This window comes from Mobula birostris, chromosome 2 (genome assembly GCF_030028105.1).
Source record: "Mobula birostris isolate sMobBir1 chromosome 2, sMobBir1.hap1, whole genome shotgun sequence".
NCBI lineage: Eukaryota > Metazoa > Chordata > Chondrichthyes > Myliobatiformes > Myliobatidae > Mobula > Mobula birostris.
This window is the reverse complement of record NC_092371.1, coordinates 41,039,736-41,183,914: the sequence shown is the minus strand read 5'-3', so window position 1 is coordinate 41,183,914 and position 144,179 is coordinate 41,039,736. Positions and strand designations below refer to the sequence as shown.

Sequence of the window (144,179 nt, the reverse complement as noted above, 5' to 3'; positions counted from 1 at the left end):
TTCAGGTGTTCCTTAAATGCTCAGTCCTTGGCCCCCAAAACATGATCGCCAATTAACGGACTGTCCTCAGTTTTTAAAGGGGCCACGCAAGCTATCCAATCCCTGAAGAGCTGAAGCATCTTAACCCAAGAAGCTGGCACAAATGGGGGCATGTTGAACACTCTGCTGTTGTAAAATTTTGAGTTTATTTTCATGAGATTTTTCTATTCAACTTTTTTGTCTCAACTGTGCTCTCTTCAACACTATGAGGTATCAGAGACTAGCCTAACTACTTCTCTTCTAAACTTGTTTGTGGGAGTGTTACTGTAAGTCCTTTATCAGTGGGAATTGCAAATGCTTAACATTTTCAACATGAGTGCATTATAGTGTCAATTACAGACAATGTCATAATATCTAAACTATGCCAGGTTTCCCTCTGCTGGATGAATGATAATGGAACCTGGGGATTGCTCAAGAATTCCAACCGATCACTGGATTGCTGGATAACCCAAACTAAACAAATATTTTATCTCCACTGAGCTGCTGGCTGCTATGGGACTGGTGGGTCAAAAATCAGTATAGACATGGGTAGGTATTATGGCCAACTCAGCTATGGGTACGGTCATCATAAATTACAAAGTGGCTTTCCAAAATATGACAGCAAGAAGGATTTTTTTTTAACATTCAGGAAGTCACTACATTGATGTAAGATCTGTAATCTCCAACCTGATGTCTCCATTCTGGCAAACCTACCTCCCCCTTTATTTCTCCTCACCTGACATCTGGTGCCTCTCCTCTTTCCCTTTCTCCCCTGGTCCACTCTCCTCTCCTATCAGTTTCCTTCTTCTTCATCCCTTTACCTCTTCCATCCATCACATCCCAGCTTCTTATTTCATCCACCTCCCCCTCACCTGGTTTCGCTTACCAGCTGCCAGTTTGTACTCCTTCCTCCCCTCCCCCACATTCTTATTCTGGCTTCTATCCACCACAACCCCCCACCTCCTTTCCAGACCTGATGAAGTATCTTAGCCTGAAACGTTGACTGTTTATTCCTTCCATTGATGCTGTCTGTCTTGCTGAGTCTCTCCAGCATTTTGCTCTCGATTTCCAGTATCTGCAGAATCTCTCGAGTTAAAAGTATTTGTCAACTACAATGAAAATGTTTCACTGCAGCAAGAAACCTGAATCTAAAATGAACAAAGTGGCAGACAATTAAAAGGTTTTGAATAAATTCTTCCTTTAAAATATTGCGTGCCACTATTGTTTGAAATAACAGCTTGAAGCTTCTATATGAAGATTCCATAAGATCATAAGACATAGGAGCAGAATTAGGCCATCTGGCCCATCGAGTCTGCTCCACCATTCAATCATGGCTGATCCTTTTTTTTTGTCCTCCTCAACCCCAGTTCTTGGCCTTCTCCCCGTAACCTTTGATGCCATGTCCAATCAAGAACCTATCAATCTCTGCCTTAAGTACACTCAACGACCTGGCCTCCACAGCTGCATGTGGCAACAAATTCCACAAATTCATCACCCTTTCGCTAAAGAAATTTCTCTACATCTCTATTTTGAAAGGGCACCCCTCTGTCCTGAGGCTGTGCCCTCTTGTCCTAGACTTTCCCACTATGGGAAACATCCTTTCCACATCTACTCTGTCTAAACCTTTCAACATTCGAAAGGTTTCGATGAGATTCCCCCTCATCCTTCTAAATTCCAGCGAGTACAGACCCTGAGCCATCAAACATTCCTCATATGATAACCCTTTCATTCCTGGAATCATCCTTGTGAACCTCCATTGGACCCTCTCCAATGCCAGCACATCCTTTCTAAGATGAGGGGCCCAAAACTGTTCACAATACTCAAGCTGAGGCCTCACCAGTGCATTATAAAAGCTCAGCATTACATCTTTGCTCTTGTATTCTAGACCTCTTGAAATGAATGTTAACATGGCATTTACCTTCCTCATCACCAACTCGACCTGCAAGTTAACCTTTAGGGTGTTCTGCACAAGGACTCCCAAGTCCCTTTGCATACCAGATTTTTGGATTTTCTCCCCATTTAGAAAATAGTCCGCACATTTATTTCTACTACGAAAGTGCATGACCATGCATTTTCCAACAATGTATTTCATTTGCCACTTTCTTGCCCACTCTCCTAATCTGTCTAAGTTCTTCTGCATCCTACCTGCTTCCTCAACACTACCTGCCCCTCCACCAATCTTCGTATCATCTGCAAACTTGGCAACGAAGCCATCTATTCCACTTACCTACTTAGCCTTTGTAACACTAAAATAATTCATTGTATGTCAAGTGTTGCAAAGTCTCTCAGATGAATAACAAAACTTTCTATAAATTCTTTTTGTTTCGTCAATCTTTGTTGAAAACAACAACTTTCTCTGCATATCAGAACTAGAATTAGAACCAGGTTTAATATCAAGGGCATATGTTGTGAAATTTGATTTTTTCTTGGCAGATGTACGTTGTAATACATAATAATTTTAAAACTCTATAAACTGCAGTAAGAAAAAATAAGCAAGTAGTCCAAAACAGAGCAAAAAACATGAGGTAGTGTTTATGGGTTCACTGTTCATTCCAAAATCTGACGGCGGAGGGGAAGAAGCTGCTCCTGGAATGCTGAGTGTGTGTCTTCAGGCACCTGTATCTAGGTGGTAGCGATGAGAAGAGGGCACGTCCTGGGAAATGGGTGTCCTTAATGATGGATGCCATCTTTTTGGGGCATCATGCTGGATGCTGGGGAGGCTATTACCCATGATGGAGCTGGCTGAGATTCCAACTTCCTGCAGTTTTTTCTGATCCTGTGCAGTCGTCCCTCCATTCCTGAGAATGACGCAACCGGTTAGAGGGCTCTGTGCGGTACACTTGTAAAAATCTGCAAGGGTCTTTGGTGACATACTAAGTCTCCTCAAACTGCTAATGAAATGTAGTCGCTGTCATACCTTTGTAATTGCATCAGTATGTTGTTCATATGATCAATCCTCAGAGATGTTGCCACCTAGGAACTGGAAACTACTCTCTCTTTCCACTGCTGATCCCTCGATGAGGACTGGTGTGTGTTTGTCCGATTGCTCCTTCCGAAAGTCCATAATCAATTCATTGGTCTTACTGACATTGAGAGCAAGGTTGTTGTGACACCACTCAACCAGATGATCTACCTTGCTTTTGTACACCTCCTCATGACCATCTGAAATTCTGCCAACAACAGATGTGGCATCAGCAGATTTGTAGATGTCATTTGAGCTGTTCCTAGCCCCACAGTCATGGGTGTAGAGAGAGTAGAGCAGTGGGCTAATCACGCATTCTTAACGTGTGCCAGTGTTGATATGCAGAGAGGAAGAGATGTTATTTCTGATCTGCTCTGACAGTGGTCTCCTAGTGAGGAAGTCAAGGATCAGTTGCAGAAAGAGGCACAGAGGCTCAGGTTTTGGAACTTATTGATTAGAACTGAGGATACAATTGTTTTGAGCACTGAGCTGCAATCTATAATCAGCAGCCTGAGGTATGTGTTGCTATTATCCAGGTAATTCATGTCCGAGTGGAGAGCCAGTGAGATTGCATCTGCGGAAGACCGATTGTGGCAATAGGCAAATTGCAGCAGGCCCGGGTCCTGTCCTTGCTTAGGCAGGAGTTGATTCTAGCCACGCCCAACTTTTCAAAGCATTTCATCACAGTAGATGTAAACACCACTGGGTAATAGTCATTGAGGCAGCTCAATCTGCTCTGCTTGGTCACCTGTATGATTGATGCCCTTTTGAAGCAGGTAGGGATCTCTGACTGCAGCAATGAGAGATTGATGATATCCTTGAACAGTTCCTCCATTTGGTTTGCATAGGGTTTCAGACCCTACCAGGTACACCATCATGGCTGAAGCCTTGCAAGGGTTCATTCTCTTGAAAGATGTTCTGATGTCAGTCGTCAAGACAGAGTCGCCAAAGACTGCAGAGATTCACACAGGTGTAGTTTTATTCTCCCTTTTAAAGCATGCTTACAAGGCCTTGAACTCATCTGGGAGTGAAGCATCACAGTCATTCATGATGTTAGGTTTTCCTTGGTAGGAAGTAATGGCATATTTACAATTGGCCACTACGTAGAAGTTAGTAGAGCTTCTATTATTTGAGCTGTTGAGTCACATCTTCAGTAATCTGGGTTCCAACCTGGCATCCTGTGCCATTGGTGTGGAGCTTGAACATTTTCCCTGTGATGTGGATTTTCCTCTGATGTTCCGGTTTCCTCACAAAACCAAAGAGCATGCAGGTTAATTAAACATAGGAAGACTGAAAGATCACAATCTGTGTGGATTGGAAATAACATCTCCGCCTCGTTGACAATCAACACTGGCGCACCACAGGGATGTGTGCTTAGCCCACTGCTCTACTCTCTCTACACCCATGACTGTGTGGTTAGGCATAGCTCAAATGCCATTGATAAATTTGCTGATTATATAACAATTGTTGGCAAAATTTCAGATGGTGATGAGAGGGCATACAGGAGTAAGATGTACCAGCTAGTTGAGTGGTGTCATAGCAACAACCATAAAAACTAAGAGCAGATTGTGGACTTCAGAAAGGGTGAGACAAAGGAACACAAACTAATCCTCATAGAGGGATAGGAAGTGGAGGAGGAGAAGATGGCGGCACGACACAGCACGCAGCGGCCACTCCGGTGAATGATATCTGTTATCTGTCAAGCAGGGTGCCGTGCACAATCCTGATTTGATGGCGACAGACGTGAGAGCACAAAGAAACATCTGGAGAAACTTCTGAAATGCCTGCTTCACTGCTGCTGCTATTGTGTGATGCGGAATCTCCGGAGAAGTCTCCGAGTCCTCGGCTTTGCTTGTTGCTTGGCGGCTGGGGCGAGGTCGAAGCGCTCAGCAGAGGATGGTGCTCGGGAGGCTGTATCAGAGGGGCTGGTCGGAGGCTCGAAGTTTTCCGGACGGACTCAGAGTCAGCTGTGGTCGGGTGTTTCCAATGCATCGGCAGTTGTTGGTGGCTGGAGGTTTAAGGCAGGGAGAGTCTCTCCCTTTTGCCACCTGCTATCGGGACTATTGGGAGCCGATCGGAATTCTGAAACTTTTTTTTTTACCGTGCCCATGGTCTGCTCTTTATCAAGTAATGGTATTGCTCTGCACTGCTGTAACTAAATGTTATAATTATGTGGTTTTGTCAGTGTTAGTCTTTGGTTTGACCTTTTTTTTGTGATATCACTCTGGAGGGACATTGTATCATTGCTGAATGCATGCATTTCTAAATGAGAATAAACAAGGACTGAGTGTCCTCTTAATCTAAAAAAAATGGAAAAAGTAAGCAATTTCAAGTTCCTGACTGTCAATATCTTTGAGGACCGAGGACCTAACCTGGTCACAACATATTGATGCAGTTATAAAGAAGGCAAGACAGCAGCTATATTTCATTAGTAGTTTGAGGAGATATGGTTTGTCACCTAAAACACTCAAAAACATCTATAAATGTCCTGTATTCTGACTGACTGCATCATTGTTTGGCATGGCAAGGGGGGTGGTGCTACTGCAGAATATCGAAGTAAGTTGCTTCGTAAGTAATATCGAAGTAAGTTGCTTTGTAAGTAAGTTGCCCACCACCCAGGATAATCCCTTTTCTCAATGTTACCATCAGGAAGGAAGTACAGGAGCCAGAAAGCACACCCTCAGAGAACAGCTTCCTGCCCTCTGCCATCCAATTTCCAAATGGATATTGAACCCATGGACACTACCTCCATACTTCCTTTGTTTCTGTTATTGCACTACTTATTTAATTTAGCTAAGAAACGTACAGATATATGTTGAAACTTCCATCTTTAGAATTCTCTGCCCTGGAAGCCTGCAAAGTGTCCATCAGTGAATGCTTTCAAATCAGGGATGGATAGGTTCATGGACATTAAGGAAATCAAGGATGGAGAAATAGTGCAAGGATCCTGAGGTAGGAATTGATCAACCGTAGAGCATGTTCAAAGGGCCAAGTGGCTCTCTCATGTTCCCACTTCTTATACCGCTAGGGAGAATGAATGAAGAACAAAAAGGGATGGTAATAGGACAAGTCAGGGAATAAAAGATGATTTCAAAGAAATGGTAATTATTATCAAAGGCAAAAATTCAATGAAATGAATGCAGTAGTTATGATCTGAAATTATCTTAAAACTGAATTCAGAAGGTTGTAAGGTGCCTGACGGGAAATGGTTTCTCCAATTTCATTTGAGCTTCATTGAAACAGAGTAGAGATTGAACCAATGCTTGATTTTGAGAAAAGATGGGGTTCATTTGCTCATTACTATCATTTGAGTTAATTAATAGATTTCCTTCACGATCGAATTGTAAATTTTTGTTTTTTTTTCTTGCTGGTGGTTTGATGCTTATCTTTAGAAGCTTTTTGTATGACGCATGGCTGTGAGGTTGAACGCCTAATGGTTTTTTTTTCTCATTTTTTCTTGCTTAGTAGGGTTTTTTTTAATCACCAAAATTTTTTCAATCTTTAAAACAATATTTTTTTCTTGAGACATTGTAAGTGTTGCCTACTTCGATGTACTCTAGTTACTTTTGGATAATAATAATAATAAAAAGATTTGAAAGGAAAGAAAGAAACAGAGTAGAGAATTAAAGGCAGAAAGATTGTGGTGGGGTGAAGACTTAAATTTGAAGGTCACAAAATCTAAGGGGAGGGTGAAGTAAACTGCCACGCTTTGGGATGAATGAAAATTCATGTACTCAACTGGGATGATAGGCAGTCAATCAACCTGACCATATTCACCATTTAGGTTGACTAATTGTCACTTGTGCAGAATTTGAGAACTAAATGAATATGCTTTGCAGTGAAACGGTCAAGACTTTCAAAAAGAAAAAGAGAAAATAACTTTCAAAGTTTAGACTAGTTTTCCAAGAAGCAAAGTTATTAAAGAACAAGAAGACAACCATTGCTTTAACCAGGTGGCTAAAAAAAATTAGAAACATGGGTGAATTGGGTGCTGGGAGAAGAGTGGGCATAATCTAGAAGATTCTCTCTTTCTCTTCTTCTAGGTAATATTGTGGAATGGCCATTACAGAATATTTTCCTTATCAGATTGTTGTGACAGCAGATTATAGATTGATGTCCAATTTTGGAGCCAGTTTATAAAATCTGGCATGCTTATGAACATCAAGTGCACTAGAAAACTCAAAGGAGTGGTCATTGATGGAGTGATCTGAGGCAGAGTGGGAGGGCTTTGGTCCATTCGGGCTTTGGCGATAACGGGTTGAAGCGAGGTAAGATGAGGAATAGAAACAGAAAGTATGTCTGTGAGGCCGGTGTTCTGTACTGGGTGTCAGATGTGGGAAATCCAGGAGACTCCTAGCCTCCCAGATAGCCGTATCTGCACCAGGTGTGTTGAGCTGCAGCTCCTTAGGGAATGTTTTAGGGAACTGGAGATGCAGCTTGATGACATTCCTCTGGTTAGGGAAAGTGAGGAGGTGATAGATAGGAGCTATACGCAGGTAGTCACACCGGGACATCGGGAGACAGATAAGTGGGTAACAGTCAGGAGAGGAAAGGGCAAGAATCAAATACCAGAGAGTACCCCTGTGGCCCTCCCCCTTAACAATAAGTAATCCTGTTTGCGTACTGTTGGGGGTGGGGGGGGATGGCCTCCCTGGGGGAAACAACAGTGGCCGTGTTTCTGGCACACAGTCTTGCCCTGTGGCTCAGAAGGGTAGGGAAAGGAAGAAGGCAGCAGTAATAGGAGACTCTATAGTTAGGGAGTCAGACAAGCGATTCTGTGGATGCAGGAAAGAAGCACGGATGGAAGTTTGCCTCCCAGGTGCTAGGGTCCGGAATGTTTCTGATCGTGTCCACAATATCCTGAAGTGGGAAGGTGAACAGCCAGTGGTCATGGTACATATCAGTACCAACGACATAGGTAGGAAAAGGGAGGAGGTCCTGAAAACGGACTACAGGGAGTTAGGAAGTAAGTTGAAAAGCAGGACCTTAAAGGTAGTAATCTCAGGATTACTGTCTGTGCCACGCGACAGTGAGTATAGGAATAGAGTGAGGTGGAGGATAAATGCGTGGCTGAGGGACTGGAGCAGGAGGCAGGGATTCAGGTTTCTGGATCATTGGGGCATCTTCTGGGACAAGTGGGACCTGTACAAAAATGACGGGTTGCACTTGAATCCGAAGGGGACCAATATCTTGGCAAGAAGGCTTGTTAAGTCTATTGGGGAGAGTTTAAACTAGAATTGCTGGGGGCTGGGAACCAAACTGAAGAGGTGGAGGAAGGGGCAGTTGGCTCACAAATAAAGAAAGCTTGTAGACTGTGCGAGAGGGAGGATAGGCAGGTGATAGAGAAAGGATGTGCTCTGACCGATGGTTTGAGATGTATCTATTTTAATGCAAGAAGCATCATGAACAAAGTGAATGAGCTTAGAGCATGGATCAGTACTTGGAGCTATGATGTTGTGGTCATTACAGAGACTTGGATGGCTCAGGGGCAGGAATGGTTACTTAGAGTGCCAGGCTTTAGATGTTTCTGAAAGGACAGGGAGGGAGGCAATAGAGGTGGGGGCACGGCACTGCTGATCAGAGATAGTGTCACGGCTGCAGAAAAGGAGGAAATCATGGAGGGATTGTCTACTGAGTCTCTCCATGTGGAAGTTAGAAACAGGAAAGGGTCAATAACTCTACTGGGTGTTTTTACTGGGTGTAGCAACAGGAACATCAAGGACCAGATAGGAAGAAATATTCTGGAAAGGTGTAATAATAAAAGGGTTGTCATGGTGGGAAATTTTAATTTTAATTTCCCTAATATTGATTGGCATCTCCCTAGAGCATGGAGTTTAGATGGGGTGGAGTTTGTTAGGTGTGTTCAGGAAGGTTTCCTGATACAATTTGTAGATAAGTCTAGAAGAGGAGAGGCTGTACTTGATCTGGTATTGGGAAATGAACCTGGCCAGGTGTCAGGTCTCTCAGTGTGAGACCATTTTGGAGATAGTGATCACAATTCTATCTCCTTTACCATAGCACTGGAGAGGGATAGGAACAGACAAGTTAGGATACAAAACTGGGCTGAGAAGTGGCAGATGGAGTTCAAACCAGATAAGTGTGAGCTGGTTCATTTTGGTGGGTCAAATATGATCGCAGAATATGGTATTAATGGCAAGGCTCTTGGCAGTGTGGAAGAACAGAGGGCTCTTGGGGTCCAAGTCCATAGGACACTCAAAGCTGCTGCGCAGGTTGACTCTGTGGCTAAGAAGGCATACGGTGCATTGGCCTTCATCAACCATGGAGTTGAGTTTAAGAGCCAAGAGGTAATGTCACAGCTATATAGGACCCTGGTCAGACCCCACTTGGAATGCTGTGCTCATTTCTGGTCACCTCACTACAGGAAGGATCTGGAAAATATTGAAAGGGTGCAGAGGAGATTTACAAGGATGTTGCCTGGTTTGGGGAGCATGCCTTATGAGAATAAGTTGCATGAACTTGGCTTTTTCTCCTTTGAGCGGCGGAGGATGAGAGGTGATCTGACAGACATATATAAGACGATGAGAGGCATTGATCGTGTGGATAGTCAGTAGCTTTGTCCCAGGGCTGAAATGGCTAAATGGCTAACACGAGAGGGCACAGTTTTAAGGTGATTTGAAATAGGTACAGAGGAGATGTCAGGGATTTTTTTTTATAAACGCAGAGAGTGGTGAGTGCATGGAATGGGCTGCTGGCGACGGTCGTGGAGGCAGTTACAATATGGTCTTTTAAGAAACTCCTGGATAGGTACATGGAGCTTAGAAAAATAGAGGGATATGGGTAATCCTTGGTAATTTCTAAGGTAAGGACATGTTCGGCACAGCTTTGTGGGTGGAAGGGCCCGTATTATGCTGTAGGTTTTCTATGTTTCTAAAACATCTAAGGAGATAATCTTTGACAATTGTTCTATTCTTTGACTTGTTGCTTGTGATGGTCAGTATCAGAATCAGAATCAAGTTTACTTTCACCAGCATGTGATGTGAAATTTGTTAACTTAGCAGTAGCAGTTCAATGCAATACATAATATAAAAAAACAATAATAATAAATAAATCAATAAATCAATTACAGTATACATATATCTAATAGATTAAAAATTGGGCAAAAAACAGAAATACTGTATATTAAAAAAAGTGAGGTAGTGTCCAAAGGTTCAATGTTCATTTAAGAATTTGATGGCAGAGGGGAAGAAGCTGTTCCTGAATTGCTGAGTGTGTGCCTTCAGGCTTCTGCACCTCCTACCTGATGGTAACAGTGAGAAAAGGGCATGTCCTGGGTGCTGGAGGTCCTTAATAATGGGCGCTGCCTTTCTGAAACACTGCTCCATAAAGATGTCCTGGGTACTTTCTAGGCTAGTATCCAAGATGGAGCTGACTAGATTTACAACTTTCTGCAGCTTCTTTCGGTCCTGTGCAGTAGCTCCCCCCCCGCCCCCCATACCAGACGGTGAGGCAGCCTGTCAGAATGCTCTCCACAGTACATCTATAGAAGTTTTTGAGTGTATTTGTTGACATGTCAAATCTCCTCAAACTCTTAATTAAGTGTAGCGCTGTCTTGCCTTCTTTATAACTACATCGATATGTTGGGACCAGGTTAGATCCTCAGAGATCTTGACACCCAGGAACTTGAAACTGCTCACTCTCTCCACTTCTGGCAGTAAGACTTGTCCTTGATAACTGGTGTTTTGCAGGAATTAAAGTGTTAAAGGGCTGTTATTAATATTACCTGCAGAGAAGGGAGAAATACCTGTGGTGTACAGAATAGTTCATAGTCTGGCTTTTATTCAGCTTTCTGTTATGATATGTGAAATGGATCTTGTGCAAACAAGATTGTCATTAGTACTGAAAACCTAATCTCCATTGATTTATTTTTAATTAGTTATGCTCCTCCATTATGCATTATATCTTGGTATATTAAATTACTATTAAAATTTACATGTTCATTTCAAAACTAATCTGTAAGCTCAGTTCTGTTTTGCAAGTTCAGTTGCGTAATCATTTAATTTTCTTCAGCAGTAACTTCTGATGGCAAATATTTCAGATTTAACAAACAAAATAGAGGCCAGAGAAAGTGAGAAATCTGAAATGAAGTCCTCAATTAAATAATACTATCTGCTGATAATATTAAGGGTAGAAATACATTAAATTTCATTCCTTACAGCAATGAACAATTAAAGATCATGACTGGAAAGATCAAAGTACCAACCTAAAATAAAAAGTGAGGTTTAGATTGTGCTCTAATGTGGCCAGCAGTTCCCTTAGGGAGTCATTGCATTCACATCCCAATGTTCAGTGCATCTTCAACTTCCTTGCCTTTGCATGGAAACTTGGAAACACCTAGAGAGCAGAGTCTCTGTCCTGTTCTCTCACCACAGAATGCAATTACTGTATAATCAATGACTGGTGAACAAACAGCAGTCCCATTCATTCCAATGGGACTAATGACATTCATTACAAAGAAAAGGGCTGGCAACATTATTTAAATAACAGTAATTTTACTGATTTTCTACAAAGTTCAGCTTTTACTTTTGGTATTTCAATTATTTAAATTATTTGAATCTCTTAAACTATTAATAAATGTCTCTGAAAATCAGATTAGATTTGAAGTTTTATGAGAATGTATCTAACAGAATAAATAAGTGGAAACCAATGGAGTGATGCATTTGGTCTTTCAGAAGGTCCTTGATAAGATGCCACAAAGAAAGTTATTAATTAGAACACATGAGATTGAGTGTAATATCCTGGCTGGATTGATTAATAAATGGTAAACAACAGTCAGAATAAACAGGTCACATTTGGGTTGGGAGCTGTGACTGACTGGGTACTGCATGCCATCTGTTCACAATCAATAGCAACGTCAATGTTGGGATTAATATAATTAAGCTTGCTCATGATAAAAAGTAAGACTCTTAGCAGTGTGGAGGATCAGAGGGATCTTGGGGTCCAAGTCCATACAACACTCAAAGCTGCTGCGCAGGTTGGCTGTGTGTTTAAGAAAGCATACGGTGCATTGGCCTTCATCAATTGTGGGATTGAGTTTAGGAGCCGAGAGGTAATGTTGCAGCTATATAGGACCCTGGTCAGACCCCACTTGGAGTACTGTGCTCAGTTCTGGTCACCTCACTGCAGGAAGGATGTGGAAACCATAGAAAAGGTGCAGAGGAGATTTACAAGGCTGTTGCCTGGATTGGGGTGCATGCCTTATGAGAATAGGTTGAGTGAACTTGGCCTTTTCTCCTTGGAGCGACGGAGGATGAGAGGTGACCTGATAGAGGTGTATAAGATGATGAGAGGCATTGATCATGTGGATATTTAGAGGCTTTTTTCCAGGGCTGAAATGGCTAGCACAAGAGGGCACAGTTTTAAGGTGCTTGGAAGGAGGTACAGAGTAGATTTCAGGGGTAGGTTGTTCTTTTATATAAACGCAGAGTGTGGTGAGTGCGTGGAATGGGCTGCCGGCGACGGTGGTGGAGACGCAGACATCCCACCCTGCAAAAACTCATTTCAGGAAGGTAGCACCATCAATTTGCGGGAGACTTCCGGGAGAGATGGGATGTCTGCAATAGAGTAGCTCCTTAGCAGCTGGCCAGCTAGTTAAAATAATGTTAGCTATGCTAATGAACGAATGACACCTGTTAAACTCACCTCAACACGTCTTTTACAGTCTTAACCCACCATGGGCAATAGAAAAGTTACTGTTGCAAACAGTGCAGCGAGCAACACTGTCATTATTTTTGACCCCTATGAGGCAGGGGTACACTTTAGTGTAGTCTGGGGTGACATACGTTTTACATTTTTTTTGGAACACTCTGCCATGGCGCGCTCATGCTCGTGCGCTCTCTCTCTCTCTCATGGTCGCTCGCATGCTCTCATGTGCTCTCGCTTGCTTGCTTTCGCTCTCTCTCGCGCTCTCTCTCGCTCAAAGAAATTGATTTCCGTGATATTGTATATAATTTGTGGGCATCAGGGAGCCACTATTAATATGCGGGAGACTCCCGAAACTTCCGGCAGAGGTGGGATGTCTGGAGCCGGATACGATAAGGTCTTTTAAGAGACTCCTGGATAGGTACATGAGGCTTAGAAAAATAGAGGGATATGGGTAACCCTAGGTAATTTCTCAAGTAAGGTCATGTTTGGCACAGCTTTGTGGGCCAAAGGGCCTGTATTGTGCTGTAGGTTTCCTTTGTTTCTGTGTTTCTAAAAGCCTAATGCCAAGATAGGCTATGAATGACTTGCAGAGTCTTAGAGGAATATAGACAGAGAAAGCAAATGAGCATGGAAATAAGAGACAACAAATGATGTGGAAAAATATGATGTTATTCACTTTGGTGGAATAATATATAAGCAGACTATTCTTAAATGCAGAGAGATTGAAAGGTGTTAGTGTCCCTCAGTATCTGAGCATTCCTGTTTTGAAACACATGTGAGTGTAGCAACCACATATGAGATAAATGGTAGATGGCCTTGGATTGCAAGAATACTCAAGCAGCAGAGCAAATATGCTTCCTAGAATTGCACTGCTCTGGAGAGCACAAGCCTGGAATTTTCTTTATAATCTGGCCTATCAATCTAAGTAAATTATATTTGTTATAGTTATACAGTAGATTCCAATGGGGCACATTGGGACCAGTACATTTTAGCCGAATTCTGTGGCAGCCCCAATTAGCTGAAGTTCCATGGAAATAATTTAAAAGGTATAAAAAAGACAAACTACCACTTAAGTGAGTAACAAATTATGTATTTAAGTGAAAGACAGAACAAATTAGAACTACTACAGTACTATAAAATTGTGTATTAGTTCCTCAATAGTTATTGACGGAGGAATTTATCCAGTGTCCACTGCATGTTCTTTTGATTGACTGTAAATGAACAAAATCCCCACAGACATCTAATGCCCTCATACAATGCTTTAGATGACAAGTCTTCATTTTCATTGTAACTTTCAAGATGATTGTTGATACCTTCAAATTCTTCATAGACCTTAACTTGCTGAAATTGTGAAATCACTTCATTTTCACTCTCAGCCACTTTCTGGCATCTCCAAGCCTGAATGCTTGAAACTACAGTGAGCAAAACAGTTTTGAATGGTCTTACTGCTTATTTCTTACCAACAATCGATGACAAACATGACTGCTCTTTGAGCACAAACACATGCAACTGATGCTATTTAAAAAACGTTTGCTCATGATGTAGTGTCTAATGACCACACACAAGTGTGCATTGCTGACGTTAGCTAGAAAATGTTCAGCAATAGTCACCAATTAATCGATATAGTCTCCCAAATAAGTGAAAAGAATCCAGGCATTTCTTGATTAGTTTTTGTTGTTTAAAGGTTGTCCCAAATGAGCAGCTGTTCCTATTAACCAAAGTCCCAATTAATCAGAATTTACTGTACTTGTGATCGGGAGATTACAATGGAGGTTGTAATGAGTGGCTTATTTTATGAGAGATTGTGCAGACTATGTCTTTGCTGAGGCTGGATGCAGATTAGAAGAACAGCCTTTGTAGTCTCCAATCAGACTGCATGAACATCAATTTCTCTAACTTCCAGTAACCACTCCCCTCTGTTCCCCCCTAATTTTCCCTTACTCCACTGGCCCTATCACCATTTCTCTTTCCCTTCCACCACTCTGGTAGTCTGCCCTTCACTGACGTCCTCCTTCCTCTCCTCACTCCCTTCTCTTTATTCAGTGCTCCAGTCTTCACCTCTCAATTTCCATATTCTTCAGCCCTTTGTCACTTACACCAATCACTTTCCAGCTTTTTGTATCATTCCCACTCTCCCACACCCCTCCCCCACCTGCTTATTGCCTTCCCAACGTCTAGATTCACCTAACATCTGTCAGCACTTGATTCACCCCCTTCCCCCTCCTTTTTATACTGGGTATGTCCCCTCTTTCTTTCCAGTGCTGATGAAGGGTTTCAATCCAAAATGTCAACTGTTCACTTCTCCACATCAATGCTGCCTGGTCTGCGAAGTTCCTCTCGCGTATTGTGTGTTGCTCCAGATTTTCTCATGTGCAGTTATTTAATTCACTAAGGGGCACTGAGGGCATTATATTCCTCATTTTGATCCTTTATCTATGTTTCGACAATTTATAAAAGAGGAACAGTTATTCATCAGGTTTAATGATATATATGTATATTTATACTATGAAAAGTAATTATCAAGTAATCAAATTCCCTACACAACTGGAAAACTCAAACAGCGGTCAAGAACATGCAAACAAGCATTTTAACAAGTCTGTTAATCAATGCCATTAGTTCACAGGTACCAAAGAAGTTAAAATTGATTTTATTCCATGGCATCACAAAGCCTCCAAACCATGTCAGTTTGGCACCATATTAATGAATGCATGTCATTTTTCTGTATGAACAAATATTAGGAAGACAGTTCTTAAGGATTATATTATTTTATATGTCTTATTCCTATTTAATATAATGCATAATGACTGTACCTACATGCACCAAATCGAATGAGATATGTAATTCATAATGGAATCAGATATAAATTAATTTGTAAAATTATTGCAATATATGCAATGACTATTTCCCTATAAAGGATATAAACTGGAGGGGCTCAGTAAAGCAGCTCCAAAGCTTAATATAAGGAGGGGAAAATAATTAGTAACCTCAACATAGATATCTGCAAATATAGCTTAAAAGTAAATCAAGAATCTTGATCCTCAACATTTAACACAGGACTGCACTGAATCTCTTCAAGAATATGAACTTAACAGATAAATACCTTTAGGTTTAGAGCAATATGTGCCTGCCAGATGAACTCATTTTTTTTTTTGCTTTCTGTTTACTGTTGGAATAAGCTAATGGAGACCCTGGAGATTCCTACAGATGCCCACATTTCTGTATAAAAAATTTGGAGTTGTGCCGATGTGCACACGTAGTCAAACTCCCTGAGCACACAAGCAATTTGCATAGCATTCTGAAGTAACCTTTACTGAGAACTACAAGAGGCAGCAAAACCGCTTAATTTCTGTCAGCAAAAACTGACACAGCCCTGGGGCTGTGCTAATTGCTTGCAAAGATGAAGGGCCTTTTTAATTTGCAGAGGGGGCATCAGGACTAGTTCTGCTTTTAGCCAGTGTTAATATCTCCTGAGTGTTCACAATCTGCTGCGGTGCACTTTTAAGAAACAAAAGAACAGCAGAAGAGTGAAGTTATTTCTATCAACACCAGATGAGAGAAACCAGCCCCAAGTTAAAGAAGAGTCACAATCCTGATCTAATCTCTCAGTGTCAGAACAATTATTTCTGCTTTCATTGCTCAGGAGACAGAGCAGAACATATTGACTTTTTTTTGGTAACAGGCTGCTACAAAGCTTGCCTTGTCTAATGAAATCAGAAATCTTGTTCCCTGCGGACACTGCCAAGCTCGTGAGAGAAGCAATCTGGAATTTACAGCTACTCTGCATGAATTTAGCAGTGTAATCCCAGCCAAATTATATACTCTGACCTCATGCTGGCATTAGATAAGAAACAAAAAAAATCCATCAAGCCTAAGTGACTCACAGCTGTGAGTTCATAACTGGTGCAAATACAACTTAAAAGGAATGTAGATTGGAGTTGTTGCTAAGTAACCAATCGATTTGAATGGAAACCAGCATCACAGTGATACTGTAGGGTGCAATGCCATGGTTAAAACTGTGAATTTCAGCATCACCATCACATATCATCCAGCCAGATTTTAAATCACATCTTGGAGCATAATTAAAATACCATTCAAGACGGCCTAGAAAAGTAATAAACTCTGACCAACAGCTTGAAAAGAAAAGTGGGCAGTCATCCCACTGGTCTTGCTTCCACCTCTTCTAGAGTTTGAAATGGGGTCCTGATTATAAAACATTGACAACCTATAATTATACTGGACCAGTACATCATCTAAGTACACAAAACCTGCAGATCTAAGAAATATAAATATGATAGAATGCAAAAAATATTTTGTTAAAATAGAGGTGTATAAAATAAAGATGTATAAAATTATGAGGAGCATAGTTAGGATGGATGGACTCAGTACTTTTCCCAGCACTGGGAAATCAAGAACTAGAGAGCGTAGGATTGAGGTGAGTGGTGAAAACAAAATTAGGAGGACCATGAGTAGCAACTTTTTTTGCACAGAGGGTGATAATCAATGCGGAAGCAGCTGTCAGAGGAAGTGGTTCATGCAGGTACAATAGCAACTTTTTAAAAGACAGTTGGACAGGTATATGGATTGAAAAAGTTTAGAAGATTATGTGCCAAATAATGGTAAATGGGACTAGCCTGTATGGGACATCTTAGTCAGGATGGGCCTGTTGGGTGAAGGGCCTGTTTCTGTGCTCTATAACTCTGTCACTCTATGCCTCTATAAGAAAAGTCTCAAGGCATTCTCTTAGAAAGATTTTGGATTTTACTTTACCACTTTATTTGGTATTTTATAAATATTTTAACATCTTTAATCATGAGTCCAACTATCACGATTTTCATCTATTTATCCTGCAATACCGATTGCTTGCAGACAAGAACACGTGATACTTGTGAAATTGCTGGACAAGCATCAAACAGGGATAGCTGAGGGTCTCAGGCAGTCGGGGTTCAATTTCAATTGCAGTTTTTAACCTTCACAATGTGACTGCACCGATTTCCTCTCAGGGCTGCAGCATCGTCTCTTATCCTAAGGACACGTGGTTTAGTCGAGGCAAAGAAAAATACAGACACTGGAACCTGAAACAAAATAAAGTAAAATGCTGGATGAATTCAGGAGGTCAAAGAGCATCTGTGGTGGCAAAGGGGTGGTTAATGTTTTGGGTCGAGCATCAGTCCTGTATCAAGACAGAGAGTATGGAGGAAAGAGAGCCAGTAAATAGAAGAAAGAGGGAGGGGTGAAGCAGAGATGTTTTAATTGGTCACTGTAAATTGCTCATAATCTTGGGAAGGTGTCAAACCTAAGAAGTTGATAGGAATAGGAGGGGCATAAAATGGCTTTGGAGTAGGAGTAATGTAAGTCGGTGCTTATTGTTTGGTGCAGACAATGGACTGAAAGGCCTGTTGCCATGATATATGATTCTACAACTTTGTGGCCAACAAGACCAAATTAGGATGCCACATATCCTTGTGTTTGGACAGTTCCAGCTTTCAAAAACAAATCAAGATTTGTACTGCATGACTGCAGAATCATCTGCACTGACCAACAAACACACTTTTGACCACTCCTACTTCAATCACATTGCATTCTCCCTACGTTCCTATTAATCCTCGCAAGTTCTACCTGTGACAGCCAGGGGGCAAGGGAGTGTCGGAGATAGCCGCAGTAGGGAGGAAGCACCCACAGTAAAACAGGAGAGGGCAGGATTCTGGAGCCAAAATAGTAGGAGTGAGGTCTTTGAGGCAGCAATGAGGAGATTGGGGTCCTGGTAGAGGGAGCAGGATCCCAGCAGCGACTGCAAAGAATTTGAGGCAACAGTGAAAGACTAACAACACACATGTCAGGCTTGCATTTTTTGAAGGCAGTGGAATAGATAGGACTAGGTATTGAAGGATGTGGAGACTCAGGGGACACCAGATGCTCTTCTGCTGTCTAACCTACAGTGATACACTCATCACCTGCATCGGAAACCTGGGCGCAGTGCAAAGTCAGTATTCTATATCACCACACCAGTCTTTAAATGATATTGCCCATTGACCATGAGAAAATAAATTTACTGGCAAAAAAATAAATCAGGACTCATTGTAATTTCCAGTCCAGGGATGGTCCGTCAGCTCCTATATCTCCTCCTGTCTTAACGCCAATGCATAGCCAGGGCAAAGACAAGCCACACCATGAAACTAGCCTGTTGTATTTATATACTCTATGTCCCACTTTCTCACTCTGGATGATCCTAAAGTCCAAGGGATGAACACTAGATAGAGAATGTGAATTTTTACATTTACTCTCTACTCACAGTGAAATATTTTAAGTCTTCTGGTCTTACTTGTTTTGATTTGTGAGGTTTGCAAAAAAAGTAACATCAGTTTCACTGATTCAGATCACTATTTTTACTATAATATAACATTCTGGGATTCATTTCTATAATCCCAGGCATTTTCTCATGAAATCTGTAAAAATAATTGATTATTGTAACACTGATTTTATTGCTTCCATTTGTTGACGCAGGCCACACTAAGAGATAATAAATAAGCAACAAATGTGTGGTGCGTATTTGAGGTCTGATAGTTGTGGGAGGGTCTGAAGTTTGTAAAGCTAACCAGTTATAATGGAAATGGGTAGATGTTTGAACGAGTGGGAGAAGGGAAGTACTGTACAATTGGATTCTTCCTTTGCTGGAGTTGATACAGGACTGGGTTCAGCGGGGTCAAGGAGAAGGGATCTGGTAGTCCAATTTGCAGTATAGGTAATCAAATTATTTTCATAGTCTCTCAGTAGGGAGTAAGAGAAGACAGCCTTAAAGTGAATAATCATACTTCTGAGATTTTCAAGAAGTACGGTTGGGGACAGGATGTACCAGCATTCATCATGAATGTGGCAGGACTTTCAGGCTGACATCATCTGGTGGAATAAGCAGGGTACTAGAACTCAGTGCCACTGCAACACTGGGGATTGGTAGCACTGGGAAAGAAGAGAGAAATGGAAAACGCAGACACATGGGTTATGGAGGAAGGTGACAGAGACCCTGTCTAATGAAGCACAGATAAGTATAGTGGTATGCTTTAGGGTGGAGAGAAATCATCTCTTACACCAGTTGAGGGTGTGAGGACCAGGAACACGGGTGGATGTTTAGGAATGGATGTAATCATGGAAAGTGTAGCAGTTCAGGAAATATGTGGCCTATTATGATCCATTTTTCATTGTTGTCACATCTCAGGGGCAGTAGTCAGTGCTTCCCTTGGACTAAGGCCAGTTCTGGAGTGCTTTAAATATTATATTTTTCAACTAATAATGAGCAATTTGATTGAATTACATTTGGAATGCCCTACATAGGATGATAAGAACCAGGAGGTGGAAGAAGCTTGCTAGCCTTTTGAACTCCAGTAAGGTCATAGCCGATGTAATTTTGTCACCATCATTCCAGTCACATCCATTCCCCTGATTCACTTGTAGTTCAATATCTGTCAGTCTCTTTCTTGATTGTATTCTGTGACACAGTCTCCACAGTTCCCTCAGGCAGAGAACTCTAAATGTTTTCAACCCACTTAAAGAAGAAATTCATTCTCACCTTAGTCTGAATCTGTAATTATGCTCCCAAGTTCTAGAAATTCCCACCAAGGGGGGAAAAAAAACTTCTCAGCAGTTGTCCTGTGAATCCCATTCCAAATACCATATCCTTCAATAAGATCATCATTTTTCTGTACTTCAGTGAGAGGAGACCAAAACCGAGACTTTGCATCCATCAGTACAATCATCAGGAATCAATTCAATGGACCTTCTCCACATGTCCATGTTCATGTTCACATTCATGCTTAAAGATGCATTGCATTGTTCATTTGCATAGAGATTCTTTTCCTTGGATTCTTAAAGATAGGATTTTCATTTGAGATTTATTGTTTTGCTTAAATTTAACTTCTATCTCATTTCATTGGAGTTGGTTTTCCTCCAATAAAGAAGTTCGGCTTGCTCACCCCATCCTCCTCAATTATTAATCTATGATAGGTAGTGTTACAGTTTGCCTACTTGGCTCACCTCATACCCTAGATCCAGCAATAGTTGAACTGAACACCTACCTAATCATAATTCATGTATCACAAAAACAGGTACTGACATAGAGAGTTCTCCTAAACACACATCAGAACTGTTCGGGATTAGTTAAAACATTTGTAAGAGTTAAGGAATTATATAGCCAGCAGGCATTAACTCAACCAAGACAATCTTTAAAAACCCTTCAACTGTGAAATATAATCAGTTCTGAAATAGAAAAGACAGCTTTATAAACAAACTGTGACGTTCACAGAACATGGATGGCTAACTCACAGCAGGTAACCACTCAGGAGATATGGCTTGCAACTGACATGACCATGAGTGATTGCAATATGTGTCAGCTAAAGGTAAGATAATGGGGGCATGTGAACTGGTCTACATGAAATGAGGCATCACAACATCATTGAGCTGTGGATCTGTGATGGATGCCTACTTCCCAGGGCCCAAGATACTTATTGCTGAACTCAGCTTTCTGGCACAGCAGCATTACTTTTCTAAAGGGTCTTTTAAGTCCATGTTTAACCAATTAGGGTTATGTTAATCAATTAGCATCAAACCAGATAACACTGGCTAAGTTATTTGCACCATTGTGACTGTGTTCAAGGAAGTTTGCAAACCTGACTGATTTTGTCACTGAGGACATCAAACTTGGTCACAGAAATAGCTGATCAATCAATAGTTGGGGTATTTGTGTACTCAGAGAGTCAGCCCTCACAACATTTATTTGCATGTCTGACATCTCCATCCCCAGAAACTTTTAGGCCATCTGTATGAATTACTTTGTCCCAGCAAAGGTATCTGAAAAACATTGCATGCAAATAATACCAACTAGTGGCACAAAGATATAAATGTTAAAAAGCATTGGTTATTGTTAGGAATTACAAGGAGAATGACAGAAAACTAGGGTGACAGAAAGAAGAACTAGAACTCATTCCTCAACCTTCAATTTCTGCGATGGGTTGTCTTCCAGTTTGAAACTCAGGTTTGTACTTGTATTTGAAAATCCTCTATAGCTTATAAATCTTTTGTATTCAGAAATCTTTTATAAATCACTATTCCTCTGTGAGTTTTAAATGTGTGTTAAGAACTATTAGTCTAAATTTAAATGTGCATCGATAAAAATAAAATAAACGGTGTTTCAGCTACTTTAAACACAAACAACAGGAATTCTGCAGATGCTGGAAATTCAAGCAACACACATCAAAGTTGCTGGTGAACGCAGCAGGCCAGGCAGCATCTCTAGGAAGAGGTCCTGACGAAGGGTCTCGGCCTGAAACGTCGACTGTACCTCTTCCTAGAGATGCTGCCTGGCCTGCTGCGTTCACCAGCAACTTTGATTTGTGTTGTTTCAGCTACTTTGTTAGCTGGAATTATCTCTTCCTTGGTTGGAGGAGATACCTCCAGCTAACAAAGTAGTTTAAACACCATTCAACTAGTGGGTATTAGCAGCTAGAGCTTGCTGCAGACATTAGACAGGGAAGTAAGCTAGTCTTTGAAGAGTGGGTTGATACAGTATGCACTCCATATAGTGATGGTACTTGAAGATACCATAGTTAAGAATCTTACGATATGAATACAAGTGGAGAGGTAGGTAGCGTTGAGGAAACAGGAAGTCTGCTGAAGGACAGGTTAGGAGATTAGGCAAAGAAATGGCAGGTGGAATATTGAGCAGGGAAGTGTATGGTCATGCACTTTGGTAGAAGACTACTTTTTTCTAACAGGGAGAACATTTAGAATGAGAGCAGCAAAGTGAATTAGGAGTCCTTGTACGGGATTCCCTAAAGGTTAACTTGCTGGTAAGATTCGATGGTAAGGAAGGCAATTGCAATGTTAACATTCATTTGGAGAGGACTAGAATATAAAAGCAAGGATGTAATGCTGAGGTTTTATAGGGCACTACACAGACCATACTTGGAATATTGTGAGCAGTTTTGAGCCTCTTATCTAAGAAAAGATGTCCTGGTATTGGAGATGGTCCAGAGGATGTTCACGAGAATGATCCTGGGAATGAAAGGGTTAATGCACCAGGAGTATGTGATGGCTCTGGGCCTGTATTTTCTGGAGATTAGAATAATGAGAAGGAATCTCATTGAGATCTCTCAAATATTGAAGGACCTAGATATAGTGAAGAAGGAGAGGATGTTTCCTACAGTGGGGAAGTCTAGGACCAGAGGGCACAGCCTTAGAATAGAATGACGTACTTTTAGGACAGAGATGAGGAGAAATTTCTTTAGTTAGCGAGTGGTGGATCTGTGGAATGCATTGCTGTGGAATACATCTGGCTGTGGAACACAAGTCTTTAGCATATTTAAAGTGGATGTTGATGGGTTCTTGATTAGTAATAGTGTCAAAGGTTATGGGGAGAAGGCATGAGAATGGGGTTGACAGCGATAATAAATCAGCCATGATGGAATGGCAGAGCACACTTTATGGTCTGAATAGCCTAATTCTATTCCTATGACTTGTGGTCTTATGGGGTCAGTTGTAGCAACAGCATCTTTTCTCTCTTTGCCCTCTAATCTACGATTATTGCTTTCTTGAGGTAATTTAAATCCCAAACACAACAGATACTTTATACTTTATTGTCGCCAAACAATTGATACTAGAGTGTACAGTCGTCTCAGCGATATTTGATTTCGCCCTTCGCGCTCCCTGGAGTACAAATCGATAGTAAATAGTAAAAATTTTAAATTACAAATCATAAATAGAAAATCAAAAAGGGAAAGTAAGGAAGTGAAAGAAAAAACCGAGAGGCAGGTCCGAATATTCGGAGGGTACGGCCCAGATCTGAGTCAGGATCCGTTCAGCAGTCTTATCACAGTTGGAAAGAAGCTGTTCCCAAATCTGGCCGTATGAGTCTTCAAGCTCCTGAGCCTTCTCCCAGAGGGAAGAGGGATGAAAAGTGTGTTGGCTGGGTGGGTCGTGTCCTTGATTATCCTGGCAGCACTGCTCTGACAGCATGCGGTGTAAAGTGAGTCCAAGGACGGAAGATTGGTTTGTGTGATGTGCTGTGCCATGTTCACGATCTTCTGCAGCTTCTTCCGGTCTTGGACAGGACAACTTCCAGCTGCAGATCTGAGTGCTAAGGCCCAGGTTCCGAAGCTTAGGAATCAGTTTATTTGGAATGATGGTATTAAAGGCAGAGCGTAATCAATGAAAAGGAGCCTTACATATGCGTCTTTATTCTCCAAGTATTCTAAGGAGGAATGTAGGGCCAGAGAGATGGCATCTGCCGTTGACCTGTTGCTCCGGTAGGCGAATTGCAAAGCATCGAGGTTGACCGGTAGGCTGTGGTTGATGTTTGCCATAACCAATTGCTCGAAGCACTTCATAGCAATTGATGTCAGAGCCACAGGTCAATAGTCATTCAGGCAAGCCACTTTGCTCTTCTTCGGCACCGAGATTATCATTGCCTTCTTAAAACACGAGGGGGGTCTTATACTGAAGCAAGGTGCAGTTGAAGATGTCAGCAAACATTCCAGTTAGCTCGCTTGCACAGGCCTGGAGAACCTGTCCTGGGACGCCATCTGGGCCCGTCGCTTTCCTTGGATTTATCTTCAGGAAGGCGCTTCTAACGTCCTCCTCGGTGACGATGAATCTTGATGCCACCAGGTCCGGTTCATCCGGAGGGAGTGGGACACTCCTCTTCTGTTCGAATCTTACATAGAATAAGTTAAGTTCATCAGGAAGAGAAGCGCCACAGTTATTGATATTCCCAGCCCTTTCTTTGCGCCCAGTGATCTCATTTAGACCCTGCCATAGTCTACCGGCATTCCTCTGGTTAACCTGGGCTTCCAACTTGGCTTGATATTGCCTCTTGGCGCCCTTAATGGCTTTCCAGAGTTCACGCCTGGATTCCGCGTAGCGACTGGTGTCTTTGGACCTAAAAGCTGCAGCTCTAGCCTTCAAAAGGGACTGGACCTCATAATTCATTCAAGGTTTCCAGTTAGGGAATACCCGGATCGTCTCGTGAGACACACAGTCCTCTGTGCATTTCCAGATAAAGTCCGTGACAGCTGAGGCATACTCATCAAGGTTAGCTGCTGAGTCCTTGAATACTAACCAGTCCACCAATTCAAAGCAATCACGGAGGACCTCATCCGTTTCCTCCATCCAACGCGACACCACTCTTGACACCGTGACCTCCCGCTTCAGTTTCTGTTTGTAAGCCGGGAGGAGGAGTACGGCCTGACGGTCCGATTTTCTGAAGTGAGTTCGTGGGATGGAACGGTAGGCATCCTTGACTGCTGTGTAGCAGTGGTCAAGTATATTCAGGCCTCTAGTGGGGCAGGAGACATGTTGGTATAACTTTGACAGCGCCTTTCAGAGGTTGGCCTGGTTAAAGTCCCTGGCTGTAATGAGCAAAGCCTCCAGATACCTGGTCGCAAGTTCACTGATGTTGGCATACAGTATGTTCAGAGCACACTCCACATCCGCCTGGGGAGGAATGTAGACTGCTGTCAGTATGACCAAGGTGAATTCCCGTGGCAGATAGTAGGGACAACACTTCACCGACAGGTGTTCCAGGTCCGGGCTGCAGGAGCTTGTCAGTGCCACTGTGTCCGAGCACCACCCAGTGTTGATCAGTAGGCAGACACCACCTCCCCTCGTCTTGCCCGAAGACGTCGTGCTGTCCATCCGATGGATCGAAAATCTCTCCAGTCGGATGGCACAGTTGGGGGTGGCTGGGGAGAGCCAGGTCTTGGTGAAACAGAATACACAGCAGTTCTGCATCTATCCACAGTAGGTGAGTCTCCCTTTAAGATCATCCACCTTGTTCTCTATGGCTTGCACATTAGCTCGTACGATAGTGGGCATAGGGACCCTGAAGCCCCACAGCTTCAATCTGACCAGCAGCCCAGCTCTTTTCCCATGCTTCCTCAGTAAATAGTGCATCCTTCCAGGTTTCCATCGATGCAGTACGTTGTTGGCAGCTCTTTGAGGTTGGTGGGCGCGTCCCGCGGGTCACGTCGTTGGGCGCTCCGGGTCGGGCCAAGTGACGGGGGAGGCTCTGCTTCCACTTTCTGTATATTCTAGAAATACACAGACACACACACACACACACACACAGACACACACACAATGCTGAAGGATCTCAGCAAGTCAAGCAGCACCTCTGGGGAGAAATAAATAGTCAACGTTTCAGGCGGACACCCTTTACTGGGACGTTTTGAGTCTCAGCCCGAAAGCTCAATTGTTTATTCCTCTCCGTAGATGGTTCCTGACCTGCTGAGTTCCTCCAGCACTTTGTGTGTAATTTAAGTCCCCCAGTTTCACCACTTGCTCATTTCTGTAACTTCCTAAGCACACTTGTACCTCCTCCTCCCGCTGTTCAATGGCTCCAGTTCTCCTTGGGCTCCATACTTGCTTTTAAATTTTGAGAAATAATTTCTGTTTCCGACAGCTGAATAAGATCCTCTCTTCAGGAACATGCAGTATTATCTTCTTTAATAGTAACAAAATGTGCTGGAAGCACTTACAAGATCAGGCATTTGTAGAGTTAATATTTCAAATCTTCTATCGGTACTGCTGCTTATCTCTTTTTATTTCTTACTTATCTTTTCTAAGTGGGTTGTAAGCAAGAACGTTAAGCATCAAATCCACTCCTTTATCAACCTATGTTTCTGTTATCACTGCTGCAGTATATTTCCACCCGCTATCTTGCCAACCTTATTCAACACGTGTGGTGCATTTACACGTACTGTATGTCTTCAAAACCGTTTCCCACCTCACGATCTTTGTTTTGTCAGCTCACACGTATTGCTGCACTGCTTTCGACTTTGGTGTTATCTAACACACCAGCTCTTTTATACATTTTATTCTTGTTTTCTCCTGCTGTTTGCTGATGCCCTCTGTCCCTACACAAAACCACAATTTTCCTCTCCTCCATTTCAGTGTACTGCAAGTGCTCTCGAACCACAGCAAGGTCTCCCCATGAGGATTTGACTCCAGAGCTATTGAGGTGCAAACCATCCGCCTTCAGTATGTCCTTCTTCACCCAGGGTCGACCTGGGTTGACCAGGTTCAAGGGAATCAAGTACTGGCAATTAAATCTAGAGCGTATCAATAAATGACTTTTAAAGAGAAGATATATCAGATGTAAGTTAAGCATGCATCCAAAAACAGGAAAGGTAAGGGAATGAAACTTAGAGTTCATTAAATGGTAGGGAGATAGAGCATATGAAGAAACATAAAACATAAAACAGTACGTCAGGTGAGCTATTCAAGTTGGAACTTAGTTGAATATAGTGAAGTGAAACAGGAAGTGCAAAAGAAAATATGAGAGGCAAGGCAGAAAATGAAGAGAAAGCAGTTATTTTGTAACAACTGATTTCTATTCTATATATAACTGTAACACACTGGAAGGTTTCACTACTAATTTAATGGGCTCTCTGTAATGTTTCACTGCTAATGTAATGGTTTCTCTGTAGCAGCAATGTTTGGGTTATGACTAGAGATAACAGGCTTTGGAATGTGCGCCACCTAATGAGAGGCATGTTGTTCTTTCTCGTGTGTCTGAGAGAAGGTATTTCATAGTCTTTTGTCGGTGAGAGATGAAGAGATTAGACACGAGTGGAAAGAGTTGGTAGATCGCCAGATGGAGTGCACTTGGAGTGAGGGTCCGCGAAACTCAGAGGTCAATGGGGAACGAATGGACAAAAACGTGAGCTCCAACGTGCGCATTAGACTGTTTCATGTGAATGGGCCCTTTTTCCTTTTTTTTTGTTTCTTTACTAACCTATAGTCAAATTAAGAATCATAAAGCTCAATCGTTTAATTGCATATTGTGTACTGTTTGTTATTTCATGGTACTGATTTGTAACAGGGAGCACATCACGCAGCATCCACCCAAACGAGATTTCTCAAGTTTGGCCAGGCCAGAGGCTGTCTTCCCCTAGATTAAACTGCTAGCCGAACCAACGGGTTTCATAACAATCAAGAGAAAGAATGAGACTGAGTCAACATCAAAGTGATTTGTACACAAGGAAGGCAGGAAGGGCTAGGCCACCAAACAAATATTTTGTTTGAGAACTCTATCTACATCAGAGTTAAAAAGAAAGGATATAGGTAAACAATGGAGTGAAAATTGAGAAGTACTGGAAGGCCTGGTTGTGTTTTTCCACAGCTGCTGAGAGATATGAGAAGAGAGGAGTAAAGAACATATAGACAATGTTACTCAGTTTTACAGGCAAGGAGAAACAGAGGTATGTGAATGCTTATGTGCTTTCACTATTGAAAATGCCAGAACAGGCTGAGAGTGTAACTAAGAGTACGAAGTCTGGAAGTATAGAGCTTAAAGCAGGGAGTTTATATTGAGTTGCAAATATTGCATTCACTTTTGGTTACCACATTTCAGAAAAGATGTAAAGCTCTGGCAGAGTGTGCTGTAAGATTTACTAGAATGGTTCCAGCATGAGCAATTTCAACCACTAGTTTAAGCTGGGACTGGCTTTGGGAGAAGAGCTTTGTTAGAAACATACAGTACATGAATGTGATATGTTTATATTGTGCAAATAAAGAAAAGGTATTTCTACTTGAGACTGTTTCTAGTTCTGGAGAGGCAAAATTAAGATGATAGGCAAATGGTATGAAGATATATGAGGCAAAAGTTATTTTTACACAAAGGATGGTTAGGATATGAAACTTACTGTGTATAAAAATGATGAAAAAGTCTTTCAAAACTGACAAAAGAATTTGAATAATCATTTGTAGACAAACTGAAAAACTAGTAAGATGGGTTTGCAAGATTTCTCTATGTATAATTGATATAATCATGATGGACTGAACAGACTCTTTCCATGTTGCATTGATCTAATGAATCCATAATAATACATAAATAATCTTCGCTTGTATCCATAGAAGTAATTTTAGACTGATTTGCCTAGTGGGAAAGCAGCCCAATTAAATTTGTTGTTCGTTTTATGAGCCAGCAAATTTTGCTGTTCATTAAATTCTTTGAAATAATTAAGGTCCCAGCCAACTGCATTAATTACACAGTCTACAGGAAAACAAAATATCTCCATAAAGTGCCTATTGCAGCCAGCTTTACAACACTGAAAAGAAAATGAAAGACAACAACACAGAAAAGGCAAGATATACAGAGAAATAGAATGCTAAAGGCTTGAGTAAAGCTATGTGTCCGTGGATTCTCAGCACTACTAATTTTGCTTCAGATTTCAAGTCTTTGTTTTCCTTTACCTTTTTATATGAACTAAAAGAACTGGGTGTAATACTTATGGTACTGTTATTTGTGAATTATTTCTTAATAAAATAATGTAATAATTCTCAGTTAATCAATATGTTAAATAATAATTAAACCAAGTTTATTTTTAGTAGAATTATCTGATGGTCCATCAGTTTTGATTTTTGAACCAGCATTATCGTTACAGAATATATTATGATACTCCTTTGCACACTGAGATAACTTCTTTTGAATTATGCTGTTAATTGACATGAGAAAACTAGTTTAAAGACTTGAATTGTGGTACCATAAAAATGTTTAATTACTGGAAGTTCAGCTTATAAAGATAAGGGCACCATCAACCCTTAATTCAACTAGTAGGAGGAATTCTTAGATATTTTTTTACTGGCAGATGTGAATACTGATCCAAGCATTTGCGAAGAGAAGAATCTTAATCACCCCTGAAACCTCCTACTCATCCAGTTCACTCATTTTTGATGCTAATAATTCATTGAAGCCCACAAGCATGTGTTAATTTACCATTCAGGAGCACGTCACTGACTGTTTTGTAGATGGGTCTGTTCTCACAAGTTCGTAGTGTTTAGGCTTAAAGTTTATGGTTTTACTGAATGGATCTTACACAAGGTAACACAGCAGTTAGTGCAAAGCTATTACAGCTCAGGATGTTGGAATTTGGAGTTCAATTCTGATGTCATCTCTAAGTCCCTCCCATAGAATGTATGGGTTTTCTCCAGGTCTTTTGGTTTCTGCCCACTGTCCAATGTCAAACTGGTTGGTAGGTTAATTGGTGATTGTAAATTGGCCGGTTATTAGACAATGGTTGAATCGGAGGTTGCTATGACAGTGCGGCTCTAAAGACTGGGAGGACCTACTCTGCACTGCATTTCTAAATAAAAAAAATTAAATCTTACTCTTTGTACACTGACTTTTCAGAGCAGGAAAAGGAATAAATAAAAACAGTAAAGTCTGATACCATTGCTTCAGTTTTGGTAGTATTTCCAGTACATTGGCCAAATTAGCCAATATTATATTATACATAGTACTTATATGTACAGTGTCAATAAGAAGTATTCACCCCCACCCCCTTGGAATTTTTCATGTTTTATTGTTTACAAAAATTGAATCACAGTGGATTTAATCTGGCTTTTCTGACACTAATTAACAGAAAAAAGACTCCTTCATGTCAAAGTCATGACCTGATAGAGGTGTACAAGATGATGAGAGGCATTGATCGTGTGGATAGTCAGAGGCTTTTCCACAGGGCTGAAATGGTTGCCACAAGAGGACATAGGTTTAGGGTGCTGGGGAGCAGGTACAGAGGAGATGTCAGGGGTAAGTCTTTTTACTCAGAGTGGTGAGTACGTGGAATGGACTGCCAGCAACAGTGGTGGAAGTGGATATGATAGGGTCTTAAGAGACTTTTGGAAAGGTACATGGAGCTTAGAAAAATAGAGGGCTATAGGTAAGCCTAGTAATTTCTAAGGTAGGGACATGTTCGGCACAACTTTGTGGGCTGAAGGGCCTGTATTGTGCTGTATGTTTTCTATGTTTATGTTTCAAAGTGAAATCAGACCTCTACAAAGTGTCTAAATTAATTAAAAATGCAAAATAATTGATTGCATAAGCATTCACCACCTTCAAGTCAGTATTTAGTAGATGCTCCTTTGGCAGCAATTACAGCCTTGATTTTATGTGGATAGGACTCTATCAGCTTTGCACATCTGGACACTGCAATTTTTCCCCATTCTTATTTATAAAATGGCTCAAGATCTGTCAGATTGCATGAGGATCATTAGTGAACAGACCTTCTCAAGTCCAGCCACAAATTCTCAATTGGATTGAGGTCTGGACTCTGACTTGGCCACTCCAGGACATTAACTTTGTTGTTTTTAAGCTATTCCTGTGTAGCTTTGGTTTTGTGCTTGGGGTCATTGTCATGCTGGAAAACAAATCTTCTCCCAAGTCCAGTTCTCTTGCAGACTGCATCAGGTTTTCCTCCAGGATTTAGCTGTACTTTGCTGCATTCATTTTACCCTCTACCTTCACAAGCTTTCCAGGGCCTACTGCAGTGAAGCATCCTCACAGCATGATGCAACCACCACCATGATTCATGGTAGGGATGGTGTGTTTTTGATGTTTAGCTTACGTAAACACAGCATTCTGTCTGATGGCCAAAAAGCACAATTTTGGTTTCATCAAACCATAGAACCTTCTGCCAGCTGACTTCAGAGTCTCCCACATGCCATCTGGCAAATCCAGCTGAGATTTCATGTGAGGTTTTTTCTACAGTAGCTTTCTCTTTGCCATTCTCCCAGAAAGCTGTGACTGGTGAAGCACCTGGGCAACAGTTGTTGTATTTGCAGTCTCTCCCATCTCTGCCTCTAAAGTTTGTAACTCCTCCAGAGTTGTCACAGGTCTCTTGGTGGCCTCTCCCTCATTAGTCTCTTGCACAGTCACTCAGTTTGAGGATGGCCTGTTCTAGGCAGATTTATAGCTGTGCCATATTCTTTCCATTTCCTGATGATTGACTCAACTGTACTCCAAGGAATATTCTGTGACTTGGAAATTTTCTTGCATCCACCTCCTGACTTGTGCTTTTCAATAACCTTTTCACAGAGTTGCTTGGACTGTTCTTTTGTCTTCATGGTGTAGTTCTTGCCAGGATACTGACTCAGCAGCAGTTGGAACTTCTAGATACAGGTGTATTTTTACTGTAATTAATTGAAGCACCTTGACTGCACACAACTCTCCAAAACCAGATCTCCATTTAACTAATTATGTGACTTTTAAAACTGATTGGATGCACCAGTGACGATTTGGTGTGTCACATTAAAGGGGGTGAATACTTACGCAATGAAATATTTTGTATTTTATATTTGTAATTAATTTAGATCACTTTCAAGAGATCTGTTTTCAGTTTAACATGAGAGTCTTTTTCTGTTAATCAGTATCAAAAAAAAACAGATTAAATCCATTGTGATTTAAAGTTGTAAAGCAATAAAAGATGAAAACTTCCAGTGGGGGGAGGGGGAATACTTTATATAGACTCTCCACTTCCATTCAATGAGCTACACTGTATAACGCTATCCCTGCCCCGAAGGGGAGGAGAAGATGGCGACGCGACGCAGCGCGCGCAGCTGCTCTGAAATGATATCGTATTTGTAAGTAGGGACCGTGCATAATCCTGATTTGATGGAGACAGACGCGAGAAGCAGGGAAGAACACCTGGAGAAACTTCTGAAATGTCTGCTTCGCTCCCGTTGCTACTGGGCGATCAAGAACCTCCGGAGGGGAAGGCCCCACATCCTTGGCTTTGCCTATTGCCTGGTACCAGGGCTGGGGTCGAAGCGCTCAGCAGAGTTGATGCTCCGTGCTCGGTGTCGGAGGGCTGGTCAGAGGCTTGAATTTTTCGGACGGACTCAAGAGTCGGCTGTGGTAGGGTGCTTCCACAGTGCTGCATCGGTAAGTTTGCAGTGCCGGAAGTTCATGGCAGGAAGAGAGTTTCTCTTCCTTCTACTGTCTGCATGAGATAATGGGACTTTTGAGAGACTTTGAGACTTTTTTTTTTACTGTGCCCATGGTCTGTTCTTTATCAAATTATGGTATTGCTTTGGACTGTTGTAACTATGTTATAATTATGTGTTTTTTGTCAGTTTTTTTAGTCTTGGTTTGTCTTGTGTTTCTGAGATATCATTCTGGAGGAACATTGTATCATTTCTTAATGCAAGCATTACTAAATGACAAGAAAAGAGGACTGCGTGTCCTCAATCTAAAAAAAGTGTTCTAGTTTTGCAATCAATACATTATAGGAGATATATCTCTACTAAAGGAGGTGTAAGGCATTCCTTCCCTCTGCTAGCCTTTATGTCACCCTTGAACGAGGTGTCGTATCTGCTTACTTCCCCCCACCCCCGATCAGGATCACATGAAGTCATGGGAGCAGGCAGTGGATGGTCGCATGAGCATCTGGTGCATATCACAAGTCCTGGTTATGCAACCATTGATACCAGGTAGATGATCTCTGAACAGTCTTGATAACGGCTGGGGTCACCTGTCTTGTAAAGACACTGCACAGGCAGCGGCAATGGCCAACCACTTTTGTAGAAAAATTTGCCAAGAGCAATCCTGGTTACAGACCATGATTGCCACGTGTTATGACACGGCACATAATGGAAGTACAGATTAGGAATTAAATTGTAAACCATTCCAACCCTATAGAGTTTGAATCTGACAATCAATAGTTTGTACTGAATATGGTTACTCTTCCATGTCTGTCATTCCATTCAGAATTTCAGGGCAAAAAGGTGATAGATTTCAAATTAGCATTAAAGAATTCAGGTAGTGTATGGAGAAATGTTTTTAAAGTTCTTGCATTCTCCATTTGTAGTAACTGATGCAACAGTGAATGAGTAAATGTTGGTAGACTCTTACTTCTTGTATTGATTTGAGGAGAATCCCGCTCCCTCCGGATGAACCGGACCTGGTGGCATCGAGATTCATCATCACCGAGGAGGACGTTAGAAGGGCCTTCCTGAAGATAAATTCAAGGAAGGCGACGGGCCCAGATGGTGTCCCGGGACCGTCACTGCACAACACCATTTACATCAGAGCTGCGCAAGTGGAACAGGTCAAAAGCTTCAAGTTCCTCAGGGTCAATATCACAAATGACCTGACTTGGTCCAACCAAGCAGAGTCCACTGCCAAGAAGGCCCACCAGCACCTTTACTTCTTGAGAAAACTAAAGAAATTTGGCCTGTCCCCTAAAACCCTCACTAATTTTTATAGATGCACCGTAGAAAGCATTCTTCTAGGGTGCATCACAACCTGGTATGGACGTTGTCCTCTCCATACCAGGAAGCTGCAGAAGATCGTGAACACAGCGCAGCACATCACACAAACCAATCTTCCGTCCTTGGACTCACTTTACATCGCACGCTGTCAGAGCAGTGATGCCAGGATAATCAAGGACATGACCCACCCAGCCAACACACTTCTCGTCCCTCTTCCCTCCAGGAGAAGGCTCAGGAGCTTGAAGACTCATACTGCCAGATTTGGGAACAGCTTCTTTCCAACTGTGATAAGACTGCTGAATGGATCCTGACTCGGATCTGGGCCATACCCTCCAAATGTCTGGACCTGCCTCTCGGTTTTTTTTTGCACTATCTTAACTTCCCTTTTCTATTTTCTATTTATGATTTATAATTTATTTTTTTAGTATTTCCTATTGATTTGTACTCCAGGGAGCAGGAAGCGCAGAATCAAATATTGCTGTGATGATTGTACATTCTAGTATCAATTGTTTGGCAACAATAAAGAATAAAATAAAGTAAAGTAAAGAATCATTCCACAGGAACCATCACTTCAATTTGTAGTTCTGCTTCCATTCATACCACAGCCACTTTAGTTCATGTTCCATTTCAGCTGTCAGAAAAAAATTGCTTGTCATCTGTTGAGAGCGACTTTGAAGTCAGGTTTTAGAGCGCACCAGACATGGTTTCTATTTTTCTCATTCCCATCACATTTTTGTATTCTGTTTTTTCTTCTTTCAAGGATGACTGATAATGTGCAACTTCATGATTGCTATATTGACTGTAGACATACTGTTTCACATGCTATCTTAAACGAGTGGTGATTCTTAATTCACCTGGAGTGTTAAGCAGTAATTTAAAAGATGGATCCAAACTTTAAAATGGAAAACTAAATCAATGTTCATCTCATAGCTGTAGAAATAAATTGATTCTAATAGATCATTCACCTCCCAACTTGTACATGTTTGAACACACACAATATAGGCAAGAACATCTACAGATGCTGGAAATCCAGAGCAACACATAAAATGCTGGAGGAACTCAGCAGGTCAGGCAGCCTTTATGGAATAGAGTAAACAGTGGACGTTTCAGGTCGAGACCCTTCTTCAAGACTGAGAGGGAAGGGGGAGATGCCTCAATTTAAAGGTGAAGGAGGGGAAAGAGGCTAGCTGGAAGGTGATGGGTGAAACCAGGTGGGTGGGGAAAGGTCAAGGGCTGGAGAAGAAAGAATCTGATAGGAAAGGAGTGAGAAAGAGAAGGAGGAGGGGACCCAGGGAGAAGTAATAGGCAGATGAGAAGCAGTAAACGGTCAGAGGGGGAGGGTAGCTTTGTTAAGTGGAAGGATTAATCCATATTCACATCAACATGTTGGAGGATAACCAGACAGAATATAAGATGTTGCTCCTCCATCCTGAAGGTGGCCTCATCTTGGCACAAGGTGGTCCTGGTTGGCCACCTTGTTGGAATAGGAAGGGGAAGCAGAATTAAAATGTTTGGCCACTGGGAAGTCTGTGTAGCAGATGGTATAGAGGTGCTTGACAGAGCAGTCCCCTAATTTACGATGGGTGGCACCAATGTAGAGGAGGCTGCTTTGGGAGCACTGGACACAATAGATGACCTCAGCAGATTCACAAGTGAAATGTTGCCTCAGCTGGGAGGACCGTTTGGGGCCCTGAGTAGAGGTGAGGGAGGAGGTGTGTGGGCAGGTATAACTCTTAGGTCACTTGCAGGGATAACTGCCTTGAGGGAGATCAGTGAAGAGGGACAAATGGATACGGGAGTTGTAGAGGGAGCAATCCCTATGGAAAGCAAAGGGGGGAGGCAAGGATATATTTAGTGGTAGGACCCCTTTGGCGATGGCAGAAGCTGTGGAGGAACATAATAAAGAGATTTTCATCCAATACGCTCTGGTTATGAAAAGGCCATGAGTTCAACTTTACCTGATAAATTCTTATTTTGAGTCATTCGTAGAGTTACCTAATGACATTAGTATTTCCATGGATTTTCATTTACAACCGAAACATCAGAATTATTTATTTTCTTTGTCCTGCAGTTTCAATTCTGAACTTGTAAAATGCAGAGAAACAGAATTGAAATTTGCATCAACACATTCTGCAAATGCTGGAAATCAAAAGCCTGATCCTTCCAGCTTCCTACTTCATCCGCCATCGCCCAATCACCTGTCTCCAACTATCACCACCAAGCTTGTATTCATTCCCCTCCCCCTACTTACTTATTCTGGCTTCTTCCCTTTCCGTTCTGGTACTGATACAGAGCCTCGGTCTGAAACGTTGTCTATTTATTCATTGCCTAACCTGCTGAGCTCCTCCAGCATTTTGTGTGACACCTCATATTCCATCTGAGTAGCCTCCAACTTGATGGCATAAACATGATTGCTCCAACTTCTGGTAATTTTTTTCTCCTCCCCTTCCATCTTCTTCCCCACTTCTCTTTTCCTCACCTGCCTATCATCTCCCCCGATGCCCTTCCTCCTTCCCTTTCTCCCATGGTCCACTCTCCTTTCCCATCAGATTCCTTCTTCTCCAGTTCTTTACCTTTTCCACCTATCACCTTCGAGATTCTTACTTCAAAACCCCTCCCCCACCCACAGGCTTCACCTATCACCTTTTAACTGGTGCTCTTTCTCCTCCCACCTTCTTATTCTGGCTTCTTCCCCCATCTCTTCCAGTCCTGATGAAGGGTCTCATCCTGAAACATTATCTGTTTATTCATTTCCATAGGTACTGCTTGACCTGCTGAGTTTTCCCAACATTTTGTGTGTGTTATTCATATTTGCATCTCACCCCTTTAGGAGGGCCTGCTCAGTCTATTTTGCCATTGTTTATTTTTCCCTTTCCCTAAAGATCTCTCCTAATGAAAGTGCCTGAAGTTATTCTGATTCCATACATGGGAACCTCTGTTGATTTAATTAATCACGTTTTGCAAGTCATAGACTCCATTTTCAATGAATTTACTTTGTGCTGAGTGTGACTCTGGTTAGGCAGCATTAATTGCCTTTCACTAGATGATAGCTGATGTTGTTAGCAGATATTGTTATGTTGTATCAACAGGGTCACTTTTCTTGTTCAAAACAGATAATTTGAAGTCATTTTTTCAGATGGTGTACTGAATACATGATTGAAAAAAGAACATATTAATTTACATGAATTAATTACTATTCACAACCTTCATTACTGATGAAGCATTTTCAACCAATGGACATCATTGTAATATGAGACAGAACAGCAACCAGTTCCAACAAATCTGTTTTACTGACAATGACTGGTGGAGAAATATTAGTTTGCACACTTGTGATATTGCACTTTGGATTATATCACGTACTATTTTCCAAAATCCATTTGGAGATGGAAACTCCAGTTAATGCCTTATTTGAAAGATAACACCTCCCACTGATACTTCCTCAATACCAACCCACAGCACATAGTTGCTGGCTAGAACAGGCATTCAACTCACAACTTTCAAACTCAGATTGCTACCCTGAGCCAAAGCTTATATGAAATGTTTAGTCAATGGTAAAATGACTTGCTCCCAGACACATGATTGAAGTAAGAGTACTGAAGAAGAGTTTCATTAGAAAAAAAACTATTTCAAAGTGAATTTAATTGGCAGTCTCTGGGAATTTAAAGTTCAGTTATTATGTTTATGTATTTTGTATGTATTATTTAACAATATGAAAGGGAGCACAGTATATAATCACTTGTCTTGGTTTGTCTTGAATAATTGAAGAATAGTTTTGACTGGAAGACATAATTGTATATCAAATGGACAATTATTCATATGGATTGGCAACATCACATTCGCAATCAGCACTTGTGCCTCACAGGACTCTATGCTTAGCCCCTTACTCTACTGGCCTTATGCTTATGATTGTGTGGCTACATACAGCTCCACATCCATATCTTAGTTTGCTGATGACACCACTGTTGTTGGCAGAACCAAAGGCAGTGATGAATTGACAAAAAAATCTGATTGGCTGATGCCACAACAACAACTTCTCACTCAATGTCAGCAATAAAAAGGAGCTTATTATATACCACAGGAAGAAGAAGCTGAAGGTTGATGAGTCAATGCTCATTAGGGGAACAGAGAGGAGAGGGTCCTTGTCATCAACATATCAGAGAATTTATCCTAGGACCAGCACATAAGTGTCACCACAAAGAAGGCACAACAGCATCTCCACTTTCTTGGATAGATAGCTACTTCATTGATCCCAAAGGAAATTACAGTGTCACAGTTGCATTACCGTGTACAAATAAATAAATATGAGAAGAGAAGTAGAAAGAATAAAAAATAAGTTACCTCAAACAGTCGAACAGGAGGGGGTCATTACTTCCCCGGTTATAAATTAACTCATTATAGAGCCTAATGGTTGAGGGTAAGAATGACTTCATATACCACTCTTTGGAGCAGCTTAGTTCCTAGAAGTTTGCATAGATTCAGCACGTCACCAAAAACTTTGACAAACTTCTATAAATGCACAGTGGAGTGTATCTCAATTGGTAATATCCTCTGGAAATACCAAGGGCCAGAAACGTAAAAGAACATAAAAGTGCTAGATGCAGACCAGTCCATCACGGGAGAAGCCTCCCCACCACCATTAGGTACATTTACATGGAGTGCTGCCACAAGACAGGAGCATTCATCATCAAAAATCCCCATCATCCAAGCCATGCCCTCTTCTTGCTACTACTGCTGGGCAGGAGATACAGAAATCTTAAGTACCACTCCACATGTCATAAGGAGGGCGCTGGAAGCGGACCCAAATGCAAGACACAGCCACTGAGGTACTAGGAACAGGACAAGGTTTAGCAAGATAGCAAGATGAGTAAGGAAGAAACGACGCTGGACATTGACACAGGCCCTGGATGAGATTAGGATTCAGGGCCTGGGCTAGGACTTGGACTAGAAACATGGGACCCGGTCAGGGAACTAGAACACAGGACCCAGACAGGGGACTAGAAACACGGGACCCAGACGGGGAACTAGAAACACAGAGCCTAGAATAGGAACATGGAACTTCGAAACCAGAGCGTGGACAAGGACGCAGAACCTGGGTCTTGGTTGGAACTCGGAACCGGAACCCAGGTCTAGGCTAGGACTCGAGACTAGGATCTTGGCAAGGACAGGATGAGTTACTCCTGGGCTGGGTGAGGTACCAGAACTAGATGAGGACACAAAGCTCATATTTGGACAGGGCTGGAACACGGCACCTGGATTTGGTCTTGGAACACAGAGCCTTGGACGTGGGCTGGACGAGGAACTCCTGGACTGGACGAGGCACATGGACAGGTCGAGAACTCGAAACCTTGACTTGGACAAGACTGGAATATGGCACCTGGAACTTGGAACACAGGAACACAGAACACAGAGCCAGGACCCCTCCTTGGGAACTGGACCTGGGGCCGGGACTCTTCTTTGACACAGACACTAAACACAGGGACACAAAGAGATAGTTCTAAACTCAACGATAGATAGTTCCTTATCTTGGCATGGCAAGGCTCCAGTCTCACTCCAGCAGTTGAACTTGATGGGGATGCAGGTGAGGCTTCAGAAGGAAGGGGAAGGGAACAGTCCAGCAGGGAATCCTTGGTTTGAGAGGTATTTATGTGCCAGCCCAAAACGAGAATCAGGTGCCTCAATGAAGGTACCCAATGGAACAAGGGAAAACAGGAAAACACGGAATAAGGAATCGACGGACCGGACCATGACACCACATGGTTTAGGAGCAATTACCCTGAACTGTCAGGCTCCTGAAATGGTGTGAATAACTTTATCCACCACTACTCTGAATTAATTCTGCACCTAAAGACTCACTTTAAAGAACTATTTTCAACTCCTGCTCTCAGTATTATTTTTACTTTTAGAGATTGTCTTCTTTTACACTTTTTTTGTCAGTCTTTGTCTGTTTACGTATAGTTTTACATAAAAGTCCATTAGAGTATACAACATAGAACAGTACAGCACAGCACAGTGCAGACCTATCAGTCCATCATGTTGTGCAAACCTTTTAATCTACCCAAAGATCAATCTAACCCTTCCCTCCAATGTAACTTCAATTTTCTTTCATCCATGTACCTGTCTAAGAGTCTCTTAAATTTCCCTAATGTCTTCACCACTAACCTGAGCAGTGCTTTCTCTGCACTTGCCTCTCTGTGTACAAATGAACCTACCTCTGACATCCTCCCTACTATATACATTCTCACAAGCACCTTAAAATTATGTCCTCTTGTATTAGCCACTTCTGCCCTGGGAAAATGCCTCTGGCTGTCCAATGTATCAATGCCTCTTACATCTTAAACAATTCTATCAAGTCTCCTCTCATCCTTCTTCGCTCCCAAGAGAAAAGCCACAGCTCGATCACATATCCTCATAAGACCTGCTGTCTAATCCTGATAAATCTGCTCTGTATCCTCTCTGAAGCTTCTACATCCTTCCTATAATGAGGCAACCAGAAATGAACACAATACTCAAAGTTTGGTCTACCTAGAGTTTTCTAGAGCTAAAACATTACCTCATGGCTATAGAACTCAATTGCCCTGATTAATGAAGACCAACACACCGTATGCCTTCTTAACCACCCTATCAACTTGCGTGATAACTTTGAAGGATCTATGGACACAGACCTCAAGATCCCCTGTTCCTCCATACTGTTAAGAATCCTGGCCATTAACCCTGTATTTGGCCTTCAAGTTCAACCTTCCAAAGTGAATCACTTCACATTTTTCTGGTTTGAAGTCTATCTGCCAATTTTTAGCCCAGCTTTGCATTCTATCAATGCCCTGTTGTAATATACGACAATCTTCTACACTATCCACAACTCCACCATCCTTTGTGTTATCTGCCAACTTACTGACCATCCTTTCACTTCCTCATCCAAGTCTTCTACAAAGTTATAAAGAGCAAGAGTATCAGACTAATAACTATGAGAAGCTAATATTATTGTATTACGTTTTTTTCTGTAAATGCCTACAAGAAAATGAATCTCAAAATAGTATATAGTAACATATATTTACTTTGATAATAAATTTACTTTGAAATTCGAATAGATCAGTTCACCCCAAAATCCTAAGCAGTGTAGAATTTAGCTCTAAACAAGATGGACATTTAAGGATGCAAATCAACATTTGGATATCAAGCAAGTCTTGCTTCATCAGATAATACCAAAATGTTTTACTCCCATTTAGGGTATGTGTGATGTTTCCACAATTTTTAATCGATCAAGTGTATTTTTGCAGTCTTATTATATTATTTATCAATTCTGTTTGAGTTGTACTCTTAAGAGGTTTGATCTATTGTCCTTTTCTAAAGGCTCTGACCGAAATCAGTTCATTCATCAGATTATGATGTTTTGTTCTTGAAATTGCTCAGTCTGTTGAGCATCTGAACTTTACTTGCTTCATAAACCTTTGACTGAATTTGACACAGGAAGTTAAGCCTAATATACAGAAGTATTGTGGTGATTCTCCTCTGCTACATGCATTTAACCATGAATTGATTACAATCTGCTTAGAACAGAGGGAAATCAGCTTTACGTGAAAAAGTTAGAACTTAAGATGGAAAATGATGCTTATCTTCTCATCTACAAGGTACAATGCATGAGAAAATATGAAACTGCAATAGAGATAGGAACTTTGAGCATGCTCAACCTTTAACTAAGATCATGGCTGATTTTTTACCTCAGTAACATTGTCTCAACTTCCACTGATTGCTTTAATACCCAGAAAATTATCAACCTCTATCTGAATGAACTAATCATTAAACCACCATGGTCCTCTGTAGTAGAGAATTCAAAAGGTTCAACATCCTCTAAGTGAAGAAATTTTTCCTCATCTCAATCCTAAATGGCATATCTCTTATGAAATTGGACCCCCGGGTCCCACAAACCTTTTAAGCCCCACCACCACATTTGTTGTCCAACTACTAATTAATTGATCTAGACAAAATCAGTTTGGATACCCTTATTTGTTTTCTACATTCTTCCACCAAGTGGTTGAGAGATTTGAAGTCTGCAGGTCAGTTTCAAAGCACTGTTATGATTCATTTCAGAATCAATGACTTTTAGTTTTAGAGATATTGATATTGGAAAAGTTGTTATCTAAGTGCTTACTTTTGATGGAATACGATGGGATAAATTTGTATATGTTTTTATTTACTGTTTTAATAACTTGCTTGGTCCCCATCCCTATTAGAGCCATGTTTATGTCCCAGCCATTTGGAGTGATGAAGATGTAGGGGACACATTGGCACTGTAGTGAGTGCATAGTCTCACGGCTCCAGTAGCCTGAGTTTGATTCTGACCTCTGGTGCTGCCCATGTGGACTTGGCACATTCTCCCTGTGACCATGTGTGTTTCTCTAGGAAGCTCTGGTTTCCTCCCACAACCCCAAAGCATGGTGGTTTTTGGGTGAATTTGCCACTACAAATTAATTCTCATGTAGGTGGCTGGTGGGCTGGAGTGAGGGGGTGGTTGGTAATGCACACATGTGAAAGTGAATAATTTACAGGAAAATAAGTCAAAGAATGGGATTAATGCGATTGCTTGGCAACTCTACATTTACATTGGTCTAATTGGCACCTCTTACTACTGCCTATACACGAAAATATATATTAATTAGCTGAAATGTTCCTACTCACAGCCCCAAAAAGGTATTTAATCTGTGAAAAACAAGAACAAAAGAGGAGTATCTCTTTAGCCCATGCACATTATTACAGCCTTCCTAGAGAGCCAGGAGTGTCATAGTTTTTTATTTAAAAGGATATAATTTAAAAGAAATAATTCTAATTAACATTCATCAATGTCAGAATACTGACATGAATAATAATATTCTTGAGGAACAGAACATTTTTCAAATTCAGCTCTTATATCCAGCTCGATCAGTAGACCAATGCAAGCAAATTAAGGCTAACATAGCTCGGTAAAATATGCACACACAGATTCACATATAAGAACTAGAATCTGAAACTGGAGGGTAGGGTGAAAATCAAGAATGAATGGCACAAGTTGCCATATTTGTGGTATTTTGTAATTCCATAAATTAATGAAAAGAAAAACATAGGGAGAGCAGCATGAGTGTGTACTCATCATGTTCACTTTAGTGAGATGTGCCCTTGTGGTATGGTGGTGTAATGACATATGCCACTCATGTACATTTACATATAAGCCATAATGAATTATGAAAACAACAAAGAATGCTTGTGACTGTGAAACAATAAGAAAGAACATAAGAAATAGGAGCAGGAGTAGGCCATCTGGCCCATCGAGCCTGCCCTGCCATTCAATAAGATCATGGCTGATCTGTCCGTAAACTCAGCTCCATCTACCTGCCTTTTCCCCATAACCCTTAATTCTGCTACTGTGTAAAAATCTATCTAACTGTATCTTAAATATATTTAATGAAGAAGCCTCAACTGCTTCCCTGGACAGAGAATTCCACAGTTTCACCACTCCCTGGGAAAAACAGTTTCTCCTCATCTCCATCCTAAATCTTCTCCTCTGAATTTTGAGGCAATGTTCCCTAGTTCGAGTCTCTCCTACCAATGGAAACAACTTTCCTACTTCTATCTTATCTATCCCTTTCAAGATTTTGTATGTTTCTATAAGATCCCCTCTCATTCTTCTGAATTCCAGAGAGTATAGTCCCAGGCAACTCAATCTCTCCTCATAGGTTAACCCCTTCATCTCTGGAATCAACCTGGTAACCTCCACTGCACTACCTCCAAAGCCAGTATATCCTTCCTCAAGTATGGAGACTAGAACTGCACACTGTACTCCAGGTGCAGCCTCACCAGTACCCTGTAGATTTGCAGCCTCAGGCTCTGGGGCCTCTTCAGTGGTGGCTGTAGGAACTGACTCTGATACTGTGGTTCTGACAGCTCTGGACACCTAAATACCCACTTTTAATCATTTCAGTAGTCCCTTGACAGGACTGCTTATCCAGGAGTGAAATGTCAAACCTCCTTGTTTGACGAACCCTCAATTTGACTCAGCTGTTTGTCCTGCATATTCCTTCAGAAATTGGGTTTGAGAAGATCCAAGCATGAGTGCAAAAGATGAGCCAGGAACAGCATATCTGGTGAGTTGCTGGGTGTGGAGTGTGCTGCACTGTGATATGCAAGGAGGAAATTAGTACGATTCTGATTCAGTGTCAGTGTAGCATATTCTGTTGACATTGATCACAATGCAGTATTTGGACTCTAGACAAACCTTTCCACCAAACCATTTGTAGCTGTGTGGTACAGTGCAGATGAACAAGTTTTATTCCATTCATTTTCTGGAAGGAGTGAAACTATTCCTCAACAAACTGTGGCCCATTGTCATGAAAGAGGTGTTCTGGAACACCAGCCCTACAGAAGAGGCTGCTCAGCATATCAACAATGTGTGAGGCTGTAGAGGTGGCATTTGGGAACACTTCTTACCACTTTGTAGAAGCATCCACTAATACGAAGAAATTTGTGTCCATGAATGGTCTGAGCTCTCTGCATGGGCAATGCAGGCCATTTCAAACGATGGGAGGGTGTCGCTCTTGGTAGGTGTGCCAATATCCCAAACAGTGCATGGCAAGCTGCTCAATCCGCTGATCTATCCCAGGCTACGAGACAAAGCTTTGATCCAACGCTTTCATTTTGACCACATCTAGATGACTGGTTCATAGCTCCTCCAACACCTTAGCTTAGTATGTATGATACAACTTTCATTCCCACATATGGCAACCTCCGTCAAGGACAAGCTCATTCTGGCGATGCTAAAGTTGGGGACTGGAATTTCTCTTGCACATTCCAGTCGCCTTGAATTGCCATGTAGACCAGAGATGGTACAGGGTCTTTTCTGGTTTCCCTGTGGATTATCTCTGCCTTAATAGGGGGACTTTTGATTTGAGTCTTCTGTAAATTTTTCAGGTATTTCCTTAAATGGGACAATCCATCAGCCTTTCTATGATTAGCTGTCCTCTTGATTTTGATCTTGCACTTGTGTCCTCCAAAAAACAGAGCCCGTCTCTACATTTGTGCTACTGCTGTTAGTGGAACACCGTTTTCTGGAATAAGAATGAACACTAATGCTTGATGATCAGTAGTGAAGGTAAACACTCTCTCTCACATGCTAGTTGAAATGTTTTACACCCCAAACCAGACTCAAGGGCTCTCCGTTAATCTGTGTGTAATTTTTCTCTGAAGAATTAAGGGAACGTGATGCAAAGGCTATGGGTGTTCACTTCCATCACTCATAACATGTGATATCACTGCACCAATACCATAAGGTGAGACATCACAGGCAAGCTTCACCAGATGATGTGGATCATAATGTGAGAGTATCGTGCCTGATATTACCATCTACTTTAGCTTTTGGAAAGCCACCTCACACTGCGTTATCCATTGCTATTTCTTCCTGGTCTGCAGTAATGAGCTCAAGTGGTGGAACGCAGTAGCCAGATTTGGCAGGAGCCTCTTATAGTAATTGACACATTATTATGATTATTATTATGATTATGAGGACACTCAGTCCCCTTTTATTGTCATTTAGTAATGCATGCATTAAGAAATAATAAAAATGTTTTTCCAGAATTATATCACGAAAACACATGACAAACCGACTTAAAAACTAACAAAAACCACATAATTATAACATATAGTCACAACAGTGCAAAACAATACCGTAATTTGATAAGAACAGACCATGGCACAGTAGAAGTCTCAAAGTCTCTCGAAAGTCACATCCTCTCACACAGACGGTAAACCTCCAGCGTCGCCAAATTGCTGATGCAGCATCCCGGAAGCATCCGACCACAGTCCAACTCCGAGTCCGTTTGAAAAACTGCGAGCCTCTGACCACCTATTTGACACCGACCACTGAGCACCATCTCTGCCGAGGGTTTTGACCCCAGCCCCGGCAACAGGCGATACGCAAAGCCGAGGATTTGGGGCCTTCATCTCCGGAGATTCTCGATCGCACAGTAGCAGTAGCAGTGAGGCAGGCATTTCAGAAGTTAATCCAGATGTTCCTCTGCGCTTTCTCACGGCTGTCCCCATCAAATCCGGATTGTGCTTGGCATCCCTAGTTACACATATCAGTATCATTCGGAACGGCTACGCGTGCTGCTAAAAAGACCACAACTGTAATAACTCCTTTGGCCTTGAGGCATCCAAAGCTGCTTGAACTTTCGCAGTGCAGCTGTGTAATACTTGTGTGTCAATGGTATGACCATTGCAAGTGATGCTTACTTTAAGAATTCATATTTGTTGCATTGTGCTCTGAGCCAATAATCTTCCAATCTTTTTAACACTGTCTTGAGATTTTGGGAATGTTCCTTACCATCCTCACTGGTAACAATGATGTCATCTAGGTAACAATGAGGGCCTGGGCAGCCTTGGCACCCGATCCATAGCTTACCGCCAGAGTGCAGGTGCAGATTATACTCCAAAAATAAGCCTCTTATAATGATAAAGCCCTTTAGATAGAACCATACCATAGAAACTACAGCACAGAAACAGGCCTTTTGGCCCTTCTTGGCTGTGCTGAACCATTTTCTGCCTAGTCCCACTGACCTGCACACGGACCATATCCCTCCATACACCTCCCATCCATGTATCTGTCCAATTTATTCTTAAATGTTAAAAAAGAACCTGCATTTACCACCTCATCTGACAGCTCATTCCATACTCCCACCACTCTCTGTGTGAAGAAGCCCCCCCTAATGTTCCCTTTAAACTTTTCCCCCCTCACGCTTAATCCATGTCCTCTGGTTTTTTTCTCCCCTTGCCTCAGTGGAAAAAGCCTGCTTGCATTCACTCTATCTATGCCCGTCATAATTTTATATACCTCTATCAAATCTCCCCTCATTCTTCTACGCTCCAGGGAATAAAGTCCTAACCTATTCAATCTTTCTCTGTAACTGAGTTTCTCAAGTCCTGACAACATCCTTGTAAACCTTCTCTGCACTCTTTCAACCTTATTTATATCCTTCCTGTAATTTGGTGACCAAAACTGAACACAATACTCCAGATTCAGCCTCACCAATGCCTTATACAACCACATCATAACATTCCAGCTCTTCTACTCAATAAACACACATAAAAGTTGCTGGTGAACGCAGCAGGCCAGGTAGCATCTCTAGGAAGAGGTGCAATCCACGTTTCAGGCCGAGACCCTTCATCAGGACTAACTGAAGGAAGAGTGAGTAAGGGATTTGAAAGTTGGAGGGGGAGGGGGAGATCCAAAATGATAGGAGAAGACAGGAGGGGGAGGGATGGAGCCAAGACGCAGTATATCACCCCAGCCGACTCACAGGTGAAGTGTTGCCTCACCTGGAAGGACTACTTCCTGTGTCCGGTGCTCCCGATGTGGCCTTTTTTATATTGGCGAGACCCGACGCAGACTGGGAGACCGCTTTGCTGAACATCTACGCTCTGTCCGCCAGGGAAAGCAGGATCTCCCAGTGGCCACACATTTTAATTCCACATCCCATTCCCATTCTGACATGTCTATCCACGGCCTCCTCTACTGTAAAGATGAAGCCACACTCAGGTCGGAGGAACAACACCTTATATTGCGTCTGGGTAGCCTCCAACCTGATGGCATGAACATCGACTTCTCTAACTTCCGCTAATGCCCCACCTCCCCCTCGTACCTTATCTGTCACTTATTTTTATACACACATTCTTTCTCTCACTCTCCTTTTTCTCCCTCTGTCCCTCTGAATATACCCCTTGCCCATCCTCTGGGTTCCCCCCCCCACAGTCTTTCTTCCCAGACCTTCTGTCCCATGATCCTCTCATATCCCTTTTGCCTATCACCTGTCCAGCTCTTGGCTCCATCCCTCCCCCTCCTGTCTTCTTCTATCACTCTGGATCTCCCCCTCCCCTTCCAACTTTCAAATCCCTTACTCACTCTTCCTTCAGTTAGTCCTGACGAAGGGTCTCGGCCTGAAACGTTGACTGCACCTCTTCCTAGAGATGCTGCCTGGCCTGTTGCATTCACCAGCAACTTTTATGTGTGTTGCTTGAATTTCCAGCATCTGCAGAATTCCTGTTGTTTGCTTATACTCAATACTTTGATTAATAAAGGCCAATGTACCAAAAGCTCTCTTTATGACCCTGTCTACCTGTGATGCCACTTTTAGGGAATTTTTTATCTGTATTCCCAGATCCTTCTGTTCTACTGCACTCTTCAGTGCCTTACCATTAACCCTGTATGTTCTACCTTGGTTTGTCCTTCCAACGTGCAATACCTCACACTTGTCTGTATTAAACTCCATCTGCCATTTTTCAGCCCATTTTTCCAACTGGTCCAAGTCCCTCTGCAGGCTCTGAAAACCTTCCTCACTGTCTACTACACCTCCAATCTTTGTATCATCAGCAAATTTGCTGATCCAATTTACCACATTATCATCCAGATCATTGATATAGATGACAAATAACAATGGACCCAGCACTGATCCCTGTGGCATACCACTAGTCACAGGCCTCCACTCAGAGAAGCAATTCTCTACTGCCACTCTTTGGCTTCTTCCATTGAGCCAATGTCTAATCCAATTTACCACCTCTCCATGTATACCTTGCGACCGAATTTTCCTAACTAACCTCCCATGCGGGACCTTGTCAAAGGCCTTACTGAAATCCATGTAGACAATATCCACTGCCTTCCCTTCATCCACTTTCCTGGTAACCTCCTCGAAAAAATCCAATAGATTGGTCAAACATGACCTACCACGCACAAAGCCATGTTGACTCTCCCTAATAAGTCCCTGTCTATCCAAATGCTTGTAGATTATGTCTCTTAGTACTCCCTCCAATAACTTACCTACTACTGACGTTAAACTTACGGGCCTATAATTTCCCGGATTACTTTTCAATCCTTTTTTAAACAACGGAACAACATGAGCCACTCTCCAATCCTCCGGCACCTCACTCGTAGACAGTGACATTTTAAATATTTCTGCCAGGGCCCCTGCAATTTCAATCTCCTTCAAGGTCCGAGGGAACACCCTGTCAGGTCCGGGGGATTTATCTACTTTAATTTTCCTCAAGACAGCAAGCACCTCCTCCTTTTCAATCTGTACAGTTTCCATGATCTCACTACTTGATTCCCTTAATTCCATAGACTTCATTCCAGTTTCCTTAGTAAATACAGACGCAAAAAATCCCATTTAAGATCTCCCCCACTTCCTTTGGTTCCGCACATAGCTGACCACTCTGATCTTCAAGAGGACCAATTTTATCCCTTACAATCCTTTTGCTCTTAATATACCTGTAAAAGCTCTTTGGATTATCCTTCACTTTGACTGCCAAGGCAACCTCATGTCTTCTTTTAGCCCTCCCGATTACTTTCTTAAGTATTTTCTTGCACTTCTTATACTCCTCAAGCACCTGATTTATTCCCTGTTTCCTATACATTTCATACAACTCCCTCTTCTTCTTTATCAGAGTTGAAATATCCCTTCAGAACCAAGGTTCTTTATTCCTATTTACTTTGCCTTTAATCCTGACAGGAACATACAAACTCTGCACTCTCAAAATTTCTCCTTTGAAGGCTTCCCACCTACTAATCACATCTTTGCCAGAGAATAACCTGTCCCAATCCACGCTTTTTAGATCCTTTCTCATTTCTTCAAATTTGGCCTTCTTCCAGTTCAGAACCTCAACCTTAGGACCAGATCTATCCTTGTCCATGATCAAATTGAAACTAATGGTGTTATGATCACTGGAACCAAAGTGCTCCCCTACACAGACTTCCGTCACTTGTCCTAACCTGTTTCCTAACAGGAGATCCAATATTGCATCCCCTCTAGTTGGTCCCTCTATATATTGATTTAGAAAACTTTCCTGAACACATTTTACAAACTCTAAACCATCTAGACCCCTAACAGTATGGGAGTCCCAATCAATATATGGAAAATTAAAATCCCCTACCACCACAACTTTATGTTTCCTGCAGTTGCCTGCTATCTCTCTGCAGATTTGCTCTTCCAAGTCTCGTTGACTATTGGGTGGTCTGTAATATAATCCCACTAATGTGGCCATACCTTTCCTGTTTCTCAGCTCCACCCATAAGGACTCAGTAGACAAGCCCTCTAATCTGTCCTGCCTGAACACTGCTGTAATATTTTCTCTAACAAGCAATGCTACTCCCCAACCTTTCATTCCTCTGCCTCGATCACATCTGAAACATCGGAACCCCAGAATATTAAGCTGCCAGTCCTGCCCCTCCTGTAGCCAGGTTTCACTAATTGCTACAATGTCATAATTCCACGTGTCAATCCATGCCCTCAACTCATCTGCCTTGCCCGCAATACTCCTAGCATTGAAATATATACACCTCAGAAGATTTTTACCACCACTCACAACCTTTCTATTAGCGGATTTGCTTGAACTTTTAACATCATTTATTATCACCCCAGCCACACTGTCAGCTCTGGCACTCTGGTTCCCATCCCCCTGCAAATCTAGTTTAAAGCCTCCCCAACAGCACTAACAAACCTCCCTGAAAGGATATTGGTCCCCCTGTAGTTCAAGTGTAACCCGTTTCTCTTGTACAGGTCCCACCTGCCCCAGAAGAGGTCCCAATGATCCTGAAATCTGAAACCCTGCCCCCTACACCAGTTCCTCATCCACTTGTTCATCCTCCAGAGCATCCTATTCCTACCCTCACTGGCATGTAGCACATGTAGCAATCCTGAGATTACCACCCTCGAGGTCCTGCTTTTCAACTTCCTACCAAGCTCTCTATACTCACTCTCCAGGATCTCCTCACTCTTCCTTGTTATGTCATTGGTACCGATGTGCACCACGACATCTGGCTGGTCACTCTCTCACTTCAGAATGTCATGCAAGCGATCAGAGACATCCTTGACCGTGGCACCTGGGAGGCAACAAACCATCCTGGATTCTCTGTCACAACCACAGAACCTCCTATCTGCACCTCTAACTATCGAGTCCCCTATCACTACCGCTCTCCTCTTTTTCCACCCTTCCTTCTGCACTGCAGAGCCAGATTCAGTGCCAGAGATCCGGCTACTGCAGCTAGTCCCAGGTAAGTCATCCCCCCCAACAGTATCCAATGCGGTATACGTTGTTGAGGGGAATGGCCACAGGGGAACCCTGCTCTACCTGCCCTTTCCTCTTTCCTCACCTGACAGTGACCCAATTTCCTGTGCTCTGCTCCTTTGGCGTAACTACCTCCCTGTAGCTACTATCTATAATCTCCTCATTCTCCCGAATGATCGGCAAATCATCCAGCTCCTGCTCCAGTTCCCTAACGCGGTTTGTCAGGAGCTGCAGCTGGATGCACTTCTTGCAGGTGTCGTTGTCAGGGACACCGGTGGGCTCCCTGACTTCCCACATCCTGCAAGAGGAGCATTCCAACATCCTGCCTGGCATTCTCTCTGCACTAAACAATCTGAACAAAAAACTTACCGGAACCTACCCTGGCCTCTGCCTGTTCTCGCCGAAGCCTGTTTGAGCCAAAGCCATCCCACTCTGAGTGAGTGTTTAAGCTGAGAAACACTTTGGACTCTTCTTCCATCTCATCTATAGGTAGGCCTCAGCTCAGTCCACTTTACTGAAATGTTTTCCACCAGAAAGGTTTGCAAAGGTATCCTTTATCTTGGGCAGAGGGTATTTGTCTACCTTCAGTAATGGGTTGATAGTGACCTTAAAATCACCACAGATCCTGACAGACCCATTCTTCTTGGCTTCTGGACCACTGGCCTTGCCCATGGGCTCCACTGAAACTTGGAAGGAATTCCTTCAGCCTCCGTGAGATCTAGCTCATTGGCTCCTTTATCATGGATGGTATAAGGAACTGGATGGGCTTTGTAAAACTTGGGTGTGACATTTTCATTTAACACCATTTTACCTTTGATACTTTTGAGTTTTCCAATGCCATCCTTGAACACTCCTGTGGCATCATTCAGTACTTTTCTTAATCTACTTTTTGTTGACTCTATTGCAGGGGATCTGGCATACAAATGGTGGATGGATCTCCAATCAAGTTGTAATTGTCTCAACCACTCACGGCAGCACAATACAGGCCCACCTGTTTTTCACATTAGGCCAAGTTGTATTGTTTGTTGTATTTCACTGTAACAAATGTCATTCCCACAGGAGTTATCTTTTTTCTAGTATAAGTTCTTAGCTGAATAACTGCAGGCTTCAGTTCAGTGTCTTTGAAATGCTATTCAAACTTATTTTGTGGAATAACTGAAACAGCTAAGCCAGTGTCCAAGTCCATTTCAATTGCTTTGCTGTCCACTACTGGTGTAAGCTATATTGCTTGTCTCTTGTTAGTTTTGCATTGTAAATCTCAAAGCCACTCAATTTTTGGGTCACTGTCACTATTATCAGATATTTCATCAACAGCATACAGATTAGTACTCTATTTGAAACTGTAGCTTGACTTTTTATCATTATCTCTTCCCTGTATAGTCCATTTATTTTTATCTGCCCGACATGTTCTTTGTATGTGACCTACGTTGTTGCATTTTGTGCAAGTTTCATCTGGTCTGATGTATGTGAGCCCCTGCCAACACTGTAACACAATTTGTTCAGCCAGGCAGGTCTCTGTCTCTCAGTGCATCATTAAACCTATTATTGAACTAACAATGCTCAGACAACTTCTTCAGTTCAGCCACATACGCGACTATGGACTTTCTTTCCTTTTGATTTGGCTTATGAAACCTAAAGCATCTGGAATCGACAGTGGTTTTGGTACTAAATGGTCCTGCTTTTCTTTCACAATATCAGCAAAGCTCATTTCAGCTGGTTTGGTTGGAGCAGTCAAACATCTAAGTAACTGTATGCCTTTTGACCAATTTCACTCAGCATTTGCACATGTTTCTTGAAGGCTATTCCATTTGCTTTAAAATGCTACTCAATTTGCTCAGTATACATAACTCAGCTACCTGTTGTGCAATTGAACGCTTCTACCTTTCCGATGTAGCCAACCATTTCTGCTTTCCTTTAATTTATTATTGTTATAACCTGGTACTCACTCTTTATGAACCTGTGAATTCCTCTGTTTTATACCTTTTTTTAACTCAACTGTCTCTCATCCTCTTCTGAAGAGGCATGTGCTGCACATTTTTAAAACTCGAATTTCTCTCTCCTCTTGTGAAAAAAAATGCTGCAGTTTTATTTTTACTTGACCATTTCTCTCCTCTTGCAAAGAAAACATGCTGCACTTTAAAAAAAAAGCAATGTCTCACACTACGCTTAAGAGATAGATAGTCATTTCGGATTCGTTTTATATCTTACTCGTCATCACTATTATGTTTTGTAAATCCAGTAATTAATTAAAAGGTAAAACAGAGTGAACATGTTCTCCCTGGGCTCCTGTATTTCTCTTTTGATTATCTTCTGGAGTTATAAAACATAACAATATCGATTAGTTGTGTGCTGTCATTTTCTTCGCCCTCAGGTCTTAGGATGACACTCCAGTGTGTTGCATTTTGAAGTTGCTGTTAAGTCCTACGTAGAATCTACAACTTCAGGCATACATGGTCAGGAGTAACTTCATAGTGGGGCATATGGGAGCTTGCCTGCTCCTTCTACCCATTTCACTGGGCTTATACAGTATGTGCTCCTCGTGAAGAGACTCAAGCTGTTTTTCTAGCGTCATCCCAGTTACTCCTTCTTCACTTTGATCATTCAAGGATCAGTGATTCCCACAAATTAATGATCAAGTTAAAGTTTCAAGGAAGCTCTGTGAGTGACCTTGAAGTATTTTCTCCATCACTGTTGATATCAATGAGCTCAGAGTAGTGTGTCAGTTTCAGGAGTTTGGTAATGTGCATGTGAATAATGTGCTCTGCTTATTGGCCTCATGGATACAAGTGATCCACACTTTCCAGTGCACTTCATACTCACAGACTTATAGCACTGGAGAGATTCCACCAGTGCTGTTTCTACAAAATTACCCAAATCTACTATCCACTATATTAGAGCAATATCCAGATTCTCTTCTTTGCCAATACCCCAACTATCATTGCTCTTTGTGCAATTTAAAAATATTCAGATTTTTGATAATATTTATGCTATTATATGTATTTTCTGTCAATTTCACAGTCATATTCATACTAAGGATGTCTTTGCCTGAGATCATCTTTAGATATTTATCATTTTCTTACTGCATAATTAAATATTCCTCTGAGAGCAACATAAAAATTTCGATATTATGTGGCACAACCAGACACTGAGTAGATTTGAGAGAAAAGATAGGAATGATAACCAGGGACAAGTTCAAAGACATAAGTCTTAAAGGAGTATTGGAGAGGGTTGTGAGAATTAGCATTGTTCTGAGAAAACTATTTCAGATTTGGGATTCTAACTGTTGGAGACTATAATTAATAAGGAAGGAGAGTAAGGTGCTTCCTTGACTCATATCAGGTGGCCACCATGAGACGACACTCAGGTTGGAGAGCAACTCCTCATATTCCATCTGGGTTGACTCCAATCTGATGAAATGAGCATCGATTTCTCTAACTTTCAGCAATTAATTGCCCTTCGTCCTTCTCTCTTTTTCCATTCCTCATTCTGGTTAGCACTTCTCTTCTCCTCACCTACCCATCATCTCCAGTTCCCCTCCTCCTTCCCATTCTTCCATGATCCACTGTCCTCTCCTGTTGGATCCCTTCTTCTTCAGCCATTCACCTCTTCCATCTACCAACTCCCAACTTCTTCCTTCATTCCTCCTCCCCCACCCACCTGTCTTCTCACTCAGCTTGTCTCCTATTACCTGTTAGCTTGTACTCCTTCCCTCCTCCACCTATTTTATTCTAGTTTTTGCCCCTATCCTTGAAGTGTATTTAGTATTTCAGTAATGTTTGAGTAATATTGTAAATATATTGTTCAATTAAGCATCCTTTGTTGACATAATTCATTATGCGTTTTATATAAGAAGTACATCATTACACCACCATGTCACATGTGAACGCCTCACTAAAGAAAAACTAAGTTGGTATATTTTCTCGGCTCCTGTACTATATTTCATTTAGAGGTTGAGGAGATTTGGTATGTCACGAAAAACTAACAAATTTCGACAAAGGCACTGTGGAGACCTTTCTAACTGATTGTATTGCTGTCTGGTATGGCAGGGCCACTGCACAGGAGCGGAACAAGCTGCAGAGGGTCGTAAACTCAGCCAACTTCATCATGGGCACCAGTCTCCTCACCATTGAGGAGTCCTTCAAAAGGTGATACCTCAAGACTGCAGCATCCAACATGCAGGACCCCCACCATCCAGAACCTGCCCCCTTCTCATTACTACCATCAGTGAGGAGGTTCAGGAACCTGAAGGTGCACACTCAGTGTTTAAGTATGTTTTCTTCCCCTCCTCCATCAGATTTCCAAATAGTCTGTGCACCCATGAACAAGTCCTCATTATTTTGCTCTGCTTTTGCACTGTATTTTTGTATATTTTTATTTTAAATTATAGTAATTTTATTATATTGCAATGTACTGCTGCCAAAAAACTACATATTTCACAATACACTGTTTGCCAGTGATAATAAACCTGATTCTGATTCAGAATTTTAAACATGCGTTTAGTACAAGCTCCTTCAAGTACCTGAAAATATTGGCCATGTACAACCTGTGAAGCTTCCAGCATGGCACACAGGAAGTATCTGCTAATTAAGTGTTGGAAGTGCTGTGTGTTGGCAGAGAAAAAAAATGTTAGGCATGGCCAATGCCTGAATAAAGCATTAATCCTACTGTTTATGCAAATAAAGGGATTATTGTGCCATGATGAATCTCATCCCAAAAGTGTTTTGCTATGCTATTCCCTTCCCTCGAGAGCAGACCTGGCAAGTAATGGTTGTTCACCACCTTGGTTATTCATTGACACAATTGCATCCTGACTCAGTCATCCACAACTCCCAGTCCTAAAAGGATTGCTGTTGGTATTAACATAAACTGATCCTCAACAATGTCTGACAAACAAACTGTCTCATAGTTTCTGCTGCTTACCTGCTTTATGGATACATGTCTGAGAACCTCAGCCTTCAGTGCTGAGGTGAAGGAGGTGGTCTTTGTATTGTCTACATGTCTAGAAAAGGCAAAGCCCAAATGTCCAGGCCATGGTGCCCACTTTCCTTTCTGACCTCTGGTAATATAGACTATATTGCTAGTTTCCTTCCAGGTGAGGCGACACTTCACCTGTGAGTCTGTTGAGGTCATCTATATATGTGGCATCCTGTATATTGGTGAGACCCAAAGTAGATTGGGAGACCGCTTCGCCAAGCACCTATGCTCTGTCTGACAGATAAAGCGGGATCTCTCAGTGGCCACCCATTTCAATTCTACATCCCATTCCCATTCAAAAAACAGGAGTCCTGATGAAGGGCCTCAGCCCAAACCTTCGACTGTTTACAATTTTCTATTGATGCTGCCTGGCCTGCTGAGTTCCTCCAGCATTTTGCGTGTATTGCTTTGATTTCCAGCATCTGCAGATTTTCTCGATTGTTTCACAGTTTTGGAAATCTATTTTCTCTACAATTTCTAAAGCTTTAAAAATTAATTTACAACCTAATAAATTGATAGATTTGTTCGGTATAATCCCTCAATATATTCATGGTATTTCTATATCAGACCAACATGTAATTGCATTTGTTACATTATTGGCCAGAAGGGCTATTTTATTGAAATGGAAAGATGCCTCTGCTCCCACTTTGATACAATGGTTCTCTCAGGTGATGTTATGTCTTAGTTTGGAGAAAACCAGAAGTCGAACTTTTGATCCTCGATTTGACTTTGAGAAAAGGTGGGGTTCTTTTGCCCGCTACTATCATCTGATTTGAGTTAATTGAGTTAATTGGTTTCCTTCTGATTTTTGCTTAAATGGATTTGAGTTGGCGGATTGATGTTTTTCTTTTATGGAAGCTTGTATGGTGTATAGCTCCGTGGTCGTGCTCCCAATGGCTTTTTTTCTCTCTTTTCGTTTTTTTTTGTTAGCAGGGTTTTTTTTGTTTTAGTTAGTAGGGGTTCTTTTTTCCCTTCTTTCCTTTTTCCAAAAAAAATATTCTTAACACTTTATTTTTCTTTTTACTATTGGTATATTGATTAGCTTTGTTAACCAGTTATTTGGTAATTTAATTCCTCATTGTACATATTGACATGTTGACTTGATTACTTTAATGTATTTTTTGTTGATCTCAATAATAATCAATAAAAAAGATATAAAAATGAAAAAAATGATTGTTTCATGCAATTTGATTTCTTTTTATATATTTTTAGTCTTGAAAACTCTGAATCACTTTAAATCCCTGGTGATTGAAGTACCAATTTAACTCAAGTAGTTACTTCCTTTATTTACACAAGTCAGGATATTTGTCAATTTGGCTGCCATAGTCACTCAGACCGTGAAACCTGGTGCTGCTGAAGCCTCAGTGGTTTCAAAGTAATTTGTTTGTAGACCAGGAAGATTGGACTCTGGATCATCAAGAAGTGTTAAGGTCTCTGCTATCCTGAGTTCCTTCTCTTTTCCACCCACAGAACTTTGTTGAATCCATCCAAAGCAATCTGCTCTGCTCTATCTGAAGTCACTCTCTACTTTGCAGGCTAAAGGCCATCTCAGGTAGGTGGAAAGATTTTTGAAAATGGCATCATTAAATCAGTTGTTTTTGCAAATTCATTTACGGAGAGGAAGATCAATGATACATTAACCTACACATCTTCCCTACCGCCCCCCCCAACCCACAGCCCAACCAACCCCCAACTCCAAACCCCAGTCTGTTTTTTTTATGGAACGTAAACTCCACATTAGTATGACTATTAGTATAAACAGGATGACCATTTCAGTAAAAGAGATCCCAAAGTAATTAATTAAAGTACCGATGAGCTGGAGTGTTTTGCTTGCCGGCTGGCAGTTTTGAAGAGAACCATGGGCTTGCTTCAGTGTTGCATCAGCTTACTTCTGAGTTCTGTAATTGTGTGTTAAGGCTCAGGAGTCAGGAATGGCTTGTAGTCCACTGCTGATGCAACTATCCTGCTGATCCACTGTACCACCATTGGACTCAGCAATGAATATGAGGTCAGAACAGAAATCTGCTAAGTTGCAAGGATGGGGCACATGCTACATGTGACTCTCAGCTCTACAACGGCCAGGCTGACCTGTGTAATGTGGATCCATTCATATGTGTATGTCAGCCTGAATTGAAAATATAATTACAGGCAAGTATTCTCTCCTTTTGTTTTACTTAATTTTAATACTTAAAAAATAATTTTCAAACACTTAAATATGTTTTATATAACAATTTTTATAGTAGATGTTTTATTAATTATTTCAATCCTTCGCAAAGTTCAAAATTCAAAGTAAATTTATTAACAAAGTACGTGTACGTCACCATATATCACCTCGAGATTTATTTTGTTGCAGGCATTCACAACCGATCAGAGAAATACGTTAGAATCAATAAAAAAACTACACACAAAGACTGATAATCAATGTGCAAAGGAGGACAATCTGTGCAAATATTTTTTAAAAATGAAGAATACTGAGGACCTGTAAAGTTCTTGAGGACACTCCATAGGTTGTGGAATCACTTCAGAGTTGTGGTGAATGAAGTAATCAATGTTGATTCAGGGGCCTGATGGTTGAAGGGTAATAACTGTTCCTGAACCTTTTGGTGTAGGGCCTAAGGCTCCTGTACCCCCTTCCCAATGGCACCAGTGAAAGGAGAACATAGAGAGGTTGGTGGGGATCCTTTTTATGCTCAACATTTTATGTAGGCTTTTCTGTTTACGGGCATTGTTATTTCCGTACCATGCAGACTGTGATGCAACCAGTCATAATACATTCCACTGTGCGTACACAGAAGTTTGTCAATAATTTAGATTGCATGCCACATCTGTGCAAACCTCTAGAAAGTAAAGGCACTATCAGGCCTTCTTTATCATGGCACTTACTTATTGACCACAGGACAGAGCCTTTGATATGATAACCCCAAGGAATTTAAAGTCACCAACCCCAAGGAATTTAAAGTCACTAACCTCAAGGAATTTAAAGTTACCAACCCTCGCCAGCTCCAATCCCTAAAGAAGACTAGCTCATGGACCTTTGGCTTCTTCCCCCTGTAGTTGATAACCAACTCTTTAGTTTTGCTGGCATTGACTGAGAGGTTGTTGTTGTAGCATCATTCAACCAGATTTTCAATCTCCCTCCTACATGCTGATTCATCACCAACCTTGATTGGCCAACAATAGTGGTGATGGGGATTGTGGAGGAGATAATGTTGCCATTCTATACTGACGGGGGTCTGCAAGTGAGAAAATCGAGGATTCAGTTGCACAAGGAGGTATCAATGCCCATGCCTTGGAGCTTAGTGATTAGTTTTGAGGGGATGACTATGTTAATCATTCAGCTGTAGTCAATGACGAGCATCCTGATGTGTATCTTACCTAGGTGAACTAATCCCAAAGATGTAATGTTAGAAGACTCCATCTGTGGAGAGATAAAAACAAGGTTTACTGAATTAGTGAAAAAGAGAAGTTGAAAAAAAAGCTATGCAGAACAAGGCTTGGCTGAGGCAGGTGAAACCCCTGGAGGAGAGATGATATCGATAAAAGATTTATTGAAGCTATAGCTATAACAAGCATCAGCTATAGCGAGACGATATTGGCAGAGACTGGTGTCAAAGATCTTTACCATGTAACTGGAAAATAGCTCTGTTCAATCATACCAAGGGATTTGGTCAGGTTTTCTTTCGCATAAGTTTTGTGAATCAGTTTCTGTGGATGATCAACTATTTTATCCAACGATAAAAGAATCAAGATGGCGAGCCACCCAGGATCAAAGAATCAGTGTGGGAACAAAATGCTTAATGACATAAAGGATTTAATACAGTTGGATATATAAATTTATTTTTCATTTGAAGGATCTGAATTTGAATGAGATTTACTTTGTTTAAAAATTGTGAAGTTGGAAAATTGTCGATAAAGGAGTTCAGGTAGATATATATTTTGGAGTCGGGGGGTGGGGGTCATTGAATTTGAATTTGTAGACAGACTAACCTGAAACAGAAACTGAGGATTTCAATTAGTTTCCTTACTAACTTGGGATAAATAGAAAGGCAAATATTAGTCTGTAAACCTCTAAATAGAGAATAAAATTAGATCTAATTAGAGTAAATTGAGTAATAAAGTTTATTCTAATGAATCTCATAGATTCTAGCTAAAAAGGAATTTGGTTTTCATTTGATATCTGACATTTAGCACCTAAGATAGAATGTTGGAAAGTTGAATTGTTCATACTCATGTAAATATTTTGTATATATTACTATTTTATATACCAACTTACCTCCATAAGCATGTGTTTTTTATTCATTGCCTCCTTCCGATACCTAGAGCTTCTGATGGCCCTCTAGGACCTAGTATAGTATTATGTAATTTGATTTTTCTCATAAAGAATGTGGCAATCAGTCACATGAGATCAAACAAACACTACACAAGTGTTACATAAAACTTGGAGAGCCAGCCAGGAGGCAGATTATTAAATAAACACTAACACACTGACTAGTATACAAAGCCTTAAAAAATCTTATTATTCAAACTCGCTTTTGTTCAATTAAAGCCTACAGTGAAAGAAAATGGAAGTCAGAGGAAAAGGGTGTCAAAATCCCAAATGTTATTTTAGTCAGTGGCATAACAGGAAAAGAAAAAGATGAGGAAGCACTAGACTCTTTAAAATGATATGGTTCAGTTGCTGGAGTTATTCCTCTAACTGATCACAATGCAGAATCTCCTAAATCCCTCTAAGCAGAGTACAATTCTGGCTTTGCTGTGCAAGATCTCCAGCACTGTCACCATACACTCAACAGGCAAGCAGTCACCAAGAAGTTTCCTACCAAGAAGTTACTTTAGCCAGTACTTACACTCAGAAAGTTGGAAAAGACACCACTCAAGCTTACCTTGGGGAGTTGAAAACTTTAGCAAAGCGCAATGGAAAAGATTATGATGAAATCCTGAGGGAGATTTAACATAGATCAGTGAAACCCTTACAGCTGAGAATAGGGAACGAGTCACTGTAAAAACTGCTGAAGATGTACATAACAAGACAACATCTCTTCATTTCAGAGCAGACTCCTCTGATACTATCCAGCCAGAAACAGCTTTACCTGCAATACAGAATAACTCAGTCCCTGTAATGCAAACTAATGGAGTTTCAGAGAAGCCACCTCTCTCTCCCAGTAATCTAAGCCCTCCAGATATTTAGAGTCATAGTGGAGCACATTGTGCACAGTAATGGTCTGATGGCTCATGACAATCCACCATTAAGGCTCCAAACTTTTTCTAGTAGAATCCCTCATCCATCAAATGAGGCAGATGATGAGATTTGGCGTGCAAGTGTTGAACTGCTCTTGGAATACCCAAGTGTATCTGATCTTCATAGAACACAGACATATGTGAAAGTATTCTTCCATCAGCTTCTTACATCATCAAGTTAATAAGTACTGGAGCTTCACCTGCTATTTACATACAACTCCTAGATTCAGCTTTTGCCACTTTGGAAGATAGAGATTAATTATTCACCAAATTCACAAACACAGTACAGGTGAAAAACCGTCTGCCTACCTACAGTGGCTACAGGTGGTGTTGACGCAGACTGTAAAGCGAGGTGGAATTGTCGAAACTGAGGATAACAAGCATCTCTTAAAGTAGTGTTGTAGGGGATTTGGGACTGCTTAGAGGTGCAACTGGAACAGAAGGAACAAAACCCACCATTGTTTACCGAACTATTGACATTTCTGTGCACTGAGGAAAGCAAGCATGCTTCCAGAACCGCATGCATGAAACAGCATTTAGGAACAGTCAAACAACGTGCCATTATACAGTCTCAGACCGCAAGTGCCTGTAAAGAAGATGATGTAGCACAACTAATTTCAGTTACTTCTCAAGTGACTGAACAAATCGCTAAGCATCAAGGTCAACTATCTACTCTACAAGCTGCAGAACAGCAGAAGGTAAAAGTGAACTCTAAGATAGCAAGTGATAAGCCACCAAAAGGAAAGGCTGACACAAAAGATAAACAGGAGTTCACAGCCACTGACAAACAGCCAAGTGTCAAACCAAAACCTTGGTACTGTTTTAAATGTGGCAAAGATGGGCATGTAGCCAACTCTTGCTGCTATAAACCCAATCCTGCATTAGTAGCAGAGAAGAGAAGACAGCTGGAAAAGAGACTGAGTGAGTAGGGATCACGTTATGATGCTCCTAAGACTCATTTTAAACTAGATGTCATTCGTATTGCAGGAATAATTGGGACTGATGTTGGTAAAGTACGTGCCAAAAGCTCCAAGATCTTGTTTGGTGAAACAAAGTCCAGAAGACAGACTGTTAAGATACGTAAGGGATTAGTTGACACAACATGCACTGCTCAAGTAAGCCTAGCCGGTAGAAAATGCAATTGTTTATCAGGTACAGGCTCTCAGGTCACAACCATCTCTAAATCCTACTATGATCATAACTTGCTAGACCTACCACTTCATTCTCTCACCAACTTGTTGGAAATTAAGGGTGCAAACAGACAATTTAGCCAGTACTTGGGATATGTAGAAATCAACGTTACATTCCCAGAAAACTTTATGGAAGTGGATGTGGAAGTATCCACTCTAGCATTGATTGTTCCAGATGTCTCTTTACAATCACTGTCTGTGGTGTTAATTGCCATGAACACCCTTGATGAACTGTAGAAAGACTACTCCAAACTGCAAAGTAGCCAGAAATTCTCTCCCAAGTTTGGCTACAAGCAAGTCGTGGAAGTTTTATAAATATGACAAAGACAGACCACAGAGGGAAATTTTGGGCTGAGAGTACCCGACAAGGACACTAGAAAAATTCCAGCTGGACAGTCTCTAATCTTCTGTGGATCAGTCACAGTCAGAATGCCACATCCTAACAAATGGGCTATCGTGCAGCATCCTTATTCTCCCTTGCCTGGAGGACTCATAGTAACAACTTGCCTGGTTACTTTGGAAAACAAGCAACATTATCACTTACCTGAAGTGGTCTCCAATATAACAGCACATGATGTCATGGTTCCTCCCAAGTCCATTATAGCTGAACTAAATTCAGTACAAGCTATACTTCTGAAAGACCCCCCAATTAAAACTTCCAGTGAGTCAGAATCCACTCAAATATCAAGCCTAGAGTTTAACATTAGTGATTCTCCTATTCCCACTGAGTGGAAGACAAGATTTACCCAGAAATTACAAAACACTCCTGATGTTTTCTTCCTTCACAACTTAGATTTCGGATGTACCAACAAAGTGAAATATCGAATCAGCCTTATTGATGAAACATCGTTCAACCACTGACCTCGATCTATACACCCGGATGATAGAGAAGCTGTTCAGAAGCATCTCCAGGAACTGCTAAACACAGGGGTGATCAGAGAGTCTGAATCTTCTTTTCCTTCTCGAATTGTTATGGTGAGGAAAAAGAATGGGGATGTCCATTTGTGTATAGATTATCGCAAATCAAACTAGCAGGCAATTAAAGATGCCTATGCATTCCTGAAGCTTAAAGACATTTGTATGCCTTTGACCCAGTCCAAATGGCTTTCAGTCCTTCACATAAAGTTTGGTTATTACCAGTTAGAAGTTGAAGAAGCTGACAAGCCTAAAGCAGCTTTTGTGTGTCCTCTAGAATTCTATGAATTCAATAGCATGTCACAGGGAATTACAAACGCGCCAAGCACATCTCAGTGACCCATGGAGATACGCATGGCTGATATGAACCTGAGGGATATCCTTGTATTCATCAATGACATCATTGTGTTCTCTAAAGACCTGGATGAGCATGAGGAAAGACTCATGAGAGTCCTAAATCGATTCAGACAGTATGGACTTAAGCTAGCTCCAGCAAAGTGTGTTTTTGTACAGACCCCAGTCAAATATCTCAGACATATGGTGTCTCATCAAGAAGCTCAAACTGATTCTGACAAGGCAGTCAAGGTCAAAACATGGCCAATTTCCGGAGATTTGAAAGAATTGAAGTCCTTCCTTCAATCTATCAGACATTACCGCCAATATTAAGATTTTCCTTGAAAAGTTAAGCTGCTCAATGATTTGACTTTGGGGTAACCACCCACCAGAAAGAATTCCAAGGTGAAGAATGATAGCCAGGATCATAATCCGAAAGACCCATTTAGAGATGGGTGGACTACCTCATTTCAAGAATCGTTTGACCTAATCATAAAGGAACTTACATCTGCTCCAGTGCTGGCGTTTGCTAACCCTCAGCTGCCATACATTTTACACATACACGCCAGCACTACTGGTTTCGGGACCACCCTCCATCAAGAACAAGACAGGCACCTTAGGGTCATCATAGGTGACTCTCCCATAGTGATTCAAGATATCTTGCCCATAAATTAGAGTTCCTAGCCCTAAAGTGGGCAGTCAATGAAAAATTTCATGATTATCTTTATGAAAGTTCATTTACAGAGTAACCCTCTGACTTACATGTTTTCCACTGCTAGACTGGATGCAACCAGTTACAGATGGCTAGCTGTCCTGTCAACCTATAACTTTAAGCTGCAATATAGGTCCAGGAAGCTGAACAATGATGCTGATGAGTTGTCCCGATAACCACAGAAAGAGGACTATCAGATGACCTCTCGTCCCAGAAAGGGTGGGTATGCATCTTGAAGTTTACTGAAAGACATTTGGTGAACTCGGATGATGTGGGTGAAATTAACACAGATGTTGTGCAAGCTGTATGTGAGAGTCATCTCACTCAACAAACAGAACCTTTAGTAGATGTCACCACTGCATTTGTTGGATCCTTAATGATGCCTTCAAGTGCTATACTGGACAGTTATGCACAAGAAGATCAGTGTGGGGGATTGCCAGTCATTTCTCATCTCTCTGACTCCCAATTAGCTGATCCTTGTATTAGGAAAATTGTCAAGCAAATGAAAACTGAAGAAAAACCATCCCCTACAGCGAGAAATGCAATCCACCGACTACCCTGCCTTCTCAGAGAATGGAACTGTCTAGAGCTAAAAGATGGAATTCTCTACAGGAAAAGATTAACTGGAGATGAAACAATTTACCAGCTTGTTTTACCTGAAAAGTTTCAATCTGACATACTTAGACTTCATGATGACTTTGGTCACATGAGTATTAATTGTACCCTGGATTTAGGCTCAAGGTGACTCCTGATGTGGAACACAATATTAAAACATGCAGTCAATGTGTAAGAAGAAAGACTGAGAAAGCTGCTCCGTTAGTGAATATTGTGACTACTCGACCCTGGCAGCTGGTCTGCATGAACTTTCTTACATTAGAACCTGGTCAAAGTGTACAAAGGATGTGCTAGTAATAACTGATCATTTCACTAAATATGCTTTGGCTATTCCTACACCAAACCAAAAAGCCAAGACAGTTGTGAAGTGCCTATGGGAACATTACATCTCGAATTATGGTTATCCTGAGCACCTACACAGTGATAGAGGGCCTGACTTTGAATCCTAATTGATCATAAAACTGCGTGAGGTAGCTGGAATTCAAAAAGTCAGAACTACGCCATATCATCCCGGAGGAAATTCTGTCAAGAGGTGTAACAGCACCCTCTTAAGTATGTTGGGAGCCCTGAAAATAAAAGATAAAAGTCACTGTCGAGAACTTGTTTAACTCCCTCGTCCATCCTTATAATTGTATTAGGAATGAGAGGACTGGCTTTAGTCCATATGAAATTATGTTTGGATTGCAACCCAGACTTTCAGTTGACTTAGCTTTCAGACTATCCTTGAAAGACAAACGTGGTACATCACACTCTCAGTATGTACAAAATTTAAAATCTCATCCAGAGGAAAGCTTCAAGACAGCAACGGGGAACTCACAGAAAATGGCAGACTGAAACAAGACCAGATACGACAAATGTCTGACAGCTTCAGAGCTGAAAGAAGGAGACCGAGTGCTAGTAAGGAATGTGCACCTCTGAGGTAAAAACAAACTTGCTGATGAATGGGAAGAAATTGTCTATGTAGTAGTGAGCTGGAATCCCAGAGAAATAAAAGTTCTGATGCAAGGGAATCCACTGTAGAAATTTCTGTAACTTGCCTGTCAGTCCTGAAGAAAACCCCGTGGAAGAAACAACAAATGAAGAAATGCATAATTAGTGTACCCTACCTGATGGAAGAAGCCTGGAACCTTTGTCAAGTCCAGAAGATTAGACAAGAAAAAGGGACATGCAATGAAGTATTGATTAGAAAAAACATTACAAATGAGAATTCTCACAAAGAAGAGCCTAAACTCAGAAGGTCTTCTAGACACAGAGAAAAACCTAGTACTCTAACATATCCTGAGCTAGGAAATCCTGTAGTGACAGTAGCTCAGTTCCTTTTCCAAGCTCTGAGTTCAGCCATTGTAGAGTCTCTTCCAGATTTCACATATTGTGAACTCATTACAGTGCAATATAGCCATATGCAAAGGGACTTGCATAAATTCAAAGGAGGAGGGTGTAACCCAGGTTAATTAAACCCAAAGGTGTGATGTTAGAAAGCTCCACATGTGGAGAGATGAAAACAAGGTTTACCGAATTTAAAAAATGAGAATTCGGAAAAAAAAGCTTTGCAAGGATGAGGTGTGGCTGAGGCAGGTGTGGATAAGCAACGTAAATTCAACAAGCTATTAGAAACTAGCTAAGGATATAAACTATTGAAAGTGGAGTTAGTAGGAAGTACCTAGGGGTGCACCTGGATGACTGACCTATGTGGGGCACCAGCACAGAGGCTGTATACAAGAAGGGCCAGATTGCCTCTACTGCCTGAGGAGACCGAGGTCCTTTAGAGTCTGCAGGCCTCTCCTTCACATGTTCTACCAGTCTGTTGTCGCTAGTACAATCCTTTATATATTGGTGTCCTAGGGTAATGGCATCAACACGGGTGATGCCAACAGGCTCAATAAACTCAATAAACAGCGGCTAGCTCTGTTATAGGTATCAAACTGGTCACACTGGAGGCTGTGGTAGAACAAAGGACCCTACGAAAAACCCTAGCAATTCTGTACAACGTTCCTTACCCTCTGCATGCCACTTTGGCTGAACAGAGAAGCACTTTTAGTAACAGACTAAGACAACTGCGCTGCTCCAAGGTGTGCTATGTGAGGTCATTCTTACCCTCAGCCATTAGGCTCTATAATGAGTCAACCTATAACCAGGGAAGTGATGACCCCCTCCTGGTGGACTGTTTGTGGTAACTTATTTTTTTCATTCTTTCTTGCTTCTCTTCTAATATTTGTATATCTGTGCACTTGTAATGCTACTGTGACACTGTAATTTCCTTTGGGATCAATTAGGTATCTATATATCTATGTATATATCTATTTATTGTCTCTACCCTACTTATTGGAAATCCTCAGGGTGAAACCCCTGGAGGAAAGACAATATCGATAAAAGATTTATTGAAGCTATAGCTATAACAAGCATTAGCTATAACAAGATGATATCGGCAGAGAGTAGTGTCCAAGGTATCCGCCATGTAACTGGGAATTAGGTCTGTATCATAACAAAGGATTTGGTCAGATTTTTTTGTATAAGTTTTGAGAATTGTCTTTCCGTGGATTACCCACTATTTCATCCAATGAACCAAGAAACAAGATGGCGAGCCACACAAGATCAAAGAACCAGCAGGGGGATGAAATGTTTAATGACATATGGTTGGATGTATAAGTTTATTTCTCATTCGGAGGATATGAATTTGATTTTCTGGAAGAACTGATTATTTTAGCAAAGACTTTGATAAGCTATTGAATGAGATGTACATTGTTTAAAAGTTGTGATGTGGAGAAATGTTGTGAAAGGAGTTAAACTGTATATTTATAAGAACCCTTCTCTTCGTGATTTTTATAAATGATCTGGATGAGGAAGTGGAGGGATGGATTAGTAAATTTGCTGATGACGCAAATGTTGGGGGTGTTGTGGATAGTGTGGTGGGCTGTCAGAGGTTACAGCTGGACATCGATAGGATGCAAAACTGGGCTGAGAAGTGGCAGATGCCGTTCAACCCAGATAAGAAGCCTTTGACAAGGTCCCGCATGGGAGGTTAGTTAGGAAAATTCAGTCGCTAGGTATACATGGAGAGGTGGTAAATTGGATTAGACATTGGCTCAATGGAAGAAGCCAAAGAGTGGTAGTAGAGAATTGCTTCTCCGAGTGGAGGCCTGTGACTAGTGGTGTGCCACAGGAATCAGTGCTGGGTCCATTGTTATTTGTCATCTATATCAATGATCTGGATGATAATGTGGTAAATTGGATCAGCAAATTTGCTGATGATACAAAGATTGGAGGTGTAGTAGACAGTGAGGAAGGTTTTCAGAGCCTGCAGAGGGACTTGGACCGGCTGGAAAAATGGGCTGAAAAATGGCAGATGGAGTTTAATACAGACAAGTGTGAGGTATTGCACGTTGGTAGGACAAACCAAGGTAGAACATATAGGGTTAATGGTAAGGCACTGAGGAGTGCAGTGGAACAGAGGGATCTGGGAATACAGATACAAAATTCCCTAAAAGTGGCGTCACAGGTAGATAGGGTCATAAAGAGAGCTTTTGGTACATTGGCTTTTATTAATCAAAGTATTGAGTATAAGAGCTGGAATGTTATGATGAGGTTGTATAAGGCATTGGTGAGGTCGAATCTGGAGTATTGTGTTCAGTTTTGGTCACCAAATTACAGGAAGGATATAAATAAGGTTGAAAGAGTGCAGAGAAGGTTTACAAGGATGTTGCCGGGACTTGAGAAACTCAGTTACAGAGAAAGGTTGAATAGTTTAGGACTTTATTCCCTAGAGCATAGAAGAATGAGGGTAGATTTGATAGAGGTATATAAAATTATGATGGGTATAGATAGAGTGAATGCAAGCAGGCTTTTTCCACTGAGGCAAGGGGAGAAAAAAACCAGAAGACATGGGTTAAGGGTGAGGGGGGAAAAGTTTAAAGGGAACATTGGGAGGGGCTTCTTCACACAGAGAGTGGTGGGAGTATGGAATAAGCTGCCAGATGAGGTGGTAAATGCAGGTTCTTTTTTAACATTTAAGAATAAATTGGACAGATACATGGATGGGAGGTGTATGGAGGGATATGGTCCGTGTGCAAGCCCAGTGGGACTAGGCAGAAAATGGTTCGGCACAGCCAAGAAGAGCCAAAAGACCTGTTTCTGTGCCATAGTTTCTATGGTTCTATGGTTCTAAGTGTGAGGTGGTTCATTTTGGTAGGTCAAATATGATGGCAGAATATAGTATTAACGGTAAGACTCTTGGCAGTGTGGAGGATCAGAGGGCTCTTGGGATCCAAGTCCATTGGACACTCAAAGTTGCTGCGCAGGTTGACTCTGTGGTTAAGAAGGCATACAGTGCATTGGCCTTCATCAACCATGGGATTGAGTTTAGGAGCAGAGAGGTAATCTTACAGCTGTATAGGACCCTGGTCAGACCACACTTGGAGTACTGTGCTCAATTCTGGTCAGCTCACTACAGGAAGGATGTGAAAATTATAGAAAGGGTACAGAGGAGATTTACAAGGATGTTGCTTGGATTGGGAGCATGTCTTATGAGAATAGATTGAGTGAACTTGGCCTTTTCCCCTTGGAGCGACGAAGGGTGAGAGGTGACCTGATAGATGTGTATAAGATGATGAGAGGCATTAATCATGTGGATAGTCAGAGGCTTTTTCCCAGGGCTAAAATGGCTATCATGAGAAGGCACAATTTTAAGGTGCTTGAAGGTACAGAGGAGACATTAGGGTAAGTTTTTTACGCAGAGAGTGTTCAGTGCATGGAATGGGCTGCCAGCGATGGTGGTGGAGGTGGATATGATAGGGTCTTTTAAGGGACTCTTGGATAGGTACATGGAGCTTAGAAAAATAGAGGGTTATAGTTAACCCTAGGTAATTTCTAAAGTAAGTACATGTTCGGCACAACATTGTGGGCTGAAGGGCCTGTATTGTGCTGTAGTTTTTCTATGTTTCTATGTTTCTATATATTTTTTTTGGGGGGGGGGTTGAATTTGAATTTGTAGACTTACTGACCTGAAACTGAAACGGAGATTAACCATAATACTTAAAAATAGGAATTCAATTAGTTTCCAAACTAACCAGGGATAAATAGAAAGGCAAATGTTATTCCGTAAACCTTTAAATAAGGAATAACATTTGATCTAATTAGTTAGAGAAATTAGAGTAATAAAGGTTATTCTAATGAATTTCACAGATTCTAACTAAAAAGGAATTTGGTTTCCATTTGATATCTGAGATTTTGAACCTAAGACAGAATGTTGGAATTTTGAATTGATGTTACTGATGTAAATATTTTGTATATATTGCTATGTTTTACCAGCGCTGCCTCTGCACCATCCTCAACACCTACTGGAGTGACTTCGTCACCAACATCGAAGTCCTTGAACAGGCGGAGGTCACCAGCGTCGAGGCCATGCTGTTGAAGATGCAGCTGCGCTGGGCAGGGCACGTCTCCAGGATGGAAAATCGTCGCCTGCCCAAGTTTGTGCTGTATGGCGAACTCTCCACTGGCCACCGTGACAGAGGGGCACTGAAGAAGAGGTACAAGGATTCTCTGAAGAAATCCCTTGGTGCCTGTCACATTGACCATCGCCAGTGGTCCAATCTTGCCTCCGATCGCGAGGCCTGGCGACACACCATTCACCAGTCTGTTTCCTCCTTCGAGAACGAACGCAGGGCTGGCATTGAGGACAGAAAGAGAAGGAGGAAGAACTATGACACAGCAGCACCAAACCCAGAACAGAATTTCCCTTGCAGTCACTGTGGCCGGACCTGCCTGTCCTGTATTGGCCTCGTCAGCCACCTGCGAGCCTGCAGAAGATGTGGTCAGCCCCTTTCCTAAATCTTCATTCGCGAAGCCAAGCCATGATGATGATTAACAAGCTTATCTCTAGAAGTGTGTGTTTTCTGTTCACCGCCTCCTTCCGATACCTAAAGCTTCTGATGGCCCACTAGCACGTCGTGTAGTACTATGTAATTTGATTTTTCTCATAAAGAGTGTGGCGACCAGTCACACGAGATCATACAAGCACTACAGAGGTGTTACATACACAGCTTCATTGTCCATTTGTTCCAGAGTGGAGTGAAGAGCCAACAGAATTGCATCTGTTATTGACCTATTGTGATGGGAGGCAAATTGAAGTGGGTCCAAGTCACTCCTCAGGCAGGGGTTGACATGCTTCATAACCAGCCTCTCAAAGCACTAATTCACAGTACATGTAAGTACTACTGGGCAGTAGTCATTGGGTTACCATGTTCTTCTCGGGCACCACTATGATTGACATCTGCTTGAAGCAGGTGAATACCTCAGACTGCCAAAGTTAGAGATTGAAGATATCAGTAAAAACTCCAGCCAGTTGATTAACACACGTCTTCAGCGCTCAGCCAGTTGCTGGGACGAATACCTTCGGTTGCTTCAGCCTCCCAGTGGATTATCTCATGTTATCTTCAGAGACTAAGATCACAGGGTTGTTGGGGGCTGTGTTAATTTTTTCAAAGTACCTTCATGTTCTGTTGATCAAAACAAGCGTAAAAGGCATTGAGCTTATCTGGGTATGAAACTTTGTTGTCATTTATGTTGCTTGCTTTTGCTTTGTTAAAGGTGATGGCATTCAAGCTCTGCAAAATTGTCCAGCATCCCTTTGTGATTGGTCTGGAATTACCACTTCACATCTAGAGGTCGTACCTGGAAATCTTGTACCCTCCTGGGTCACCAGTCCTGAATGTCACTGATCTAGCCCTCAGCAGATTGCAGATCTATTGGCTATTACTGCTCACCCATCATTTTCCTGAACCAGTGTGGGCATAATCACTCACCACATACACTGATCTAACAATTGAACACAACCTATGGGCTCACTTTGTAGGATTCTACAGACCATGTTCTCAGTATTATTTATTTATGCATTTAGTTATTATTAATATTTGTTTCTTTTTGCATTTTCATAGTTTTCCTTCTTTTGCACATTGGTTGTCAGTCTTTGTGTGTAGTTTTCATTGATTCTTTTGTACTTTGTTCTACTGTGATTATCTGCAAGGAACTGTATTTCAGGGAAGTATTTGTGACAAATATGTACCTTAATAAAAAGCTTACTTTGAACTTTGTTCTGTTATTTTCTGGGATCATGACTGATCTGTAGCCCAACTCCAAATTCAGCCTTAACCTCTCGCTCACCCATATCCCTTATTATATTTAGTAAATAAAGAAGGTGCTTCCTTAGTCAAAGGCCTCTAATCTAAAAAAAAAGCAAATTTCCACCCTTTGGTTCCTAGCACCAACCCAATTTTAAACCCAATTGGCTAACTCATCCTAGCTACCATGCTACCTATCTCTCTTAACAAAGCCTACCATGAAGAACCTTGTCAAAGACCTCGCTAAAGTACATGTATTCAAAGTCTTCCTTTCTGTCCTTGCTAATCTCCTTTGTCACCACTTCTAAAAAACTCAATCAGATTTGTGAGAAAACACAAATCCATGCTGACTATCCCAAATCAATCCTTGCCTTTCCAAAGGCAGGTAAATTCTGTCTCTCAGAATTCACACCAGTAACATTTCCATCACTGATGTGAGGCTTGCCAGCCTGTAGTTCCCTGGTTTGTCCTAATAGCCCTTTCTAAAACTCTAGAAATCAGTTCCTGAACTCATTGAGTGTACTGGTTTTATATAATGTAATGCCCTGGTAAAGGTTTCACTGCCAACGTAATGGTCTTTCTGTAGAAGCAGTGTTTGGGTTATGGTTAGAGATAATGGGTACTTAGGAATGTGAGCCATCCATTCAGGGGAGTGGGGTTTTTGTTCTGTGTGAGCCAGGGTTTTTTGTTCGGCTGGAGATGGCGAGAGAAGATGCTGGAGAGAATTGGTCACAGGATTTGACCCAGTGGGGACCATGATTTGATGGATCAAGGTGTGGGAGTCTGCTGAGGATCGGTGAATATGACTTTTGAAAGAGCTGAGCTCCAACCTGTGCCCTTTTGATGGTTAAATTATAATAGGCATCTTTTGTTTTATTTAACTTGTAGCGATGTGCTACACACAGAGCTGGAAATAATGACGCACAGTCTGTAAGTCGCACTCGAGACTCGTTTATTCAAACTTCACGGCACTGGCTTTTAAGCAGTTCCCTTCCAGCCCTCTCCGGGCGGAAGTGATGTCAGAGATGCGTTACAAAAGTCTGTCCCTGCGCACGGGCTATTTTGTGAGCCGGTTCGCTTGTGTAGAAAGTGGGTCACCACATAACCCACCCACCCCCCCCAGAACCGGCGATACAGGCTCCAACGTCCACAGTCTGGATCAGTCTCTGTTTGGGCGGTCTGCCTCTGCGCCACGGTGCCTGAACCTCGACTAGCTGTGCCAAGTCCACATGGGCCAGTTTGAGTTGGTGCACCGTGAAAACCTCCTCTTTCCCCCCAATGTCCAAAACGTACGTGGACCCGTTGTTACTGATCACCTTGAACAGCCCCTCGTAGGGCCGCTGTAGTGGTGGCCGGTGTGCGCCCCTTCGTACGAATACAAACTTACAGTTCTGCAGGTCTTTGGGTATGCAGGTCGGGATCTGTCCGTGCTGTGAAGTCGGTATGGGGGCCAGGTTGCCGAGCCTTTCGCGTAGTCTGTCCAGGACTGCTGCGGGTTCTTCCTCTTGCCCCCTTGGGGCTGGTATGAACTCTTCTGGGACGACCAGGGGTGCGCCGTACGCCAGCTCGGCCAACGAGGTGTGCAGATCCTCCTTGGGTGCTGTGTGTATTCCAAGCAGAACCCAGGGAAGCTCGTCCACCCAGTTAGCCCCTTCCAGGCGGGCCATGAGAGCCGACTTCAAGTGACAGTGGAAGCGTTCCCTAGTCCGTTTGACTGTGGGTGGTAAGCAGTTGTGTGGTGTAGCTGTGTTCCCAACAGGCTGGCCACAGCCGACCACAGGCTGTAGGTGAACTGGGTACCTCTGTCGGAGGTAATGTGGGCCGGTATCCCGAAGCGTGCTACCCAGGTTTCAATCAACACTCGGGCGCAGGATTCGGAGGTGGTATCGGTGAGCGGGACCACCTCTGGCCATCTCGTGAACCAGTCTACCATAGTTAGGAGGTACCGCGCTCCTCGTGACACTGGCAGGGGTCCCACGATATCCACATGAATGTGGTCGAACCTCCGGCGGGTGGATTCGAACTGCTGCGGCGGGGCTTTGGTGTGCCGCTGCACCTTGGCCGTTTGGCACTGCATGCACGTTTTGGCCCATTCGTTGACCTGTTTGCGAAGTCCGTGCCACACAAACTTGCTGGAGACTATCTGAATGGTTGTCCTGATAGATGGGTGTGCCAAGCCGTGTATGGAGTTGAAAACTCGCCGCCGCCAAGCTGCCGGGACGATGGGGTGAGGTTGGCCGGTAGCCATGTCACACAGGAGGGTCCTCTCACCTGGGCCTACGAGGAATTCTTGCAGCTGCAAACCTGAGACTGCAGTCCTGTAGCTGGGCATCTCGTCATCTGCCTGCTGTGCCTCTGCCAGTGCTGCATAGTCCACCGCCTGGGACAGGACCTGAATAGCTGGCCTGGATAGTGTGTCCACCACGACATTGTCCTTTCCCGAGACATGCTGGATGTCTGTCATGTACTCAGAGATGTAGGACAGATGTTACTGCTGCCGGGCCGACCAGGGATCGGACACCTTAGTGAACGCGAAGGTCAACGGTTTGTGGTCCGTGAACACGGTGAATGGCCTGCCTTCTAAGAAATGCTGGATTGCCAGATATAGTGCCAACAGCTCCTGGTCGAAGGCACTGTACTTGAGTTCGGGTGGCCGTAGGTGCCTGCTTAAGGATGCCAGGAGTTGCCAGCGCCCCTCAATGAGTTGCTCCAGCACCCCATTGACTGCTGTGTTGGATGCGTCCACTGTGAGGGCGGTTGGAACGTCCGTTCTGGGGTGCACCAGCATTGCGGCGTCTGCCAATGCTTCTTTGGCTTTAACGAAAGTGGCCACGGCCTCTTCATCCCAAGTAATGTCCTTGCCTTTACCCGACATCAGGGTGAACAAAGGGCGCATGATGCGGGCTGCTGAGGGGAGGAAGCGGTGTTAGAAGTTCACCATACCAACGAACTCCTGCAGACCTTTGACTGTGTTGGTCCAGATGAAGTGGCGGATTGTGTCTACCTTGGCGGGCAGCGGGGTTGCTCCGTCTTTGGTAATCCTGTGGCCCAGGAAGTCGATGGTATGGAGTCCGAACTGACATTTGGCCGGGCTGATCGTGAGGCTGAAATCACTCAGGCGGGAATAGTGCTGGCAGAGGTGGGACAGATACTCCTGACAGCTACTGCTGGCTATGAGAATGTCATCCAAATAGATGAACGCAAAGTCCAGGTCACGTCCCACCACGTCCATTAGTCACTGGAACGTCGGTGTGGCATTCTTCAGGCCGAACGGCATTCGGAGGAATTCGAACAGACCGAACGGGGTGATGAGTGCTGTTTTGGGGATGTCTTCAGGGTGTACCGGGATTTGATGGTATCCCTGAATGAGGTCTACCTTGGAAAAGATGCTTACCCTGTGCAGGTTTGTTGCGAAGTCTTGAATGTGCGGCACGGGGTAGCGGTCTGGAGTTGTAGCCTCATTCAGTCTGTGGTAGTCGCCGCATGGTCTCCAGCCCCTGGCTGCTTTGGGCACCATGTGCAGGGAGGAGGCCCATGGGCTGTCGGACCACCGTACAATCCCCAACTCCTCCATCCTCTTGAACGCCTCCTGCGCCTGGCGGGGCTTGTCCGGGAGAAGCCTTCATGCGCGGGCATGGAGGGGTGGTTCCTGGGTCAGAATGTGGTGCTGTACTCTGAGTCTGGGCATGGCTGCCGAGAAATGCGGTGCCAAAACTGATGGAAAGTCCTCCAGGATTCTGGTGAATTCGTTGTCAGACAGCGTGATGGAGTCCAGGTGTGGGGCTGGCAACTTGGCTTCACCCAGGGAGAACGTCTGGAAAGTCTTGGCATGGATCAGTCCTTCCCTTGCAAGTCGACCAGCAGACTGTGGGCTCACAAGAAGTTTGCCCCCAGGAGTGGTTGAGTCACGGTGGCCAGTGTGAAGTCCCACGTGAACCGGCTAGCGCCGAACTGCAGCTGCACTGTGCAGGTGCCGTAGGTCCATATCGTGCTGCTGTTTGCAGCCCTCAGGGTGGGTCCCGGCTCTCTGTTGCGAGTGTTGTACCCTGTTGGGGGTAAGATGTTGACCTCTGCTCCAGTGTCAACTAAGAAGCGGCGTCCCGACTGTTTGTCCCAGACATACAGGAGGCTGTCCTGGTGGCCAGCTGCCATAGCCATTAGCGGCAACTGGCCCTGGCGTTTCCCAGGAACTTGCAGGGCGGGTGACAACAGCGGGCTTCTGTGCCCCACCGCTGGTGGTAGAAACACCACTGTTCATTGGCCTCCTCACTCCTGCCTCTGGGTTGTGTGCGCTCCATTGCCGGGCCTGATCTGGCCTGCTGTTGGGTGTGTGGCTTGGTAATCTGTCTGACAGATGCCCCGCTCTCCCTCTTGGCTTTCCACAGCATGTCTGCCTGGCCCGCCACCTTCCGGATGTCACTGAAATCTGCGTCGGCCAGCAGCAGATGTATGTCCTCAAGCAGTTGTTCTAGGAATGCCTGCTCAAACATGAGGCAGGGCTTGTGTCCTTCAGCTAGGGCTAGCATCTCGTTCATTAATGCTGATGGTGGCGTGTCTCCCAAACCATCCAGGTGCAGCAAGCGGGCACCTCGTTCATACCGTGAGAGGCCAAAGGTCTCTATGAGCAGCGCTTTGAATGCTGCATATTTGCCTTCTTCCGGGGGTGACTGTATGAAATCCCCAACCCGTGCGGCTGTCTCCTGGTCAAGGGAGCTCACCACACAATAGTAACGCGTGGAATCCGAAGATATCTGCCGAATCTGAAACTGGGCTTCTGCTTGGTCAAACCACACGCATGGTCGCAGCGTCCAGAAAGTTGGCAGTTTTAGCGAAACTGCATGAACAGATGAAGAGGAGTCGATCATCTTTGGTCCAAATCCCGTTTGGACCATCGGGGTCACCAATGTAGCGATGTGCTACACACAGAGCTAGAAATAATGACACACAGTCTGTAAATTGCACTCGAGACTGGTTTATTCAAACTTCGCAGCACTGGCTTTTAAGCAGTTCTGTTCCTGCCCTCTCCGGGTGGAAATGACGGGTGCATTACAAAAGTCCCTCCCCGTGCACGGGCTACTTTGTGAGCCGGTTTGCTTGTGTAGAAAGTGGGTCGCCACAAACTTTCTTTTCTTTACTAACCCTTTAGTTAAATTAACATTCATAAATATAATTCCTGTAATCGTATGCAGTGCTCTGCCTGTTATTTCTTGGCTCCAAGTTGTAACAGGATAGCAAATTACACAACGTTCACACAAACTGCAGTTTAGGTGGGAGAGCTGCCCCAATCTCACAGATTTGGTGGGACCTGAGTGTGTTTTCCCTAGATTTACGCAGCCCAAGGCAACCAGGGTTTCATATATGTAGCAATTCTGTTGCAATTTAAACTTTAGCATTTAGGTATCCTTCTGATAAACCTACATCTTCCTTCTTCCAAGATAAATAAATACATCAAGTTACTGAGAGCTATTTGTAGTACTCCAAATCTTGCCTAGTCAAGGTTTTTTATGTCAATAGCCTAACTTCTGCCCTCTTCTATTTGTCTTCTTGATAAAAAGACCAATATTTCATTAACCTTTCTGCCAATATTCTGAACATGTCCATGACATTTTAACAATTCATTGTCTTACTTTGTGCCATATAAAGTTCCAGTTGAAGAATTCTATATCAGCAGTCATGTTATTTACAATATAAATAAGTTGTGGACCTGTGAGTCACTTTCTTTGAAGTTGTATACCTGCTTATTATGGCATCTCTCCTACTTGTCACTCAGCCACTTTCTTAGCCAGCTCAATAATTTACCTTCAGTACTGCATATTTGAACTATAAATCACAGTACCATGTATTAGAGTTTATTAAATTTCTTCTGGAGGTAGACATTACTGGATATCTACCTTGTACAAATTACAAAGGGCTATCAGGTGTGATCAAGCCTTGATAAACCCATGGTGGCTTTTTCCAATCAACTGTCTGGTCATTCTATTCTTAATTATGAAGTCTGATTATTCCCTAAGATCCAATGTTAGACTAATTAGCCCATAAGTTGCTGTTTACCATCATCTTTCTTAAAATATATTGTTTTTCCTTTCTAAGATTCAAGATTGTTTAATGTTATTTCCTGTACATTAAGTGTAAAAGAGAATGAAATAATTGTTACTTCGGATCCCATATAGCACAGAAAAGATAAAGAACATCATAATAAAAACACAATAAATATAAATACATGAGATAGCTCATATACATAGATTGTATACATTATCTATAAAGTGACACTAAGGCACAAGAAGTCTGTACGTAAGGTGACTTTGACAAGAAGTGATAAAGTCATGGTCGTGGGGATGTGAAGGGATGGTTAGTGGGTGGAGATATTGATCAGCTTTACTGCTTGGGGTAAATAACTGATTTTTTGAGTCTGATGGTCTTGGCATGGAAGCTATGTAGCTTTCACCATGATGGGAGTGGAACAAAAACTGTCCAAGATCTTACCGGCCTCTTTATGTCCTTGATGGTAGGTAGGCTGGTGCTGGTGAAGCTTTGGGCAGTTTCCGTACCATGAGGTGATGCATCATGTTAGGATGCTCTCTGCTGCGCATCTGTAGAAGGCTATGAATATAGATGTGCATAGTTCCCCTCTCTTCAGCCTCCTAAAAAAGTAGAGGTGTTGGTGAGCTTTCCTGATGGTGTAGAATGTGTTCTGGGACCATGAGAGGTTGTGAGAAATGTGCACTCCCAAGAGTTTGAAACTGCTTGCAGTTTCCACTGCAATGGTGCCAATATAAAGAGGGGCGTGAGTGGTGAGAGGTTGCCTAAAGTCATTAGCTATCTCCTTTGTCTTGTTGACATCGAGGAAGATTTATTTGCCTGGCACCTCTTTGCAGGCTGTCTCATTGTTACTGATGATGGGTCACACAACTCTCATGTCATTAGTGAACTTGACAATGTGATTATTTGGGTGTTTACCCATGCATTCATTTGAGAGCAGACTGTACAGCAATGGGCTCAGCACACAGCACTGGGGTGCCCATGTTGAAGATGATGGGGAGGGAGGAGAGCGTGTGCATCCTAACTATCTGACGTCTATTGTTTCGGAAGTCCAACACCCAGTTGAACAGTGGTGTATTTAGACTGAGGAGTAGGAGTTTGTTCACCAAGGTCCATGGAACAATATGTTGAATGCTGAACTGAAATCCAGAAACAGTGTTCAGACATAAGTGGCCTTGTTTTCTAGATGTGTCAGGGCCAGGACATGACAAATACCATGACACCTGCTGTAGAGCTGTTCTGTTGGTAAACATATTGATGAGGGTCCAGTATGGCAGGAATGTGCCATTACCAGCCATTCAAAGCACTTCATGACGATTGGCATCAGCACCACTGAGTGGTAGTCATTTAGTTCCGAAGATGTAGAATTCTTTGGTACAGGGATAACTGAAAGAACAAATGAAGGTTATTATAAGGGCATCCTCAAATGATGAGTAATAACCAATTTATGGATGTACATCTCTCTTCAGCTGTTCTAGACAATAGTCTTTTAATGTGGCCATTAAGCACTAATAACAACAGTGTCCTCTTGCATTCTAATAACGAAAAGAAAAGATCAGCAAACCCAAGAAGAATTGAAAATATACTTTGAACTCCAGATCAATTAAAAAATAATGGATTATGAGACAATGCAATGAAGATGCTCGATGCTTGCTTCAGAACATCCATGATTAGTTGGCATAGTTTATGCAGTCAGCTGAGACTCTTGATGTTGAGACTGTCTCAATCATTCTGAGCTGTTCTTTGCAGAATCAACATCAGCTACTACATTCTGAGTGTGTGTGTGAGAGAGAAGATAAGGAAAATAAATTTCAAACAAGTAGCTGCTATCTGAAAAACATACACAGTAACTGAAGATGTAAATTTAAAGCAGAAGATTATTCCCAAAGCCATCCGTAAAATTAATTAATGAATTATAATGTAATTAACCCATACTTTATTGTAGTTCATATAAATTGTACATTAGGAATGACATTGGAATGCAAATTTTAACTCCCTCTGCTCAGTAGAATTTACTGTATGTTAAAATATTAATGTTACCTTTCATTTACTGCCCTAAGGTTATTTTAATATTGCTTCAAGCGTGAGAAGCTAAAGCACATTTTAGGCAGCTTTATCATACTCTCCATCATCACTGAACATAAATAGAATGTTAGTTTATCTTAATATCAGCACAAATGATTGTCAAGATAGTTTCATACACAAGATAAGCCTGTTACTACACTGTGGTGTTCAGAAGTTGCTGCGGAAATGTTGCCTTCAATTTCAGTTCAAATTGCCTCAGACTGTTAAAGTTCAATGGCCTGAATTATTCAATTTCAGCCCAAAGAGGATCAAATTAGATGTCCTTTACATCATTTATCCATTATTTTCCTTCTCTGTTTTTTTTTTCAGCTTTAGTTTTAAGTTTTGAAGGAGAGTCCACATTCAAAGCTAACTGGCCAATTTCTATTTTTCTAACAAGAATAAATCCAAGCCCACTTTCTGGGAATATGCAGGAATACCAATGGGCAGGATGTACTGAACTTTGAGGTCCCACACCACCAGGTTCAAGGGCAGTTATTATCCTACAACCGTCAGGCTCCTGAACCAGCATGGAAAACTTCAATTGTTACTATTCTGAGCTGATTCTATGACCTACAGACTTACTTTCAAAGACTTCTTACAACTCTTGTTCTCATTATTATTATTGCTTTATTTGCACAGTTTGTGTTCTTTTACACTTTGGTTGCTTGTCAGTCTTTCTTTATGTATAGATTTTTTTTGTGAAATTCTGTTGTATTTCTTTTGTCCCTGTAAATGCCTGCAAGAAAAGTAATCTCAAGGTAATATCTGGTAACATGTAAATGTACTCTGAAATGATGTTTTTAAAGAATTTCAGCTTTATTTCATTAGCAAGTTTGTGTTGAAAAGTTATGAATCAATATGCTGTTATGATTATAAATTCGCATGTTGAAATTCAAAGTATTTATTGGATCACATGTTTGTCCAAGATCGCATAATACTTCATTACAAATTAACTCTTCGATGAAATCCTTCTGAAACAAACACTGCACTCACTTACATCCTAATTGCTATTTTGATGTTTTTTCAATGGAGGGAATATTTTCACAAGGCGGTATTTAATATTAAATAGAAAATGGTGCAACACCCTCCCTTTTTAACATCACCTGTCCCTTCATCAGATGTATGACAATAGAGTTTCCACTTTATACTTCAGCACAAGTTATGGCCAAGTTTACAGTAATTTTGAACTTCACACATGAATGATCCAAAATATTCCATGAACCGGAGTAATTAGACAGGATTTTAAATAAATAAAAATTTGCTTTGAAAATATTTCAAAATGTTTAAGATTCGTAACATGGTAAACTCAAATGGTTCTGTCACAAAATATGTTACAAAATAGTCTGTCTTCCATCTGATTTTAAATTATTGGAAATGAATTATGAAATATATTAAAATGGTTCTAGCAGGATAAAATTCTCATTACTACCATCAGGGAGGAGGAACAGGTCCCTGAAATGCACACTGAACGTTTTAGCAATAGCTTCTTCCCTTCCGCTGGACGGTCCATGACCCATGAATATTACCTCACAATTCTGCTCTCTTTTGGCACGATTTATGCATTTTCATTTATTCTTATTGTAATTCATCATATAATCTATAATTTATTTTGTGTATTGCATTGTACTACTGCCACAAAACAACGAATTTCATACATATTTCAGAGATAATAAACTTGATTCTGAATCTACTTCAATGATGTGAACTGCAACTTATATTGTTCTGAAAACCAAAGATTTGAGTGGATTGAAACATTGGTTGGAGTCCGGTTAGCAGAATGTGGGATTCCTAATAATTACCACTATCTCACCTATCAGTTTTGCTTCTGTTACCGCAAACCTGCATCTCTAATTTTCTTTGCTCTTTTGATCATTCTCATAATCTAAGAATGTTCCCCATGTTAAGGTTGAATTTAGGTTGGGGCATGTGACTACATTCAATATTATATGCACATGCGAAAAGGAAAAATAAAGAATCAGTTCCATCAGGGAGATGCCGCAACTCCAGAGCGCCTGGCAGAGAGCGGAGATGGGGACAGCTGGAGAAGCTTTCACTGGTTCTTTCAATACAACATTAGCAGCTACTTGTCATTTTTAACACAGCAATCAAGGTAAAAATAACCTTCCTGTTCTTCAAAAAATAGGTTTTTCAAATGCTGCAGTTTTGGGGGATTTCTGCCTTCCATGCTTTCAAACCTCTGTGCAGTTTGAATGAATTTAGATCACGGAAGGAGAGAGCCCCTAAACTGAATATTTTAATACATTTTTCTAACGTTCTTGCATTAATAATGTAGCAACACTTTTAATGTACATTTAACTTTCTACAGCATTAATTGAGATTTTATTCCTATAATTCTTGCTACATTAATAGTTACAAAGCACTTATATTACACTGAACACAGTCAGTAAAAGCTATGAAGCTGGAAATGATGGCCAATTATTGATTAAGAAAACTGGCTTGCTTCTGTAGCCGCTGGCCAATCTCCAATGCTAGTTTTATACCCAGGAGTGAGGCTGAAAACCTATCCATGATATTAACAACAGCCTCATGAATGCATGCAGACCAGGAGCTCATGATGTGTTTAGAATACAAATGGTATTTTGATAGCCTGCTAAACAAACAGATGGCTGTAAAAAAAAGGAAACCTTTTCTTTCCTGAGTCAAGATGAGTGGGCAAGCTTCTCTAAGTCCCACAAGGAGTTGAAGCCTTCTCTACCTCCGATACTTGCACTTTGCAAAGAAGAAATGACACCAGTACACCGACTCAGCAACTGTACTCAGTAGTAGAGGGTCTTCAGGTCACACGGTTCCCTTCATCAGCTCTCATCCCTACCAAATCCACCACCAGTAAAACTCTTGGGATTGGCCACACCCAAGGTTGAGAATCAGATTTACAACTGGGACTGAACCTTCCCTGAGATCATCCTTCCACTTTGTAAAATTAGAACACAATCTCAACTGGGTGGAAATCGGGGAGTACACTGCAGGTAAACCTATCAAGCAGGCTGTCTTTGCAACAGGGATCCTATTAACATCAGAAAGGTGCACACTATAGAAAGTGAGGGAAGATAACTTCATGTCTCCTTACTTAAACACCTAATCCCTGCCCTCACCAATTCTGAATTTCCAACCATTGTAGATGCAGCCCAGTATTTAAAAAAATAATGAAGACTTCAGACATTTTGTCTGTTTTCAATGGATGAGAAAATTAAAGAAGAGGTACAGTGATATGAATGATTTAAACAGCATGAAGAGTGAGATCTCTGGAGAAATTATAGCAAAAGGACATCAGTTTTAGATCAGAAAAATGGGTCAAAATAACATTCAATATTGTTTGGATTTTTGAGATATAGAGTATTTTGCTATAGACAAAGATTGAGACAGAGAGAGCTGCTTTTTTATGAAAAAGTTCGAAGAATATTTTAAAGAGATCAAAACACAAACCTTCAAGGAGTGTATGACTCCATGGGGTTTGGAAAGAATTTGCACCTTCAAAAGAATTTTAGCATTATTCATAAATGGAGTTATATTTTTATTCATATCCTACAATGTCTCCTTACTCTGACAGTTTCCATAATGCAAACTAGCAAGCAAGGAGCTTGGATAGAACTTTCACTTTCAGAGGTAGACATGAATGGGTTGTTTGTTTTACTCCTTACTGGTTTTTCATTGAGTTAAAATTACTAAGCAATCAGGAGATGGTAAAACTAATTGGCAATCTACTGCTGACCAAACATTTAAATTCCAGTTCCCATTCCTGTTCTGACATGTCGATCTATGGCCTCCTCCTGTGCCATGATGAGGCCACTCTCATGGTGGAGGAGCATCACCTTATATTCCGTCCAGGTACCCTCTAACCTGATGGCATGAATATCGATTTCTCCTGCGGGTGAACAAATCTTTCTCCCACCTCTTCCTCTATTCCCCACTCTGACCTTTCACTTCTCACCTGTCTGTTATTTCCTCCTGAATCTCCTTCTCCTTCCCTTTCTCCTATTGTCCACTCTCCTCTCCTATCAGATTTTTTTCTTCCCTAGCCCTTGACTTTTCCCACCCACCTGGCTTCACCTATCAGCTTTCATCAGCTAGACTCTTTCCCCAACCCCCACCTTTTAATTCAGGCATCTTGCCCCTTCCTTCTCAGTCCTGATGAAGGGTCTCAGCCAAAAACATCCACTGTTTATTCTTTTCCATAGATGCTGCCTGACCTGCTGAGTCCACCAGCATTTTGTGTGTGTTTCCATAATCCGCAGACTTCCTCAAGTTTGTTTTTAGTAGTAAAAATGCTAGAACCTATAATACAAGGTGCAAGAACAGGAGACCTACAGTACGTACTGTAGCTAGCGTACAGAAAGTGCAAAACAAGCAGGTCTTTTCAGCTGATGTTGGATGTGACAAGAACTGGAGGTCACGGTTTAAGAGAAAAAGGTGAAATGCTTACGGGGAACATGATGGTGAAAGTTTTCACTCCGAGAGCATTGAGAGTATGTGGCATGAGTTGCCAGCATAAGTGGTGGATTGAAGTTCGATTTCACCATTTACTTTGGATAGGTAAATGGATGGAAAGAGTATGGAGGGTTATGGTTTAGGTGCAGGTCAACAGTACTAGGCAGAATGATAGCTTGGCATGGATTAGATGGGCCAAAGGGCCTGTTTCTGTGCTGCAGGGCACTATAATTATGATAAAGGCTATTAGGATGGGGCAGGGTCTCATAGGATGAAGATACAAAAGACTAAAGATGCTGGAGTCTGGAACAAGAGAAACAAACTGCTGGAAGAATTCAGTGGCCTGAACAGTATCCGTGGAGGCAAAGAAGGATTGATGTTTCAGGTCAAGACCCTCCAACAGGCTAAGGGAAGATAGCTAGTGTACATAAATGAGGTAGATTTTGAGGTCAAGAGTCCAATTTATCATACTGGGGAACCATTCAGTAGTCTCATAACTGTAGGTTAAAATCTGTCTGTAAGCCAGGTGGTACATGTTGTCATAGTGGTCAGGGACAGGCAGCACCTTTGGTGTGAAGACCTGTTGCACCTATCGAGGTATGTCCTCCACCTTTGTCCTCACCTGGCACTCAGCTCTCACCTGTGGCTCCAAGTAAGCTGTTTACACGTGACAGAGGCCATCCACTGGGCAACGGCTTCGACAGGCCAGCCAAATCAAGTGAGAGTAGCTATCAGGGTCTTTTTGAACCCTCTGTGGCTTTGGGCTTGTCTACCCAAAGCATGTGAAGGCTGGATTCGTCGGGCAGGGTGGTGTTTCCCATCACTCATTGTGGAGCATGAAGAGCAAGGCAAGACATGTAGATCACCTTGGTCATCCACTGCATCCTGAAGGTATCTTCAGCCATCTTGACTCTTGCTTTGCCACTGGATCCGGATAGACTAGGATGAGAGAGTGAGGTTGATGACCTGCGCAACTATTCCTCACTTTAATCAAACTCACATGCAAGTCATGCCATCATGTCAGTGGTCCTCATCGCTCGAGATGGACATGCAGACACGCGTGCTTTCAACCTTTTGTGTCTTCTGCTCCATGGAAATGGGGAGAAGAGACAGAAACGGGAGAAAGAAGAAAATGAGAAAAGCTGTAGACTCTGGAAATCTGAAATAAAAGAAAAAATGTTGGAAATAGCTATTGCAATAAGTGTCCATCTTAACTGTCATCAAAAGCCGCTCCTCCACGTTAGCAGGAAATTGGCCCATGTAAGGAGCATTGCAGCCCCTCCAACTAGATGCCATTTAGTTGATGATGTCACTGCGCTGGTTGAGTTTAAATCTAGTGCACAGAAACAACACAGCAACTTTTTGCTCTCCGGGTTGGCCGATTGCTGGGTTTGGAGGCCAGCACCATGGAAACTGTGTTATTATGTGTGTACATAACAAAGAACTTCAGTTCTCAGTGTGCAATGTGCAATGTGGCGGTTCAACTGGAACCAGAAGTAAGGTTGGTGAACAGGCCACATGCACACGCTCTTGGAGGGCTAGAGCGTCCCAAATAAAATGTGGTTGAGAAGAAGCCATTCTGTAAATCTGTAAATAAAATAGTTCTAGCATTTTCACCCATGCAAGTTTGTCTTTGTTAAAGAACAAACATAACATTGTGTCAGAAGTCAGTGAAAGGTCCAAATACAAAGCATAACTGAATACCATGAGCGACTAAGAATGAGATGTTGGTTTCAATGGAGAGAAGCTGCCAGCAAGAAAGCACGCTCTCTCAAAGATCATCAAGAGATTCAGATGAGAGAAGCCCAAAAAACCCTCTTATGGATAACCTCAGGTGGTAATGAGAAGGTGTACAGGAGTGAGATATGCCAACTAGTGGAGTAGTGCCGCAGCAACAACCTGGCACTCAACATCAGTAAGACGAAAGAGCTGACTGTGGACTTCAGGAAGGATAAGGCGAAGGAACACATACCAATCCTCATAGAGGGATCAGAAGTAGAGAGAGTGAGCAGTTTCAAGTTCCTGGGTATCCAGATCTCTGGGGATCTAACCTGGTCCCAACATATCGATGTAGTCATAAAGAAGGCTTGACAGCAGCTGTACTTTATTAGGAGTTTGAAGAAACATAGAAACATAGAAACATAGAAAATAGGTGCAGGAGTAGGCCATTCGGCCCTTGGAGCCTGCACCGCCATTTATTATGATCATGGCTGATCATTCAACTCAGAACCCCGCCCCAGCCTTCCCTCCATACCCCCTGATCCCCGTAGCCACAAGGGCCATATCTAACTCCCTCTTAAATATAGCCAATGAACTGGCCTCAACTGTTTCCTGTGGCAGAGAATTCCACAGATTCACCACTCTCTGTGTGAAGAAGTTTTTCCTAATCTCGGTCCTAAAACTCGCTACTGCACAGGACTGAAAGAAGCTACAGAAGGTTGTAAATCTAGTCAGCTCCATCTTGGGTACTGTAAAGGGTTCCTTCTTTTATGTTATTGCTAAGGCTAATAAAAATGGCTTCTTTGTTATGTTAGAATAAAATGACTTCTTTGTTATGTTAACTGCTGAGAAAGTGCTTCTCTATAGCAGCTTGTTTGGGTTATAATTACTGATAGAGAGAATTGTATCATTTGCTAACCAATTGGGATAGATGTTATTCTCTCTTGTGTGTCTGCAAGCTATTGTTTTCGTGGGCTTTGGGGCAGAAGGCGCGATGGGGATGGAGAGAGGAAACGCGATGCTGTAAGCTGGGCAACGGAACAGACCCAGGGCGGGAGTCCGAGGCCCAGGGTCTTCGGCGAGGAGAGGAGACGAAGACAGACTCGTGGAGCGTCTGGTCGACCATCGTGGTTGGTCCCATGTGGCCGGTCGAGGAGGTCGGAGGGGATCGAATGACGGAAAGAAGGTTCCGTTAATTGAGCTCCAATGGTTGTGCACAAAGTGGTTGAACTTTGATAAGTTTGACACCTTTTACTTTCCTTCTATATCGTATCCCTATTAATTACATAGTTCCAGTAAGATCTATAAAGAGTAATCATTTAATCACATATGGTGCACTATCTGATATTTGACGCAGTCTCAGTGGCTTGCCACATGGCTTTAGACCACCTGTACAACACAAACACCTACGCCAGGATGCTGTTCATCGACTATAGCTCAGCATTTAATACCATCATTTCTACAATCCTGATTGAGAAGCTGTAGAACCTGGGCCTCGGTACCTCCCTCTGCAATTGGATCCTCAACTTCCTAACCGGAAGTCCACAGTCTGTGTGGATTGGTGATAACATATCCTCCTCGCTGACGATCAACAGTGGCGCACCTCAGGGGTGTATGCTTAGCCCACTGCTCTACTCTCTGTAGCTAGGCATAGCTCAATACCATCTACAAATTTGCTGATGATGCAACCATTGTTAGTAGAATCTCAAGTGGTGACGAGAGATATGCCAACTAGTAAAGTGGTGCCACAGCAACAACCTGGCACTCAACATCAGTAAGACAAAAGAGCTGATTGTGGACTTCAGGAAAGGCAAGATGAAGGAACACATACCAATCCTCATAGAGGTATCAGAAGTGGAGAGAGTGAGCAGTTTCAAGTTTGTGGGCGTCAAGATCTCTGAGAATCTAACCTGGTCCCAAAATATTGATATAATCATAAAGAACGCAAGACAGCAGCTATACTTTATTAGGAGTTTGAAGAGATTTGGCATGTCAACAAATACACCCAAAAACGTCTATAATTGTACTGTGGAGAGCATTCTGACAGGCTGCATCATTGCCTTGTATGGAGGGGCTACTGCACAGGACCAAAAGAAGATGCAGAAAGTTGTAAATCTAGTCAGCTTCATCTTGGGCATTAGCTTAGAAAGTACCCAGGACAGCTTTAAGGAACAGTGTTTCAGAAAAGCAGCATCCATTATTAAGGACTTCCAGCACCCAGGACATGCCCCTTTCTCACTGTTACCATCAGATAGAAGGTTCAGAAGCCTGAAGGCAGACACTCAGTGACTCAGGAACAACTTCTTCCCCTCTGCCATCCAATTCCTAAATGGACATTGAAGCTTTGGACACTATCTCACTTCTTTAATATACAGTATTTCTGTTTTTGCACATTTTTAAAAAATCTATTTGATATATGGAATCAATTTACTTGTTTATTCATTATTATGTTTTATTTTATTTATTATTTTTTTCTCTCTCTGCTAGATTGTGTATTGCATTGAACTGCTGCTGCTAAGTTAACAAATTTCATGTCACATGCTGGTGATAATAAACCTGATTCTGATTCTGATTCTGAGTTAGGCTCAAACAGCAAATGTGGAGGTAAGCACATCCCAAAGACGTGTCTTGCTTATGGAAAGTCCTGCAATAATAAATGGGAAAAAGAATAATTTTAGTAGGTGCTGCAAAGCTGGGGCTACCAAGAGAAAGGTGCACACAGTTGCTGAGGAAATGGAGGAAGTCTTTGTAGATTCAAGTTTGTTTTTAGTTGCTGAGAGGGTGAGGAATTAGATGGCAGGGTTGTCATGGCGATAAGCTGTTGATGAAGCCAAATGGTTGATATATTAATGAGAAGATTAGGGACAGAAACCAAAGAAAGTAATATGAAAAGCTATGATTTCTAGGTCAGAACTGTAGGAAATTCTCAGAAGATCCTAAACTATTAGTGTTGATCTGCTGTGTATTTCCTAACCATTCCACGGTCAACTTGCCTGCAGCTCAAAGTTAACCTGTTTTTGTTTCTTTTCCACCCATTGCTGATAAAGAATCTTCAGTGCTTCTTCTCCACAGATGATGTCTGACAGTTTCCAACATTTTTTGACTTCTTTTAGTAAGGGCCCACATTCAATTTGCCTTTTCAGTTGCTTGTTGCACTGTCATGGACACCCTTGGACATCAAAGTTTTAGTAATGAGTTGTGGCAGAGCTTACATTTATAACCTGAAAGAACTCAATTAAAAAAAACTTCAAAATAAAAGATCAACACACGATGCGCAAGAGAAAATCATGCAAGCAATTGAAGCAAACAACAACACTCCAAGCCAAATTGAGTCCTCAGATCCAAACCCCGAAGCAGCCCAGAATAGGCCCAAAACCTTGCTTATCAATTCATCGTTAGTGGATACAGAACACAGCAGCCAGAGCAGTCTTCATAGCCTCAGTGCCATGGAGAGAGGAGTGACTGTCGCGGAGAGCGAGTGAAATCAGCTCTCACCTTGAATCTTGACACCCTGTCCTTTCAGTCTCTCTGGGTCAGCATTTAAATAGACCAAACAACAGAACTGCGAAAAGTTCCGGTGTCCTGGAGAGAGGAGTGAACACCGTGGAGAGTGAGCAAAATCGGCTCTCACCTCCGATCTGGGCCAGCATTTAAATTGTCCAAACAGCAGGTTGTGACTCGCACTAGGAAGTGGCGAGAGTTTAGCAGAATGACAGGATGGATGAAGAGTGGATATTTCTCATGGAGGAGATGTCTAAAAAAGGGGGTTACAATTTCCGTATAAGGGGTAGGCCATATAGCACTGAAATGAGGTGAAAATTCTTTATTCAAGGTTGGTAATCATTTACAATTCTCTAACCTGGAGTGGGTTAGTCATTAAATTAATTGAAAACAGAGGTCAGTAGATTTGTGAATTTTAAGGGAATCAAGAGAGGCCATGATAGTACAATATAGTGATGAGGTGATAGATCAGCCATGATGTTGATGAATAGTGAATGGGAGTTTGAGTGACCACATGCCCAAATTCTGCTCCTGATTCCTATGCTTTTATGATATGTAGATTGGCAGCTTCCAGAACAAAATTGTTCATATGATTGGTGCCTCTTCACCACCTTAAACATCCACTACTACTAACATATGATAGTTCCCTCTACAATCTTGTCCCTTCTTAGTTTTCTAATCCACATTTTTCTAAAAGTTTCACATTGCTGTCATTCTAGCCTCTTCTTTCTTCCTGCAAGTAACCTCTGCACTTCTGCTGACAGCTGTCAAGGCAAGGCCTCCAGCATCTTCTTCAAGCCTTCCTATATTCTTTTCTCTTTCATGAGACTCTTTGTACTTTGAAACAGCATCAAATTTTGCTTAATAGCCTACCTGGAAGGTCTTGCTGTGTTAAAAATGCCAGTGAAATGGGGCGCCGTGGTATTGTTGCGGTTGGCGTGTCACTACTACAGCTCAGGCCATCGGAGTTCAGAGTTCAATTCTGGCGTCACCTGTAAAGAGTCTCTGTAAGTCCTCCCCGTGGAATACGTGGGTTTCCTCCCACAATCCAAAGATGTAACGAGAGGTAAATTGGTCATTGTAAATTGTCCCGTTATTAGGTTGGGGTTAAATCGGGGTTTTCAGGGGTTGCTGAGGCAGCGCAGTGCGAAGTGCCAGAAGGGCCTACTCTGCTTTGTTCTGCTAAATAAATAAATAAATGTTAGCCTGATTATTTTGTTAAAATGATGTGAGGAGATATGAGATTATCCAGTTTGGTAGATGCTTGCAAAAGCAAAATATTGTTTCAAATAGTAACACAGTGGAACAGGAAATACTGCGCTGCCCAATATTGAAACAGGAAAATTGTCCAAATATGTGCATAAGAAATTACTGGGCATGCCATTTTTATTAAATTCAAATTACAACAGAGTTGTTTAAAAGGTATACCCACAGCAGCAACATGTTTTAAAAGTGTGATTAAACACTGAACAAAAAATTATTCATGCCTTATGGACATAATGTACAGAAATTACTTCCTGTGTTTCTAGTTTTCAAAATATATTGCTGAGCCTGCCCATTGACAGATCTCATTCCAGACTCCTGTCAAAGAAATTTGTTCTTCATTGATAATTGATGATGCTTTTTCAACAAATGTGCAGAAGGTAGAAATACTAGTATATTTATTTGCTCATATATATGCACAATATTTTCTAATACTTCATGGCAACACATCACGCTAAGAATATTAAAATTAAGATTAAATTTTAATGTAGTGCCCTATTAGTGGGTAGTTACTAAAATGATAGCCTGAGAAAACTGACAAGAATGTTAATGGTATCATTTATCATTTATCAACGTGAATGAGCATTAAAAAGTTAATTTGGAAAAATTTGGTGTGCAGAGCTGAGGGTAATGCACATTTTATGATGGCCTGATTCTGAAGACTTCTCACACTGTTGGGATAAGTATTGACAGGAAGATCTGTTTTATTCCACCATAGGTGGAAGAACACTGACTGATTTCCCATAGGTTTTCTGGGTCACTGTTCATTTATTCCAATGTGCCTTTTCCTGTACCTTCTGGTTTCCATTTATATACTGTACAGTATATAAATATAAAATTGTCATAATGATTTTCTCTCTTATGCATTCAGAAGCTTCTCTTGCCAAATAACAATTGAATACTGAACTATCTCAAGGTGTCTTTAGAGAGATTTCCTATTATCCTAAAGGGTGTATTGGAGCTTTTACTTTAGAAATGACAGTCCAGGACAGCACTTAAACATCAGAGCAATGCTCCAGGTTATTCAAAGCAATCACCATATATTATGTAGTAAATTCTCCACCGACCTTCTCCCAATGGATTGGCAGCATATGGAACAGACTATCAGAAAGGTATTTGATTTACAGTTGATTTGTATTATTTATGTATTTTGGTAAACTGGTTTTCTAAAGAAATTATATGGCAGAAATGGAAAACAGCTCACATAATATTTGACTGAGCTATTTTTCTTAAACAGAAAATGCTGAATAATTAGATTAAAAATAGATTTTATTAATTAAAAGAAGAATATGCGTTAAGGCATCAGGAAACTCAATTAGAACTTGAAAAAATTAATTCCCAACTGAGCAGGGACTCAGGTGAAATATTTCTTCAAAAGTAATTCTTGACATTAAAGAAACATTTTATTACTGCCCTGGAGAGTACAGAATTGGAACTAGACACCTTCTTCAGCAAGGCAAAAGGGCTTTAGGTAGAGAAAACCCCTACAGGTGTACTGTGGAGAGCATTCTGACAGGCTGCATCACCATCTGGTATGGGGAGGTGGGGGAGAAGGCTGCTGCACAGCATCGAAGTAGGCTGCAGAGAGTTGTAAAATTAGTCAGCTCCATCATGCGTGCTAGCCTCTATAGCATCCAAGACATCTTCACGAACAGTGCCTCAGAACCCATGAACACCACCTCGCTTTCTTATTATTTCTGTTTTTGCACCATTTTTTAATTTAACAATTATATATATATATTTACTGTAATTCATTCATCTTTTTTCTATTTTTATCATGTATTGCATTCTACGCTGCCGCTAAATTAACAAATTTCACAAAGTATGCCTATGATATTAATGTAAACATGAGGAATTGTGCAGATGCTAGAAATTCAAGCAACACACATCAAAGTTGCTGGTGAACGCAGCAGGCCAGGCAGCATCTCTAGGAAGAGGTACAGTCGACGTTTCGGACCGAGACCGTAGGGTCTCAGCCCGAAACGTCGACTGTACCTCTTCCTAGAGATGCTGCCTGGCCTGCTGCGTTCACTAGCAACTTTGATGTGTGTTGCTATGATATTAAACCTGATTCTGATTCTAAGAAACACTGATACAAAGATAGCAAGAAGATTGTAAGAGACCTACTAGGTTGGCTGACATGGTGGTTTTCAGCTGGATAAAAGGCTCAAAGAAATCTCTGTGTGTTTGTATATCTGAATGTATATTTGCATATTGGAACAGAAGAGTTCAAGAGATGTATGCACAAGAACTGGGAGCCAGCCAGCAGAAGTATGGATCCTCTCCAATTATCAACTAAGAGAAATGCAGCACTGTAAGCTTTGGATGCACCTGCATACATTCTCTGTGAAGATTAGGAAATGCAGGTGTGCTGCTTCCGAAAACAGCATTTTTCAATTCCTGGGTTTGACTCAGGAAGAACAACAACATATTAACAATCTGACAAGGATGAGACATTATGGTATTTGTGAGCATCGTATACATGAACTTGTGTTTAATTTGGAAGAGGAATTAATTTGGTCTCATGTAATTATTACACTCAAAGTAATATAACATCCTAATTCTATCTTAATAGACAGTACCTTGTGATCAAGGATAACTTGCTTCCCTTCAAATCAGGAGATTCTGAGCTGGCTGATGAGACTAATGTGGGATCTGAGGATCTTTTCAGACATGAAACAGGATGTTCTCACTGGAGTGGTAGGGTGGGTTGTCTGGAATGTCTTTGTTCATCTGTACTCCTGTTGTAGTCTTCAAAGGGACTCAATTCTTCAGTAACCCGGACAGAGGAGTTGAACTGGGAGACTGTGATGCCCTCATCGCCCCCGCAGAACCAACAGAGGCTTTCGACCTTTGAGAACCTCTTTTCAAGGAGGTTCAGCAAGTAGTCAAGAAAGCCAGACCTCCTCAGTCCCAGGTCCAAGTGGCACCACCTACAGCATCTACAAACACTGCCCCCGGCTTCTCTGGCAGCTGTGGAGAATCCTCAAGGTTGTCTGGAAGAGAGGCAAAGTGCCCAAGCAATGGAAGTATGCAAACGGAGTGTGGATTCCAAAAGAAGAGAACTCCGAGAACGTCAGCCAGTTTAGGATAATATCCTTGCTGAGTGTTGAAGGGAAGATCTTCTTCAGCGTGGTGGCAAAGCACCTAACAGAGCACTTTCTGAGGAACAATTACATCGACACCTCCGTCCAGAAGGGTGGTGTTCCAAGGGGACCAGGCTGCTTGGAGCACACTGGCGTCATCACACAGCTCCTGAGAGAGAATAAGGGTGACTTAGTGGTTTTGAGGTTGGATTTGGCCAATGCTTATGGATCAATCCCCCACAAAGTTGTTGAAGATGCTCTGAGGAGGCACCATGTTCCTGAAGGAATCAGAGGCCTCCTGATGGACTACTACAACAAGTTCCACCTGAGAGTCTCAACAGGGCCAATAACATCAGACTGGTGCAGGCTGGAGATTGGTATCGTCACAGGCTGCAACATCTCAGACATCCTTTTCGCCCTAGCAATGAATATGCGGGTAAAATCTGCAGAGCCAGAGTGTCAAGGCCCGAAATCAAGATCTGGGATCCGCCAACCACCAATAAGAGCCTTTATGACTATCACTACGGAGTCAGTGCCTGATGCTAGGTAGATTCTTAAGTGGCTGGAAAGGTTGATGAGGTGGGCAAGGATGTCCTTTAAGCCTGTAAAATCAAGATCTGTAGTGCTGAAGAAGGAGAGAGTACAGGAGAAATTTTGTTTCACTACTGAGGATATTCCAATTCCTACCATCACAGAGAACCCTGTTAAAAGTCTTGGGAAGATGTTTGATGCAACACTCAGAGATAAGGCGGCAATAAGAAACACCTGTGGGGAGTTTGAACAATGGTTGCAAGAGGTTGACAGGACTGGCCTTCCAGGGCGGTTTAAGGCATGGATTTACCAGCATGGTATACTACCAAGAATCCTCTGGCCACTGCTTCTCTATCAGTTTCCAATTTCCACTGTTGCTGAATTAGAGAGGGTAGTTGGCCGGTTCCTGCGAAGATGGCTGGGTTTACCAAGGAACATCAGCAGCATCACTCTGTATGGGAATAACTGCAAACTGAAGCTCCCCCTGAAATCCATCAAGGAAGAGTTTGAAGTTTTGCTAGCAAGAGGGGTGCTGCAGTTCCGGGCATCTTCAGATCCAAAGGTTGCCGGAGCGAGAGTGGCGGTGAGAACTGGAAGAAAGTGAGAGCAGAAGCTGCAGTGGAAGAAGCTGAGACGCGGCTGCACCACGAAGTGCTGGTGGGGGTAGTCGCCAAGGGAAGAGCTGGACTTGGAAGCCTCGAAGTCCCCCATTTTGACAAAGTACAAGGGAAAGAGCGATGAGAACCGGTCCAGAATGAAGTAAGGGCAGCTGTGGAGGAGGATAGGACAAGCAGAGCAGTGGCAATGAAACAGCAAGGAGCCTGGACCAAATGGGAGCAGGTGATCGAGCGAAAGGACACGTGGAACGATCTCTGGAAGGTGGATTCCGCCCACATCAAGTTCCTTATCCAGGCTGTTTATGACGTCCTTCCTGGCCCATCCAACCTGCACTGCTGGGCCTTGCAGAACAACCAGCTTGCCCCCTCTGTGAGAAGACCCTCTGTGAGCTGGAGCATATTCTGAGCTGCTGTCCCGGAGCTCTTGCCGATGCCGTTATCGGTGGCGGCATGACCAGGTCCTCCAGACAATCTGCAGCACCCTTAACATCTGCCGGAAAACAAGTCCGGTTAAGAATACCATCTGCTTTGTCAAAGAGGGGAAAGACCAACAGAACACCAGAAAGCAACCGTGTTGCTCTTCACTGCGCGGGACTGGAAGCTAAAAGCAGACCTGGGAAAACAGCTGCAGTTTCCTCCCCACATCACAGAGACTACATTGCGGCCCAACATCGTGTTGTGGTCCAACTCATTGAAGCACGTTCTTATGCTTGAGCTTATTGTCCCATGGGAAGAACGCATGGAGGAGGCCTATGAGCAGAAAAGAGCCAAGTATGAAGATCTGAAGAACAACTGCCAAAGAAGAGGCTGGAAAGCAAAGTGTTGGCCCTTGGAGGTCAGGTGTCATGGCTTTGCAGGCCAGTCGCTTTGCAAAGTATACACTGCACTTGGAATCATGGGAGAGAGAAGAAGGAGAGCCACTTCTACCACCACAGATGCAGCAGAGAAAGCGTCAAAATGGCTCTGGTTAAAGAGGGCAGATCCGTGGGTGCTGCTAGGGCACAGGCCGGGGTCTGATCAACCCCAGTCGGGTCGCCTGGGTGAGGGTGTATAATGTTGAAAGACCTGAAACGCCTGATGACCCCAGGTAACATCGCTGATGATGTGCCCTAGCTTAGCATCATGCAGATGTTTCTATGACAATTCCAGATACTCCTCCACCATTTCAAATAGTCTTAGACCAGGTATTTCCATGAGTATGTTTGGTCAAGGAGTTGTCTTTCAAGTTGTTAGCCTAGGACAGGATGCTAATGTTTGTTTATCTATGAATTTAGTAGTGGTAAAGTTGATGGATCTTCTCCAATGGTTTGAGGTGCTCATGAACTGTTGTCTTGTAGGTTCCAAAACATTCTGACAGGATGGATGTGGAGAAGTTATTTGATCATATAGAAGGATCTAGAAACAGTTTAAAATAAAGAACCATCTATATGAGTCAGATGTGGTGACATTTTTTTTCAAATGGACATTCTTTCTCTTCTTCAAAGAGTGATGGGAGCAAATTATTTTAAAGCAGAGATAGATAGGTACTTGATAAGCAAGGGAGCAAAAATCTGCTTCAGGCATACTAGAATGGAGATTTATAATTTCAATCAGATGAGATACATTCTCATAAAATAGCTGAGCAGACTGGAGAGCCCTTCTCCTTCTATTTGATATGTTTGTATGTTGCCCATGCATCTGAAGTATACAGGAGAGTAGGAACCATTGCTGCCTGGTAGACCAGGAGCTTGTGCCAAATTTCAAGTTTTGGACCTTTGAACACATTTTCCTCAATTACTTGTTGCTAGTGCTGCCAACCCAGAGACAGTGAAAATTTTCATCATTCACATCTGCCTATACAGAAAGTTGGTTTCCAAGTTATGAAAACCGATCCATTTTCAGCTGGGTCTTATTGAGGAAATTTGGATTAAGAAAGTGATGGTGTGTAGTTGGGTCTTGTTGTTAGAGGACCTTTGTGCTCTGAATTAATAAACAAAATGCCCTCTTTCTCATAAGCTTCAGTGAAGAAAGTGGCAATAAGTTGGTGCTTGACCTCTGACCTAATATTGTACAACTTAAGGTAATGCAATGGGAACACTGGTCGTTCCATGTTGAATGAGCACTTTTTAGGAAATATACATAAAATGAGCTGGTTCAATCTATAATACCATCTCCATATGCATAAAACAGCACTGATTGTTCCACAGAATTAATGATATAATGAACTGGAACATTGGACTGAATTACTTCTCAGTACATTGCAAAAGTGGGAGCATACTCCTGGATTCTTAGGCATGCTTGAGCCTCTAACTTCTTTCCTCCTGGATAACAGAACTGTAGTTTACTGCCCTGGTAACAGATGAACATAGGTCAACACACAATAGACATTCCAGGTTGGCTCACTTGTCAGTACCTTAGCCTTTGCTGTAAATTAAAATATTAACTTGGTCTGGTACTATTTAGTCTGGTTTACTGAATTAGAAGCAGATACATTAGTGATTAGAGAAACAAGCTGTACATGTATTACAATTATAAAAATACCTGTAGAATTTCTCAATATGATAGAAAAGCAATGAACTTGACATTCTTGTTTGGGATATAAAATTGAGTCTTAAAACACAGTCAGAAGTCAATTCTCTGAGGTCAGTACAATTAATAACTGTGAGGGAGTCAGCCAAAGATCCATCATTCTAATACCTTTTTTGTAGATGCACTAGAAAAAAAGGGGCTTGAAAAATACCTCTCTCATTGGTATCCGCTGTGGATCTGCCAGTTGAGCCTTGGGCTCCAGGAAGTCAGCAGGCCACGTAAATATATAAACATAATCATACCTTAGGTGATGTTTAGCTCAGAATGCCTTCAATTCAATTCTCACTGCTTAGATTCGGATTTTTTTTACTGCATTACAGTTATGATTTTTTGCAACCACTTTACCCTTTACAATTTTTCCATTAACATATTTTGCATTTCCCAATAAATCATAATAGCATCCAACCTTTGCCTTTTCCACCCGTTACCTCTCAGCTTCTTACTTCATCCCCCCTCCGCGATCCACCTGGCTTCACCTATTACCTTCTAGTTTGTCCATCTACCCCTCCCCAGCCTTCTTATTCTGGCACCTTCCCTTTTCCTTTCCAGTCCTGAAGAAGAGTCTCAGATTGAAACGTCGACAGTTTATTCATTTCCATTGATGCTGCCTGACCTGCTGAGTTCCTCCAGCATATTGTGTGGATACCCAGCATCTGCAGAATATCTTGAGTTTAAAATGACATTGTTTCTTACAGCTAAATGAATGTGTGACTTTTATTTTGAATCTGGTATTTCATATTTAGCTTAAAGAGGAAAATAAATGAAATAAAATATGTTTTCTTTGTCAAAGCGAAGGGAAGTTATTTTCCAGAAGTGGAAGGTTTGGGTCATATGGGGAGAAAACTAAGGAATACAGAACTCAAGTTTTACCATTACATAATATCCTTTTAATGTAGGTGCATTAATCATTACGTCAATCAACTTTCTTTTGGGAGCTGCTTAATTGTTGTTTTCTCAATAGCTGACTTTAATTTCTCCCAGATGGATGCCTTCAACCCTGGGAAGCTGGGCAGCTCAACAGAGGTGAGGACTGCTGCTTGGAATGGATAATGCTTTCCTAGAAGCAAAATACCACAGATGCTGAAAATCTAAAATTAAAAACAGGTAGTCATAGAGACAATAAATCTTTCGGACATCAGCAGTAGAGAGAGAGCGAGAAACAGACTTAATGTCTCTGGTCTGGATTTCAGCTTTGGGAGATATAGAGCATGCGTCAAGTTGAAGAACCAGGTTTGATTTAGAAGGGATGGTGGCAGAGTGACGTTGATCAACATGAGCATCAAACCTGGTATAGTGAAGGAATTTGTGCTGAAAGAAAGAATGAGATGGTTAGAAAGGTTATGATCCTGCTGGTTTTGTTATAGTTAGTAAGAAGGACAGAACAAGAAGAAACCATCGCAGTAGCTAAATTTTTTGCTTCCAGTGTCAGAGCCATAGATCAGCCAGATCCCACCCCCCCCAAGTAATATTGCTGCAAGAGCCACACGTTATTAATAATAGCTTTTACCACTCATGAACCATGAATATGTGGAGAAAATCATGGGAATACTGCCCATGTACTTACTGCACACTGTGAGATGCATCAAATATATGGTGGACCTAGAAAGAAAATCATGGATTTCTTGGAATTTGCAACAAGTTCATCAAATTCTTTTGCATTTAAAATTTTATTGGAATTAAGTTTCAATAACTTCAGTATTAATGGATTTGTGGCTAAATTTGCTGATGATACAAAGATAGGTGGAGGAGCGGGTAGTGTTGAGGAAACAGAGAGTCTGCAGAGACTTAGATAGTTTAGGAGAATAGTCAAAGAAGTGGCAAATGAAATACAATGTTGGAAAGTGTATAGTCATGTACTTTGGTGGAAGAAATAAACAGACAGACTATTATTTAGATGAAGAGAGAATTCAAAATGCAGAGATGCAAAGGGACTTGAGAGTGCTTGTGCAAGATACTCTAAAGGTTAACCTGCAGGTTGAGTCGGTTGTGAAGAAGGCAAATGCAATGTTGGCATTCATTTCTAGAAGTATAGAATATAAGAGCAGAAATGTGATGTTGAGGCTCTATAGGGCACTCGTGAGACCACACTTGGAGTATTGTGTGCAGTTTTGGGCTCCTTATTTTAGAAAGGATATACTGACATTGGAGAGGGTTCAGAGAAGATTCACAAGAATGATTTCAGGAATGAAAGGGTTACCGTCTGAGGAACGTTTGGCAGCTCTTGGGCTGTATTCCCTGGAGTTCAGGAGAATGAGGGGGAATCTCATAGAAACAATGTGAATGATAAAAGGCCTGAACAGATTAGATATGGCAAAGTTATTTCCCATAGTAGGGGATTCTAGGACAAAAGGGCACGACTTCAGGATTGAAGGACGTCCTTTTAGAACTGAGATGCGGCGAAATTACTTTAATCAGAGGGTGGTAAATCTGTGGAATTTGTTGCCACAAGGGGCTGTGGAGGCCAAAGTCATGGGGTGTATTTAAGGCAGAGAAAGATAGGTTCTTGATTAGCCGGAACATCAAAGGGTATGGGGTGAAGGCAGGGGAGTAGGGATGACTGGAAGAATTGGATCAGCCCATGATTGAATGGCAAAGCAGACTCGATGGGCCAAGTGGCCTACTTCTGCTCCGATATCTTATGGTCTTATGGTCTTATGGTCTAAGTTATGGGACACATATTGCACTGCATGATCCAGTTCTGAGATCAAGGCTTTTAATTTTAAAACATAAATATATTTTTTAAAACTTAAATGTATGATCATGAAAAAAGTACTATTATCATTCCATCAACCTGAAACTATTGAAATAAGAGATGAACATAATATTTGGATTTATTCTTCAAACATTTACAAATAGTGGTCTAGATCAGAAATAAATAGCCATGTATTCAGTTAAAAGATGAAAACAGCTTTCGTTCTCTGCTTCTATATCAACAGTGAATACCCATTCCAATGTATACACTATTGAAAAAATGTTAACCACAAGAAATTCTGAAGATGCCGGATCTTTCCCACACTCCTGGTTTCACTTATTACCTTCTAGGTATCATCCTTCATCTCCCCCGACCTTTTTATTCTTCCCCCTTCCTTTCCAGTCTTGAAGAAGGGTCTCAGCTTGAAACGGCGACTGTTTATTAATTTCCATAGATGCTGCCTGATCTGCTGAGTTCCTTTGGCAAATTACATGAAATTACATTAAGTATAAATGTTATCCTTCAGGTGCAGGGCACGTTCATCAAAAGTTATAACAATACTTAATTAGCTATAGACTTACTCCATTATTAATTTAATACTCAGTAAGTCATCCTACCGTAATATTGAACTTGCCACTGGTTTAGATATTGCCGATACTCCCTCCCACTTCCATTAGAGGGTGCTAAAAATACTATAATAGAGTTGCTACAGCTCTTGAAGGAAGCAAATGGAGAATTTCTTGACTACAGCACTTGAACTGTAGTCATTAGAACTGAATTGAACCACGTCAATGAAAGTGTTAAGATGAGCAAATCTATTTGCATTTAGCTTTTAGCCTACTATCAAGGATTACATTTAATCAAACTACTCTTCTAGTTTTAACAAAAAAGGAAATTGTAATTGTAAATCAGACTGCTAATTCCATCAGTACAAAAATGTTAATCAGGATTCACCGCATGGAACAGCCAAAATAAATATTGTAGAGAAATTACTTCCTTAATGATTTTAGGTTGCTTAAATTTTTTTCTCCAGTTATCTGCCCGTGACATTATCTGTTCTCTTTTGCACAAAAGCTACTGATCTTCTGACTATTTCTAGTGTTTAATATTTTCATTTCCTAGCCACATAGTCATGTGTGTATAGAGAGTAGAGCAGTGGGCTAAACACACACCCCTGAGGTGTGCCAGTGTTGATCATCAGAGAGGAGGATATGTTATCACCAATCCGCACAGATTGTGGTCTTCCAGTTAGGAAGTCGAGGATCTAATTGCAGAGGGAGGTACAGAGGTCCAGATTCTACAGCTTCTCAATCAGGATTGTGGGAATGATGGTGTTAAAGGCTGAGCTATAGTCGATGAACAGCATCTTGACATGGGTGTTTGTGTTGTCCAGGTGGTCTAAAGCCATGTGGAGAGTCATTGAGACAACTATTTTCACATTTTACTGTCTCATTTTCTAAATTTAAAATATATTTAAGTAGAATTTTTGAGCGTATCTACAAAATGCTGTGTGTCATGTCAAATCAAAAGAAAAGTTCGAAAACCTGTCAACAATTTACTAAAAATTAAAATCTAAAATTGTGAAGCTGAAAGTGTATTCGTCCCCTTTGTAATTACTACTCAGGTGAAATATGTTATGTTACCTTGCAACTGCCCCAGTTTGTTGATGTAGAAAATTGGAGGATCACCTGAATAAATACCTCCTCTCTTTGTAGGGTGCAATAGTATAGCTGATTTTCAACAGACCAGACCAAAATGAAGACAAAAGAGCATTCAAGAAAGAAATGGCAATTGAGAATCACAAATCTGGTGAAGGGTGTAAGACCATCTCAAAAGCACTGAACAGACCTCAGAGCTCAGTGCAGTCCATCATGAAAAAGTGAAAAAAAAATGAAACCATGGCCACACTGCCTAGGTAAGGCTGACCCATCTAAACTTAGTCACTGGAGAAGAATGGCACTATTGTAAAGTATGGTGGTGGTAGCATCATGCTATGGGGATGCTCTTCAGCAGCAGGGACTGGAAATCTGCTTAGGCTTGATGAGAAGATGAGTGCTGCTTAATACAAAGCGATTCTGGATAAAAACCTGCTAGCCTCTGTCAGACAGCTTAAACTGAGGAGGAGGTTTGTCTTTCAGCAGCACAACAGTCTATGCACACTGCCAGAGCAACCATGGAGTGACTTCACATGCAGAAAATTGATATCCTTGAGTGACTTATTCAAAAGCCTGACCTTAACCTGATTGAATGTCACTAGCAAGACCTCAAGACTGTTGTCCACCACCACTCCCCGACTAACCTGGCGCAGCCTGAGCAATCTTGCAAGGAGGAAATGGCAAATCCTGCTCCTCCACTTTGTGCAAAGCTACAAGAGACTTATTCAAAAAGACTACTAGCTGTATTAGCTGTGAGTGGTGATTCAACTTAGTACTGAGCAAAGAGGGATGCATACTTTTGAACTGCTGACAGTCTCATTTTTTTAATTTGTAGTTTTTCATACTTTACAATTTCCCCTGTTTTTTGGAAGGGTGCTACTGTGAAAAAAAAGGAATATGTGATTCCCAAATAAAAATTCTCAGTTAAATTGATCAAACTCCCTGGTTGTAATACTCAATTATGTGAACAAAAGGTTGGGGGCTGAATACTTTTACAAGACTTTGTAATGTGTTACAGTAGGTGGGAAACAAATTTTGAGTGCAAGTATTGAATGGAAACCATCTGATTTTCACAGATAAAATGGTTTTGAGGATGCACAGTTCAGTCTCTCTCTTCTCTCAATAAATATTTTGATTGAGATTTGTTTATGGCCGCTAATGCTACAGTACATGCGTGCTTGACTATCAGCTGTTTATTTCAGTATGTTGATCTCTATTAAGTAACTGAATGGCATCAGTAATGGCTGGGAGGTTCCAGTTAGCAACCTAGAGTTATCAGCTAAGGAATTTTTCTGTGTGCTGAACTCTGAACTCTGCACAAATATAGGGACAGAAATAGTCCCTATACTTGCTTCCACAGATTCTCATAGGTCTCTTGAGTTCTTCCAGCAGTTTGTTGTTTTTGCTTCAGATTCCAACATCTGCAGCCTTTTGTGTGTCCCATATTTGTATTGCATTAGATTTAATTCTCCTTAATCATCAAGCAGAGTGTAACCATATAACAATTACAGCACGGAAACAGGCCATCTCGGCCCTTCTAGTCCATGCCGAATGCTTACTCTCACCTAGTCCCACCGACCTGCACTCATCCTATAACCCTCCATTCCTTTCTTGTCCATATAGCTATCCAACTTAACTTTAAATACAACATCAAACCTGCCTCAACCATTTCTGCTGGAAGCTCGTTCCACACAGCCACCACTCTGAGTAAAGAAGTTCCCCCTCATGTTACCCCTAAACTTTTGCCCTTTAACTCTCGTGTCCTCTTGTTTGAATCTCCCCCGCTCTCAATGGAAAAAGTTTATCCACGTCAACTCTATCTATCCCCCTCATAATTTTAAATACCTCTATCAAGTCCCCCCTCAACCTTCTATGCTCCAAAGAATAAAGACCCAATGTGGACCCAATGTAGTGGAGCAGTTATATAAAAGCGCTTCACTTCCTGTTTCGAAGCTACTGAGAAATTAAGAATAGTATAAGATGAAAGGAATTACCTCATAATATTGCCAGAATGAGCAGCAAGCCTGATCAAAAGAGATTCAGAATTTAGCAGGATGTGGAATCTGAAGGAATTTAAGGTTGAAACATTAAAACATGGATGTAAATGGTTCTGCAGACAGATAAGGATGAAGAGAAAAGCAATAGACATTACAGGCATTTACAGACTGAGATAGAAGAAATTATATTGAAGAATGAAGAAATAAATAGGAAATTAAGCAATAGGAGTGGAGGAGTTGAAAACATAACAGTAGTGAAAAAAATGGAGCAATTAATTAGGTAGGAAGCTAATATATGCAGGATCTAATCTCTTTGGGATACAGGGGATTGGTTGCTACATCTATGATCAGGCTATTGAAGAAGAAGGGGGTGAGGGGTCACTCTCTCCAACAAGCAATCAAGTCCTTGTCAAATGCAGCAGAAGAAAGCAGCAATTGGATTTGGATTAAAAGGAAAGACAACAACTGGGCTGCAAGATGAAGACAGGAGGGTATGGAACTGAGGGGGGTGTATCTGGGACACCAGGAAGCACCATTGAGCCCTCTGGAGACGTCGTGGGCTTATCAACAAAACGTCTAAGAAGGAGGGTGCCCACCTGATGACCCCGATGACGTACCTACCCTCCCTCCTTGTCACCACTCCAAACCCACTGCCAACATCGAGGGTGCCAACTTACCATAGGGTTTGAAACATCAAGTCCTAGTAGCTCTACTACTTATATTCCCAAGTTTTGAAAGAGGTTCAAATTAAATAATGGATGCATTGGAAGTCATATTCCAACATTCCATGTTTCTGGAATGATACCCGTAGACAGGAAGATACTAAATGTTAAAGCACTGTTTTAAAAATGAGGACTGAAAACAGGGACCAAATAACTGGGTATTGTAATGGAAAAAAATGTAATAATCTATTATTAATGGCACTTTAGTAGAAAACAGTAATATGATTGAGCAGTAGCCACATGGAATTTGGAAAGGGAAATCGTGTTTTTCAAATTTGTACAGAATTTGTTGAACTGTAGCTAGCAAAAGGAGTAAAACGGTATCCAGTGTATGTAATGCTTATGGACTTTCAGAAGGCATTTGGTAATATGCCACACAAATCAGAATCAGGTCTATTATCACTGACATACGCGATGAAATTTTTTGATTGATTATGTAACAAAATTAAGGCATATAGGATTGAGAGTAAAGCAGTGCATGAACTAAGGATTGGTTAATAAAGAGAAAATAGGAATAAACTGATCATTTTCTGGGTCAGAAGACGAAAGCCATGGGGAAGTCACAGCCATTAATAGTGGATCTCATTTGTTCACAGTGCGTATCAATGATTTTGATGGAGTAATCAAGTGTTCTGATGGCATAAAGCTCGTGAACAGTGAGCCATAAGGAGGATATAATAGGTAGGTGAATAGGGTGGAAGACGACAGATCATATATGATGTAGAAGGTTGTCATCTATTTTGGTGTAACTAGCAGGAAAGCAAAGTTTTTTTTTCAATACTGAGGAGCTGGGGCTGTTGGTATTCAAAGGGATAAAGTTATCTTTGTAAATGAGTCATTGAAAGATGATGTGTGAGTGTACCAATCAATTATGAAGGTAGATGGTATGCTGGCCTGTATTGTGAGATGGTTTCAGTATAACAGCAAAAACGTCTTACTGCAATCATACGGGGTCCCGGTAAGACTGCATCTGCCCATTGTGTACAGGTATAATCCCTCCAAATAACAAGTTTTATGTTTATGATAGAGAAAATGGAACTAAAGTTCACCAAGACTGATTCCTCAAATGAGTGGATTATCCTATAAAGAGAGATTTCTCAGAATAGATTAATACTCTTGTATTTAGAAGAATGTGAAGTTACATCTTGAAATACACAAATTCTTGAAGAGCTTGACAGAGTAGAGGCAGAAATTTACTTCTTTAGGATACCTGGAATCAAATATCACAGTTGCAACATAAGGACTCAGCAATTCAGGACATACTGTAAATGCGAATAAACGGCTTCACCCAGACAGTAGCAAATCCTTGGAATTCTCTACCTAAGAACACTGTGGAGACCTAGTTTTGAAATGCATTTAAGTCAATAGATTTTAAAGGAATGGAGCTGTACCTGAAAGTATTCATTGCAGTAAAAAGGTTAATCTTGAAATTGTGTAATGACAGAGGAGGTGCAAGTTGTGTTAATGTTCTCACCAATGATCTTGCTGCTGCTGTTGCTGGATGAAGAAGGTAAATTTCATTAATAAACGCAAATTAGAGTTTCATGACATTGTTGAAGCCCAAATGAAATTTAAACTGGATCTTGAATCCAGAATACATCTTGCACATCTTGCAATTCTGTCAGTTGGATTTCCCAGTCGTTCTTCTTTCCCATTATCTAATTTTCATCTTCCAGCATCTGCAGACTTTCTTGTGTTTCTGAGAAAGTTGCTTCATGATAATGAGGAATTCTCAATTCACATACAATATAAACTAGGCTTAGAAAATGGAAATGTTACATTACTGTAGGGAGACATTTTAGATGTATAGTTTAAATTGAGGAAGGAGCTCTGTACTGGAACTGATTGATAATATGCCTGATCTAAACAGTTTCCCGATGAAGAGCCTCATCCTGAAATGTCAGCTCTTAATTCCCATAGATGCTGCCTGATCTGCTGAGTTCCTCCAGCACCTTGTGTCTGTTGCTCTGGATTTCCAGCATCTGCAGAATCTCTTGTGTCATATACATCTTGTGCATTTTTTTTGTTCTTTGATCTCTGTTAGAGGTAATACTTTAATATTGTCTACAGTCAACAAAGCAGGGTACATAATTAAATGATTTTAAATAAGTTTTATTTCATAACACTATTAATTGTTTGTCTCAAGAATGGTGCAATAAATTATGCTTGCAAGAGCTATTGAAATGAATGTACATTAAGAAATCACTATCACTATGATATAAGCTCAATGATTAAACAAACATAATATCTCATGCACATTCTAATAAATATTAATAAAATTATCTATGCCAAAGAAAAGATTTCAATGTACTATAATTTATATCGGTCTCCATCACCACTGTTATCTTAGGCCTAGGCATTAACTTTTCACAACACTGAAGTTAATGTGCATAAATATGAGTAATAGTCCAGTTGAGGTCTGCAATTGCAAAGTCCTATGACACTGCCCTGACAACAACCTATTTTACTGCTATTCAATAAGTGCAGGAGCACGATGCTGGGAAATGTGTTTTACAACTCTGATTTAAAACTACAGTTGAGTACTTGAGTACTTTGGTTCCATATCAATTTGCTTGTGTTAATAACATATATTACATGTTCTTTGAATAAGATGCAGTAATCATAAAATATATTTTGATTATCTTACCACATTTTTGTGAAAATTGCTATGTTCAACAGGAGTAGGTATACATTGAAGTTAATTGAATTAAAGAAAATCTAATTCTTTTAATAGAAACGTAGAAACATAGAAAACCTACAGCACAATACAGGCCCTTTGGCCCACAATGCTGTGCCGAACATGCACTTACTTTAGAAATTACATAGGGTTACCCTTAGCCTTCTATCTTTCTAAGATCCATGTACCTATCCAGGAGTCTCTTAAAAGACCCTATTGTATCCACCTTCACCGCCATTGCCGGCAGCCTATTCCATGCACTCACCATTCTCTGCGTAAAAAAACGTATCCCTGAAATCTCCTTTGTACCTACTTCTAAGCACCTTAAAACTGTGCCCTCTCATGTTAGCCATTTCAGTCCTGGGAAAAAGCCTCTGACTATCCACATGATCAATGCCTCTCATCATCTTATACACCTTTATGAGGTCAACTCTCATCCTCCATCGCTCCAAGGAGGAAAAACCAAGTTCACTTGACCTATTTTCATCAGGCAAGCTCCCTAATCCAGGCAACATCCTTGTAAGTCTCCTCTGCACCCTATTTATAGTTTCTACGTCTTTCCTGTAGTGAAGTGACCAGAACTGAGCACAGTACTCCAAGTGGGGTCTGACCAGGGTTCTATACAGCTGTAACATTACCTCTTGGATCTTGAACTCAATCCCACGGTTGATGACAGCCAATGCACCGTATGCCTTCTTAACCACACAGTCAACCTGCGCAGCAGCTTTGAGTGTCCTATGGACAGGGACCCCATGATCCTCTGATCCTCCATGTTGCCAAGATGGAGGATCCTCCATCTTACCATTCATACTATATTCTGCCATCATATTTGACCTATCAAAATGAACCACCTCACACTTATCTGGGTTGAACTCCATCTGCCACTTCTCCGCTCAGTTTTGCATCCTATTGATGTCCCGCTGTAACCTCTGACAGCCATCCACACTATCCACAGCACCCTCAACTTTGTGTCGTCAGCAAATTTACGAATCCATCCCTCCACTTTCTCACCCAGGTCATTTATAAAATTCCTGAAGAGAAGAGGCCCCAGAACAGATCCCTGAGGCACACCACTGGTCACCAACCTCCATGCAGAACATGACCCATCTACAACAACCCTTTGCCTTCTGTGGGCAAGCCAGTTCTGGATCCACAAAGCAAGGTCCCTTGGATCCCATGCCTCCTCACTTTCTCAATAAGTCTTGCATGGGGTACCTTATTAAGTGCCTTGCTGAATTCCATATACTACATCTACTGCTCTACCTTCATCAATGTGTTTAGTCACATCCTCAGAAAATTCAATCAGGCTAGTAAGGCATGACCTGCCTTTGACAAAGTCATGCTGACTATTCCTAATCATACTATGACTCTCTAAATGTTTATAAATCCTGCCTCTCAGGATCTTCTCCATCAACTTACCAACCACAGAAGTAAGACTCACTGGTCTAGAATTTCCTGGGCTATCTCTACTCACTTTCTTGAATAAGGGAACAACATCTGCAACCCTCCAATCCTCTGGAACCTCTCCCATCCCCATTAATGATGCAAATATCACTGCCAGAGGCTCAGCAGTCTCCTCCCTCACCTCCCACAGTAGCCTGGGGTTTATTTCATTCGGTCCTAGTGACTTATTCAACTTGACGCTTTCCAAGAGCTCTAGCACATCCTCTTTCTTAATGTCTATATGCTCAAGCTTTTCAGTCTGCTGTAAGTCATCCCTACAATCGCCAAGGTCCTTTTCCGTAGTGAGGGTACCTCTGCTATCTCCTCCGGTTCCATACACACTTTTCCACTGTCACACTTGATTGGTCCTATTCTCTCACATCTTATCCTCTTGCTCTTTACATACTCGTAGAATGTCTTGGGGTTTTCCTTAAGCCTGCTCGCCAAGGCCTTCTCATGGCCCCTTCTGGCTCTCCTAATTTCATTCTTAAGCTCCTTCCTACGAGCCTTATAATTTTCTAGACCTCTATCATTACCTAGTTTTTTTTTGAACTTTTGTAAGCTTTTCTTTTCTTCTTGACTAGATTTACAATATACCTTTGTACACCACGGTTCCTGTACCCTACCATCCTTTCCCTGCCTCATTGGAACGTGCCTGTGCAGAACACCACGCAAATATCCCCTGAACATTTGTCACATTGCTGCCGTACATTTCCCTGAGAACGTCTGTTCCCAATTTATGCTTCCAAGTTCCTGCCTGATAGCTTCATATTTCCTCTTATTCCAATTAAACACTTTCCTAACTTGTCTGTTCCTACCCCTCTCCAATGCTATGGTAAAGCAGATAGAATTATGATCACTATCTCCAAAATGCTCTCACACTGAGAGAGCTAACACCTGACCAGGTTCATTTCCCAATTCCAAATCAAGTACAGCCTTTCCTCTTGTATGCTTATCTACATATTGCGTCAGGAGACCTTCCTGAACACACCTAACAAACTCCACCCCACCTAACCCCCTCGCTCTAGGGTGATACCAATCAATATTAGGGAAATTAAATCTCCTACCATGACAACCTTATTATTATTGCATCTTTCCAGAATCTGTCTCCCTATCTGCTCGATGTCCCTGTTACTATTGGATGGTCTGTAAAAAACATCGAATAGGTTTATTGACCCCTTGCTGTTCCTAACTTCCACCCACGGAGACTCAGTAGAGAATCCCTCCATGACTTCCTCCTTTTCCGCAGCCGTGACATTATCTCTGATCAGCAGTACTACGCCCCGACCTTTTTCTGCCTCCCTGTCTGTCCTTTCAGAAACATCTAAAGCCTGGCACTCTAAGTAGCTATCCTTGCCCCTGAGCCATCCAAGTCTCTGTGATGGCCACAGCATCACAGCTCCAAGTACTTATCCACATTCCACAGTTCCAAGTTCATCCGCTTTGTTCATGATACTCCTTGCACTAAAATAGACACATCTCAAACTACCAGTCTGATTATATCCCTTCTGTATCACCTGCCTATCCTCCCTTTCACACTGTCTCCAAGCTTTCTCAATTTGTGAGCCAACTGCCCCTTCCTCCGTCTCTTCAGTTCAGTTCCCATCCCCCAGTGATTCTAGTTTAAACTCTCCCCAACAGCCTCAGCAAACCTTAGGATATTGGTCCCCCTTGGATTCAGGTGCAACCCGTCCTTTTTATATAGGTCACTCCTGCCCCAAAAGTTGTCCCAATGATCTAGAAATCTGAAACCCTGTCCCCTACCGCAATCCCTCAGCCACACATTTATCCTCCACCTCATTCTATTCCTATACTCACCTTCACGTGGCACAGGCAATAATCCGGAGATTACTACCTTTGAGGTCCTGCTTCTCAACTTCCTTCCTAACTCCCTGTAGTCCATTTTCAGGACCTCCTCCCTTTTCCTGCCTATGTCATTGGTACCAATATGTACCACGAACTCTGGCTGTTCCCCTTCCCACTTCAGGATGTTGTTGACGTGATCAGAAACATCCGGGACACTGGCACATAGGAGGCAAACTACCATCTGCATTTCTTTCCTGCATCCACAGATTCGCCTGTCTGACCCGCTAACTATAAGCTCTCCTATCACTGCTGCCATCCTCTTCCCTTTCCTACCCTTCTGCGCCACAGGGCCAGACTCAGTGCCAGAGGCGTGGCTGTTGTTGCTTCCCCCAGGTAGGTCAACCCCCGAACAGTACTCAAACAGGAGTACTTATTTTTAAGGGGGACAGCCACAAGGGTACTGTAGTATCTGACTCTTGCCCTTCCCTCTCTTGACTGTCACCTACTTATCTGCCTCTCGAGACCCTGGTGTGACTACTTGCCTATAGCTTCTCTCTATCACCTCCTCACTTACCCTGACCATTGTCATTAAGTAAATATTAAGTAAAGTAAAATAATTTGTTATGTTCTGAATCTATTGTCTATTAAGATAGAAGGGCTGGGAGAGTGAGGGAAAGAGAAAAGAACATAAAATGGGAGCTTGTGAAGATGCTTTCTGAAAATTCCTTAATGGAGGTAAAAAGGAATATGCAACCCAGTGACTAGTTCTTCCTTTTTCTTTCTTTCTCAACCAAAAGGTGAGAAGGGGAGAACACATTTAGCCTTGCCCATTGGGGTCTGTTGGATCTCTTTGCTTTCCCCAATCCTCTATAATGCGATTTCTTTCCCAAAGTATTGATAGGCCAGAATTTTCTGCCTCATGTTGGCTACACTACTGAAAGATTTAATTTGTTTTCTACTTCCTCTCTCCAATCTGCCAATTTTATTAGGACCTCATATGACATTTAAGTTCCTTAAATGTTACAAGTTCAAACATCCTCTGGCCCGATGCTCTTGATCATAACCTTACACTATAACTGGTCTCTCAGTGACTTGTAACACTGCTGCTCTCATGATCCTAGTCCCCATCTAATCCTAGAAGTACATCTTCAACGGGGTAAATAGTAACTAAATACATCAGTATGGATCTTAGACATAGAGTTGCATTTAGGAGAGATTATAAATAGCATCAGGATGCATTATTTTGAGTTATTAATATTTATAATTGACAGGTTGTTTTATAATTCTCCAATAACCATTCGAGATAATTTACAATGTCCAATTTTATCATTGATAGTAGCATGAGTGGAATCTATAACAGGACATTGTTCTCTTAGAATTATGACATTCAGATTTTTAATGGTCGCCTGAAATGACTAAGACAAATGGGCCTCAGTTCAATCGGCTCTCTTACTATAGAGAGGTTCTGTCTTAATTATTATGTCAAAAAGCGAAATTTTTGACTGTAAGTAACATAATTGGAAACTGAAATATTGTCATCTATATTGTGCACTACTTTTATGAACAGCACATATTCTAATTTACAAGTTGGAAAATTTTATAAACAAATTATACTTTCACCATTAGGATGTATAACAATTCTATTCCAAAATGTGAATATATATCCTTTATTCAAATCACCCACCGATATATGTTTTCTCTGCAAATCAGTAAAGACAGGTTTTTGTTTGACTTTTGGCTGTTCCTCTTCATCTTATGCTCCATAATTTGAAGTTGTGACTCCTAGCTTCTGCAGCAAGTATGAATGTTCTTCCTATATCTACTCTGTCTGGCCTTGTCAGAGTTTTGTAAGTTTCATTGGATTTCTCTCATTCTTCTTAGCTCCACTTAATCAACCTAACCTCTTTGTACCTGGCACATTTGCCATCTCAAGAATCAGTCTGGTGAACCTTCATATAGCTGGTGAATATACTATTTTTAGTAATTTCTTTGATTAGGTTCATGCCTGTCTTAATAGATAAGCAGTAATTACTTCTGTGATGCATCAGATGAATGATAGTTTGACATCAGCTATGATTAATCATAGGGACAAGGACACAAGAAATTAAGTGGGGTTAGAGGAATGATAATGCATTGATAAGGCTTCAGTTTTCTGGTTGGGGACATTGAATTTCTTTGCTTGTCTTTACTTCAGAGAGAGAGAGAAAGCAAGAGTTCCTGTTGTAGCCTTTTCAAGAAATTATAAAAAATTATAGTGGTAAATATGGATAAACTTTTTATTTCCTTCATATTATAGGAAGAGTACATTTCTTTTATTCTTTTCCATAGCCTTCAAGGTTCCCCTGAGGAAAGATTGACCCCGAGGTATGGTCTGGGCAGATAGTACTCTGAGTTGTGTCCTCAAGCTCCCGTGAATAAAATGATGATTAGGTCTTAGATCAAAGCTTCTTACACTGGTGAGATCAGTGTGTATTCTCATCGATCTGTGATTATTGCTCCGAGCAATCATACTTCTTTTAAAGTGAAAAGACTGTAGGCTATGACATAATATTTATCTAATCATTATGTCCTATTGGGAATTCTCACAATCACTTGATTCTGACATTCTGCAAGATTACTCCTTGCTTCCTGGTAAGTTAAAAATGAAAGTCATTTTTTGTGACCTATTGATCCAGAGGAGTTTCTATCAGACAGTTTTTAATGATGCATCACATACACAAAGTTGGGGAAATGATACCCGTACTGTAGTAAATTTAGACAAGAAATGCTTGATATAAATTCCTGCCTGGGCATTCCATAGGAAATGTTTGCAAAACCTTTGGACACAAAAATTCCATATTATGCATTATTATGCATATAAAATTGATACAAAAAGTTTTCTTCTAATCCATTTCAAGGCATCTGCCTTCAGACCATAAGCATCAGTTGCCAATCAATCAAGAAAAAAAGCATCTACTGCTTTTTACTTAAGTTATAAGTAGGATGGTGAACACGTAGAAACGAAACAGTCCCTCAGGTCCGCTCTGCCACTCAGTAGGATTATAGAACTGATCATTGTGCGCTTTCCTGTCTAAATCCTATAATACTTGGTTTTCCTATAAGTCAAATATCTATCAGTCACAAACATTAATCTATTCTGCCTCTGCAGCTGTCTGGGGTGGATTAACCCAAAGATTTAATTCTTTGTGAAAAGGTTCTCTCTGTTTATTAAGCCTGAGTCCCTTAATCTGAAACTATGTCTCTCAAATTCTAGATGCCTAGTGATCTACATAGTGAAACGCCATCAGAACTTTTTTTTTCCAATTCATTAAGATCCCCTTTCATTCTTCTAAACTCTGAACCAACTCAACCTTACCTCACGTATTGAGGTTCTTCTTGTCAGGAATCAATTCTGTGAACCTTCTCTGAAACACTTTCAATTTAAGAAAATACCACCATCTAAATAAGCTGTGCACAGTCCTTCAGGTGTGGTTTCACCAAGGCCCGTAAAAGGACTTCCCTACTTTTACCCGCTATCTCCTTTGAATAAAGGTCACCATTTCCATTGCTTTCCACATTAGTTGCTGTACATAAATGCTAAGTTTCGGTACACAAGGACATCCAGATCTTTCGTACACAGTACTGTGCAAAAGTATTAGGCACATACATATAGCTAGGATGCCTAAGACATTTGCACAGTCCTGTAGTAACTTTATGTATTGCACTGTTCTGCTGCTGCAAAAAACAAATTTCATGATCTACGTGAGTAATGATAAACATGAATTTGATATGGGCCTCTATTGTGAGAGTGGGAAGAGGGCAGGGAGAGGGGAATCATGGTTGGAAAAAGGGGAAAAGAAAGGGGAGGAAGTGGGAAACACCAGAGACATTCTGTAATGATCATTTAACTAATTGTTTGGAATAAATCTCACCTGATCTTGCCTGGTGTTTCAGGGATGGGTGTGTCTGCACATCCACGCCAAACCCTTCCCCACCTCCCCCCCTCCCTCTCCTGGCACTCTGCCACTTGTCCTCCTGTCCCACACCCCTCCCTTATCATTTCTTCTTTTCCATTTCCAACATCCTTTGCTCCCGCCAGATTTACAGAAGCACTCTCTGCTCCATGTTCACAAATACAGTACTGTGCAAATGTCCAGGCACCCTATGTGCCTAAGTCGTTTGTACAGTACTGTAGTCCCAGTCAATAGCTTTCCTCCATTTATATGATATTCTATATTTCCATTTTCCTTACTAAGTGAATAAGTGCAAATTTCCTCTCGTTATGCTTCAGCTGCCAATTTTTTGACGACTCGAAATTTGTCCATAATCCTTTGCAGGCTCTTTGTGTCTTCTCATCTTTTCTCTCCTATATACCTTGTATTATTTCATAAATGTGGCTATTGTACCCTCAGTCCATTGATCACAGTAGTAAGTATAGATGGTCAGTAATTGAAGCTTTATTGCAAATCCCAATCCACTCTAACAGTTATTCAGTAGAGAAGTTTAAATGTATTTAAGTTATAAAGCTCTGGTTGCCATTATATTGTATAGATTGCCATGATTTATTTTAGCAAGATATGCTTCAGAAGCAGTAAGTGATTATTATAAGTAATTAACTAATAAATACTGATACACAGTATTCAGAGTAGATCAAGCAGATCAAAAGAAGTATAACTCCAATTATGATAGCATTCCCTCTTTTGGTCTCTCCTTGTTTTTATTAGGTGTATCATTTAAATACATCCATGGCTAAAAATGCCAATCTGTAAGTCCTGTGTTAATTTTTGAACCAAAATTCAATTGTTACACCTCTGTGACACATGGTATAGTATAATAAATTTTGTGGTATTCCATATGCATGAAATACTTTTGTATGGAAACAAGTTTGTAGATAGCAATGCTGCTAATGGTAATGCAATGCATAATTTGTGGGTGCGGCTGCAATATTGCAATGCACCATCCCGACGATGATATGCACCTTCCAGAACCAGCCCTTCATGGGAGAGTAAGCTTTAGCCGAATCTTACTTGAACTTCTCCTGAAGTCCATCAGTGCTTCTCATGATCCTAATATTTTTGATGTTGCAGGCAACTTTTTGACCTTATGCTGAACTCATTAGAGGATTGGAGAGGACTATGATCACACAAGTCCTTGCTGTAGTTATCCAGGATGACATTGCATTACTGACCATGGTTATTAGAAGTGTCTAATTCCATCTCCCAGCTCATCACATTAAGAGTTGGTTTCAAATATAGGATTTCGTACATGACTTCAAGGCTAACCTGGGATTTACCGAACTTACGTGAAAAAAATTTCAAGTATAGCACCCTCAGTCTTCTCAGGTAGAATGTATAGGAGTACCTGTAGCTCCCCAGTTAGGTGTAGGTCAGTTACAATATGTCTGAGGGGTTGGGAAATATTGTTGGGTAAGGGCACTGTTACTTAGCTGCTGTGAATGCTGTTGCTGAGATACAGTACGCACGAGGGTATGAGGGTGAAGTGATTGACACAAAGATTGTCAAAAGGTAAATGATGAGAATATAGTGCATTTGCAGTTAATGTTGCAGTTCGTAGGACGTGGTGTTTGCTGATATTTTCACTAACCTTGAACAAGTATATGAGGTCACTGAATTTTTAGCAGCTTTTCATCCAGACATCCTGGGCTGGATTTCTGGCACTGACCATTAATAACACCTACCGAGAACATGAGATGAAGACTCGTTGAAAGTGTTCAGACCTAATATCAAAATGGGGAAGAAATGTGATCTAATTGACTATGACCACTGCATTCAGAGGTTTGCACTAGATTCATACCAGTGCCCAGGAAGAACAGGGTGAGCTGCCTCGCCCATTTGTACTCACATCTACTGTGATGAAGTGCTTTGAAAGGTTGGTCATGCCTAGAATCAACTGCTGCCTAAGCAAGGACATGGACCTGCTGCAATCTGCCTATCCGCAAAATAGGTCTACAGCAGATGCAATTTCAGTGGCTCTCTACTTGCCCAAGGATCACATGGACAATAGCAATACCTATGCCAGGTGCTCAGCATTTAATGCCATCATACTCTCAGTACTAATCAACAAACTCCAAAACCTGGGCCTCTGTACTTCCCTCTGCAATTGGATTCTTCACTTCCTCTTTGGGAGACCTCAGTCACTGTGGATCAGAATTAATGCTTCCTCCTTGATGACAACCAACATTTGGCACACCTGAAGGATACGTGCTTAGCCCACTGAGCTATTCTCTCTACACACAAGATAATGTGGCTAGGCACAGCTCAACCACCATCCATAAATTTGCTGATGATACAGCTATTGCTGGCTGAATTTCAGATGGTGACAGGGAAACCTACGGAAGTGAGATAGATCAGTTGGTTGAGTGGTGTCACAACAACAACTTTGCTCTCAATGTTAGTAAGAGCAAAGAATTGATCGTGGACCAGGAAGGGGCAGTTGAGGGAACACATGCCAGTCCTCACTGAGGCATCAGCAGTGGAAAGAGTGAGCAGTTTCAAGTTCCTGGGTGTCAGCATCTCTGAAAACATATCCTGTGGCCCAACATATTGATGCAATTATAAAGAGGACACAACAGCGACTGTATTTTATAAGGACTTTGAGGTAACTTGGCATGACACCAAAGACTCGCAAATTTCTACATATGTACCATTGAGAAAATTCTAACTAGTTGCATCGCTCTCTGATATGGAGGGCTCACTGCACAGGGTTGGAAAGTTGTAAACTCAGACAGCTCCTTCATGGGCACTAGCCTCCCCAGCATCAAGGACATCTTCCAAATGCGAAGCCTCAGAAAGGTGGCATCCGTCATTAAGGACCCCCATCACCCAGGACATGTCCTCTTCTCATTACTACCATCAAGGAGGAGGACCTGGATCCTGAAGACACACACTTAATGTTTTAGGAACAGCTTCTTCTTCTCCGCCATTAGATTTTTAAATAGACAATGAACCAACCCATGAACAGTACCAGACTACCTCAATATTTATTAATTTATTTGCTCTCTTTTTGCAATACTTAATTAATTTAATTTCTAAATGTACTTCCTATTGAAATTAATAGTTTTTATTAGTATGTATTACAATATACTACTGCTGCAAAACAACAAAATTCAAAACATATGCCAATGATATTCAATCTGATTCTGATACTGATTTCTTATAATGGTCATGAAGCTGCATGGGACTGTACAGTCAAGCAGTATGGAAACAGACCCAAGTGCCCATTGAAACCATGCCAACCATACGCATCATTTATACTAATCTTTATAAATTGAGTTTGATGTATTCAGTTAAGTTCCAAATGAACAAAAGCACCCAGCATAAAATTTCACCTGTTTTCAGTAAATTAACTTCAGTAAATACACAGAACAGATTTAGGGAAGGAGAAAGTATTACACTCATCTAATAGGAAATTCTTCTGAATAATTGCTTTCAGAATCTTTAAACTGTATAGAACATAGAACATACAGTACAGCACAGTACAGGCCCTTCGGCGCAATGTTGAGCTGACTTTTTAACCTACTGCATAGTCAATCCAACCCTTCCCTCTCACTTAGCCCTCTATTTTTTCTTTTGTCCATGTGCCTATCTGAGAGTTTTTTAAAATATCCCTAATGCATTTGCCTCTACCACCACCCAGGTATCCTTTGATATTGTTTATGTACAAGTACAGTATCCATGCAGCCCCTGGTTAAACAAGGGATCACTTCCTGATTACGGTCATAATCCAATTCCTTCAAAAGTCAGAATAGTTAAATTTCTATATCACTTACATAGACTTCTTATAATTCTTTCATTTCATCCAATATTCACTCTAACATGAGCCATATTTAACCTAATGGAATGTACACTCAGTGGCCACTTTACTTGGTACCTCCTGTACCTAATAGATGGCCACTAAGTGTACATTTGTCGTCTTCTGCTACTGCAGCCTAACACACTTGAAGATTCAAAGTACTGTATATTCAGAGATGCTCTTCTACTCAGCATCGCTGTAACACTTGGTTATTTGAGTTGCTGTCACTTTTCTGTCAGCTGGAACCAGTCTGGCCATTCTCCTCCGAGCTCTATCATGAACAAAGCCTTTTTGCCCACAGAGCTGCCACTAAATGGATGTCCTGTTGAAGGGTCTCGGGCCAAAATTTCGACTATGCTTTTTTTCCATAAATGCTGCCTGGCCTGCTGAGTTCCTCCAGCATTTTGTGTGTGTTACTCAGTGGATATGTCTTTTTTCTTTGTTTGTTCTTTCTTACCCCATTCTCTATAAACTCTAGAGGCTGTTTTGCATGAAAATCCTAGGAGATCAGCAGTTTCTGAGATACTTAAACCACTGCATCTTTCACATTCATAGTCACTTAGATCATATATCTTCCCCATTCTGATGTTTGTTCTGAACACTTTCAAGGACTCTTCATCTCATGTTCTCAATATTTATTGTTTATTTATTTATTTATATACTTTTTGTCTTTTGTATTTGCACGGTTTCTTGTCTCTTGCACATTGGGTGTTTGTCGGTGCTGTCGGGTGCAGCCTTTCACTGATTCTATTATGGTCCTTGGATTTACTGAGTATGCCCACATAAAAACAAATCTCATGGTTGCATATGGTGATGTATATGTACTTTGATAATAAGTTTACTTTGAACTTTGAACTGAACCTCTTGACCATGTCTACATCTTTGTATGCTTTGAGTTGCTGCCACATTTCTGTCTGATTAGATATTTGCATTAATGAAATGTACAAGCATACATAATGAAGTGGCCACTGAGTGTATGCAAATCCAATCATTAGTAAGTACCACAAAGCGCTCTATTATTATTTATTCTTTCTCAGCTCAAGCTGGTAAAACCTGGGGTTATGGGCAGAGCCAAGCATGCTCAGTTGTCAATTGGTAGGAACTTTCAAACTGTTCTAGTGGTGTTTAGTACTGTGGCTTTCTGAAGATTTACTGTGTAAGCCTAATTGTTTAATACTTTTGTGTAGTGTCTTTGGGATGGCACCAGTTGTAGATATTACTATCAGGACGATGTATACCCTGTTCATATTCCAAAGTCTTTCAATTGTCTCTTTTAATTCAGCATATTTCTCATGCTTTTCACTGGTTGACTTCGGTAAGTTATGTATGTTTTGAATGGCTATGTCTATTAACTAAGTTGTTCTTGCTTGTTTATCCTGTATTATAATATCCCGCAGGTTATTATGGATTGTCCTATCTGTAATAACTGATCAGTCATAATACAAGCAACAAACACAAAATGCTGGAGGAACTCAGCAGGCCAGGCAGCATCTATGGACAAAAGTATAGTCGACATTTTGGGCTGAGACCATTTGGCAGCACTGGAGAAAAAAAGATGAGGAGTAGACTTTTAATCATATAATTTGTGGTATTCTGACTCTGAAACTGTATCAGGCTTGTATTTATAGTTAGGTGTGATTTCATTTATGTGTTTGCATTTTAAAGCAAGCTTTTAATGAAAGATGTTTCCTACTTGATTGTGCCTGTGTAAGTAATCACATTGTGTTAAACCGCTACAGGATCTTGTAATGTGTTGGATTGTTTCTGGTTTTTCATGGCATTTTCTACTTTTATTATCTTGAATTTTTTGGTCCCTTATTATCTATTTTTGATCATTTTTTGAGTTAACCACCTGGTCCCTTATTGCTTCAAGAAACGTTTCTGTTTCTGGAAAGAGGTTTTCAACTCTGAGTCAAGCAATTGAGACTTCCTTGTCAACATCTAGTCTGCTCAAATCATGGGGATGTCTTCCAAGGAGGGTGATGTTTTCCCATTGGTTAACTTTTTCTTTAATTGTGATAATGTCTTCATTTTTTCTGGGTTGTTCTCTCATTTAAGTTTAGTGGTGTATAATTTGTTTTGGAATTGCATTATACTTGCATGGAGTGCAGATTATTGAACATCCTTAGAAGTTTTATGTGACTGTTGTGTAGATTTTAATGTCCGTTATTCCTCTTCCCCCTTCTATCCTATGTAGTATTAACCTAAGCGTATTCGAATGTACACAATGTTCTCTGAAATTTGACATTTCAGTTCTTATTCTTCTTTGTAAATTTTCAGACCAAGATATTATGCCAAAAGAATAGATTAATATAGATATAGAGAAGGTGTTTAATGTTTTATTATATTTTTACTGTTGAGCTTTGTTTGGCAGATTTTCTTAAGTCTTGAAGTAAATTCTGTCGAAAGTTTTTCCTTTCCTATGATCTATTTTCTTTCCTTGTCGATATCCCAGATACGTATATGTTTTATATTCATCCATCGGTTGTATTTTATCCCGCTGCTCTGTTTTATGTTCAACTAGCTCTATTGCGCCTTTATATTATTATTACCTTTAAATATGTATGGGAGAATTTGCATAATGTTAGATTTCTGTAAGTCAGGTCAACCACGATGTGGGGTACAACTCTACATGTTGTAACTCTACAACAATGCTAAAATGTCAAATAAGAGATGTAAAGTAGATTTTAGGAGCACAGGCTATCTTTGAGTGGTGCCTCTCTCACTGTTAAGACCTCATGGAAATATAGTGCTGACTGCATGTTGGCATCAAATATTGAAATAATAACATTTACAGAGCTCTTTACATACAAACGAAGTAGTTCGAAGTGCTTTATAATGGGATAAAGTGCAAACATGGAAATAAAAGACAAAAAGTTGTTAGTTAAAAGCAAGGTTAAATAAATAGGTTTTGAGCTGGTGTTTAAAAATGTCAACTAAGTCTGAGTTTTCGTTATAGAATTCCATAGTTTAAGAGCATAGTTCAAAACAAGCTGACCTGTCAACTATCCTCTGAGGGAGATTGTTTAAATTTTAGAGATTAGGGGAAGAGGGCCTGAGAGCTCGAGCAGGATTATAAAACAAAAATGACTCTGTGATGTACTCTAGTCCCAGACTATTGAGAGCTTTAAAACCAAGTATGAGAACTTTAAAATCAGTTCTAAAAGATACAGGAAGCCAATGCAGAGCAGTTGAGATGGAATTGATATGCTCCCTCATCCTGGTTTTAGTAAAAGCTTAGCAGCATCATTCTGAATAAATTGAAGTTTGTCAATAGATTGCTTTGGAAGGCCAGCAAAAAGTGCAATGCAGTAATCTAGTCTACTCGATATAAAGGCATAAATTAGTTTTCTCAGCATCATTACGTGACAGAAATGGACATACCTTTGCAATATTTCTTAAAGTGTAGATATGCTGCTCTGTTCACTTTCTTTATGTGGGATTTAAAGTATCGATTAAACTGATATCAAGCCTACTAGGTTTACTTCCTAGATTTTAAAAAAATCATGTGCTTTGTAATTCTGAGTCAATATTTTGTATTTCTCAGTTAACAACCAAAGTTGGTAAGTATTTCTAATTGATTGCCAGTTACTTGTGTTCATTACCTCCCCATGTCCATATATTGTTTCTACTTTTGCACCTGTAAGATACAAATTATTAGTATCTGAACTGGAGGCTGATTAAGATTGACTAATGACTTATGTTCTTCATTGTTGTCAAAGACGTTGGGAGTCTTTGTGGAGGAGGAGAGGCAAGTAAAAGATGCAAGCTTACACCATCTGCAACCTGTAATTCTCAGCAAATATGGGATGGAGAGGAGCTGAAGGGAGGATTGGTTATGACACAAGGTACACTATATTCAACTGGTACTCTGAATCTGACTCTGTTTCTGCCCTTGTGCAGATCATCATGTTCACAATGGACATTCATGGCCATTTTCATTGTGCACTGTTCGTAAAAATTATTTTCTGATCTACATGGTGCACTTTTTTTTCTATATGCAGAGAATTTCTTTATCAGTGATTCCTATTGTCAGAATTTTCCCATTCTATCTTTTTACTTTGGATTGCTCCACAGTTTAGATGTCTGTATGTACTTTTCCAAAATAAATTCTTATGTATTTAAAAATTTTTTTTTCATTGATCTGGGCATCACTGGTAGAGCAGTCATTTATGGCCCATCCCGTAATTGCCCTTAGGATGTTAATTTCTTAAAGTACTGCAGTTCTTCTTGTAAAGCTAATTCACAATACTGTTGGTGAGGCAGTTTCAGAACTTGTCCCATGTGATGATAAAGAACAAGTGATGTACTGTATTTCCATATAGAATGACCTTGGGGTGTCAAAAGGTGAGTAAATCACTACAGGATACCCAGCTTCTGACCTGCTCTTTCAGCCGATATATTTGGGCAGCTGGTCCAGATGAATGCCTGGTCAATATGAGCCCCCAGGATATTGAAGTTCTGAAGGGAAGGGGCGGGGCTCAACAATAATAATTGTTTGCTGAGGTAGATGGTTATGCATTCCCTCTTGTGCAATCATCATTGCTTGGCAATTCTGTGGCTCAGATGTTACTTATCACGTTTCAGCCTCTGCCCGTGTAATTCTTGCTGCCTGTGGGTATGGGTTGCTTCATTCATTGAGGACCTGTGAATGGAATTGAACTTTGTGCAATCATTAATGAACAATCCTGTTTCTAACCTTATGAAGGATGAAGCAGCTAAAACTACTTGGCATATGAATAGAGCTCCAAAGAACTCCGGCAGTGTTATCCTTGAACTAGGATGATTAACGATTGACAGAGACAGCCACCGTTTTTTATGCAACAGTCGTAGTGTTTTTCCCTTGATACCCATTAACTTCTGTTTATCAGAATACCTTGACAACATACTCGATTAAGCATTGCCCTGAGGTTGAGGGCAACCACGCTGCACCTATTTTCAAGAGTTCAACAGTTTATTCCATGTTTGGACCAATGCTTGTGGAGCTGAGTGGTGCTAACCAAACCCAAATGTGATTAAGTATGAGAGACAATGTCCCCCTTCCATAGATTACACTGTGTTTCTGTGTGTTCCTAACAAAGGGATTTGAGGATTTCAGCACAAACCCAAATATTTCTTCTCTGTCTTGAATAGTCTTTGATCAGGAGTCATCGGGTCATTGAGCCAATGACCCACAGGTCATAGAGTCATCGGTGTATTTCATCTATTTCTCGATGATTGAAATATACGGATTGGGCAGCAATAAGATAGATTTACTTGTCATTTGTGAATAGGACATACTTGGACAATTGGCTTTATTATTGTAGAGGTACAAGTATTGTAAGGTCTTGGATAGAGCTGCAGCCAGTTCTGGAGCAAAGACCTTCAACACTGCCACTGGGATGTGCCTGATCCCACAACCTTTGCAGTATCTAGAGCCCACAGCTGCTTCTTGAAATCAGGCAGGCTGAATGTAAAGGAAGAATAAGGCAACCATGACTGACAAGGGACATCAAAAACACCATAAAGGCAAAAGATATGGCATACAATATAGCAAAAATTAGTGAGAAGCTAAAGGGTTGGGAAGATTTTAAAAACCAACAGAAGGGAATTAAAAGAAGCAATAAGGAGAGAAAAAATAAAATATGAAGATACTGTAAGTGAGCTAATCATATAGATTCTTTTTTCAGATCTACAATTAAAGAGAAGCAGGAATGTATATCAGACTGCCGGAAAATGATGTCCGAGAGGTAGTAATGGGGTCAACGAAATAGTGGACCAACTCACTAAGTATTTTTCATCAGTCTTCTCTGTGGAAGACGCCAGTGGTATGCCAGAAATTCAACAGTGTCAAGGGCAGAAGTAAGTGAAGTTGCTCTTACTAAGGAGAACATGCTTGGGAAGCTGGAAGGTCTGAAAGTAGATGAGTCACCTAAGGTTACACTCAGGGTTCTGTAAGAAGTAGCTGAAGAGACTGTGGAGGTATTAGTAGTGATCTTTCAAGGCTTTCTAGATTCTGGAATAGTTCTGAAGGACAGCAAAATTGTAAATGTCTCTCCACTCTTTAAGGGAGGGAGGGAAAAGTCATGAAATTACAGGCCAATAAGCCTGACATCAGTGCTTGGTAAGATATCTATTATTAAGAATGAGGTTTCAGGGAACTTGGAGACAAACAATAAAATATGTCAGAGTCAACATGGAAATGAGGAATGAGGAAACTCGCCTGACAATTCTGTTGGAATTTTTTGTGGAAATAACCATAATACCATAAAACCATAAGATATAGGAGAAGAATTAGGCCATTTGGCCCATCAAATCTACTCTGCAATTTCATCATAGCTAATCCAATTTTCCTTTCAGCCCCAAACCCTTGCGTTCTCCCTGTATCTCTTCATGTCCTGACCAAAAAAGAATGTATCAGTCTCTGCCTTAAATAAACATAAAGGCTTGGCCTTTACAGCTGCATGTGGCAAAGAATTCCGCAGATTAACCACTCTCTCGCTAAAGAAATTGGGGTGTACACCATCTGGTCCAGATGACTAATCTACCTTCAGACCCTTCAGTTTCTGAAGAACCTTCTCTCTAGTTATGGTAACTTCACACTCTTCATGACCCCTGACACCTGGAACTTCCACCACACTGCTAGTGTCTTTACAGTGAAGAGTGATTCAAAATACTTACTCAATTTGCCCACAGTTTCATTGTCCCCCACTACTACCTCCCCAGCATCATTTTCCAGCAGGCCAATATCCACTGTTGCCCCTCTTTTACACATTTTGTATCTGAAGAAATTTTTGGTAACCTTCTTAATATTATTGGCTAGCTTACATTTGTATTCCATCTTTACCTCCTTTATGACTTTTTTAGTTGCCTTTTGTAGGAGTTTAGAAGTTTCCCAATCCTATAACTTCCCATTAATTTTTGCTCTATTATATGCCCTCTTTTTGGCTTTTATGTTGGTTCTGACTTCTCTTGTTAGCCACGATTGTGTCATCTTGCCTATGGAATACTTCTTCCTCTTTGGGCAGTACATATATCTACTCTTCCTTCTGAATTGCTTCCAGAAATTCCAGCCATTGCTGCTCTGCCATCAGCCCTGCCAGGCAGGATAGACAAAGGAAAGTCAATGGATGTTGCTTACTTGGAATTTCAGAATCCCTTTGACAAGGTGCCGCACATGAGGCTGCTAAACAAGATAAGATCCATTACAGGACAGGTACTAGCATAGATAGAAGATTGGCTGACAGTAAGGAGACAAAGAGTGGGAATAATTTAGGTGATGGAATTGATGTCCTTGCGGCCAAGTTTGCGAATAATACAAAGGTAGGTGGAGGGGCCCGTGGTGTTAAGTAAGCAGAGACTCTGCCAAAGGACCTAAAAGAGATTAGGAGACTGGACAAAGAAATAGCAGATGGAATATAGTGTAACGAAGTGTATGGTCATGTGCTTTGGTAGAAGGAATAAAGGCAGAGACTATTTTCTAAACAGGAGAAAATTCAGAAAACAGAGGTGCAAAGGGACTTGGGAGTCGTTATGCAATATTCCCTAAAGGTTAACTTGCAGGTTGAGTTGGTGGTAATGAAGGCAAATGCAATGTTAGCATTCATTTTAAGATGTAGAGTGGGTGTGGAGAGCATGATTCCTGTGGTGGGGGAGTGTAGAATCTGAGGGCATAGCCTCAGAATTTAAGGACCCCCTTTTAGGACAGAGCGGAAGAGGGTGGTGAACCTTTGGAATTCATTGCCACAGGCGGCAATGAAAAACAAGTCATTGGGCATATTTAAAGCAGGGGTTGATAGATTCTTAATGAAGGACTACATGGAGAAGGTAAGAGAATGGGGTTGAGAGGGACAATAAATCAGCCATGATGGAATGGCAGAGCAGACTTGATAAACCATATGGTATAATTCTGCTCCTATGTCTTATGAATCAGACAGGCAGGAAGTGGTATTTGTGATGGTGGAGATCTCAGGAGGGCATAAAGATGGTTCTCTATTTGATACTTCTGGCTGAATGATAGTTATTCTCTTTACCCTGGTGGCTAAAGAAAATAGCTTAACACCACCGCCCTATCAGATGAAATTAGTAACACATGTTCAACCCTGACCCCTGCCACGGTCTGTGTGGTGATTGCAGATTCTCCTTTGGACTGCACAGATCCCTTTGAGCATTTGGGTTTCCTGTCAGTCCCAAAGATGAGTGGGCTGGTGGATAAGTAGGTTGCTGTACATTTCTGCTGGTTTGCAGAAATTTGATGGTGGTGGAATTAAGGAGGGACTATATGGGAATGAGAGGAGGATTAGTGTAAATGAGTGCTTGATGGTTGGCTCAAATGGTTCAGATGAGAGGGTGAAAAGCCTATTTCGTGCAGTTTCTCTCTTTGATTGTGTGAGTTGTGGAGACTGCTGAAAATAGAGAAGTAGTTGGGTTTGCACTAAGAACCTTAAATTGAGGAAGGGTGCTACTGCCTTTCCAAATATCTGCCCACCTGTTCTGTCAAGCAACTTGGCCGCACCTGTGGAAGTGTTTGTTGAACATGCATTAGACTCATCATATACTTCAAAATCCACAGAACGGAAGTAGAAGAAAGTCATCTTTGATTCAAGGGACTTCCAAAGAATAGAAGAAATTATCATTGTTTGCACTTTAGGAAAAGATAAAGTAATTTCCTTGCTTTTCAAACAAATCATGCAGAATGTCAATTACTTGTTGCAATGTTAGAACTTTTATTGGATTCTGTTTAATAATAATGCATAATGGCAAGCCATTGACACATCTCAAAAAGAAGTGAGTGCAAATTAAATTGATTGCAGCTTTTATAAATAAAGGAGAGTTAAGTTGCAAAGAAAAGCTACTATTTTATGAGAAACAACAGAGAAAATGATTTATGTAAGGGGTTTTATAATATGAAAAAATACTGTAAAATATTTCAAAATCAAGCATATAATACTGCAATGAGAACTGTATCCAAACTAAATATTTCTAACCTTTATCTCTGCTATAATGATTGCCCCTGAAGAAAGCACTGGTCCTTGTCCATCTGTTCTAACAATTGATCTGGTACATCCCATCCAGTGAGTATAATCTTAGTATTTCCAGAATATTTCTCTAATTATATGTATAGGAGTTACTGTTTCATTGAAGATTAAATGGAGTAATTCATCAATGTTTCCTCCTGGGAATATTCTATCTCATTATGGAACATTGGCACAAATCCTATGAGTGCTTGTGCAATCTTGCTTGCCCTTAGTGCAATGCATACTGTACCTTTGTTACTTCATTTAAATTCAATTCCTCCTTCAGCTGTCTAATGTTGAGATGCTTTTCTGTGGCAGTGTTGAAGGAGAATGGTACAATGCCATGAAGTTCTTAAATAAAAGTAGTTGAAACTTTAAAAAAAAGTGTTGGTTATATTTTTTTTAAGTATTGGAGAAATCAATAGTAATAAATTCACAAGCAGATGCACACCAAGGCTTTGAAAGAGAATAAATTGGTTGTCATCCTCCAAAATCTCATCAATTCTAGAATGGAGTCCTCTTGAAAAATGGCAAACAGAAGCCCACTATTTAAGAAATGAAGGGAAATAGAGCTGGAGTCTGATATTAGGAAAACCTTAGAACATATTCGTCGGGAAATGGTTACAGGGATTTAGGAACATAAAAAAATAATGATTGAATTACATAGTCAACATAGATATATGAGAGATAAATCATGCTTGACAAATCTACTGGAGTTTTAAAGTTGTAACTTGAAGAATAAATGAAAGTGCACTAGTTGCGATGATGCATACTTAGCTTTTCAGAAAGCTTTAGATAAACTGCCATGGAAGAGTTATTAAACAATTTGTGTGCTGAGAATTGGGGTTTATATACTAAGTGGATTGAGAAATGATTCATGAATAGAAAACAAAAAAGTTGAAATAAATGAAACAGTTCTGGGTTTTGAGCTGTGAGTAATGGGAATCAAGGGACAGAGCTCCTCATGAGGAGACCAAGTGCAATGCATCTGAGTTGACTGATGAAGCAAAGCTAGGTGGCAGAGTAAGCCACAAGGCAGACACTTCAGGCAACATTTTAAAGTGTAGACGCAGTGGTGGTATTTAACCAGATTGCGGTGTCTAGAAACATTGGTCACATTTTCAAGCCTTTTAGGACAGAAAGGAGAAGAAATTTCTAAAATATATTTTTCAATCCTCTTTCAAAGAGGTTTGTGTATACTCATTTGGTGAATATACTCAAGACAGAGACTGGTAGATTTTGAATATAAATGAATCAAGAGATATGAGGCATGAGCAGTAAAAAGGAAATGAGATTAATGGTCTGTTATAATCCAATTGAATGGTGGAGCAGGTGCAAGGGGCTGAATAGCCTATTATTGCTTGTGATCTTGTGAACATACCTTTAAATTTCCAAATTTCTCAATGTCATGGGTGGGTCACTAGATAATTCTTGACTTCTGTAAATAATGCTTTTCACTTGTTATGTTAAATATGAATGGATCAACCCATAAGCCTTTATTGTGAACTGTGCTTTGGGATTTTGAAGTACTTGTGTGAATATTCAAACTGGCATTTTCATTCATTCACAATTGAATAATTCAGTTGCAAGACACAAGTTGACCTTCATCTGAGCTCCTCTGTGAAGCCAAATTCCAAAACCAATTTGTAAATCAAATTGCGGTATTGGCTAGTCCACGTTTAACAACTTGTCCACACAGCTAGCAACGTTTAACCCATGAATCGTTTAACCCATGTTTTAGGTTTCTGATGCAAATGTAGAAAAGTATTGTGATCATTGTCGTGTTAAGGTTTAATTTTGTGAATAATGTTTATGTTTAACTTTCTGGATAATTGTTAATGTTTTAAGATGTTTTAAATCTTATTTCTAGTTCTACACATTCATTGATATGAAGAAGCAAGATGATATGAAAATATTTTACTGTGATAGGTATTCATTTTCTAGGGCCCGGGAGATTTATTGCTAACCTCAGCAATAACCTGGTCCCTTATTCTTGGCGGCTCAGAACATTCATCGCCGCCCTGGTTACAGTGACAAACCAGCACCAAGTAGCTGTAAACCAGGGTTTTTATCCTGCCAGTTAGGAAGAAGATCAGGTGCCCTAATCAACATGGAAAACATGGAACACGGAGAAAAGGAAATTAACTGAAATGAGTAGTTAACGGACCGGACCATGACACAAGTAGCCCTTTTCTAAATCAGCAAGATTGTGTTGATGCATTGAAGGTGGTGATGAGTCTCAACATCAGTGTCTACTTCACAATAAGTGGTGTGGGTCCTCCACTTTGATGGTCACACCAAGAAGAGGAGTTGGCCTGAATGGTGGGGGTCTCTGATGATGGATATTGCTTTCTTGTGGCAGCACTCCTTGTAAATGTACTTAATGGTGGGGCCTCAATGATGGGCATATTAGTCTGGAAGAGAACATTTATTTGTTGTCATTCCAGTGAATCTGAAAGACTTTATTGAGACAGCAGTGGTATATTTTTCCAGTGCCTTCAGAAGTCTACTGTGGGTAGCCTTGGCCTCAGAAGCAGTGATGGCAGAGATTAATGCTGTCCACTGGACCAGGCACTTTGTATCAGGTTTGAGGATTTGAATGTTAGACTCTCGGAGAAATTACACAAACTCTGTGATCAAGGACCATTTTTATTAAGGGTGTAGACTATGAGAGGGATGGGGAAAATCTCATTTAAACCGATGAGTATTGAAAGGCATAGATAGAATGGACATGGAGAGGATATTTTCAATAATTTTAGAGTCTAGGACCACAGAACACAGCCTCATTATAGAAGGGCGTGTGTTTTCTAGCCAGAGGGCTGCAAATCTGTGGATTTCATTGCCACATATGACTGTAGCTAAGTAACTGGCTGTATTTACCACAGATGTTGATAGGTTCTTGATTAGTAAGGGCAACAAAGGTTGCAGGGAGAAGGCATCATCTTCTATATCTTATGGTCAGATAAAGAAACTTTATTTTGCTGATTCGATGGTTTTAAACCATGGAGATAGCCTAAAGATTAAACTGGTCTAAAGTTAGCAAACATTTTTACGGGGTGATAAAGGTTAAGAACTCTCCTCCGGGAAGCTTGTCACCACCCTCCCCCCCGCAACAGTACTCAAAATGGAGTAATTATTATTGAGGTGGATGGCCACAGGGGTGCTCTCCATAATCTGATGCTCCCCCTTTCCTCTCCAATAGTCACCCATTTATTTCTCTGCTGTAGCCTTGAGGTGACTACCTCCTTGTAGCTCCTGTCTATCACTGCTTCACTTTCCCTAACAAGTTGAAGGTCATCGAACTGCAGCTCCAGTTCCTCAACATGGTCTCTAAGGAGCTGCATCTCGATGCACCTGGTGCAAATGTGGCTAGTGCGGAGGCTGGGAGTCTCCTGGAAATCCCACATCTGACACACAGAATAGAACATTGGCTCTGTAGATGTATCCCTATTCTCTCAAGATTTAACTAAGAAATAAGGAATGAATTTACCTACTTACTTTGCCTCCGGCTGTTCTTGCCGAAGCCCTGTTGAGCCAAAGCCTTACTACTCCACCTCAGACGACTCCGATGATGACAGCTCCCATGATGACCCCTCCGCTAGATGGTACCTCCCTTTTATAGAGACAGACATGGGAACGCTCCTGTTGCTTCTGTGCAGTACTCCAATCAACAACGTCCGTCGAAAAATTTGCTGCTTTTTCAAGCTTTTCGTCAGAGCTGTGCTAGAATGCTCCTGTTGTGTCTGCACAGTACTCCAATCAACGCAGTACTCTAATTGGATCATTTGGTCAAAGTGCTGGAGCACCTAAAAATGTGCAGAACAACCTCTTCTGAATTATAAAATCCAATGATTTTCAATAAGATGCACTTCATGTCTTACTTTACATGGCTGGTGAAAAGTTATCACAAATGACAAGTAATACTTGTTACCAGGGGATTGCAACATGACAGGTTCCATTCTTCAGTTGACAACTAGTCGGCACTGACAATTATTAGTGGGACTTGTTTGTCACAACACTTTGATGTGTGAGCCCAGATACTTAATAAACATCCTATTGTTTTCCATTAATTTTTATATCATAGCAACAGAAAACCTGAAGATGACAGTGCAATGTACAAATATCTGAACTTCCATCAACTTGTGCTCAATTTTTTCCTGAGATGAATTCTTAAAAAAAAGTGGATACATCAGGCACTGAACATTGTTGTAAAAATAGGTCATAAATAACTATGTTGCATGGGCAATATATTGATTTTCAAGCTTTGAATAATTTACAATCTATTCAAATATAATCTAACATAGCAGTTTTTCAATCAATGTTTTATTTCTTCTACAGTCAAAATGAATACTGACTCAATGGTCAGTTCTGATTTTCAATGGTCTTTAATTTTGCATTGAAGATGTTATTTTTAAAAAATGTTAATTCCATTAGAAGCTTTGGCCAGAATTTGCTGTAAGAGGACCACAACCTTGTCGTAGAGTTTGGAGGCTTGTTTGCTTCGATGACCTAGAGAGCTATGTAGGCTGGAGTCAGAGCTATATGCTTTGGCTTTTGGTAGGGTCACCCTTGCCAAACAGGTTAAAGGGTGGAGGTTAGACTAAAAGCGATCCACTGGTCCTCCGAGGGGTGGGGCGGGGGTTCATCTCTGAGATAACAACCCCGACTGGTAAAATAAAGCTGTAATGGATACAGCAAAGAAGAATCCCTCTACATCTGAGTGTGACGGTATTCCTGAGTCTCCACCCGGGACTTGTATGGCCCACAGTAATGAAAACCAAGTTACTGACATGATGAACGCCACCACAAGAGATGAAGGATCTTCACTGCTGCCCTAAACACCAGCAGTGTAATGGGCAGTACGTTATAGTTAACTAAGTAAATGATATAATTCTTAGCCAAAAGAGTGTTTCTGAGACGCAATAACTGGAGGCTCTGAGTTTCTACCATCAAAGTAAAGCTTTGCTCAATGTTGTTGGCTGTGTCCGTATATCACCAAAGTTTGCAGGCTCATGTTTGATTGCCAAATGTTGATACAATATCAATACATTACTCACCCCTATTACATTTCAAATGGGAAAAATGGGGCATGAATGCCTGTAATCATGCAATTGGTTTTGCTACTTTCACTGTCTCTGTTCCTGAATGCACCATCTTCATTCTTTATTCTCTCACCAATCAGCTACTGGCCCTTATTTCACCCTTCCCTCTCCACTTTCAGATCAGATGCAGTACCTTGACCCAAATATTTGACGACTCCTTTCCCTCACAGATGCTGCTTGGCCTGCTGAGTTCCTCTAACAGATTTTCACTCCTGTATCTGCAGTCTTTCATGCTGCCATCTATTTGCCTGTCGTAATTCATTGATCCTTTGACCCGAAAAGAACATTCTCTGTAAAGATCAATTATAATCAAGCAGCGGTGTTTTAATGGGAATATCTCTGAGCTCATTCGTGCTTTTGGCGAGCTGATAAATTCATTTCCATAATGGTTGAAGCATAAGCGTTTCAAAAACTTCAGACTTGTAGAGACTAGGTTGTTAATTTTGCTTGAATTTCATGACTTTGAGGACAAAAACTAAACACAGGGATTAAGAGAAAAAAGAGTTGTTTAAACTTCAGCAAATACTTGTTAGGCTCCTCTGTGTCTCTTCTAACAGCTTTAAACATTCCTCATGGAGTCCCGGGTACCCCAAGGCACACTGGGACATTACGTTTGGAAAAATTCTGTGAATGGGCCACAAAGCTGCTTTGCTCACTGGCTGCCCAGCCTCACTAACACACATGAAAATAATTGCCATAAACTTGGTCCATTCAGTGAATTACAGCAGAGTAAATGATCCCTTGGTGCACAGCAACACTATTATTATTTTATTATTGCCATGACGGGCAGTCATTTATCTCTGGTGCCTGAAGCCATATCAAGAACAACTAGTCATCTACTATTATAAATATATGTCATCGATTTGCTTATCCTAACTCATGTATTGGAGACCACAGGCTAGAATTTGTACAGTACTTTTGAAAGCATGTTAAGATAGCACTACACAGGGCACCAGCACTAGTCATGTGAGAATTTTGTCATGTATAAGATGATGGGCAATCTTTGATTATTAGTAAATACCGAAGCCAAAGGAGTAAGATATATCAGTTTAATCCAAGATATAAATATCGGACGAAAATGGCTTCGGTATTTACTAATGATCAAAAATCCCTTCTTTTTCATCTATTCCTTGGTACTAGGCAGGGCTGTCCTCTTAGTCCACTACTATTCGATATTGCCTTGGAACCGCTAGCCATTGCTATTCGTGACTCCCCTAATATATTTGGCATCACCCATGGAAATGAGACTCATAAATTATCACTATATGCAGATGATTTACTATTATACATTTCTAACCCAGGAAAATCTATTCCGGCAGTATTAACTTTGCTTGCTCAATTTAGTAGTTTTTCTGGTTATAAACTGAATCTGAATAAGAGCGAACAGGAATTCTGCAGATGCTGGAAATTCAAGCAACACACATAAAAATTGCTGGTGAACGCAGCAGGCCAGGCAGCATCTCTAGGAAGAGGTGCTGCCTGGCCTGCTGCGTTCACCAGCAATTTTTATGTGTGTTGCCTGAATAAGAGCGAACTTTTTTCATTAAATATGCAGGTTCCCATTAATAGATATTCTCCATTCAGAGTGACTACTGACTATTTTACTTATTTGGGAGTTAAAATTACTAAGAGACTTAAAGATCTATTCAATTTCAACCTTTTACTGTTAATTAATCAGGTTAAACAACTGATTACTAAGTGGTCCCCACTGTCTATATCACCGATTGGCCGAATTAATGCTATTAAAATGATTATTTTACCTAAATTTTTATATTTATTTCAAACAATACCAATTTTTATTCCCAAATCCTTTTTTGATACTATAGATTCTAAAATTTCCTCTTATATATGGCAAAACAAAAGTCCCAGATTAAGTAAAAAATATTTACAGAAGTCCAAGAAAGATCGTGGTTTAGCACTGCCTCACCTAAGATTTTATTATTGGGCAATTAATATTCGATATTTAAAATTTAGGACACAAGATTGGAATGTAACTCCAAGCCCATATTGGTAAATCTTGAAGGCTACTCTGTACAAGGGTTCTCTTTAGCTTCTATTTTAGGAACTTCACTTCCTTTTGTACTATCTAAATTGAATAAACAAATGGTTAATCCAATAGTTAAACACACATTGCGAATATGGTTTCAATGTCGTAAATTTTTTGGTTTGAACAAATTTATATTACCAAGCCCTATTATATCTAATTTTTTTCCAACCCGCGGTTATGGACCAAGCCCTTTTGGTATGGAAAACGAAAGGTATAACATATTTTTGTGACTTATATCTGGATAACTGTTTCATGTCTTTTGAACAGATACCTAAGAAGTTTGATTTGCCTAGATCCCATTTTTTTAGATATTTACAAATAAGACATTTTTTAAATACTATGTTGCCTACCTTTCCGACCTCATACCCTACTGATATCATTGATAAAATTTTAGGTTTAAATCCTCTTCAGAAGGGATCAATAGCATCTATCTATGATATAATTATGAAATTACAGGTGGGAAAATATCTGATAAAATTAAAAATGAATGGGAAAGGGAACTTCAACTTTGCCTACCTATAGAGAAATGGAATAAATTTTTTCAATTAGTCAGTACTTCCTTAATATGTGCTAAACATACGTTAATACAAGTTAAAGTAGTTCATAGAGCCCATATGTCTAAAGATAAATTAGCCCGTTTTTATTCCCATATAAACCCTATTTGTGATAGATGTCACTCTGAGATGGCTTCTTTAACTCATATGTTTTGGTCCTGTCCTCTCTTGGAAAAATATTGGAAAGATATTTTTGATATTATCTCAACAGTTCTATGTTTTGATTTACAACCCCATCCTATGACAGCAATTTTTGGATTGCCATTGGTAGAACATAGACCTTTGTCTTCTTCAGCCTGTCAGATGATTGCATTTGTTACTTTAATGGCCAGAAGATCTGTTTTATTGAACTGGAAGGAGACCAACCCTCCTACTGCATTCCAATGGTTTTCCCAAACTATATTATGTTTAAATTTAGAAAAAATTAGAAGTGATATTTTTGATCGTTCAGTTAAATTTGAAGAAACTTGCAAACCGTTTATTCAACATCTTCATATGATATAATTTGACCTTTCCGAATCCTTATATATGAATAGAGGAGCGAAGCTGATGCCATTACTGAACGTGTTCAATTTAAGATATTGGTCTAGCCCTGTTTTGTTCCGTTTGCTTTTGGGTTTGGTATTTAGTTCTTTTTTTTTCTTTTTTTGGGGTTTTTTTTTGTTTTTTTTTTCTTTTTATTTCTTTTTTTCTTTGTGATTAATTACATCATGAGTTTGGAAGTCTATTATACATGTGTTATCTGAAATCTTTTTTGTATATCTTTATTAATAATAAGGTTATTCCAATCTCTTTGCATCAACATTGTTACTTTGTTTATAACTTTGGAAAATTAATAAAAAGATTTAAAAAGAAAGAAAGAAAATGATGGGCATCATGCATAGTAGAACGTATCAAATGTCCTGGAGTAGGGATAGCAAGCGCAATTAACATTTTATGTCACAGTTTCTGTCAGAACTCCCAGAATTTTAAATCCAAATAGCCAGTACCAGAAGGGAAATTGATTGTTGATGTGTGGGTGATAGGGCATGGTGGCTGAGCAGTGTCTGAAGTTAGTCATGCAATGAATGGGATATGGCATTGGACAAAGCTTTCACTGAATTTGACCATCAGTGATCACAGCACTGTCCACCTTATTGTACTGAGGCCTCCTGCAATTGTTACTTATTGCCATTGCCTTCAAAGTATTGACTGGAAGAATGTTGTATTCCCTTCTGGTCCTCCCCTAGGCCGTCAGTATGGCAGCAAAGACATCTGCAGTCTGGTCCCTTCCACGTGAGCATTTTTTAAAAATCTAGATCAAAGCTACCTCTACAATAACTGCTTCTGCCTACCATAAAGAGGTGAAGGTTAGCACTTAGTGGGGTGGGAAAGCTCCAAGTGGCATGCTAGCATCAGATTCACATTCACATTCACTTATTTGTCATGCGTACTTTGAAACATACGGTGAAATGCATCATTTGCGTTACCATCCAACACAACTTAAAGGTGTGCTGGGGCAGCCCGCAGGTGTTGCCACACATTCCAGTGCCAACATAGCATGCCTTCAATGCTCGGCAGAACAATGCAGAACATAATAGCAATGAAACAACAACAGCGAAACAAGCCCCTTCTCTCACTCCCACTCACCCACACATATGGACAATCCTCTAACCCCAGGTTAGGGCTCTAGGACTTCAGTCTCCAGTCTGTTGTGACATATTTAGCCATTCAGCAGCCCAGAGTCTTGAAAACAACACAGTTATGTGAGCTTGCTCATAAGATGAGACTGCCAGGCTAAGAAAAGAAAATATTTATGGATGTGTTCAAAGCCTTCTTGGATAACTACATCTCTTCTGAGTTCTGTCTACATTAATAGTGTTGAGGCTCAAAGAGTTGACAGCTTCAAGTTCCAAGGAGTGAACATCACCACTAGCCTGACTTGGTCCAAGCACGTAGACATCATGGCCAAGAAAACTCCACAGGAAGCTAAAGATATTCGACATGTCCCCATCAATTTTTGTTGATGCACCATAGAAAGCATTCTATCTGGATGCTTAACAACTTAGTATGTCAACTGCTCTGCACGTGACCACAAAAAACTGCATAGAGTCGTGGACACAGCTCAACACATCATGGAAACCAGCCTCACTCCCATGGACCCTGTGTATACTTTTCACTGCCTCAGTAAATCAGCCAGCATAATCAAAGATCTTATCCACCCAGGAGATTCTCTCTTCCCTCTTCTCTCATCAGGCAGAAGATACAAAACCTGAAAGCACACATCACTAGGCTCCAGAACAGTTTCTACCTGCTGGTGTAAGACTATTGAATAGTTCCCTAGTATGACAAGATGGATTCTTGACCTCACTATCTACCTTTTTATGACTTTGCACCTTATTGTTTTCTGCAGTACACTTTTTCTGTAACTGTTACGCTTTTTTTCTCCATTATGATTTTACTTTGTTCTCCTTCAGTGCACTATGTAATGAACAGTATGCAAGACGTTTTCTACTGTACCTCGGTACACATGATAACAATAAAATTACAGGTTTTATTATCTAATTTTACATAAATTACATAATGACATAATATGTCATTAAATTTGTTGTTTTGCGGCAATACATATTAATAACTATGAATTACAATAAGAAGTAAGGTGGCAGCACAGTAGTGTAGTGGTTAGCACAACACTTTACAGTAGCAGCGACCCAAGTTCATTTCCTCCTGCTGCCTGTAAAGAGTTTGTACGTTCTCCGCATGGCTGCACGGGTTTCCTCAGAGTCTCCGGTTTCCTCGCAGAGTCCAAAGACATACTGGTTGGTAGGTTAATTAATCATTGTAAATTAGATCGGAGGATTGCTGGGCAGTGTGGCTCAAAGGTCCTATTCCATGCAGTATCTTAATAAATCAATACGTACTGTAAAAAGAAAATTTAATTAAATAAGTAGTGCAAAAAAAGAGGAAAAGATAGTGAGGTAGTGTTTATGGGTTTATTATCCATTCAGAATTTTGATGGTGGAGGGGAAGAAGCTGATCCTGAAAAGTTGAGTATGTGTCTTCAAGTTCCTGTACCTCCTCCTTGATGGTAACAAAGAGAATAGAGCATGTCCTGGGTGATGGGGGTCCTTAATGATGGATGCCACCTTTCTAAGGCATCACCTTTTGAAGGCGTCCTGGATGCTGGGGATGCTAGAGCCCATGGTTCAGCTGGCAGAGCTGGCAGAACTGGAACCAGTTCCGATTCCGGTTCCAGAATATTCCTCACCTACTACCTCTGAAAATGGAGAAGGAGCTTTTGGGATGATGTTGAGACCCTTGAATCCATGCATCAGAGGCACTCAAAAACTGTGTGTAAATGGCAGAAGTAATGCACCATTTCATTTACCTTACTCTCAAGCAAGTCCTGCCTCGTCTGGAAGAGTTTTCATTGCCCATACTGTTTCATTTAGAAGCTATGCAATTTAACCCCCTTTCTCTTCATAGGATCTTGCTAAAGACTAGCCCAGTTATCTTGCTGATTACATACTATTAATACCCAGTAGTCTCCCAGCACACAACTTAAGTGATTAGTGTTTTATAGAATTCTGAAACTGAAGGGTGACAATATAGAAGTGTACAGCACCATCAGGGCATAGATAACGTGAATAGCCACAGTCTTTCTCCAGGGTAAATGAGTTTAAAGCCAGAGAGGGCATGTTCAAGGTGAAAAGGGAAAGCTTTAAAAGATTTAAAAGGAATCTGAGAGGCAAATTCTTCACACAGAGGTTGGTGAATGTAAGGACTGAGATGCAAGTAGAAGCTAGAGGCAGGTACAATTACAATATTAAATGACATTTCAACAGGTACTGTGCATGAGTAGGTAAGATTTAGAGCAGGAGTTCCCAACCTTTTTTATGCCATGGACCAATACCATTCAGCAAGAAGTCCATGGATCCCAGCTTGGGAAACAAAAGGAATTCTGCAGATGCTGGAAATTCAAGCAACACACATCAAAGTTGCTGGTGAACGCAGCAGGCCAGGCAGCATCTCTAGGAAGAGGTACAGTCGACGTTTCAGGCCGAGACCCTTCGTCAGGACTAACTGAAGGAAGAGTGAGTAAGGGATTTGAAAGTTGGAGGGGGAGGGGGAGATCCAAAATGATAGGAGAAGACAGGAGGGGGAGGGATAGAGCCAAGAGCTGGACAGGTGATAGGCAAAAGGGATACGAGAGGATCATGGGACAGGAGGTCCGGAAAGAAAGACAAGGGGGGGGGGGACCCAGAGGATGGGCAAGAGGTATATTCAGAGGGGCAGAGGAAGAAAAAGGAGAGTGAGAGAAAGAATGTGTGCAGAAAAATAAGTAACAGATGGGGTACGAGGGGGAGGTGGGGCCTTAGCGGAAGTTAGAGAAGTCGATGTTCATGTCATCAGGTTGGAGGCTACCCAGACGGAATATAAGGTGTTGTTCCTCCAACCTGAGTGTGGCTTCATCTTTACTGTAGAGGAGGCCGTGGATAGACATGTCAGAATGGGAATGGGATGTGGAATTAAAATGTGTGGCCACTGGGAGATCCTGCTTTCTCTGGCGGACAGAGCGTAGATGTTCAGCAAAGCGGTCTCCCAGTCTGCGTCGGGTCTCGCCAATATATAAAAGGCCACATCGGGAGCACCGGACGCAGTATATCACCCCAGTCGACTCACAGGTGAAGTGTTGCATCACCTGGAAGGACTGTTTGGGGCCCTGAATGGTGGTAAGGGAGGAAGTGTAAAGGCATGTGTAGCACTTGTTCCGCTTACACGGATAAGTGCCAGGAGGGAGATCAGTGGGGAGGGATGGAGGGGACGAATGGACAAGGGAGTTGCGTAGGGAGTGATCCCTGCGGAATGCAGAGAGAGGGGGGGAGGGAAAGATGTGCTTAGTGGTGGGATCCTGTTGGAGGTGGCGGAAGTTACGGAGAATAATATGTTGGACCCGGAGGCTGGTGGGGTGGTAGGTGAGGACCAGGGGAACCCTATTCCTAGTGGGGTGGTGGGAGGATGGAGTGAGAGCAGATGGACGTGAAATGGGGGAGATGCGTTTAAGAGCAGAGTTGATAGTGAAGGAAGGGAAGCCGCTTTCTTTAAAAAAGGAAGACATCTCCCTCGTCCTAGAAATCCCAGGTTTAGAGGGATATTGGCCATATGCGGGTAAATGGGTCTAACTCAGGTAGATAAATTAGTTGGCACAGAGGAGTTGAGCTGAAGGCTCTATTTCCATGCTGTATATCTCTCTGACTCAAATGGTTGGTCCAATAGCTCTTTGCTTTACAATTGTCCGTTGCCGATGTAGCTTTTATTTTTATTTGATTTTCACAAAACGTCACTGAAAAATCAATCAGCATGATTGTGATCATGAAATGAGAAGCTACTTATTAAACTGCTGTCATGCATTCACTTAAGTCTGCAGAAGCTGTTTAATATTGTAGCAGAGTGTACCTGCGTCTGGTACTTCTCTTGACTGGGAAAATATGGAGATTTTACAAGTCCTGGGAAGGCTTGCTTTGCTAAAGTATTTTTGCTAAAGGTAGTTTTGAATAATGAATTGAAAAGAAGAAAGAAATCAATTAGTCTCCCTCTGGAAATCATCAGTGTTTATTAAGGAATGGCAACAATGTTCATTCAAATGGAATTTACAAGATTTAAAAATAGTTATTACACTTAATTCAGATAATATCCTTTGATATCCTAGCTGTAAGAGATCTTTTATCACTAAGATAGAATTCTTAGATTGACAATCATAAACAGAAAAGGACATTTAAAAATCAAATCACAACTGGAAAAGAAGTAATACTTTATAAACAATTTGTAAAGGAATCCAGATTGGAATCAAAACTTATGAGGAAAACAGGGAATGAACAATAGGGAATCTTCAAAGGCAAGGGTTAATCACAGAGCAGACACATTCCCATATGGGAGAAAATAATATCCGTAACTACAACTGACCCAGTGACTAAAGGTAAAGAGATTAAATGGAATGGAAAAAGCAGGTAAGTAAAAACTTTGCTAATCATAATATGGAAGGGACACATCTGTACACAAGAGCTTTGGGAAAAATCAAGCAGAGGATTAACAAGGGCAGAGGCAAAAAAGCAATCGATAATGTAAGAAAATGCAGAAATCATTATATAGACATATAACTCATGTAAAAAAAAGCCAAGATATGCTTTTGCGAGCATAGCTGAAATACTAAATATGCACGATGTATATATTGTCTCTAGAAAACTGAATGTTGTGAATGTCACAATAAAGAATGCAGTGTAGAAATCCAATATGATAAAAATAGATACTGAAAAGATACTTGAAAGATTGATATTACTCAAGATAGAAAATTCATCAGAGCTAGATGCATCATAGTTTGCTGAAGGGAATAAAGATGGATAATCCCTCTACTTTCTCAGGAGGCTAAATATATTTGCTATGTCCCCATTGACTCTTAGTAATTTTTATCGATGCACCAGTGAAAGCATTCTATCTGGATGCATAATGACTTGGTACAGCAACTGCTCTACACATGACGACAAGAAGCCACAGGGAATTGTGGACACAGCTTAGCAAAGCCTCCCTTCCTTGGACTGTGTCTATACTTCTCACTCTTCCAGTAAAGCAGCCAGCATAATCAAAGACACCTCCCACCCTAACATTTTTTCTTCTTCCTTTCCCATCGGGCAAAAGATACAAAAGTATAAGGACTTGATCTGTATGAACAATATGCAAGACAAACTTTTCCTTGTATCTTAATACATGTGACAATTATAAACCAATACCAATACCAATAATCTTTTGCCATGATCTTCTAATCTCCTTATATAAGGGAGTTGTGCCTGAGTATTGGTAAATGTAAATGTTACACCTCTGTTTACTGAAGACTAAGCCTAATAACCATCGGTCAGTCACCGTTACAATATTAATGCTGATACTCTTGGAGTCAGTATACAGAGATGTAGCTAACTGATATTTTAAAGCCTGAATTATTAGATGAAAGCTAACTTGAATAGTTTACTGGTAAATCATGTATGATTAATGATTGTTATCCTTGATATGACAGCAAGGATTATTAATTAAAGACATTGCAAGCTTACCTTTTATATGTATTTGTGAAGGAATTTGAAAAAGTACTATTTTATCAAAAACATATAGAAATGATGTGATTAAAATGGTGACAGTTGCATGGATGAGAATGTAGTAAATAAAAAACCGGAAGTAGTAGTGAAGCAGTGAAAGGTCGCTAACTTGGCAGGAAGACATTCTGTTTAGTTCACACTTTAAAGTAATTATTAAAGCCCTGGTAATCTTTTTTTTCCACAGGATGACCTGAATCAATATGGATTTTTTTGGGTTCCATTTACACATTACCATCTGGACAGTTACCCCGTCTGTTACTGCGAATGGAAAATCCTGCAACATTGCTGAAGTATTTTCTGTGACATAAATGACTTTGTGTACTGCACCAATATTTTAAATAAAACAATTATTTTAATAAAGTATCGCAATTTAAAATTTATCTAGCTAAAATTTAAAAATTTTAAGGTTTCATTTTAAAATTCACCAAATGTTTTTTGCAAGACTGTTGACAACAGAAACTACATACATGCTCTTGATACTGAGCATTGACAGGGTTCAATTTATGAGAACAACATTGCCATGGTATGCTGGCCTTCGGCTTAAATAAAATGTGTTATAGTATAGATATTATTAAATGCCCCAGAGATACCAGAAGACATACATTCCCTTCCTTGAGAAAATGCAGTTACAGTCAAAGATTATTTGACCAACATGTTATACAGCCAGGTAATATTTAAAATTTTAGATACTATACACGAGGAGGTTGAGAGGAGTGAGGAGCTTCATAAACCATCAGTCCATTGTGGACTTTCATAAGCACAAACTCTGGCTTTGTGTATGAACCCCGGTAACAGTACTGGGTACCAGAGAGTTGGGAGGCCACGAAATTGTGTCCCAGAATCATTAGCAATTTTTAAGAGAGCTGGAGGGAAAGAGAAAAAGAAATCAAATAACATTTTAATCTGAGATTTAACACAGGTTCTACGAGATTCTGTTCATTTTCTTTTCCATTTATGAATTGAAAAAAAAATCGATTTTGAATGTTGGATTGTGCAGGGTTTGTTCACGTTACAAATTCAGCATCAGAGATTGAATCGTTAAAGAATAGATGACTGAAAATCTATAGCCCTTCACTTGTTTGCCTGCTATAAATGCACTGTCTGAACAAATGGCAATCAAATAAACACAAACTAGGTCAGGACCCTGGAGAATCGTGTCTTAACATCGCACTGACATTTGCTGAAGGATTTTTTAAGCATGATGCAGTGGAAGCTACAAATTCCAGCTTGATGAATTATGGGAAATGAGCCAGGTTTGCACATGACCTAGATTCCCTGAAAATGAGTCAATTATTTTCCTACAAACATTTCAGCTCCCTTACATAAAGTAGGAGCAAACTTTTCTTCTGACCATAAAGGAAGTGCCTTGCACTTGGCGATGGAGTTCATGGCAAATCATAGCAGGTTAGGCCATTGCTGGAAGGTATCTGCCAATGGTATATACAGTACAAGAGTAAATCTTCTTAGGTACCAGAAAGACTCAGAGATAAATATACAAATTATCACATATTCCAACCCTTATATCAGAACACAGTATTAATCAATATTTGTACACTCTCAGTCTCCTCCTGCTGCTTGTAATAAGAGAAGTGGTGATTTCATGATGCAATTTGCATATATGTGATATTTAGCTACAACCTTTCCTTAAAATGGAAAATTGTACTTGTCATTCTGTTACTTAAAAAAGGTGAAAGTGAAGGAAAGCAAATTGTATTCCAGTTGGCCTGATGACTTTAATAGAAGAAAATTGCTAAGTGCTTGTGAAATATCACAGAGACCTGGCATAGATTACTAAAATGAATATCTTAGCTGAAAATCATAAGATATATGTTTTTAAAGAGGTGTCTCTAGTTATGGACAATGAAATATACCATATTTACCAGGATGAAGGGCCT

The 144,179-nt window shown here is 41.1% G+C and overlaps 1 long non-coding RNA gene across 1 annotated transcript; it reads left to right on the top strand.

The window, feature by feature from the left end:
* Positions 1-54,934: 54,934 nt before the first annotated feature.
* LOC140208266 (uncharacterized) lies at positions 54,935-142,596 on the top strand. Its single transcript, XR_011888712.1, has 3 exons — positions 54,935-55,000; positions 57,197-57,278; positions 142,469-142,596. It is a non-coding gene; the product is annotated as an uncharacterized lncRNA (long non-coding RNA).
* Positions 142,597-144,179: the final 1,583 nt, after the last annotated feature.